This window comes from Tachypleus tridentatus, chromosome 8 (assembly GCF_004210375.1).
Source record: "Tachypleus tridentatus isolate NWPU-2018 chromosome 8, ASM421037v1, whole genome shotgun sequence".
NCBI classification, from domain to species: domain Eukaryota; kingdom Metazoa; phylum Arthropoda; class Merostomata; order Xiphosura; family Limulidae; genus Tachypleus; species Tachypleus tridentatus.
Genome location: NC_134832.1, coordinates 72,736,480 through 72,851,214, shown reverse-complemented (window position 1 = coordinate 72,851,214; position 114,735 = coordinate 72,736,480). Strand labels below are relative to the sequence as shown.

Sequence of the window (114,735 nt, the reverse complement as noted above, 5' to 3'; positions counted from 1 at the left end):
TATTTATGTATGGTTAAACAAAAACAATAGAAAGATGAATCAATATACAAAACTATGTAATATTTAATGTAAAATACATAAACTAAGAAACATAGGAGGAAGAACTATCAAAGATATATAGAAACAAGTTTGGGTGTTTTTAACAGTTTGATTTTATTAATAAAGTTTTTCCGATTTTCTTTTCAATTTGTATCAGGATCGTATTTTAGTCCTGTAATGTTGTGTTCAGAAAAACTGTATTTATTTTTAGTCATGTTTTCATGGAATTGGGAAGGTGTTTATTGTTCTTTCGACCTTACTTTCAAGTTACGTTCTGTTTCACTTATGTAAAAGGGTGAGCAACTATTACAATGTATTTTTGTAATGTTTTATGTTTTATCAACGTGCGTTTAATTTCTATTTCACGAATGCAAAACGAATCTAGGTGTTACATTCAGGTTATATATATCAATCTTTTCAAAATTGATGATAGAAGTACACTAACATTTTCTGGACGCAAGTAATTTGTTGTTCTTTATTTTGGAAAAAAAAAAACTTTGTTTGTTAAACACCCTTTGTCTTTGTTTTTAATGTATTTAAAATTTCTATAACTACTTTAGTAGTGAACTGGTTAACGTCAGTGAAACATTACTTTAGTGCATAACTTCTTTATCGATGTTTTCTGTTCTGTACATAGTGTATTCTGAGTTTAGAGTTCCTTTTAGTGTGTTTAGCTTCTGGTGGATAACATGATTAGAAAATCAGTTTATTTAATTTTCGTTATATGCATTTTTCTATGAATTTTAGTGGTGAAACCTTGGAGAGAGTTCGTGTGATGCTAATGTTTGAAAAATTAATCGTATCGTTGTTTTATTTTCCCTCTGTGAAATGTTTCAATTTCTGTAGATTGTTTGTGTGTTAGAGAAATTTATCTTGACAAGTTAAATCACACAAAACTTCACCTGTATATCTGAACAAAACTGCAGGTTTCTATTTGGAAGTGAATGATTCCTGTTATTTTATGTGATACAAGAAAATAACGGTCGAAGTGACGAATAATCAAAGACCGTTGGCTCATAATCACATGATACTACAGAACTGGAGGCAACAGTGTTCTGACCCTGGGATAAACCTGTTAACTCTTCAAAAGGTATTGGTCACAAAAAGTATATTTCGATGCGATCTTATAGTATTAAGTTTTCATGAAATCATTCAGTGACTATTAATACTCTACGAATGTACTCGAATACAAACACGAACACTTTAACTTTCCCTACCAAACTATATAAATAGGAATACCTAATACCCTGTGTCTGCTGTAAAGAGCACATGTCTACAGCTCTCCTCTTGCCAATACTTGTAATCCGATGGTTGTTTTGTCCGTTTGGTGTAGTGATCTCTTCCAAGTTCACTGAAGATTGGTTATTTTGTAGTAATGTGTATATTACTGTTTTAATGGACCAATTAAACCTTTATTTACATCAAAGTCTTTACCATGATATCTACTCTACTGTTGATTACATGTAAAGAATATAGCCTGAGAAACTTAAGATTCCTTTTGTACATCAACCACTTCTATTGTTAACAGTGTCAGTTTCACTTACATTATAAGTGTCCTAATGACCTTCGATGACCACAATATTGATTTTTACACGTTTGGTATTTGTCCATTTTCTTCTGGGAGCCCACTACTGATGGAAATAGTAACATTGTCTGTCCATAGACGCAACTTGATATGATGAGTGAAACCATTCACATTATTAAATAATCGACATGGGACTGACATGAAGACACCTCCTTTTAGATGCTTCAGACATGTTAAGGAGAAATAGATAAGACAAGAAAACAACAAGTCTTTTTCTTTAATAGGATTATTTAAACTTATAAAAGACGCGGGACTCCACGACGTACATTTTAATCTGAGTTGGCCATGGCTTTCAACAAGATAAAGTGATTAGACAATTTTAAAATAAAATATAACAAATAGGAAGAACTGTAAACATGTTTATTTGGTTATAAACCGACAGATGAATATCACTCTGTACCATTTGCAACTACAGTGTTAACTTTATACCGTAACTGAAGAACACAAAGAACATACAATTGGAATTAGGAAGACAAAACTAAAATGTATTATATACCAGATTGTTTTCATATAGCAGTTGAGATGTTTATTTTATTATATTTCTTTTCAGAAGTTCTAGATCTGGCGAATAAATAGTAAGTTTCTAAACATTTGAACACAGTGATAAGTTAATGGAAATACATTGCTTTGTGTTTGTTTCTCTAATGAAAGATAAGCCTTATTAATATTTAATTCTGAGTTTAATATACTGATATAACAAACAGAATATTTAATTAGATAGAAAAGTTAGTTTAAACCTAACACGTTTTATTACCACAGTTATACAGTCTCACCGAAGAAGATCGAAACGTTGTTCACTTCTCTGTGTAAAATATTTTCTCAACCCAAACGAGCCGTTTTTATATATATATATATTTTACATCTATTAGTGTTAGACCTATACTGTTTGTTTGTATTTGAAATTTCGCGCACAGCTACACAAAGACAATCTGAGCTAGCCGTTCCTAATTTAGTAGTTTACTACTAGAGGGGAGGCAGATAGCCATTAACACTCACCGCCAACTCTTGGGATACTAATTTACTAACGAATACTGAGATTGACTCACATTATAACACCCCCACGGCTGAAAGAGCGAGCGTGTTTGGTGTGACAGAGATTCGAACCCATGATACTCAGATTGCAAGTCGAGTACCCAAACCACTTTGCTGTAGCGGGACGTTATACTGGGAATCTTGATATAATTGTTTATCTACACAACGCTTGTATTCTAACGTTACGTTACATCTTTATTTCTATTTCATAGACCATATTATAGTAAAGTTTATAATATAGGATTCTATCCAAATATTCAAATTTTTTATGAAACAAGCACCACCTAAATGCTGCTAAATATACTTGCAGTTTCTGAGACAATATACAACATAAAGACAGCAATGCTTGCAGAAGACACCCTTTGCATGTTGACTGTAGAGTAGCCATCTCCACTGTGAAAGCAAACGATGAAGAGTGTTTGCATGATTTTTAATACAAAATTAATATAATGAGGAGTCGACTTACCTGTTTACCAATGCTGACATCATCAAAAATGTAATTTCCAATGTCCCAGACTGGACCGGTGGTGGTAGTGGCAGCACTGGTAAATGACTCTGACAATGTAGTTGACAATTGTGATTCAACCTGATTAGCTGCAGCAGATTGATCAGGTTCAGCCTCATGAATGGGTTTAAAGAACCCATGCAGTGTATTTTGTTTTTCAGCCTTCACACAGTGGATGATTGTTTATCGCAACTTCTGTTTGTCAACGTCACATTCTTTTTGTCAACGTCGCATTCACTGTACCAGTGCCGCCATCTATAGTGAATGATACACTATAGATGACGCCAATGATACTAGGTGCTGCCAGTTTGCCACGGTGCCACCCATTGTTTATTTGTGAAGTTAATTATTGAAATCCACGGAATCTGAACATTCGCTGTCCATGATATTTGAATACAGATTATAAACACTATACATATATTTTACACTCCCCTGAGTGACTCTAAGCAGAACGATGTGGTACTATGGACAAAAAAGTGTGGCTTTTCTTTCTGAGATAGGTGACAAATGTGTACAGACGTTGAGTGTTTTACTGATTTGATAAGTATCAGAACACATGGGTATTGAAAGAACACGCTATACAAAGGATATTATAGAAATTAAGGAATAGATACAAGGTTCCATTGATTCTGTTATACTCAGTGACAGGTATGAAAGTGTGTGTGAGTCAAGGGTACAAGGATTTCCATTATGGCTATGACCCCCAGAAAAGAAAGTACTTACAGATTAGAAGAGCATCAACCTAAAAGAAAAGAAACAAAATACGGAACGATTGAGAAATGTGTTGAAAATTACTCTCAGGTGAAATGGATATGAAAAGTAATGTGAAATTTAAGATTCGTGTTCAACTGGAGTGAATTTTGAAATCACAGTTACTTAATAACTGTACAAAATAAAAAGTAATAAACAGCATGATAAAAGCGGGAAAGAAAGTTTTCACTCATCATAAAACTATTGTGTCAAATATAGAGATAAAGATAAAAACCCACATTCTATTATCTCCTGCTGGTTAGTTCACGAGTCGTCTAGTTTTGGAAAGTTAACATTTTCGTACATGAAAATGTGTTTCCATTAGATACTTACCATTTCACACAGAGGTTATATCTTCTGTAAATATCTGCATGATACTTGTTTTTAGGCAACTCGAATCTAAACTCACGTGATTCTTATTAATGGATAACGATGTTATCGTGGAGTGAAAGCTCTCTGTCATTAAGAGGGCGACATCAACTCCCTCTTTACTAGCCCCTTCGATACTACTCCACTCATGAAATTCCATTATTGACAAGGAAATAAGTTGTAATTACCCAAAAGAACATATATGCATTAGAAAACTTACGGGTCAAGCGTCTCTTTGATTGGCAGAACATGATACAGATGGTCGCTTTTCAGGTTCATCGCTTCCAATACATGAGAATCAATACAGCAAATCCATTGGATATATGCTCAATAATGACGGTGGAGTGTTTTGAAACAGAGTTAAAGACCTGATACTTGCTTTATGATTGATGTAAAAGATCACCATGAAATTGTCACAATGAATCGTAATCAAACAATCCACTAGCAGTGGTAAGGTATACAAGCAAGTTCAATGAACAGAACAGAGGTCGGGCACACTGATGCGGAAGAATTGCTTATGCTGGTACATATGTCTGAGATGAGATTGTTGTTCAGTGACGTATCGCGACCAGTAAAAATAAACATTTCTGAAGAGGTGTAGATCCTGTACGATCCAATGTAAGGGAACCACAATAGTGGTTTTCACAGAGGCTCCTTTGGGTTGAGCCGATTTTACATTTACGAGGTCTGTCCAAAAAATACGCGGACTGTTTGAATTGCGCGACTCCAGTTAGTTTCAGGGGAATCCACTTGGTGTCGCTAGGTTCGCACAGATCAGCTGATTACGACGCCATTTCCCGATTGCAGATATCTTCATTTGTGTATTAGCTACGCGGTTTTAAGTGAAGTGCGATTTTTTCGTTTGGCGGATTTCAGAATGAATGACCTGAAGGAGCAACGACTTGCTGTGAAATTTTGTGTTAAACTTGGAAAATCTGCGACTGAAACTGTTGCTATGCTTAACACGGCTTACGGTGATGTTGCTATGAAGCGTACGGCATGTATCAAGTGGCATGAACGTTTTAAGAATGGTCGACAGTCCATTGAAGATGATGAGCGTCCTGGACGTCCTTCCACGTCAACTGACGACCCACACGTCGACAAAATCAACACCCTGGGAGCTTGCTGAAGAGTGTGGGATATCAGTTAGATCTTGTTACGAGATTTTGACCGAAAAATTGAAGATGCACCGCGTTGCTGCGAAATTTGTGCCTCAGGACTCGTGAGTTTTTGGCCAAACACTCGATCACTGTTCTTCCCCACCCCCCCTACTCACCTGACTTTGCTCCTTGCGATTTTTTCTTGTTCCTCAAACTCAAAAGACCCTTGAAAGGAAGAAGATTTGAGACGATTCCCGAGATTAAGGCAAATGCGACTAAGGAGCTGGAGGACATTACAAAAGAAGCGTACCAGGACTGTTTCAACAAGTGGAAACACCGTTGGGATAAGTGTGTGCGTTGGGAAGGAGAGTACTTTGATGGGGGCCCATACCTGTAACTTTTAAATAAAGTACATTTTGTTTTATGACGTCAGTCCGCGTATTTTTTGAACAGCCCTCGTATATCTTACATTTATTAGTGTTAAACCTATACTGTTTGTTTGTATTTGAAATTTCGCGCTCAGCTACACAAAGACAATCTGAGCTATCCGTCCCTAATGACTGGAGGGAAGGCAGCTAGCCATCATCACCCACCGCTAACTCTTGGGACACTATTTCAATAACGAATACTAAGATTGACTCACATTATAACGCCCCCACGGCTGAAAGAGCGAGCATGTTTGATGTGACAGGAATTCGAACCAATGATACTCAGATTACAAGTCCAGTACTCCAACAACTTTGCTGAAGCGGGACATTGGACCGGGAATCTCGAAATAATTGTTTATCTACACAACGCTTGTATTCTAACGTTACGTTACATCTTTATTTCTATTTCATATACAATATTATAGTAAAGTTTATAATATAGGAATCTATCCAAATATTCTAATTTCTTTTGAAACAAGCACCACCTAAAAGCTGCTAAATATACTTACAGTTTCTGAGATAAGATAATGTGTTGATGATACATGTGCAATGAATATGTTAATATGACTCAACGCTTCCAAATTATAACAAAAGTTATATTATCATGCTAATGAACTACTGATCCTGTTTGACAATACAATGGTAACTAAATAGTACTAACATTGTTATTAAAGTACTAGTAGTTTATACATTAACAAGAGTTCGTGTAGTAATGCTATATTTCACATACTAGCCTATATATATATACTAGGGTGCGTCAAAAAACAAAAAGTTGTGACACTCAGTCGCTCGCTTATAATTTGATTCCATTCAATGAAAAAAATATGCTAGCGTAAAAATCAATCCAATACATTAATATTTAGGGGTTGCGCAATGCGCACAAAATAACAACGTGCTTCCGGAACCAAACGAAAAGTTGGCATTAGTGAAAGGCTAGCTTCGGCTTTAGACAGAACCCAGATCAGTGACCGAAAAGCCGCGCAAATTTTGCTTCCTTTTGCAGCTCATATTAGACATAATATCGAGGATCATGCCATTAGCCCAAGTTCCATAAGGAGGAAACGAATTACTAACCGTACTCTTCTAGCAGCTGAATTGAAGGAAAGTTTTTCTCCAAACGTTCCTTTGACATTACATTGGGATGGTAAGCTGATGCCTGACTTGGTTGGCAGAGAGAAGATCGAACGTTTGGCAATTTTAGTTTCAGGTGAAGGTGTAGAGAAGATTCTTTCAGTGCCCAAGATTGATAGTGGGGATGCAAATTTAGTAGCTTCTGAGATCGGATCAGTTTTAGTAGAATGGAATGTAAAAGACAGAATTAGATCGCTTTGCTTTGACACCACGGCGACCAATACAGGATCCAAATCTGGCGTCTATCTGAGGATTGAAATGTTACTTGAACGTGAGCTCTATCACCTTGCCTGTAGACATCACATTTTGGAGATTCTTTGGAGCGCTGTATTCTCTACTCTCGTGACAGAGACATCAAAAAGTCCAGATATTACTTTGTTTTTAAACTTTAGAGACTGTTGGCCTAAAATTAATAAAACTAAGTACATAACAACAGTAGAAGTAATGCCACTCCGAATACAGCCTTGGAAGGATGATATTATTCAATTTTGTCAGAATCTCCTTCAATCGCATCAACCACGGGACGATTATAAAGAGCTCTTGGAATTAGCTGTCATTTTTCTTGGATCGCTTCCACACGGACGTTCTTCAATTTCTTTCCGTACTTCTGGTGCTGTACTTACAGTTTCTGAGATGGATGGCTCGAGCAATATATTCTCCAAAAATTTGGATGTTCCAAGAGGAGTTTGGTAGACTGCAACCACGGCTTGCTTCATCTCGTGTTTCATTTGACGCACATTTCTGCAGCAAACTTGGCGATTTGTGTGTCTTTATAAGTAAACATTACTTGCTCTCATGGTTTACAGCTAGGGATGCTTCCGTGGCAGCTCGAAGGTCCTTACACTTCTCAAGGAACTTGCATTGCATGAAAATCATATGATTAAGGAAGTTGGTACAAAGGCAATGAATCGGCATTTATGGTATTTATCTGAGGTTGCAGTTGGGCTTGCGCTCTTTGATGACGGTGTAACGAATAGCGACAAACTCAATATATACTCTAATATGAATACCGTGAAAGAATCTCCCTAGGCCAACTCCACGTTTAACAGTTGATGCTGCAAGCAATGCTGTTTCCAGAAAACTTCCAGATTTTTTTACCTCGGCAACGAAGAAAATTTTCTACCATCCAAGCAAAGTAGGCCTACAGTCCTGTCATCAACGTATAAAATATAGAGTCACTCAGGAGAGTGCAAAATATATGTATAGTGTCTATAATCTGTATTCAAATATCATACACAGTGAATGTTCAGATTCCCTGGATTTCAAGAATTAACTTCACAAATAAACAATGGCAGGCTGGCAGCACCATGGAATTACCCTAGTACCATTGGCGCCATCTACAGTGAATGGTACACTATAGATGGCGCCAATGGAACTGTTAATTTGACGTTGACAAACAGAAGTTGCGATAAACAATAATTCACTATGTCAAGCCTGAAAAAAGCGAAAGACACTGCATGAGTTCTTTAAACTTATTCATGAGGCTGAACCTGATCAATTTGCTGCAGCTAATCAGGTTGAATCAGAATTGTCAACTAAATTGTCAGAGTCATTTACCAGTGCTGCCACAACCACCTCAGGTCCAGTCTGGGACATTGGAAATTACATTTTTGATTATGTCAGCATTGGTAAACAGGTAAGTCGACTCCTCATTATATTAATTTTGTGTTAAAAATCATGCAAACACTCTGCATCGTTGGCTTTCACAGTGGAGATGGCTACTCTACAGTCAACATGCAAAGGGTGTCTTCTGCAAACATTGCTGTCTTTTTGCTCCTGATAGTGCTGGTGTTGGTAGCCAGAAATTGGGACAACTAGTGGAATTTCTATACACAAACTGGAAGAAGTCTGTTCAAGACTTCAAGGCACATCACTTGGAACAGTACCACCAAGACAGCAAAGATAAAGCTTACAATTTTCTACAGGTCGTAAACACAAGTTCATCTGTGCACTTGCAGCTTGATGCAACTTACAAGCAAGAAATTGAACAGAACTGGCGATATTTAATGCATATTATTGATACTGTATTGTTGTGTGGGAGACAGGGTTTAGCTTTGAGGGGAAAATATGATTCTGGTCCAATGTTTGTTGGTGAAACTGATGAGGAGCCCATCAATAATGATGGGAATTTTCGGACAATTTTGCGCTTCAGGTCAAAGGGTGATGTTAAGATTTCAGCAAGCCTTAAGAGTACAAAGAGGAATGCTACGTATCTGAGTCCTCAAATTGAAAATTAAATCATCAATGCCTGTAATACTCATGTTCTTGATGCTTTGGTCAATAGGGTTAATGCTGCAAAGTGTTTCTCAATATTAGCTGATGAAACAACAGATATTTCAGGCATCGAACAGCTATCGCTGTGTGTTAGATATTTGCATGCCAATGACAACTCTGTTGCAATGAGACAAGATTTTTTTGCAATTTATACCTATTTATGATGTGACAGGCAGAAACGTGGCTGATGTTATCATAACCAATCTGAGAAAATATGGTATTGACATTGCTTACTTGCGAGAACAAGGGTACGACGGTGTTACCTCTATGAGTGGGAAATTCAATGGTGTCCAGAGACACAAAACTGATAAATTCCCACTTGCACCCTATGTACACTGCAGTGCCCATTCCCTAAACTTGGCAATTTTTTATGCTTGTAAAGAAGTTCCTGTGCGAAATTGCATGGAAGTACTTTCTAGCATTGAAACCTTTTTCAATACACCCAAACAAAAGCATGTTTTGGCTCTTTCGGTGGAGAATAATGCACCTGAATAAAAAAAAGTTTGAAAGGTCTCTGCCCCACCAGGTGGGTTGGGAGGCATGACTCAGTCATTGTCTTTCTAGAATTAATCCATGCAGTTGCAGGTGCCCTTGAGACCATAACAGGTTGGCAAGACAGATTCTGCCATGCAAGCTAATCAACTGTTGTGTTCTATAACACAGCCAGAATTCATCATCACTTTACTTACTATTGCTAAATTGTTTTCCTTTAGTTTACCTTTGTGCAACTTACTGCAGCAACAGAACATTGATTTAGGTGCTGCGATGCATCACGAAGAAATAGTGAAATATTTAATCCATACACTTAGGAATAATACTGTGAATGAATTTAACAACATTTTCTGTGAGACTCTGAGCTTCAAATTGACATCATAATGCCAAAGTAGGCTATAAAACAAATGCACCTTGCTAACCCACAAACCACTAGCCCTGAGGAGTACTTTCGTATTGTTGTAATTGTATCATTTGTTGATCACTTTCTTTCACAAATATGTGACCGTGTGCCCAGTCAAAAAACTCTCCTCACAAACGTCATGTGTCTATTACCATCAGGATCTACGACAGAACGGTCAGAACCTACAGCATAACAATGTGGCCAAATGATACAGTTGGTCAATATATACAAGGCTGATGACATTGACAGCACTCCACTAGCTACAGTCGGTGAACTTATGGTTTGGTGCAAATCACTTGCGAACAACAGACCAAAAAATGTCATAGATGCATATGCAATGTGCAATGCAGAAATGTTCCCATTCATTTCTAGACTGTTGAAAGTATTTGCCACGCTGCCTGTGTCAACGAGCTCAGTGGAGCGTTCGTTTTCAACTCTCAGAAGACTCAAAACGTATTTGAGAAATACCACCATTGAAGATCGATTGAATGGCCTGACCTCATTACACATTCACCGTGATATTAAAGTTGAACCAAAGTGTGTTGTAGATGTCCTGCTAAGAACGAACAGGCGCTTTAGCCTTTTATAGATATTAGATTGTATTTCTATGATTCTGACAAAACTTGTTGTATTAAAAGAGTGTTCAATCAGAAACTTGCATTTGACCATTTGTTGTGTGTGAAATTATCTGCAATGCAATCACAGATCTTTATGAAACTTCACAGGTGGCAACTGAACTTGTCTAAAAAGTTTGGGTTCATGGGGGGTGTTTTAACTCCCCCCCCCCTTGGTTACGTCTCTGATTCATGGTGAGCAAACTACAGACATCTCTTTCTGTAACACTATGCTTAACAACAAACAATGACAGGTGAGATAGATACATAACAAAAGTAGACTTTCTTCCGAGAACATGAAAATTAGTTTTTTAGTTTTCCAAAGTTGTGTTAATCCCTAGTGGAACAGCGGCATGTCAGTGGACGAACAACGCTAGAAACCGGGTATCTGTACTGGTGGTGGGCAGAACCCAAATAGCCCATTCTCTATTATTTACTACAAATAAAAGCTGTGTTGATTTTAAAACTTTAGGAAATTAAATTGCCAGATACTGAAAGTATAGAAAAATGGACGGGTATAAACCTTCTTTATAAAATTGGAGATACAGTAATTGTAGATACCAACAGTTATTGTGTAGTTGGCATATACGTTCTTCTCTACTTCCGCTAATAACTTATGGATGTTGACATCTTTTGTATTAAACGTTAAGGACAATTAATGAGACTGTAAAACTGTGATAATAAAACGTGTTATGTTTAAACTAACTTTTCTATCTAATTAAATATTCTGTCTGTTATATCAGTATATTAAACTCAGAAGAAAATATTAATAAGGCTTATCTTTCATCAGAGAAACAAACACAAAGCAATGTATTTCCATTAACTAATCACTGTGTTCAAATGTTTAGAAACTTACTATTTATTAGCCAGATCTAGAACTTCTGAAAAGAAATATAATAAAATAAACATCTCAACTGCTATATGAAAACAATCTGGTATATAATACATTTTAATTTTGTCTTCCTAATTCCAATTGTATGTTCATTGTGTTCTTCAGTTACGGTATAAAGTTAACACTGTAGTTGCAAATGGTACAGAGTGATATTCATCTGTCGGTTTATAACCAAATAAACATGTTTACAGTTCTTCCTATTTGTTATATTTTATTTTAAAATTGTCTAATCACTTTATCTTGTTGAAAGCCATGGCCAACTCAGATTAAAATGTACGTCATGGAGTCCCGCGTCTTTTATAAGTTTAAATAATCCTATTAAAGAAAAAGACTTGTTGTTTTCTTGTTTATCTATTTCTCCTTAACATGTCTGAAGCATCTAGAAGGAGGTGTCTTCATGTCAGTCCCATGTCGATTATTTAATAATGTGAATGGTTTCACTCATCATATCAAGTTGCGTCTATGGACAGACAATCATACTATTTCCATCAGTAGTGGGCTCTCAGAAGAAAAATGGCAAACACCAAACGTGTAAAAATCAATATTGTGGTCATTGCATGTCATGAGGACACTTATAATGCAAGTGAAACTGACACTGTTAACAACAGAAGTGGTTGATGTACAAAAGGAATTTTAAGTTTCTCAGGCTACATTCTTTACATGTAATCAACAGTAGAGTAGAAATCATGGTATAGACTTTGATTTAAATAAAGGTTTAAGGCCTAGCATGGCCTAGCGCGTTAAGGCGTGCACTTCGTAATTTGAGGGTCGTGGGTTCGCGCCTGAATCGCGCCAAACATGCTCGCCCTCCCAGCCGTAGGATCGTTATAATGTGACGGTCAATCACACTATTCGTTGGTAAAAGAGTAGCCCAAGAGTTGGCGGTGGGCGGTGATGACTAGCTGCCTTCCCTCTAGTCTTATACTGCTAAATTAGGGACGGCTAGCACAGATAGCCGTCGAGTAGCTTTGTGCGAAATTCCAAAACAAACAAACATAAATAAAGGTTTAATTGTTCTATTAAAACAGTAATATACACATTACTACAAAATAACTTGGAAGAGATCACTGCACCAAACGGACAAAACAACCATCGGATCACAAGTATTGGCAAGAGTAGAGCTGTAGACATGTGCTCTTTACAGCAGACACGGGGTATTAGGTATTCCTATTTTATAGTTTGGTAGGGAAAGTTAAAGTGTTCGTGTTTGTATTCAAATGCATTCGTAGAGTATTAATAGTCACTGAATGATTTCATGAAAACTTAATACTATAAGATCGCATCGAAATATACTTTTTGTGACCAATACCTTTTGAAGAGTTAACAGGTTTAACCCAGGGCCAGAACACTGTTGCCTCCAGTTCTGTAGTATCATGTGATTATGAGCCAACGGTCTTTGATTTTTCGTCACTTCGACCGTTATTTTCTTGTATCACATAAAATAACAGGAATCAGTCACTTCCAAATAGAAACCTGCAGTTTTGTTCAGATATACAGGTGAAGTTTTGTGTGATTTAACTTGTCAAGATAAATTTCTCTAACACACAAACAATCTACAGAAATTGAAACATTTCACAGAGGGAAACGAAAACAACGATACGATTAATTTTTCAAACATTAGCATCACACGAACTCTCTCCAAGGTTGCACCACTAAAATTCATAGAAAAATGCATATAACGAAAATTAAATAAACTGATTTTCTAATCATGTTATCCACCAGAAGCTAAACACACTAAAAGGAACTCTAAACTCAGAATACACTATGTACAGAACAGAAAACATCGATAAAGAAGTTATGCACTAAAGTAATGTTTCACTGACGTTAACCAGTTCACTACTAAAGTAGTTATAGAAACTTTAAATACATTAAAAACACACAGAGAAAGGGTGTTTAAAAAAGTTAAATTTGTTTCTAAAATAAAGAAAAACAAATTACTTGCGTCTAGAAAATGTTAGTGTACTCCTATCATCGATTTTGAAAAGATATATATATATATACATATAACCTGTATATAACACCTAGATTCGTTTTTCATTCGTGAAATAGAAATTAAACGCACGTTGATAAAACATAAAACATTACAAAAATACATTGTAATAGTTGCTCACCCTTTTACATAATTGAAACAGAACGTAACTTGAAAGACGGGTCGAAAGAACAAGAAACAAGAAACAATTTCCCAATTCCATGAAAACATGACTAAAAATAAATACAGTTTTTCTGAACAGAACATTACAGGACTAAAACGCGATCCTGATACTAACTGAAAAGAAAATCGGAGAAACTTTATTAATAAAATCAAACAATTCCACTGTTAAAAACACCCAAGCATGTCTCTATATATCTTTGATAGTTCTTATATTGATTCATCTTTCTATTGTTTTTGTTTAACCATACCTAATTAATTTTTAAAATTGTCGCGGATTAATAATTATACGAAAAGAAACCCACTTGAAATAAAAAAATGTATCTCAGGACGGCTGGTATGGGTATTAACATTTTTACAAAGCTGTTCTGAGATACATGAATAAGTAACTTCAATCAATTGTATAATTCAAATACGTTGTTAGGTTTTTAATGTTGATTTAAATACCAAAACGTTCTTTACTATAGAAACTTGTCTACTTTATAACACTAATAACACATATTTTTTTCCTGGATAGTATGTGTTATTTCATAATTGCTTATGTTGTAAAAGTACAGAAAATGGCCTTTGTTCCATTCAAACTTTGCTTTTGTGACCTGGATAATGAAATTTAGAAATTAACCTATCTTCTATGTAAAAACGAGCAAATTTGACCATTTTCATTTACATGAGATCTGAATGAAACAACATATAAATCAAGGTTTACATGTATTTATACTAAGTTTATACAAAAATGAACAAAAATGGTTAGAAGTGAGTAGTTTTTCGAGATTTGCGACTGCAATGCCAATCACTTTCACGTACCAGCCACAATGTATCGAACACAACTAACATAACTACAATTTTTATTCATATCGGCTTACATCACCTAACGTTGTTTTAGCATTAATAATTGCTTGGAAAACTTTATTTTGGCAGAGGGTTTAACCAATATCTTCCTATTTTACCAATGGTACGCAATTGTACGTAACGTTTAATAACCGTCTAAAATATTGTCAAAATTTTCAAATTTCTCACTGAGTGGCAGGAAGAAATAACTATTTGAAAATATGAATAATTACCTTAATAATATTTCCAAGTGTAAATTACATTTTTGAAGCTGAAATTTTCTTTTTGACCTGTTATGTTATTTCATAGTAATATACTAACAATACTGTTAATAACAGTATTAAATATATTATTTCCCTAATTTGTAATTATGAAATATATTATTAGTTTATTACTAAGTACAGTGTACCCTGACGTTGCATACAAATAAATTAGACACCATAGAGACTGGGTAATTTTTACGGAACCTTAAATACGTGGTAAACGTTTTAAACACAATTAAGTGTTATTTACAATAAGAGTATTTGCTAGTTTGTCAGATTATGTTTATCTACCTTTAATATTTACTAAGAAATGTTACTGTAAAAGTATAGCCTTAAAGACACGATGCCTCACACTTGTTCAATGGAAGGTTTCATGGAATTATAATCCTAAAACCTGTGTTTTGATACCTGTAGTGGGCACAGCAGAAATAGCCCATTGTGTTGCTTTATATTTATCAACAATAACAAAAAAAAACAAAGACTGAATGAGTTAAACTTTTATTTTGTTTATAAAATATTGTTTAATATTGATGAAGGTTTCAGACTTCCATTTATTGCTTCATAAATTTAATAATCAGTTGAGATTAGTGGTTCTATTTTGTTCCTTTAGAGTAAATACACGCACGTCGCTGCACCGTCAGTAATGTTTATGTCAATAGTAGCAAACATTACAGTCTTCTTAAAACCTGAAACATTTAAGAGACAACTTCCTAATACAAACTGAACATAGATAACCAAGAGAAGTAAGTGAACTTCTAATACAAATTTGTAAGTGAGCCATAAGAGTGACAGTGATGTAGAATTAAAAAATAATTATTGTCAAGATCACTTTTTACTTCCAATATCCAGTTCTAGAACATTCGTGATAAATTTATTCAACCTGATTTAGCGGTGGTAACATTGAAAGCTCATAACACTAAACTGAAAGGCTCAATCCTTATGGTAAACACAACCCACATGGCCAGTTTCACAGAAAACTTAAGAAAATTAAATTAAAAACAAATAATTATAAATTAATTATATAGATTACAGTAACAACAGTTTTTACAATAGGAAAGATCTGATTTTTATAATTACATCATTTCGATTAATACCATCGATGCTATGGGTCGAAACGTTGTAATTATTAAAATAAGAACTTACCCATTGAAGAATTGGTTGTTGTGGTAGTTGCTAATCAATTGTTAAGTTCAATAGATTTAAATTTAAAAACACAGTTATAAAGTTTATATTTTAATTTATATACTTCAACAAAAATGTTGAACTGTTTGTTAAAATTGTTTTATTATCAAGACACAGTTTTTGGTGTTTTAGTTTAATAAATCTTTCAACGTACTCAGATAAAATGTTTCCAGGAAATGTTTTATTGTGATAAGGAGAATGCTTCTGTCACGTGATTTGGCATTCTTTCTTGATTGGTTGAAGATAAGAACTCAAAAATCTGTTACCAGTTGTCAGAAACAAGAAACTTTATAACCAACGTTGGAAAAATATTTTACCAGCAAGGAAAAGGCTCCAACATTTTAATTTCGACAAGAGACTCAGTGTATTCTATGTTAAAGCCACAACTAATATGTTTTATTCCCTTGTAGTGGATCAGCTTAAGACTTTGTTTCCACGATAACATGTTTTATTTGGTATAATATAGATTTTTCTTGGGAGACTAATTATGAAATAGTTCGTTATTATTGGTTTTTTACTCTCCGACTTCCAAGGAAAGGAGTTACAAAGTGTTATGAAAATTACCCAAACACGATGGATAGAGTTTTGAGAGACTAACCAAATCTAGTATCAGTGTTTCTTCTCTCCATCCCCTCTCCCCCAGATCCTTTGTAATCAAGTTTGAAACTATGTTTATATTCTCACTCAAAAGCTATTGAAACGAAACATACCTTACGTGCGAAGAAACGAATTCCACGGCTTGATACCCAAATGGTTTAGTTTTTTTGTATGCTAACTCTACTTATGGTTAAATATAAAATAATTAGATATTATAGGGAAGCTTAAATGACACATTAGGGTCTCTGTGAACCATGAAGGATCCTAAACTTCACAGATATTTTGGTGTAGCTACATCTAACATAGGTGTGGGTTTACTTTATAAATGAATAATAAATTTCTTAAGCTTTAAAGAAGGTGTTTAGTTATTGTACAAATATATGAGAATACAAAGTATCTTTAAAAGAAGTTGTGACTATTATTCAGTCACAGAAAGATGCTTGTTCTTTCAAAAAAGCCTTGGCTTATTATTATTTAGTTAAAGACAGATTCAAACTGTTTTCACAAAAGATGTGACTTTTTAATTATGGAAATATTAAAAATGTTTAGTGTATTTAAGAGCAAATCTAATATGCATGGATGTAAACTTCCGAACCTTCTATTTGAGTGGTATAGCGCTATCTATCGTGTATTTGAATTATAACCAGGAAATGTGTTTGAAAATGTGCTTAAAAGCTATTATAGTATCATATCATTTATGTTTAGTTTTTTAATATATGTCAATTTTGTATTCAAATCTTTTCTTACGGATTGGTCAAATATCATACAGAAGGTCCAGTTGAAGAGACTGAGCTTCAACAAACAGTAGCAGTGTGAAAATAGAGGAATAAAACCTATATTAACTTGTGTTTAACAGTATATTAAAACTGTTTTATTGACTTATATTTTAATAGAAAATAGTCTATTGTGACGTTTAAAATATTTATTTAGCAGGTACTTAGAGTAAAAAGAAATTATGTTAATAAGCTAAAAAATATATATTGTATACCGGACCACAGATCCGAGGTCCCATGATTCGAGCCCCACTGACTGTGCATACTTCTACTTCACTTACTTCAATTTAATGGGAAAAAATTGTACCACGTATTTATGTAGCGATAGGTGCGTTAAAAAGTGACTGTCAAATAACATTATTGAGTTAGAAAAGCTCATAGAGTGGTGTAGACTGGCTTTTATTCCCCCTTCATTCTATCATTTCGAAATTAGGAACGGCAAGAAAACACAGCCCCAGAGCAGCTTTAGGGGAAATTCAATTAGGAACAAACTGAGAAAAATATCATTTTAAACTATATGAATAGTAAACGATTGTTCCAACAGACAAATAAAAACTGTAAAGAGAAACATCGTTGTTTGTATAAAAAGAAATCTTAATGTATTGATAAACAGCTTTTATTTTGTTCTGATTGACGTCATTTGTTTCTTTCTCTCTATCCTGCAACAGAACGCTACAGAATCAGCGGTCTTCACTTTGTTAACTTCTTGGAAAGAATTCCGGATTTCAGCACTACAATTCTGTAATACTGACACTGTCTATGGACATTTCTCTTTTTGTTACAGTGATTTTAATTTTGTTTTAATTTGTTTGGTGTCTCGTGAATTTATTTGCTGAGTTTCAACAAAGTTCTAGTAAAGGAAGCGTATTTCATTATATATACCAAATACTTTATGTAACGATATAGATGTAACTGTACTACTTATCAAATAGTCTATGTAACGATATAGATGTAACTGTACTACTTATCATATAGTTAATGTAACGATATAGATGTAACTGTACTACATATCATATAGTTTATGTAACGATATAGATGTAACTGTACTACATATCATATAGTTTATGTAACGATATAGATTTGACTGTACTACATACCAAATAGTTTAGGTAATAAAATAGATGAAATTCGATAAGCAATCATTTTGTAAAAAAACACCAGACACACTTGCATATAGATCGAGACAAAAAGTAATATCTTTCAAATATGTCATACGAAATTTAACACATGTTATAAACATGACTGTAAACTCGCTTATCCATTAACAAAGTACAACGTTTCTAAACTTGTAAATAATTTTTTCGGGGGGGAGTTGGAGAGTTTTTATACTTCTATACGTTTATATGTACATTTCTGTTAACGTATAAAAAATATTCGATTTTCATCTTTCCTGTTTCGTACCAATTCCCAAACAGTTTTCAAAGCTTCAAACTAATATTCCACACTGTCGTACGATGTTAGCTATTTCTTTCAATATTCAAGTGAATTCCTAACACTAGATATATATCATTTAGTGTAAACAACAGACGAAACAAGATATTATGACTGAACTTTCTAGTTGATTTCATTAGTTTAAATATTGCATTAACAACTTTTTTGTAATTTTGACCTTTGACTCTGAAATTACTGACTTGTTTGGGTCCGTGGTTCTTCCCTGCACTATTCATAAGCAGGCACTGTATGTAAAATATTTGCATCTGTTACGTGTCACGGAACAAGTAGTTTCAACAATGAACTTCATTCTCTTTCATGGACTCAATTCTAGTCAATTCCGTGAATTTCTGGTGGAAATAGAAGCACCTTATCCCGAGAGCCCCACCACACTTAGCTGTTGGAAAGTTATGTTGTGATTTTTGAGCTTAGAAATGAGATTCAAATTTTCTTAAATCAAAAGAACAGCACTCAGCAATTACTCACAAGCTGTAAATGACATTGTAAATCAGCTTTCTCTGAAGGATTGACCATGTATCTGAATGGATTCCATCTTAAATTACAAGGTGAAACCGCGCTTGTCTGTGGTATATACACCGAGATGAAAGCATTTCGGCAAAAACTAATTATTGTTGAGTCCCGGTTGATGAGGTGTTGCTTTACACATTTGTCATGTTGTAGAAGTTCAAACAAGAAGCAGGATCCCCATTCAAGTTTCAAATAAGAAGCAGGATCCCCATTCAAGTTCAAACAAGAAGCAGGATCCCCATTCTCACTCACGTTTGCCACAGATATCTTTTGTAACCTAAAACTACAGTTCAAGGAGCGTTTTTCTGACCTTGATGCGAGTGCAACAGAAATGAAGAGTTACAACCATCTATTGTGTTATTGATTAACTGCCACCTATAGTTCAAATGTAAGTGACTGATCTATAATCTAACGACATGATGAAGGACAAGTACAAATAAGGGAAACTGACAGAGTTCTATAAATGCTTTCCAAGTGATCAATGTTCATTTAAAAATCTTTGCTGCTGGATTCATTTCAGTTTTTGACATAACCTATTTTTTTTATAATACATTTTCATAGATGAAGTACGTGAAATCTAGTTACAAATGAACCTTATCTGACGAGCGTTTGTAGTCACTCTTGATGATAGGGAACACTGATTTTGATTCTCAGTTAAGAGTAAATTGGTCAGAAAAACAATAGTTTCATACCTATCACCAATGATAAATAACGACGGCTGTGCATCGTAAACATTTTCAATATGTTCTCTTGTGAGAAATAAATTAGTGATGGTGTATTCTGATCGTGTTACATCCCTACTTAATTTTAACACGACACCTACGGACGGCGAAGCCTAATGAGATCTACCTCCCTGCTCTTGTCCAAATAGGTTTGAATACCTCTGTACTAGTTTATGAAAAATATGTTAAGAGGCGCCATTGAATCAATCATTTAATGTTCTCATCATCATTTTCACTGTCCATGTTTCTCACGACAACAAGATTTGATGTTACAGCACGAAGTATCTGTCCAGGAAGCACACAAATTTCTGTTTCAGCTATATTTGTCAAGAAAGCAACGAATGCAAGGCTATGATGCTAGTCGTGTATTTTAATATGATCGTAACTAATGAACAGCAGGAGTGAGGTGAGGGAAAATGTTGAAAACCCTATGTAAGCAACATTATTATTGGATGGTGAATATAAGATAAAGCACAGTCCAGTATAAATATAATATTGTGAACAGTTATCAGCTGATGTATTTTTCGTGTGATGTTATGTTAACTTCATCCAGTCACAATGTGTGTCAATGTGTCTTCGGATGTTCAATCCTTAAAGAAAACGTTAGCAGTGGAACTACAATGGCAATGATCTATGGGGATTTGTTATGACTTATATGACATAAATAAATGAATAATACAACTGACCTTGAAGAACAAAATTGTTCTCATCTCTCTTCAAGATGCATCATAATCAATTTTCGTCAACTGTATCATATACCATGAATTCCATTACAAGCGTGTTTTTTCTTCTGGATTGTTAGTGGAGTGTTTTCTAGCTCCTGAACAAGCTGGATAGAATAAAACATACAGTTGTAGGATAATACACGAAACATTCACATAATTCAACGTCCTGCATCGCGATCATAGAATTATTTCAACAGCAGGAGTTCAAGTCCACATTGGTGTTCGGTGATGTTTTAGGTGACCTTATCTTACACAGTTAACTAGAATTTCTATTCTTCATGAATATTCTAATGAATCTGCTGACAGCAACAATTTGTTGTGTGCTGAGTTTCCTGTGTCTGTTTATTATCTTGGGCGACGTAGGCGCAGCTGTTACGAAGTTGTCATTTTTTTACATCACCTGGTTTTGTTCAGAGATGGTTGTAACCAGCATATTAAACGCGGGTGTTTGTTTTTCTGCGTAGAATTTTTTTCATTTTCATTTCCGGATTATGTTTCTGCAGAAAGTAATATGTATAATATTCTAGATGTTGTTTTTTTAATTGTATCTAAAAATAATTTTAACACCTTATAAATCTTACAAATGAGAGAGGTCTTGTAAATGTTTATCGTCAGACTTTAGGCTCTCTTTGTCTTAAATATTAATTCTTCCCTGAATTCAGTGTCTTCTACTCTGTGCGTGTTTTTTTTTTTTTTCAATTTCACGAAAAGCTACGGTTATTTGCACTATCCGTCCCTAATTTAGCAGTGTAACACTAGAGGGAAGGCAACTAGTCTTTTCTACCCAATATCAACTAATATACTACTCCTTTCACCAAAGAATAGTGTGATTCGTCGCTACATTATAACCTTCCTTCGGCTGGTGGGACATTTATAAATCTATTCATTTTCAAGACTAAAATTGGGAGTTGGAATCCCGCGGTAGACAGAGCAGATATGTGGCTTTGCTTAAAATACACTTGTCAGCCCAATTTTGTACATTTATTTAGCATACAAAACCGGTTGAAGAAATTTTAAAAAATACATTAATTATATGTCAAATCTGTAAATGTCTTTTTATACGTATGTGTATAGGTTGGATAAAGAGTGTAACTGACTCCAACAAAAATAAAACATAAATTAAGAACCGGTGTTTATACGTCATCAAATAACACGCAAACACGTTTCACACGATCTTTGGTGATAACTAAGTTAAGTGTAATAATTGTTTTATTAACTAAATATTTTTACTATTAATATTTTTTGATATCTTGTTTCTTAATATCATTTCTATACTGCGGCTTGATCTTCGATATTTATAGTATCTTTCGTTGTTACTTGTGCTTCCTGTGTTCTGGTAATTGTTGTTCAGGAACGTTTGTGTAACATTTGTTGAAAATCCTTTGTTTTTATGAAAATCATAAATTATTATTGTTACCAGAGTTTTAATGTTTTCAACTACATGTTTCGTGTAACAAACTAAAGCAACAACAAGCATTTCAAACGAGGGTTAATTTAAAACTAAAGCATTTAGTCACATATTAATGTGTATTTAATTTACCTTCCTGTAGTAACTTTGTATGTGTGAAGAATAAATTTGATATCTTTGACAGTTTGAATACTGCTGAATAAAAATGGCAAAAAAATGAAGGAAAGCATCCACGAAGCTGTTAAAGAACATATTCTCACTACCAGAAAAAGAGTAAACAAAAAATGGATTACTCCAGAAATCCTTAATCTAATGGAGGAGAGAAGAAAAGCCAAACCTAATAAGGAAAAATACCAAAAAATAAATAGACTTGTGAAGAAAAAATGCAATGTTGCCAAGGAAGAATGGATTAACACCCAGTGTACAGAGATTGAAAATAACAAGGTAAAAGACAGCAAATATATGCATAAGAAAATTAGTGAAGTGACAGGAAAGACTCCATCAGCAAAAACAGGATGCTTAAAATCTAAGGATGGAGAAATCTTGATGGATAAAAAAGAAAAACTTAACAGATGGTCAGAATACATTGGGGAATTATACAACGACAACAGAAGCCCAACCCCACACATAGAAATAGACACAGAAGGCCTTCCAATTATGCCTGATGAAGTGGAACATGCAATGAAGAAGATACATAAAGGCAAAGCAGCTGGTCCAGACGACATACCTATTGAACTTTTATTAGCCCTAAAAGAAGTGGGAATCCAGGAAGTGACAAAACTACTGAACACTATTTATGACACGGGTTAAATACCGGAAGACTTTAAAAAATCAGTCTTTATTGCATTGCTGAAAAAGCCCGGAACAAGTGACTGTGAACAGCACAGGATAATTAGTCTAATGAGTCATCTTACCAAGGTTCTTCTAAGAGTGCTCATGTCTAGAATGAGGAACAAGATAAGACCAGAGATTTCTGATACTCAGTTTGGATTTATAGCCGATAAATGGCACTCGAAATGCAATTTTCGCTCTAAACATGCTCATGGAAAGATCACTGGAAGTACAAAAGGATTTATATCTATGTTTTATCGATTATTCTAAAGCCTTTGACAAAGTGAGACATGGTGACCTATTCGACATGTTGTCAGACCTGAACATCGATGCTAAAGATCTAAGAATCCTTAGAAACCTTTACTGGCAGCAAATGGCAGCTATCAAAATTGAAAATGAATTGAGTGAATATAGACCAGTTGAAAGAGGGGTGAGGTAGGGATGTGTATTTTCACCAGATCTTTTTAACTTATACAGCGAAATAATCCTACGAAACATCAATGAACATCAGGAAGTCAAAGTAGGCGGATGCAATATCAACAACCTGCGCTACGCTGATGACACAGTCTTCATTGCGGACTCCGAACGAAATCTACAGACTCTCCTCACAACAACAGTAGACGAGAGTGAAGAAAAAGGCTTGCAGTTAAATGCAAAGAAAACGGAGTGCATGGTTATCTCAAAACAATCAATTACACCCACGTGCAGTACAACTGGGCAAAAACGTGAGAACGAAACAAGTCGAAAGCTTCAAATATCTTGGATATACCATAACATCAAATGCAAAGAGTGACACAGGAATAAAGAAAAGAATTGCAATGTCCAAGGATACTTTCAATAAAATGAAGTCCATATTCACAAACAGGAACATAACAAATGTTACTAAAATTAACACCTTGAAATCATATGTATGGTCTGTTCTCTTATATGGCTGTGAGAGCTGGACACTGAACAAAGATACAGAGAAGAGATTAGAAGCTGCTGAAATGTGGTTTCTCAGAAGAATGCTAAAAATATCATGGACTAAAAGAAAAACAAATGTGGAAGTCATGGAACTGGCAGGATACAAAAGGCCCCTCATGAAAACTATAAGAAAGAGACAAATGGAATTTCTAGGACACATCTGCAGGAAGAATGGGAAAGAGAAACAGATGCTATGTGGAAAAATAGAAGGGAGGAAAAGCAGAGGGTGTCATAGAACTAAATATATCGACAGCCTCAATAACTATGTCACCAAGAACTCAATGAGCAACGCCGAGTTGATAAGGAGGACTGACAACAGAGAGGTCTGGCATGCCATGGTCGTCGATGTCTGCCGCAGATTTGACACATGAAGAAGAAGAAGTAACTTTGTAACAGCCACAAACTTCATTATGTAAGGGAAGTTTTAAGGTGTCTTATATGTATTTAACTTACCAGTGTAGTTTAATGGCTATCTTATTATTTATGTCTATTTTCTCGTTTTTAATATTTTTCTGTACAGATACGGTGACGACATATATTTCACTAGCTGTGATAGGGAAAATGTTCATAGCCACTGATATCAGTTTTGTTTATTGAAGAGTTGTGTTCTCCACCGATATTTGAACTGTGGGGTCGGCACTTGTATTCTTTTTTCAAGGATTGGAGCAGTAGTCGTTTCTTTTGTTCGTGAACTGGTGAGTTAGATCAAACAAACATTGTGGTAAGCATTTGTTTACCAGATAATGTATTGCCACTTACCAGGTATTAATTATGTTGATGTAGAAATACTAAACACTTGTGAGTGATGTACGAACAAAATTTATTCAGGTATTGGAAATTGACACACGACAAAGTGAACACAATGTAAATTAAATCAACTAAACACATCTAAAACAAGATGAATTAAGTTATAAATAGGATAGTCGACACTTAGTACAACCATATCGGTTTACTTTTGTTATAAATAGATGTAGAGCACCTAACACCGTTGGGAAAGTAAACACATCGAATAACCTCAAGCTAGATGTCAAAGAATTTAGCAGGATAAACTTGCTCACATATCAGTAGAGCCCTCCCCCCACCTATTGAATTGTGAACGGTAGTGAACAGACCAAGCTTTGCCATAACTCCGATCATGACCTCGGCAGTAAACACTAGCTGTCACTTCTAACAAATGCACAAACGTCTGGGGATTTGCACTTACTACAGAAATTTGATTAGAGTTCATAACAGTTTCTTGAGTTACCTAAATAAAATTATATACGGCATAATAAATGCATATATTGATTTTTTGTATTTAAAACTTTGCGAGTTTAATATTGCCTTTCACATCGTCAAACTGCACAGTTGTAACTCAAAAATGAAAATAGGCAAATCAAAACCGAGTAGGTCCTGCATAGCCCAGCGGTTAGGGCACTTGACGCGTAATGTGGGGGGTCGCAGGTTCGAATCCCCCTCACAACAAACATTCTCGCCCTCTCAGCCGTGAGACATTATAATGTAACAAGCAATCTTATTGGTAAAAGAGTAACCAGAGAGTTAGCGGTAGGTAGTGATGCCTAGTTGTCTTCCCTCTGGTCTTACAATGCTAAATTAAGAACTGCTAGCACAGATATTCCTCATGTAGCTTTCCACGAAATTCAAAACAAACAAATCAAACCACGATATCTCCGTATGATCGTCCATATGTTTTGACCACGGGTGCAGTACTTTGGCGGATACAACGCCAGATAGACCATTCTGTAGCTTTTCGGTAAACTAAACGATTAATTAAGTCAAAACAACTTAAAACTTTCTAAATGTATTTATATAGGAAAATGGTGTGACTGCAAATTGATACATTAAATATTACAAAACACAACTGTGAGGTAATTTACTATTATAATAATAATGTAAGTCTACAAGAGTACAGACTTACATAACCTGTCCTTATTATTAACATTAATAATCGCTTGAGCGTCTTTGTTCTTAATTATTCTGAAAAAAAAACTTGCAAAAGTTTTATACACAGTCAAGTTTTGTTTGTAACACAAGTTCTTACACTTTGTCATATGTTTATTTTACCTTCAATCCTTCAATATGTACCAGTAAATGTAAAAGTATAGCTTTAATGACAAATGTTCTTCTAGTTGTGTGTTTAACAACAAACAAAGACAAAGACTGAGTGGTTAAATTGTTATTTTTATAAGATAAATTTCCACGTTGTAAATTACGTATTCGTGCAATATCCTTATTTATAAATTTCATAATCAGTTCAGATAAGTCGTTATATTTGCTACTTTGCAGTAAATTCACGCACGTCGCTGAACCTTCAATAACCGATGGTGCTCTAAAACGAAACCAATATGATCTATCCTTAGAAAAGATTAACAAATTTATTTCATTGTTAAGTCTTATAATATCTCTTGTAATATAAATAAAGTGGTGAACATAGGCTTGATAAATAGTTAAAGGTCCGTATTCCTTAAATTTGTTTAGTAACACCCTGCCTGGTAAACCAATAATTAAAATATTGACAACACCAACAGAATCAGTAACACAAGAACCTGTGTTATAAATACGTATTATCTCAACGTTACCGTGTTTATTTACAAGTGTTTTTTATTTATGGTTCCTCACATGTAAAAAGTTATTATCTTGAAAGTGTCTGTTCGAGTAAGTACTTGATGCTGAAGACGCACCTTTAGTTCTAACTATTAATTGTATCTCTAAAGAGTACCTGTATATTTCAAATGAATTATAGTCTTTGTGTACTTTTAATCATAGGTAATAAAGTCAGGTTCATCCAATTTAATGGTTTCAACAAGTTTAAAACGTATTACGAAGTTTACAATGATGCTCTACATAAAGGAAAAATCTGAATCAGCAATTGGTTCTCCACTTATAATTAGCGTTATTTAAAGCAAGATTAAAATTTTTCACTTTTACCATTAACAAATATTTAGTTGTTTTGTTGTAAATGTTGATGGAATTAATTATATGTCATACAGTGACATACCTTTCCCCAATTTAACATACACGCATAATTCACAGTACGCAGACGACATCGCTATCTGGAGCACCTCCAGAAACCCAGTGATGGCCATGTCTCGCGTACAAGAATCACTGAACAACGTCTCGACCTGGAGTAACAAGTGGATAGTAGTTTTAAATCCAACCAAAACACAAACAATCACCTTCTACAGGAAATTAAAAAAAAAACAAAGAAACAATCTAGAAAAAATGAAACTATCACTCGGAAATACGACCATTAACATGAGCAAAAACATCACATTCCTTGGCATCACTTTTGACACAAAACTAACATGGAAAAAAACATGTTAACAACATACACTCATCAATTAGAAAACGGATTTCACACTTAATGACTCCAACCAGCAGACACTCGAAATGCTCACCAAACACCATTATCCAAATATACAAGGCTTACATCCGTCCACTAATAGAGTATGGATGTCAAGTAACATATAATATGTCAAATAACACACTCCAGAAAATCCAAGCTCAACAAAACAAAATACTAAGATCTGCATTCAGTCTTCCATCATTTACGCCAGTAAATTATATACATCAAATCAGCAACTTACCAACACTAAGAAATAGACTAACGGAAATATCACACAAATACTATTTAAAAGCAGAGAAGAGAAACAAACTAACAGCATCACTCTACAAATTAACTATTGCACCAACCAAATACATTTCACCTTACAACATATTTCAAGAATCACAAATTACACAACAAAGTATTTAAAGAACAAAACTCACGTTAATACTATGTATTTTCTTTTTCAGATCTCGGGCACAGGACAGGTAAAACTTTCGGCGCCTGTCCTGTGAAAGTGGGTTTTTCTCGGAGCACTCCCTTTTCCCCCCACAGCACAAACTTAGGCATTGGATCTTTAGATCCCAGCCAAGGTAACTTTATTGCCAGGCCCAGAATCGGGTCGTTTGTGTTCGTGTTCATATTTACTTTGACATCTGCCTTTCGGGACGGGTCCTGGCCGTTTTCTCCGGTGATGCCTTTGCCTCGGTCAGGGATAACATTAAGAGTGACCTCTTTCACCCAAAAAAGAGTTTAAAAATTAAGAGGAAAAAAAAAAAAGCTAAATTCATTAACCTTACACGAAAGGGGACGAAGAGGAACCACAACGTTCCTGAACACCACAGTTGGAGAGAGAATTCTTACGATTTCTCTCTCTCTAAACTAAAACCCTGCCACGTTAGTTTGCGTTTTGCGTATAGAGAAAATGACAGTATTAGCACCTAATTATTTGGAACATCTCAACAATTTGTAAAAGTATTATCAAGTGTTGATACAGCAGCCCCTACTAACCCAGTGGGCTGGTGAATACAAGAATGTAAATAAATGACAGGTATGAAACTGTCAGTTTCAAGCTATGATCAGTAAGGGATTGAGTGAACTGAAAAAATCATATTTTAATCACCAAAACAGAATTCAGTTTTCATAACTGATTTATCAACAAGTGATTCCAAAGTAACGACAAAATCATTATATTTACCAGAAAATGGATAATAAATATAAACAGTATGAAATTATTCTATAGTAAATGTACATAATTGAATGTGGTAAGTGATAATAATAGAATTGAAATTAGGTTTATACTTTAGAGCAGAGCTTGTATATACAACAATTTCACCACCACGTTAATTGGGTCTACCTATAAATTCTATATTATAGTTTAATAAAGGTTTTAATTCACAATAACATATTAAGTGATCAATCATCTGTCTTGCCTAATTAACATTATGCATCTTATTAGTAGAGTCTTCTTTAACATCCGTAAGATAACGTCTTAGACGAAAAATAAATTGACAGCTGATTTAATTTTGTTGTAAAGTAAAGCTGAATTGTTTGTTAAGAATATTTCATTATTAATACACAGTTTTTAGCGTTTTATAAATATTTTAGCATACTCATACAAAATGTTCCCAGAAAATGTTTTACAACTTGTGTTGGCCATATTGTAACAAAAAGAATGCTTCTGTCACGTGATTTGGCATTCTTTCTTGACTGGTTGAAGGTAAAAACTTAAAAACCTGTTACATAGTGTCGGAAACTACAGATCTACATTGGATTATTTTTTTAACCAAAAAAAGGTTTTCAAACTTTAGTTTCGGTAACATGTTCAAGGTATGCTTGGATAACAACAAGTAATATATTTAATGCCCTTCTAGTGGCTCAGCGATAAATCTGAAACAACGATGAAAATTCGGTTTTCGATATATGTGGTGGGCACAGCACATTTAGCTGTTGAGTAGTATTTTACTTACTACACACAAAAGAGAAAGAAAATATGTAAAATTTCATTGTTTTGTCACCTTAGTTACAAACTGAAGTCTCTAACTGTTTCCAACGATAACATGTTTTATGTGATCACGTATAGATTTTTGTCTTAGTAAACTAACTATAAGACAGTTATCAAACATCTGTTTGATAATACTAAGGGATACTAAGGCTAGCGCAGATAGCCCTCGTGTAGCTTTGCGCGAAATTCAAAACAAATAAATAAACAATTAAAATATATTTGCGTTGGGACAGAAAAATGTTTTATCAATTTTGTTAGCAAATATCATAAATTTGATACATATCAATATTTAATTAAGTTTCTCACCGATTTCTAACACGTGAAAGTTTCTCACTAATTTTTCAAGTATCATTTCATGGTCTATAACAGATTCTCGCTAAATTTTTTTCGCTTTATAATAATTAATAGAAACCTATATTAATTCAATCTCCTTGGTATTGTCTTTGATATCCTCAATTTCTATAGGATCTAAATCATATTTTACATATAATGCCACCCCTCCCCCTCTTTTGCACTCTATTCCTATAGAGTAACCTGTATAGGTTACTGTAATAGCCTGTAATAAATAGCCTGTAACCCTATATTTTAAAGATTTTGTGTCATGAAAACCATTTTCAGTTGTCTCATATCAATTTTTTTATTCAAACCATGCACTTTCCTGAAGTCCTCAATCTTATTTGTTATACATCTACCATTATAACTACTTCTACACTCATTTACTATGCTGAGCTTTTCTCTGCCTCTATTTTTGCATCTATTATACATGCAAAACAAAAACGTTATATCTGCTTTATATCGCCTGTTCTGCCAGTTATGTCCCTCATCTGTTCTCCCAGGTAACATAAGCTGATTCTTTTCTCCCTATTTACCCACGTGTTGTCAATGAATCTCTTTATCATCCACACTCTTCTCTGAATTTTTTTTTGGTTTTTCCTCCAATTGACAGCCAGGTAGTTAAGGCACTCGACTCGTACCTTGAGGATCGCGGGTTCAAATCCCGGTAATATCTAACAACTCGCTCTTTCAGCCGTGGGGGTGTTATAATGTTACAGTCAATACCACTATTCGTCTTAACACACTTGGCCATATCGGGCCTGCAAGTTGAATGAATAAATCAATACATATCAAGATGGAATTAAATACTGGAACCATTTCTGAACGTTTCTCTTAAAGTATTCTTCTTCTTTCATCTTATTTTACTAGTAGATATAGCGGTCCTGAGATTTTTATTGCTAGAATTAATGTTTTAAAGTTCTGTAATTATAGCACTACTATGGCTTTGTAACTGTAAGATATGGTTCCAGTATAACTGTTCCAGCTGAATCAGACCCAAAAATATGTCCATACATACCGCACATAAGATGCAAGATAAAATTTAAGAAAACACTAAATACAAGATAGTAAAATGTAGGAAATACTTTAATCCATCACAGCGTTTCGGGCCTAACATCTTCTTTTGATGACGTATTTCAAAGGCGTAGAAAAGAATACATTCAAATATCACTACAAATATTTAACAGTAGGAGAGCGTGCGAAACGTGGTTGGAAGTGTGGTGTAACGCTCTTGGTGAATGAATTATTGGGAAGTTGGAGTGTGATAGTAGAGCTAACACTCTATGCAACGATTTTAAGTCTTTATAAAAGTAGAACAAAAATAATCTGGATTTTATTATCTACAATTCATTGGTGGTTAGATTCGAAGAGCTACCTGGCATATTCGCTCTAAATCCGATGCCTTTGTCACTTTTAAGTTATCCAGTGTCTGAAATTCGAAATCAGCGAATAACCCAAACCGAAGTTTCTAATATTATTTCACATTCCTCTTTCTTCAACTGACCCGCCACCTATCTAGTTCTAACAGTAACTATAATTTTGTATGATAGAACAAATCAGTCTTCACGATCTTTAACTGGTTATTTTATTGTTGTTTTATGTAAGATCTACATTGCCTGTACATTTATGTATACATATGTAATGAACATTTTACAAATTTGAAGCAATGAAGTATTTTTTGTGGCAGACATGTTGTCTGAAATGTTGTATCTACAGAATAGAGTATTTTATATTTTTCCGTGCTAAACAACTTATTATCGGTAGTTAATAGGTTATCAATTATTGTAAACAATAAGATAGTGAATTAATATTTTATCTCGTGTTAGACTTCCAAAAGCTGTCAAAAAATGATTACAATTACACTTGTAAAACAATATTAGTATTAAACCTGTTAATTTTGAAACACTTTTATTCCTGATATTTGACTTTTCTTGCTCATTAATGTATTTTACTATTTCTATTTTACTTTTTTCTATAATATTTTAATTTTTTGCCTCGTTCTACTATTTTTATTTTATTTCTTCTTGATTTCCTTTCACTGTATCTTCAATTAGCCACCTAGTAACTCAGCAGCATGTTTTTGGACACTTAATATTGGGTTGATGGACACAGCACGGATATCCCACTATGTAGCTTTGTGTTTAACTACAAATCAACAAACAACTCCAGTAACACTCATGAGGTCATCTCAAAGGTTAAAGTTTAATTAATATTATATTTTAATTTCACCAAAATAATCCCTGTTCTGAACTTCATTAACATATTATATCTTTAGTTGCTTTTTTATTACCTGTTAAAATTACGTCACGTTCGGTTTAATTATGTATTAAAAAATCAATTTATTTCTGCCTTCGTCTGCTACAGATTTGTTAATCTTGAAATTTAGTTTTACATTTACTGTCTATAATTTTTAAAATTAAAAAGTAAATATAAACTTCCTGTGTCAAACTATATGTAATGTTCAAATATATGTATTTGTAAACAGACTGATATGAAATTCTGTGTAATAGTATTTTGCGCTTATAAAGTATCTTTTCTTTTATCCTTGGCCCGGCATGGCCAAGCGTGTCAAGGCATGGGACCCGTAATTTGAGGATCGCGGGTTCGCATCCCCGTCGCGCGAAACATACTCGCCCTTTCAGCCGTGGTGACGTTATAATGTAACGGTCAATCCCATTGTTCGTTGGTAAAAGAGTAGCCCAATAATTGGCAGTGAGTGGCGATGACTAGCTTCCTTCCCTCTAGTTTACACTGCTAAAGTAGGGACGGCTAGCACAGATAGCCCTCGAGTAGCTTTGTGCGAAATTAAAAAACAAAAAACAAACAAACAAACAAACTTTTATCCTTAATACCAATCTGCCTGACGTTCATATCAAGTCAAACATATCCTTGTTTATTACGTAATGAAGTAAAAAAAAGCTATTCTCTAACCACTTAAGTCGTTAACTTGTCCAAACTTATACATCAGGAGTCTAGCAGGTCATGTGAGTCATAATTTCATAAACTGTTACAAGAAGGCAGTAGCAGAAGGAGTAATTCGTGATGACGAGAAACCCACTTGAAAAATGTGTCTCAGGACAGCTGGTGTGGGTATTAACACTTTACTAACAAAGCAGGAAACAACGTTTCGACCTTCTTTGGTTATCTTCAGGTTAACAAAGATACAATATTAGTTGGAGTTGTATTACTAGAATCGTTTTGATAGGGGGCGTGTCAGCAAAAAGCCTCTCAAAGACCCAAACCACACTTTTCTCTCACAGTTGACAGGTGATTTTGAAAGCTGGAAGAGTGCCAACAAACCAATAACAACAACAAATAACCATTACTAAACAATGTAGAATTTTCACTGCAGTAGCGGAGAATTACAATAAATACGTACAAAATACAAGCCATATTATTTACAAAATCGTAAGAAAATAAATCAAATTAATATTACAGGTATATCTAGACGTGACTCTTACAGGTAGCAATATCAGCAAAATTCTTAAGGATTACTTTGACTCAAAATTAAACTGGATACCACACATTAATAGCGAGTTACCTAAGGAATTTGAATGATAAAACAAGAAGTTTCAATAGAAAACATATTAAAACTTTACAGAACATACATAAAACCAGCTGTATAATATGTTTGTATGTATGGATAAATGTGTCAAAAACACACATCAACAAACTACAGCAAATACAACATTGCATTTTAATAAAAGCATATGCAGTTCCACGATCAACAAACTAAATATTTCTTCACAACTATTCAAATATGCCAATTCTATTAAACAGACCCCTGAATAACTTGCTTCAATATTATGAAAAAAATTTATAATTAATACAAATGAACTGGTAAGCAAACTAGAGAGTTACATAATACATGATAAACCTAGCCCTAAGTACCTTTCCACTCTGAACGTCACAAATACAAAACTTAAAATTCCATATAGTGCTAGGCTAACAGAGTCATAGATACAAACGTAGCTTTGCTTTAAAAGTTTTGTATTAAAAAATAGGATTATGCGTTTGTATGACTGCTAGGTAGATTATAAAAAAAGAGAAGCTATAAAAATATATGAATTAATATTACTCCATGAATAGGTTGTTAATTAAAACTGCAGACAATGGGCAAAATTTAATGTAATGTAAGTAAAATAACAACAAAGTAACAATGCTAATTAATTACCCAGGATTTAGTGGTAGTGCAGATAAAATAACAGTTCCAGAGAGGGAGGAAAAGGTCTACGTTATACCTGTCCCTCCATAGTCCAAAACATGGACCGAATCCAGATGAAGAAGAATTTGACAGTGGATGTATAGTTCTAGGAAGTGACACCAGAGGACAGATAGTGTGTTTTCTACGTCTTCCTGAAAAGACTGTTTCGTGTCGCCCGATACATAACATGTCACAAACTGTAATGTATTAAACTGTTGTGTTGTTGTTGTTAAGTTGAAAACTACCCAAACAGATATCTACACTCTCCTCACCGAAAGTAATGAAACCAAATTTGTAGCGTTATTAGCCCTTTGTCTTATCGCAGAGCCAAGTAATGCAGTACAGTTGTATTCACCTGTTTCTAGACGATCGTATATGAAAGTATCTATTCATACATTTAATGTTCTCAGATTTATATGATATAAATATATAACTAGAGCTTGACGGTCAAGTCTTTGTGTATAAAGTCAGCATGTTACACATATTGGTCAATTGCTTTTGCAATGTTTAGGAAGATTAAGTAACAAACATTATCTACTTCTGCAATGTGATACAAAAAGTGATGTTGACTTTGTAAGCACATTTACCCTTTATTAATATTTTTATGAAGCTTGAATTAATATGTATATTTGTTATTTTTGTGTTGGAATTAAACTCACTATCCACTAGTTCTAATGAAATGGAGAAGCTAGAGAGACAGACTGTTTACAGTTTAGATTTCACTACATTCACTCTCAGCTATTAACATAAAAGTAAACTTACAAGCTAAAGAAAGACACAATAACAAGTTAATTGATTATGTAGGGTGAAGAAGGGGAAAATCTTTTCATATAATTAAATTATTTTTACATGTTTACAGATTATTTTATAATAGACATTTTTGGGGGTATATATCAAGGGTCAAGTGTTCCTGCTCTAATGATGATCAGTCTAGCCGTTTTTCTGTTACTTGTTCCTTTCATAGGCACGATCAAAATTACGTAGAAAGGTTCATTTGGTTTAAGTTTGTATTGGTCGAATTGGGATAAAGGATTTGCATAATTAAATAATCATCATTGTTCTATCTATTGTATTGTACATTACTCTAACATTTCTACAGAAGGTCAATATCTATAGATTTCAACAAGTTTTTCAAATCGGTAGGCTGTTATAACAGGTAAAAATTATAGATAAAACTCCAATTCTATCATCTCAGGTGTTATCAACACAGTTATTACTTTAAAATCTTGAAAAAACAATAAAAACAACGTTTTTCCAGAGAATTATTGGTGTGGAGAGATTAAGTATGAAGGCTGTAAAATGTACATTCATAGAACCAAATCATTTGTATTTTCTTCAGTTTAGGGATGTTACAGATATTTCACAAAAATATGGTTTTGACACTAATAAAGGAAGATATGAAATTTATTACTAAGTGGTCCATGATTTTGATGGTAAGAAAACAATTCTTAAATGGTACAAAGCTTGTTTGTTTGACGTTAAACACAAAACTACACAAAGCCAAGTATCATTGTCAGTGGAGATAAAATACTTCAAGTTCGGGAATGTCATTAACAACCTCTGTTTCATTCCTGAAGCTTTAACTGTGTTCTCAAAAACCTTTGTCCTACTAAAATTATAGAAGGAATATTTCCCATATTTGTTACACAGAAGAACCATAGATAATTACCAGGGACACGTACCAAACATCAGCCTTTATTCATAAAACACCATGACAACAGTACTTAGAAAGAAATTTCTGGAATGACATCGATAGTGACGGGAGGACCATCGAATCTTTAAAAAAAAGATGTTTTCAAGTTAAATTAATGTACGTATATGAGTCGTGATAAATTCAGCAGTTTTTACCATGAAAAGAAATACAGTATTTATTCTAATATATCAAACAAAATAGATGTGTGAGCTATGTAATTTCCATAAACATTTAACTTTCGTTAAAAGTAAAGGCAGAGGAACTGCATTGTAACGCTATTAATAAAAGTGATGACAAAACTGCCAAGATATTCATTGAAATTAATAAAGATGACATTCTTGATTATAAACACAATTTGAATATTATGCCATAATTTTCTATGGTTTACCTTATATTTACAAAGAAGGAGTTTCATTACGACCTATTGTTTTCTACAATTGAGTTTTCAGCCATACTTTACTGGGCTGAAGTTGAATTTTTAAAATGTTCACTATCATTGAATCTATATAAATAAATGTCAGTATGTGTGTATGTGTCTGTTTCTTATACGTCTCCACGTTTCTTGTTCAATTAACACAAAATTTAACACAGTGATATAGCTCTATTTGTTATTCGTCTGCAAACCATTAACTAGATAATCAGACCAACGTCTTGCAATTACATCTTTCACAAATGCTAATAGTTATCTTTAGTGTTTTAGGACAGTGTTTTCTGTGTATTATCATTATCTGTTCTTAGTTGTATCATTTAATTACATAAAAGCATTATTGATTGTATCAATACCTTTAGCACATCTAAAAAGTGAGCTTAAGTTTCATGACAGTTGACAGTAAAAAAGAGAAGACCCAGGTGAATATTATATTCTTTGTTTTTCATGAGTATGTTTTATTTATTATTTATATCACTGAGTAAAATGTAAAAAATAGTAACTTATAAGATAAGGTAAAATAATTCTTTTTAATATGGTATGCTTGTATGCAGCTCATGGGTTATTTAATTTTTGGGTTTTGGTTCCAGTTTCGGATCTCTTGTGAAAACAATTTTGTGAGGGCTGTTAACGTGTTTAATTTGATTATTCTTTTTAGGTTTCTGTACAGTAAGTTTATGTTCGCTTTGGCAACGTTTCAATTGACACGTGGGTGTTAATTTTGAAGCTCTACCAATAACAAATTTGTTTCGGTTTTCAGTATTTTCAATAACAATAAAAACGTTTCTCTGATGATGTTCTGGTTTACTGCCAAGTCTTACAGTAATAATTTTATCAACATTGTGAAAAAGTCTAGTAGAGGGAGACCTGATGTTGTTTGACACCTCCCTCTGGATACAATCATCGTCTTTCACTTCTTTTGGTGTTTCTGTCTGAAGATGTAAATCATAATTAGTGAGGCAACAACACTCATCAATCGAAAAAAATGTTTTAATAACAATAATCAGTTAATAAACATTTTAAAAATGTAGAATTTATTCTTTATGTGACAATCATTTTACTATAATATGAGTAAAACCAAATAAGTGTTTATATGAAAATTGTAAGTTATGAAATTGGTTTAAGATGTCTGATAAACGTTTTCTCGAAACTACGAAATATATCTCAAGCATTGTCACAAATAGTGAGGAAGGTAACATAGAGCAGACAATAGCTTTAAATAATGTTTTACATTTATGTTTTGTACGTTCACAAATACTAACTTGCTAAAACAAGATAAAACTACTGTTATAAATAAATGTCAATTGTTCTCCTCATTTCATTTATATAAATTAAACATGAAAAGTTATGTAATCTGAACTACAAATGATTATAAAGAGGAAGAGTTTTCAAACTGTCTTATCATAGTTGTAACACTGTAGTAAATCACGGAGTTTATAGTACTTTAAAATATTCAATAATCTTAGTAAAGTCCAAAAGAAGACAATTGGATATTTCACTAAATGTCTGTCAGACCAGTGAAATTTGGTTGACTATAAAAAACAAACACTGTTGTAAAATGTATAAAGGTGTTATTAACAAGATGTGGTGGAATCACTTGTAACAAAATGGTACAAATACACTGGTACTAAACTAAGAAGAATAAAATCCACATTTTAAGTAAATTACCGTTATGTAACGATTCGTTGCAATTATGTGATAACTGTTAAAAACAGAATCAGATGTTTGTAGTTACAACAGATCGTCATTTCAGTGTACATACAGTTAAAAACACAAGAAACTTGGCAATATTAACAACAAAAGATATATTTTAGTTATAGTAAGACACAACTCACTTTAATATCAGTAGTGGAAGTATGTGTGGTAATGAAAAATCACGAACGGACACTCTGACCTTTATGTTTTTCAGATGTCATTAAGGCTATACATAATAGCAATGGAAGTACCTTTTACACTATCATATATGTTTACGTTTGGTTCTGGCTTTAGCTAAATGGATGATAATTGTCTTCCCACATGTAATAATATTGAAGAAGAGGTGATTGACCAGTTTAACTAGGGTACAGACTTATCAGACCTCAATAGTATCGAACATGTATAGGTCTCTTTTGGAAGAAGTATTACATGTATTCAAATGACTCTGAATGCATGTTTTTCAGTAGTTGTGGATGTCTTAACAACACTCATTGTAAGCATGCAACTTCGATATCATATTGATCACTCAGTTTGACATAGTATACATTACATTAAAGTGAAATGTTTTTAACTACACTAAATATTAATCATAAACGTAATATGAATGAGAAATTAATTCAATTTTGAATCAGATACAGATATTCACAGAAATTAAATATGAGAATGGTTGTAATTATTTTATAACAGTAATTTTGCATTAACATTAATAATGTACTATTAATTCCATTATATTTTAGTTGCTTCTTGCAATATATATGTGTGTGTGTGTGTAGGTATAAATAAACTTGTACGAAGTGAAAGTTTAATATAAAGAGCAGATCCTTGTTATTAATGGTTATATACTGATGCTGTATAATACTGACTACTATAAAGTAAAAGAACTTTAAACGTATACGAACCGTTGTTAGTGAATCATATTTTAATGTCTCTTCAGGTTTGTCATCATTCACGATTGTCCTAACGCATTTCTTTAATTTAGTTTTGTTAGAACCTGAAGCAGACTTGCTCAGGTTTTCTGTTTTCTTTTCTACTGAGTGATTTTCATTTATTGTCTGCAAGATGGTTGGTTCTGTTTGATTTTCCTTTAACACCATATTAGTTTCTCTTTTCTCAAACTTATTTGTCGAGACCTTCTCACACTCAGGGATCATTGAAACAGCTTCCAAAATATCACTGGGGGTGATCTTTTCAGTTACAAGCTTCTGGTCTTCTAGCTTTGTATAGGTAAAAACACCACAAGACCCGAGGACGCGGTTTTTCAGGGCATTCCATTTGCCCCGGGCTTTTTCATTCACGTTGCAGAAGCAACAAAGAACGCTAAACAATAATAAAATAATAAAAAATAAAAAATAAATGACAAATAAAAACGCGATTTATTTCTTTCAGTTTTCTATATAAACAACACTACTAAAGATTAACTCTAAATAGTTGTCTTTTTTGTTGGTTTTTCGTAAGCAAACAGATCTACAAAAACACTTGATTAATCACCAAATAGAAGTTTCGTACGAAGTGTTAACTATAATTGAAAAGTTATTTTGACCTCATTTGTAGGGTTAATTAAACATATTCAGCTTTACTAGGTTCATATTAGTGTTTTCACAAATTAACTACCAAAGGGGCACTGAACACAACTGACATTTTCAAATATCCAACCCTACTATTCAATTAAAAGATAATTGGGTATTGAGGTCAGATGTTCTCTTACCCCTGTTCCACATAATTTAATTATGAAAAACTGAAAGATAACATGTAACTTACCACAAAACAATAAAACAAATTGAAATTAGTGTCAGCTCTTCCATCCACCAAGGATACCTTACAACTGTAGGTTTGGAAGCCCAGGGGAAAGTGACCTTGAGAACCACTTCAGATGGATCTTAAGAGAGAGAGTTGTTTTACACATTGTATCGATTACACAAAACAGAAAGAAAGCTTCAAATGTAACTTAATAACAAAGTGTATAATTCTTTAAACTAAAAATAAACTTGATTTAACATATTAAAAATTACAATCAAATAAATATGATATTTCTTACATTTATAATATATTTTCATATTAAACATTGATAACAACCTTTACAATTTGACAACTGTATATATACATTTTTCTTTACAGTTTAAACAGATAATTAGCAAAGAAAAATGACGCCTGTTATATTATTTGAGTTCCTTACTAGTAGACAAGTAGTACAGTTATGTAATAACAACAACTATATAGTCATATAACATAAAATCAGTCAGGTTTTCCAACATATTTACATTAATAGACAATATATCAAGAAACCTACTAACTTTCCCTTCCAAACACACGTGATCAGACTATATAAGAAAAATCTCGACATTTTCTTTACGATAATTCACATATTATACAACTCAGTATAACACAGTGAGTTAAATCAACTACGATTCACTTAAATTGTAAGAATATATAACACAAGTTAAACAACCTGTCTTTCCATTGACTACTTAATAAAGCCAGTTTGTTTAATCGCTATTCACTTACTGTATTAAGTTTTATAATTAGTTTCTTCTCTTATTATGGTACATTATTCTTTTATGCTATCGAATCGTATCCACCGAATGGTAGTTTCCGCGTTTTTATAACACTATTAAAAACAGTAATTTTTACAAATTTCTCTTTACTGTGAATTTCCCAAATAAAGAACGATACCATTTTGACCACAAACACTGAACGTCGTACGTCAGTGCTCATGAAGTTTTTCGCTTACTTGGTAACAATTCTTTCTAATAGTTTTGTTCAGAATTTATGAGACGGTACAAACGTTTTGATAAACCAATGTTATTATAATCTTATATTAAAATATTTGTTTTGCATTTGGACAAATTACTTTATTTTATTACAAAAACGACATTATGTACACAAAATAAACATATTAAAGATAGATTTAAGTTGTGTTTTGGGACATACACTGTTTTAGTTAAATATCTTTACGTCTTTTTAGTAATAATGTGACGCACACAGACGTGCTATTGAGACACCGTTATATTTGTTTGTTTTTCAATTTCGCGGATAGCTGAACGAGGGCTTTCAGCGCTAGCCGTTCCTAATTTTGAAATGATATACTGGAGGTAAGACAGCTATTCAATACTATTTGTCGTAAATGTTTGAGTCCATCTTTAAAAACAAGTAGTAGGATTTCCAAGTAAAAGCAAAGCTTTTTAATGCATTAAAAACCATGAAAGTTATGAAGAAGTATCGTATTATAACAATCTGCTTGAACAAAAATAAACATCTTTAAAATGTTAAGGAAACAATAAAAGAAAACTTTAAAACCCTTTTGTTCCATTACTTCTACAAAGATCTTTATTATCAGCTCCTTCTTCATCAGTAATTTCGTCTTCAGGACAAGCTACACAGGCGTCAGCAGCAAAAGATGTCATGTAAGTCCCTCTTGGACACGGCAGGCAGTAAGTTTGGAATCCATTGTCATAGTGACCAGGAGGACATGGATCTAAAGGCGTTAAAAGTATATAGCTAAACATTTATTTACCCAGTGTTAATTTTATTGTTCTAACAACGTCTTTAGTATCAAAAAACGTATTTGTTTAACTAAAATTCCATATTTTTAAAAATGTCATCTATTTGTGTTTAATGTGAACAGTTTAAAGTAATTGAGTATCATATATACTTACAACACCTGTTAACATCTCTTTGGTATCCACGAGTACAGTTGAGATTCTCGGCTGGAATATACACTGGAGAAAACAACAGAGAGTTAATATTTTTATTAGCACGTTTTGTGTCACCGTTGGAATTTTAAGGTTTTTCACAATGAGCACGACGCACTAGTTATAATATTAATTATGACTCACTCTGTAAAATAACAACATAAATGTTACTTTTCGTGAGAAAAATAAAACGTGTCAAAACAGTTTCTTAACAGTAGACTTTTGTTTCTTTATGTACTTCCTAATGGAGTTAACTAATGAAACTAATCACACAAACTTGGAAGTTTATGAAATTACACACGATCTTTTTTTATTGGTACATTTGATTTCTGTTGGCGTTTCCCTGGTAAAATACTTATTTGTCACAGTTAAAATGTTGTCACTGTTTATGTTAATATCAGTTATGTAAATACAGGTTCTTTTGGGAATATTACGTTGGTAAAATGTATCAGTATATGATTTTGAGGTGTCTTGAAAACAACAAAATATCAAATAATATCTTTATATGCAGAAGTTGCATGAAATTCATTCCGAGAAAATTTTTCATTTGAAGTTAATAACAAAGCAAATACTTAATTTTTTGTGGATTTATCAAGATAAATAATATTGCGATCTAACACCTTTCACTGTAAATTTAAAGTATTGCTTATTCAAAATACGTTCTTAAAAAACTTCGTAGATATGATTTGTATCTTTACAGTTCATAAGATTTTGCTTCAACATTCATAAGTTGAGTTCATTATGTCAAAATAACTTTGGAGCCTCATCACTTCTCTCTTCAGGTTCACCACAATCCATCTAGTCTCTAATCGCATAGAAATGTATAATTCCTACATCAGTGATGTGACTGATATGTCTGTGTGTACAATAACATACATATCTATCTAATCACTCAGCGGTTAGAAGACTAAGATATTTTTTTACGTACCGTCTCCTGGGACACTTCAGTGGTTTTTATTTCTGACATTTGTGTTCGTACGACTTGTAGGTCTTTCTCCGAATTGTTCTGGCGAATCAAAATTATTTTTTCGATGCTCTTGCGTACAATAAATATTTTTGTTTCGAAAAATTTAAATTCTCATTTGAATATATTTTCATGATTTGGGCATATAAAAATTTACATTGGAAAGGTCTGTCACATACCTTTCCCAAAAGCAACCAATTTTCGGTTACATCACACCATTTACGAAATGTTAAGCTATGTCATAAAGTTGTTCTGATAAATTCTGTTCTGTCGTGACTTTATATCAGATTGAGTCACATTATATGCCAGGTTGCATATTCAAAACTGTTTTGGTATGGCTTACTAATCCCTATAAACTATAAAGTATCATTGCTATGAACATCAGTGGCAGCCTCTGACTAATACTGTATGTTTATTACAGGAGTACCGATAAGATTACGAGTTCGTCTTCATCACTGCCCTGAAATAGATCTTTTTAGGGCATCTTTAGCATCAACTAATGGAATGTGATGCATCTTCCAAGAGTATATTATGGCTGTCAATATCAACATCTGCACCTTGGAGTTGGGCAATATCACCCATTACTGGAGTCCTGATTAGATGGATCAGTATATGGACGAACAAAGAGTGTAGTATTGATGGTAACATTTGAAGTAATTATATGTCGATATGGTTATCAATACTTATTCATACCACACTTCAACATCGACATTTCCTCTCATTAAAATTAAGAAAAACTGATTTCATCTCATCTCTAAAGTAATAATTCCTTGTAAGTACTTTTAACATTATTGTAATAATGTATTTCATGCATTTATATTTCTGAGGAACTCACTTGAAGCTAATAAATTTTGCAGACGTTCTACAATGGGTAATTTAGAACTTTTTATTACAGAACTCATATATAGTTCGATGTTTCTAGGTTATAAAGCGATCAGGAAGGAGATTTGAGATAACGGTGAGAAAGAGAAACCTCAGTCAACAACACGATACTCACTCTGTCAATAACCCCAAATACAATAAACAAAATACTTAATTCTTGTAAAAAAATAAAGCAAATACAATACTAATGTCATTTATAAAATACTTTATAGCAACTTCCACGTATTTTACGTCAGAGAAACAAGCCCGAAACTGAAAACAACATTCATGTAACACAAAGAAATACAATCTCACGTTTTTAAATTTAACACTGCAACTCAAATAAATATACTACAGGTAACATTTAAATACTAAACAGAGAATCCAACATCGCTAGACGATAAATCAAATAATTCCTTGTAATACAAGAGCAAACACACATTAAACCAATGTAAAGAAACACTTTTATATCTATATTAATAAAATTTAATAAATCTTGTTCGATGTATTATAGTTTGAAGATGATACTTTTAATTTTCAAGATTTTATAACTTACAAAATATTCTGAGAACACTAAGAGTAATGCCAATGGTATTAATAGGAAATTACACGAAGGTTGTTAAAAACTATCATATGAAAATAAGACAGTTCAATTTTCATTATAATTAAATGATGTAAAAGATAACGTATCGTTTTATGAACGAAATCGATAAAAACATAGTTTAATTAACGTAGATGGGAGTATTTTAAAATTCCTATCTGGTGCAGTAACAACAGTTTGATCAACAGAGACAATTCCATAAAGAAATTATTTACTTTGTAGGTGAACAAACGAATAATATGAATTATTTGACTCAACCAACTGAAAACCATGATTAGAAAAGCATACAGATCATTGGTAAGTATCACTAATATATCAATACATATCAGAGAGAAACAAAATAAAATATATAAAACAAGAGCTGAAATGTTAGTTTTCAATGACAAAATTCAGAATAATTGACAGTAGTTAGCTTTTACAGTGGAAAACAGTAGATCGGTGTTAGCTATGTATGAGCGCGGTATGTGACCGCAAGTAGAAAATTAAGTTCTTGCTTTCTACTCTAAGTAAGCTATCAAATCTATTAAACAAAAGCAAAAGATTACATCACACTTACAGTTTGTGGTCCCTACACATAGTTATCAGATTTTCATTTATTACACGTGGACTGACGTTACTACAGCTACAATTACAGGTACCTTGAAAATGTTTAAATAAATTGAAAAGAAATGCACTTATTGTAGCTGTTTTAATATCAGTCCACGTGTAATACATGAAAATCTGACAACTATATGTAGGGACCGTAAACTGTAAATGTGATGTAATCTTTCGCTTTTGTCTAATATATTTGACAGCTAACTTGGAGTAGAAAACAAGAACTTAACTTTCTAATTAACTGTAGAGAATGAAAAGCTTTTCGAATGATCAAACACACATAGTTTTTCTTATAACAAAACAACATCGGGCTATTTACTGTGTCCACCGAGGACAATCGAACTCCTGATCTTAGCGTTGTAAATCCATAGACTTACCGCTGTCCCATCGGGAGACTATTTCAGTAAAACAATAACTCCATGAACATAGTTATTTAATGTTAACTGTTAAATGATTTTATCTGTTGTCAGTCCAAAGCTGGTTGCTTATCAGTTCGATTATAAGACTATAATCGTAACGTTTTTTAATTAATGATTAAATGGTACAATAGATTATATTACACGTTTCTAAGCTGTGAGTTTGTGTTTCTATTTTTCTTTGTAAATATGCACTATACTTAAACTAAAGACATACTTATACGACTTGGATTTAAACCTATTCATAAAGAATGTGAAAAAACAACGTATTTGCGAGTCATTTGAAAATACTGAACCACAAGAATAAGAGGATCAATTTAAAATAAAACACCAGTTTTAACATATGAAGTTTTAATTAAAATTCCTTTTTACCAAAGAAATTATTCAGTCACATTTATTCCAGTTTAAACATTAAATCATCGTGTAATATCATTGCTTCGCCAACTTAAACATTTTCTACCCATCCTGTACATATTTTACAAAGCATAAAGAAAAAATATTTTTGATCGCTATAGATGAGACCGACTAACGGGTTCTAGCATTAAAGAAATCTCCTAAAACGAGATTTTCGACACCACTGACTTAAAATCGGTAATGAGCAAATTGAAACAAATAAGGCAGAAATATTTGCGAGCAAATGTGATGTTAAACATAATTATTAGGCTTCACTAACCTCTGCACTCTCCATCGATACTTTATACTATTAAAGAAACATCCGTTTATGGTAAGAACGAAAATATCTAATTTGTATACGTAAAAATAAATGTAGAGCTAAGTTGTTTATGTTTGTGTGTTTTCTTTTAGCAATGCCACGTCGGGCTATCTGCTGAGCTCACAGAGGGGATTCGAACCTTTGAGTTTAGCGTTGTAAATCCGTAGACTAAGATAGCAAAAAACAAAAGAATCGAACGGTAGTGGTATTAACAGTTTGAAACTACTGTGTAGAAACTTTAAATAGATTGAAAGTGTAGTGTATCAGTAAGATATCTTTAGAGTTTCAAATTTTTAACCAAATCTTTGAATTCATCATCATCATCTGCCACTCGATTTCTTCAAGGAACATAGGGCCGCAATCACTGCGGTTTCTGTAACAGGTTGATTTATGTGAGTAGGTTGTAAGCCCACTGCACCGATACGTCCCTAATTTAGAAGTGTAAGACTAGAGGGAAGGTAGCTAGTCATCACCACCCATCGCCAACTCTTGGGCTACTCTTTTACCAACGAAAAGTGAGATTGATCGTCACATTATAACGCCACCACGGCTGAAAGTGTGAACATGTTTGGCGCCACCGGGATGCGAGCCCGCGACCCTCAGATTACGATTCGCACGCCTTAACATGCTTGGCCATTCCGGATCCTGACAGCATATGAATCAAGATTTACATGTATTTATACTAAAGTTATACAAAAATATTTAGAAGTACTTTTTCGAGATTTGCGACTTTTATATAATTACTTTTCACGTATCAGCCCTCAAATATATTCTACCATTATGTTTTCGTTATACACGCTCCTAAGTCACAAAAGCAAAGTTTGAAAAAAATAGACCTTTTCCATTTACTTTAGGCATAAGCAATTAGGAAAAAACATTTTGTGCCCAGGAACAAGAAAAGGAAAAAATTTCTTACATAGTGTAATCTTATGTATACACAGGCAATTATTTTTTAAATCAATACACATGATGAGTGAAATATCAAACGAAAAGGTTATGGCTGAAAGACATTTAAAAACAAGATGGACGATTTCGATTTTGATGTGATTCCTGTTAAGTTAGTGTAGTTTAATAAATGAAAATATGGTCTAAAAAACCATGAATTTACCTCTGACATCATGTTTGTAATCACCTTCACGATTTTTGCATGTGTAAATTCCCGCGTCTTCAAACTGGATGTTGGTTCGCACTAATTTGCCACCGTATTTTATTTGCGTTCTCTCACTATTAATAACTTGTTCATTGAGATTTGAGTACCAAATAACTGGTTCTTCTCTCGCTCTTTTTTATGCTTGTTTTGAACATATTAATGTAAGAGTAGAACCACGTTCAATTTCGAAGACGAATGTAAAACCAGAAACAAGCAGGAAACTACCGAAAATATAAAATAATTGAGTGTAATTAGCCATTGAAATCTCTCTGCACTGTACTCTTTGTAAGTCACTTTCTGTATTGTTTCTAAGTGAAATATCAGTGTTACTATGCACACAAAGTATTCTTGTTTGAATGACGTCATGAACTGAAGTAACATTGTGAGGTAGAAAAACGTTTTACTAACAATAATGATTACAAAGTTTATTGCTTTCTGTTGTGTGAAAGACGCTTGAACTGAGAAATTATATTCATGTTTATGTTATGCATAGTATAGATTTAATAAACAATAACAACACTTGCCTAAGAGTTCAACTTGAAATTTAGGTAAAAGCAAATAAAATTTATACGAAGTTTTGCTTTGTAATTTATTCTGACAATACAAGTCTTAGTCGGTATTTATGATATCAACCATAATAAGACTGCTAACAGATGTCTCACGATACATATAAATTATAATTGAGTAGTTATAAATCTACAAACACTGTAACAATATTTATATTAAAAAATCACGTAAAGAATATTCACATATATAACTTATGTGACAAATACTGCATTCTATGGTGTTATATAGGAATTAATGACTACATTTAGCTGTATCAAATATTTTGTTCTTCAAAATTAATAAGATTTCAATAATTTGTTTTTTGAATTTCGCACAAAGCTACTCGAAGGCTATTTGTGCTAGTCGTCCCTAATTTAGCAGTGTAAGACTAGATGGAAGGCAGCTGGTCATCACCACCCACCGCCAACTTTTGAGCTACTCTTTTACCAACGAATAGTGGGATTGACCATAACATTATAACGCCTCCAAGGCTGGGAGACGAGCATGTTTGGTGCGATCGGGATTCGAACCCGCGACCCTCGGATTACAAGTCGAACGCCTCAACATACTTGGCCAAGATTTCAATAGATCTTTTGTCCCTAAAAACAGTAATATGTTCATTACGCTATCACAGTTTTGTTGTGCTGTTGCAATAAAGTTAATACCCTGAATCAAATAGGCCTAAGATTTATAATAAATATTATGTAAATTGCAAATGCTACTTTCCCCTCAGGCCCAGCATGGCCAGATGGTTAAGGCACTCGAAAGTCGCGGGTTGAAATCCCCGTTATAATGTGACGGTGAATCCCACTACTCGTTGGTGAAAGAGAAACCCAAAAGATGGCGGTAGGTGGTGATGAATAGCTGCCTTCCCTTTCGTTTTACATTGCTAAATTAGGGATGTGATGGCTCGTGTAGCTTTACGCGAGATTCAAAAACAAACAAACATATCTCTTAATTTGACGTTAAGATACATTTGCTTCTAGATTTTTAAGTTTTTCATTTCACAGTTAAACAACCAAAAACTGAGAAGAATAGCATGCAAAACTAACGTATAATTCAATTACAAGATAGTACATGAATGAAATCCTTTGTTAAATGTAATTTTTGTTACTGTGACACTTCGGTTTTTGAAACGTAGATTTATATTTCTATAAATCTTCAATTTCATAAATATCTTGTTACGTATTTCTCTCCGTCTTTGAAGTGTGTTCTTGAATATTAAAGGAGGTCCACAGTGCAGATTAACAGTATGGGGTTCACTATAATGGGGCTTTATTTATATACGTATAAGTCTTTGGGCCCTTTTGGCTGACATTTTAATAAATATTTCTGAAAAGATGTCTACGAATTTGTGTCATTCGCTTATTCTAGAGTAATGGATGTCAGGTCTTTTTCTAGATGGTGGATAAAAGACAGTAGAGTTATTACTACATTCTCAAAAAATTAAAAAGAACTTTTAACCTGTGGCATTTACACAGTATTACTTGTGATGGCAATAAGTTTCTTAATCAATACGCTACATAAATAATGTAACTACATAACCAAACTGGCAAAGTACAGAACTTCACAATTTGAAAAACAATTTTTTCATTAAATCAATTTCCTTAATTCTACATTAAAAAACAAATCAGATCATGACACACATACCTGCTACCGGATCCACAGCTTGCTTTGCTAGTTTCCGAAGAGCTGCAGCAAAACGTGAAGTTCTGGTGGCATTCAAAGCAGAATTACTACTTCTACTGTAGTGACCAATCATGCTCTTAATATTTTGCCCAGGATGAAGAGGGTAAATAGCTGTCATAGTGTGAACACCAGGTTTGGGAGAGGCATGCATGGTTAGGGAGGGAGTCTTCGAGCCATGTGGTAACTCTGAAGACAAAATCAATCATCACTTCAGGCAGTTAGCTCCAATGATCTCCATAAAACTTAAAAGCTTCAAAGAAATTATTGATATATAAACACACATAATACCATTCACATGGTTTTGACACACCTATCATTTTTTTCTTTTCAATTTCTAACTTTCAGTAAGAGACCTTCCATGCCATTATAATGAAAACAAAATATATAACTTGTGTTATTTTCCTTCATTGTTTGTGTATGTTATTAATTTCCTTCACACACTTGGTTGTGCATCAGACGAAGTTTTATATGTCTTATAGTTAACCTTTCCACCACAAGTTAGGTGGGTTTAAAATTTAATTTCAACATTATTCAAATCACACAAAAGGAGCTCTCAGTGAAAAGAAAGTTAACCCTCAAACTACTGATTTGTCTTAATTTGTTCATTACCAGGAGTCCATACATATTGTATCATACTAAGTATTACTATCTTTTTGTTCTCTACAACATTCAGTGTAAACATATGCCAAAGAAAAAAATGCACAGTCACTAACATTCTTCACTAAGTTTGTAAGAGACACAAGTAATTAATGGAATAACTGCAATATTAATGTTATATTCGTTAAAATTATAACAAGTTATTAAAGTCTCTCTAAACGACAAAGGCAAGAACTCAAAAGTGGTTTTGGTATGAAAAGTTGACAAGAACCCCCACTGGTAATTCTACGATTGAACAATAAACAATTGTACTTTTTTCCATATAAAACATCATACACTTAATCCATTTATGAAACAATTTATAACTAATAAAGGTCTCAAAACATTTTTTTTTTTCTGTGCCTGTTGCGTTCATATACAAACAAAGCAGAAGTAAGGTTCCCTTATGAACTTGCTAAATACGTGAAGAAGGAATGATCTACATCTTTTTTGCATACCCCTACAGATGTGATTTCTAATTTAGGCACGTGCGCTATACACCAATATGTGAACAATCAAGTCAACAAGTAGGTTAAACAATGACGAATTTTAATTTTTTAGCATAAATTTACACGAATTCAAAACAAAGTGTTCTACTTACACGTGTTAATTGGAAACACCCACAAAAATGTTAGAACTCTGGCACCAAAGGTAAATCATTGTTGGAGGTCTATTAGAGTTTTTTGTAACACTAAGTCTCACAACCAATCGCACCTTGACAGTCGGTCGCTACGGTCGCCAGCCAGCTGTCATTGTTGCGCTCTATGACGCAGCAGTTATCTCACGTTCGAGCCACAGGCGCTGTAGTAAAAGTGCTCGGTCTAGGCACGCGCCTCGCACAAGGCACGGCAGATAGCAGCAGGTGGTGCGGTGTGCAGTAGACGTTCTTCTGTGACACATAGGTAACTAACACAGAACCTAAGTCATCAACACTCTGTACGTATCTTCTGATTTTGTAGCTTAATTTTGACAAGAAAAATCACTTTATACTTTCAGGGGTATATATACAAGATCATAAGTTTCATACAAGGTCAATAATGCCCAAAACACCATTTCACCGCAGTAATGGAATGTTGTTTTATAAAATTATACTAAAAAGCCTCGTACACTGTGTATGTATGTGTGCTTTTTTCTTATCGCAAAGTCACATCGGGCTATCTGCAGTATCCAACGAGGGGAATCGAGCCTCTGAATTTAGCGTTGTAAGCATGAAGACTTACCGCTGTCCTACTGGGGTGAACTCGGACAGAAAAAGCAATACCGTTATTGTGACACATGTGACGCATACAAAACTATCAAAACCATGATAATATTCATAATACAGAACATCAAACGACGTACAAGTTATGAAGAACGAAGGTCATTTAAAAATAATCAAATACGCCCATTATTGGCGATCCAGATGTTTGTCAACTACAAACCCAATTGTTTTTTGGCAACCTGGTTTATGTTTTCTGTGAACATAAAAGATGCGAGTATTTTTGTGCGAAACATGCCATATATAACATATTACATTCTGGTTAGGAAGTAAATACGCAGGATCACCTTCAAAAGTTGTAATGTTTTCAAACCAGATCGAAAACTAGAGCTTTTGAAGAGCTAAGGATGAATAATAATAGTAAACTATCTGAAAAGCGCTCAAATGGTGGATCTCGTTTGAAAATGTTAACAACTTACACATACCTTACTATGTCCGGTACGGCCAGGTGGGTTAAGACACTCGACTCATAATCTGAGGGTCGTGAGTTCGCATCCCCGTCACATCAAACATACTCGCCCTTTCAACCATGGGGGCGTTCGCTGGTAAAATAGTCCAAAAGTTGGTGGTGGGTGATGATGACTAGCTACCTTCCCTCTAGTCTTACAATGCTAAATTACAGAAGGTTAGCGCTGATAGCCCTCATGTAGCTTTGCGCAAAATTCGAAACAAAACAAACCATACCTAATTGTACTCCACTGTATTAACCAGCCATCTCATCCGCTACTTACTTCTTATCGTATAATTTGTACTTTTGCCGATAATATGACGCAGAAGAACTTGAAAAATAATCCAAACATTGTCCAATCATTGCCTTGGTTAAAAACTTAAAACTGTGTACATAACGTTAATTTACAACCTTTTTATCACTGACATTTTAATAAACATATCAAATCGTCTATCGCTCTTTGAAATTATGTATTGAACTGAAATATATTAGCATTCTCTTTAGAAGTGGATTATTTTATGCAGTTCTAATATGTTCAAAACAAAAGAATTCACCGTCTTGTTTGTTTACCTCACAATTTTTATTCAAAGCTACACAAAGATCTAATACTAACCGTCACTAACCCTGAACCGAAACACTAAACGTGCTAATCATCAACATCCACTGTTAATTCTTCAGGTTACTCTCGTCTGGGGTTTTATTGTTACTCTTTCGACACGTCCATGTTTTTACGAGAATAGGCTACGAACCACAAATCCTCGGATTCACAGTCCAAGCACGCTAACCACAAGGCATTATCAAGATATAGTTATAATGCACAACACTAACAAAAATAAAAAAAATCAGTAACTCTGTACAATGACAACGACGTTCATAACCTAGAAACACTTCACAAGAATCGCATTTTTGGAGAACACTTTAAAAACCTGATATCACACTAACTATCACACGCTATAATACAGTTCCTATTCATTCTAACTTCATTCTAGCTTCCAAAAGGGCTCGAGTTCATTTTTTCAATTACCTAAAATTTTGATGCAACATTAATTCTTAATATAACAAAAAATTCACGACTGTATATATTTATACGACTGAAAACAAATAGCTTTAAAGTTTCACGAATTTCATAAAGAGTATACCGGCTGAAAACACTATTAACACCGAGGGTACTGAAATTATAAAAGAAAGCTTTCTGATCTTCATAAGTAGATACCTTAGAAATGTATTGCCTTCCAGTGGCACAGCGACATGTCTACGGACTGGCAACGCTAGATTCCAGATTTCGTGGTGGGCAGAGCACAGATAGACGATTCTGTAGTTCGGTGCTTCATTCCAAACAACAACAGATATGCGTATTTAATTAGTTGTACCGGTGGCCCAGTTAACAGTTTACTGTGATCGTGAGTTTTTATTACTTTGTAAAAACTTCCTTTTTTGTTAAGCATTATATATAAATATACATGAACACATTAAAGTGATTTTTTTTTTTTTTTTTACTGTATCGTACTGTAAGGTGCAATGTGGCATCTGTATGAAATGGAGGGGCATCCTGGTGAATAATGTACATATTTTGATTTGTACACACGTTATTATTAAACCAATGTAAACAAAAGTAAAATCAATATCGGTAATCAGTACGCGTTGCCAGTTATTATAATAATACAATATTTTGATTATCTGAAACAAAAGTATGCTTCGTTCGCTGCAACTAGAACACTACCAGCAACACACCCTGTTCAGAAGAAAACTTACGACTATTATTACGACTATCATAAGACTCTCCAATCAAAAGAAATGTAAAGATCGAAAGCTGAAGAACAAACAGAAGTTCGGATTTTTAGATTTTATTAGATAATTTGTCTAAAACTACAAACATTAATGCCCAGGTGAAATAAGGTTTGTCTGTGTAGATTAGCCTTAAGAAAACCGCAGCTGCAATACCATGAAAATCACTTAACCCTTTTCTCAACTGCGGTTTATATACAACGGTACTGGAGTAAGCGACTTACGGTTGACATCAGATGATGCGAACATTTTGAATGGGCCATCGTAAAAATTCACGAATCTATGCACAAACGAAGTGTTAAAAGTAGGAAAGAATATAAGGACAGGCTGAGCCGTAGCTAGCACTACGCAGTGGGAGAGGTCTTCTCGAGAAGATGTGGACCTTTCCTTCTGCACAAAGAATTTAAGTGATTTTATACGAAAGTGCACTGCTACTACTACTACTAATAATAACAACAACAATAAGCATACCGTAGGCATTTTAGGATGCTGAGAGCAATCGTTTGACCCAAAGCCCATGAATACGCTCATGATGCGTATTCAAGTTTTAAAATACATAACATGAATAACGGCTGACTTACCACAACTGTTTCGCTCAGCTATAAAATCATCGACTTCTTTTAATGCCAATAGGTACGACATATTACATCATGTTGAATAATTTTACGTCTCTGTTATCAATAGTCAGCCTATTATCACTCTGTTTGATGAGCAAAAAAATACACAACAGGCTATCTGTGTCATGCCTACTGCACGGATCGAACCTTACATTTTAAAGTTATAAGCAACCTAAGTTCCTGCTGAGCCATCATCGTGAGGGGATGGGTGAGTCAAACACCATAAACAAAATTACCAAAAAAACAAAAGGGTGAAGTCACTCATTTTCTTTGTAACAGTAAAATATGCAGGAAAGCCGTACCTTAAATAGTGGGATTAATCACAGTATTAGTGAAATTGAGTCATTTGTTTACTGTTAGAAGTCCTTTAACGAATAAACAGTGAACCCACAAGAAAGTCTTGTCCATAAACAGTTTAGAAAGATATATTTAATAAGCAGATGGGGTCTATGGACGACACAGATAATTCTTGGGTTAAACCTAAACAGTGTTTTCCGACATATCGGCACACAGAACATGTTTACAGGTTCAACGCAGATATTATGTTTATAAGCAAGTTTTAAAATGAGTCTTTTTTTCTTACAAAGAAAATCAAAACAAACACTATCAGTTACCTTTTGAATTTATACACAGACGTAGCATCTACACACTTCGGTTCATTCAAGTTCTAAGGGGAAACGAGAGCAAATAAAAAGTACTTCACTTAGATATAACATCACCAGCTTTATACAACATCAAACCGTTGTCCATCACCATCTGCACCAAAATTACACCAAGTCCTTTAAAATATATTCTTTTTGTTTCTGCACAACCTTAATTTAAAAAAAAAATATTTATTGCATATAATTATTATGGTTCAGAATGCAGTAGGAAAGTGAGCGCACACAAAACGCACAAAAGCTTCGCTATTTGCTAAGCACCGTTGCACTGAGTAATTGGCCATATTTACCTACACACACCTTCTCCCCAAAGTCTTGGCGGTCCTATGTGTGTGTTAAGTGAGTCATCCATATGAATTTTATGTTAAAACAAAGACTTTCACAAAAATCCTATAATGAAATATCGTAAACACAGCTCCAGCAATCCTTTTCCTTAAAACCGCGTGTTCAACAGTTGTAGAAGTAGAAACTCATAAGTGTATTCCAAATTAGTAACACCTGGGTGTTGAAGCCACAGTTACAACGGTAAGTTATCAGAAACTGTAAAGAAACAACTTAGATATACATGTGAAAAAAAATACAACCATCATACATCATTATATATCAAGGGTTTAATAAATATCCCCCTTTCGGAATATCCTCAGAAGAACCAGACTTCGTCACACACACTTTTAAATGAAATAATCAACATATAAGCAAACAAATAATATTTTTAATCCTTAGGAAAATGTATCGAGAAAAAATCGATCAGTTAGTAAATGAACTCCACGCTCAAATTCTTTCCAATCGTCCTGAAATTACCTAAATATAATTTATAAATCTATTATCGTGACATCAGGCAAGATGAGTAAAAACTTAAGTCGATTTTCAAAACCGGATGGAAATTGAAACGATTTTCGTCTAATCGATTTCCAGTACAGCGAGTGACATTTCCAAAAGGCTACCAAGCGATAAAAGCTAGAAAACTACAACAGTATATAAGTCAGATTATTATTTGAAAGGCTATACTTAAATATCAGAAGTTAGTGATAACAAGTTCACGAAGCAGTGCATGGATTTTTTAAAATATATTTAACTTTATTGTTTAAAGTTTGCATAGGAAAAAAAGTTAACATATTAAAGGAAAATGGAGTGGAATAATTCCATGTGACTTGATACTCAACTTTTAAAAGATTATCGTTAATAACTGTACATCTTACAAAAATTAAATTGGGTGGGTGGATATACACTAAGTAACAACAACCTGCATAAGACCACTGTTACTTAAGTTTGATTTCTTCAATATACGTTATATTGTTTTCTACGCTGACAAAAAACACTGAACCTTTTATTAACTATATAATTTAATTTGTATTCAGTGAGTGTTTTCTAGGATGTGAGAAGCTAAATATTATAATGAATGAACCTTCTTAGTTAAAGCAGGTTAAACAGTTGAAACTAAAATGTCACGTTTTTTACTGATAGTTTTTAACTATTATCAGCTTGATAACAATTCACATACAGCAATTGTCTAATTAAATCAAAGAAAAAGAAATGTACTAAAAAAGATGGCAAACACTCACATTTGCGTGATCACCTAAAGTAGTTGATGTCTTGACTTGTGGCCACGTGAAATTTCCTGAGATTCAGGTTTTTGGCGATATGAACCTTACATGTAGTCGTAAAAATGTTTGCCCATACACAGTAAAGTGTTCATCCCAAAACGCCTATTTTTTTCTAAAGTTAACACAATCGCAGTTAAAATGATCTACCAGTAAAATACTGTGCTATCACTGCACGAGGCCCAACTATATTGTTGACACCATTCTACGTAACAGTGGCGGTCCGACCTAAGGTTCCGTTCATCGATTGAAGAGAATCCACTACGTATACATGGGAGCTGGGCAGCTGGATAACAAGCTCGGCTCTCCAAACGTGACGTGAAGACAACGTCGAGTGAGTGCTTGCATTCAGTGTGCACTGTTACGTCACGCTTGCCAAATCCCAACCGGCTTGCATACCCTAACAATAAGGTTTTCTTCCAATACGACTAAAACGCATTTGGCGAGGCGAAATTTTCATGGTTCGTTTGTCAACTGCTAATGTCTTTTTTTTTTTAAATAAAAAAAAAGGGCAGAAACTTTATAGTATTACGTATTACGGTATTTCTACTCAAAAACCTAAAACGTGTAATTAGAAAGTTTAAGCTCAAAAACCAGTTTCAATAAAATAAAGCCTAAACCACTATTCTGTGACACCATCAACCGTACAACCACTGTAAAGACACGTCCATCAGTATCACATGATGCTTCACGGCCATTATCACGACAATGCTTTAAACGGTCTTTCCCAACTGAATTATGGGTAACAGCCCAAGGTACTTTGTCATATGTTAAACAGTTCGTCAAAGCGTAACGTTATTTGTTGTACGCAGAAAAAACATACTTTTGTGTTTAGTTTTATTTAAAATTATCGACTTTTGCATATCTATTAAGTTATAAATGTGTGCATTAAGCTTGTATTGTTGGCCAGATACAGCTCACAATCTTCAGTGATTTTATTTTTCATTATTGACTTTTGACTTGCATACAAGTTAAACAAAAATAACTGATTTTATGTTGTTTTATTGGAGCAACAGATATATTTTATGACGAATGAAAAAGACGAAATGTTTCCAAGAGTGAGGTAAGAAGACAACTGACGCCTTTTCACAAGAAGTCCCGAGTTAAAATAAACTATTCAGAAGAAAAAAGTCTTCGACACTTTTGCGACTACCAATATATTAAATTAAGTCAAGGTTTGACCTGTTTATTCGTAACTGTTAACGTATTACTTGTTAAAATTTGAGCCGTTTCTTCGTTATTGTCAACGAAATGAGTCTCACGATTCAATTTCTTCGTTATTATCAGCTTAGTGAATCATGGTTTATCAATTCGTGGTACTGATCGTCAAGGTTTCAATGAATGTCACAACATAAGTTAGTGACAGCCTAGTGGACGTAACGATTTGAATCATTTTCGTCATGACCGTTAATACTCTGAGTGTTATGGCTTGAGTGTTTTTTATCGTGACTGTTAACACTTTGATGGGAAAGGTTTGAGTCCTTTACTTGGATTGTTCCTTCGTGAATGTTAACGCACTGAGTATCACAGTTTGAGTCGCTTCTTCGTGATTATAAAGGCACTGAAAGTGTCTTTTTGCTATAATGGATATAACTTCATGTGTTGGTCAGCTCGAGTCTTCAAAGAGGCCATAATTCATTTTACAGACAAAATGAAGTACGGGTCGAGAAGGTAGAAACACAAAACAAAGACCCAAGCAGTAAGGAAGATACAGTGAGTTAAATGGTCAAATCAACTAAAGTTAATTATTATAAAAATATTAGGTGTGGTACACTACTGTGAAATTAAAATTTTCCCTGTAGAAAGAGAAACATAAAGATTAAGAAAGACTCAACCCCGCGACTACACTCAGATACTTAGAACTTCTCTAGTTCATTTATTTTGTTACTCACCGTCCTTGATTACTTCTTATAAGGATTAGCACATAGGATTACACACAAACGTGCAATGAATTAAAACACACACAAACCAGTGCTTTCGATGATGTAAGATTTACAAGTTATGGTAATCCAGAAGGCTGACTAAAATATTTATTTGGTTAGCGAGGTTAGGGGTTCCATTCGGCTAATATCAAACGTAACTTTAGAAAAAAGAAACACGCAAATTAATTACCAGATGATAATGAAACTGTTAAATTGATTAATTCATAAACATAACGCAATCTTGACAGCCTTCAAGTTATTTTTACTTTAACCTTAATGCGATCTTGACAGTTTAATCATTTTTACATGAACATGATATGATCTTGACAGCCTTCGACAATACAATCAGCGTGTGTACATACAAATTGTTAAGAGTCGAGCATTAGTTGTTTCAGTATTTATTCCCACGACAGTGTTTGTCTGCATATTTTTATCCACAACACATTTCACTCAGTACTTGTATTCGAAACACAGTTCTATATTATTCACGTTTTGTACATCATGTTCGTACAACGTTATATTTTAATAGCAACAGATTTTTATTTCAAAAAGCTTTACATTTCTGTCAGTGGAGTGTGGTTAATTATGGTCATATTGTTACACGTTATTGATAGTGTCAGTGGAGTGTGGTTAATTATGGTCATATTGTTACACGTTATTGATAGTGTCAGTGGAGTGTGGTTAATTATGGTCATATTGTTACAGGTTATTAATAGTGTCAGTGGAGTGTGGTTAATTATGGTCATATTGTTACTGGTTATTGAAAGTGTCAATGGAGTGTGGTTAATTATGGTCATATTGTTACAGGTTATTGAAAATGTCAGTGGAGTGTGGTTAATTATGGTCATATTGTTACAGGTTTTTTGAAAGTGTCAGTGGAGTGTGGTTAATTATGGTCATATTGTTACAGGTTTCTTGAAAGTGTCAGTGGAGTGTGGTTAATTATGGTCATATTGTTACAGGTTTCTTGAAAGTGTCAGTGGAGTGTGGTTAATTATGGTCATATTGTTACAGGTTTCTTGAAAGTGTCAGTGGAGTGTGGTTAATTATGGTCATATTGTTACAGGTTTCTTGAAAGTGTCAGTGGAGTGTGGTTAATTATGGTCATATTGTTACAGGTTATTGAAAGTGTCAATGGAGTGTGGTTAATTGTGGTCATATTGTTATAGGTTACTGATATTGTCAGTGGAGTGTGGTTGATTTAATCGCTACCCATTTCTTACGTATTGGGTTCGAGTTCCAACTACCTGCCACAATATTATTTCGTTATACGTTTTACTCAGCAGCATGATTGTTACACATATGTTAGCATTACGTTCACAACCCCAATCCACAAAAGCACTAAAAATAGAAAATAAAAAAATCACGAGAAACAGACAAGAAGTGCCACCACTAAGGAAACGTATTAACTGTTCTGCAATGATGTCACTTTCTAAAAAGCATCAACTTTTTGTTATCACTTGTATATTACCTGTTGAAACTACATGTTCACAAGTTTGTACATCGTTTGTTAGATGTCGGGTAAAGCTGCACTGGCGCAAGCCATCCCCAATACTAAAATGGTATACTAGAGGGAAGGCAGCTAGGCAACAATGCTCACCGCCAATTCTTGGGATGCTCTTTACCATCGAGTAGTTGGATTGACTAGATTATAACGCCCCCAAAAGCAAAAGGATGACGATGTAAACATATACAATTCTCGAATTCAGTAAACTACAAATGTTAAAAACAAAATTCAATGATGTTATATAGTGACTGAAACTGTGCTTAATGGTCAGTGAAAAGGAATAACCTTAGAGACGAAGCACTTCAGTGTTTTAAAAAAACATTGAAATGATAATTCAACTTAATCAATGTACATGTTACACATTACATGACTATCATGATTTTTACAGCTCAGGACTAAATTATGATGTGTTGTTACTGAACTCACAACAACGCACACAGACCAAATTCTTGAGTCCAGATTCCAGCCAACTCTTTGGCTACTTCGTCTAGCTGAATAATTGTACTTAACAAAGGGATAAAACTATTGATAATGATTTAGATGTTATCTGTAGAGATTTTTTCGTTAAACGACTTAAGTTGTACGACCATATAAAATCACCGTTTACGACCAAAAAATGGATCTTATTTTGAAAAGTATCTTGCTGTAGTTGATTTTACATGCTGAAAAGTTTCTTCGAATTTCTTTTTGTTTTATAACTTTCTAATGCAGGGGTAACCAAATTACGGCCCTCTAGGTCATTTTGTCTGGCCTGCCAGCAGCTAGCCGCTTGGAAATAGAAAGTGACATTTCATCAAATGTCCGACTGTCATAACATAATAAATCACACTTTGGTCGCTTTAAGCTGGCAAACACAAGACGTCATGATAAAAAGAAACAAGGCTGTCACGTGCATTTTTAACCAATAGGAAAATACATTTGTCCTTGTTGCCCGTTTATTCATATGGAGGCACGTATCTATGAAAGCATTAGGATTTCGAAAACAAGTACAGAGTTAACCCTCGTCCTATCGACTCGTCTTGTAAATTCTGCGGCCTAGGGTTACCGCTTCAGTTAGCTCATATCTCTTAGTAGTTGGGTTATGCCAGTGGTTCCCAAACTTTTTCAGCTTGTTACTCAATTTCACATGCCACATTAAACATGTTACCCCTTTCACAAAATGTTTTCAACATTGATATATATGGCTAAATTAAACTAGAGATACATTGCACTTTATTTATTACACTTTATTTATTTACAATTTATTTATATAATTTATTTACACTGAATTACACTTTTAATTATTGTATTTGATCATTGTGCATTTCTAATGAGTATTGCCAAAGATGTCAAGAACATCAGTGAGATGGATGGAGTTCCATACTTGAAACTAGTTTAGGAATTCTTGGCTTTGTGGTTGAAAGTGCCAGCCTGGCATCGTTTGCAACATTCAAGCGAGTCCTCTTTTTTGTTTTCATCCCCAGCACGGTTGAGAACCCCTTCTCGCACAGATACGTTGTTGAGAATGATACCAACAACTTCAAGGCTCTCTTGGACAGAGTTGGCGAGTCAGCTAGTTGTGAAATCCAAAAGGAATCTGCATTTTGTTTTGGAATTTGACTTTCAAGGCTTCATTTGTGATCCACTCCTCCTTTGCAGGGAAATCACCATCATGAATGGCCTCATCAGGTACAGAAAAGGGATAAATGATCCACTGAAGACTGGCTGTTTTTAGGTCACTCTCTGGAAAGTAGTGCTGCATGCTTGTTTCAAGCCCCTTCAAATGGTCGCTCATCTCTTTGTTGATGGTCTGTAAAAGTGATCCAGTATCATAACTATTCTCCTCAACAAACTGGTCTAGGGTGGGAAACTGAGCGATCACTCCTTTCTCCAAGCGTCGAATCCAGAGTCTCAGTTTTCCCAGAAATGCAGTCACAGTGTGATGGGCATCAATGACAGTCGTGTTTTGGCCCTGGAGTTGCAGATTATCACTGTTCAGCTCCGCAACTATGTCAGCCAAATAACACAGTCGAACAAACCACTCCTTATCAGTGAACTTGGTAGCAAAAGGAGATTCTTCTTGTTTCAGAAATTCCTGAAGAGCCGTTCGGAGCTCAATGACTCGACGTACAACCTTGCCTCGTGACAATCGGCGAACATCGGTGTGGTAGAGCAGAACTTGATACTGCTCTCCCATTTCCTTGCACAGCTCCCTGAATATGCGCGAATTCACATCCCTGGACTTGATGAAATTGACGATTTTCAACACATCTTCAAACACTAATTTCAGATTACCAGGCAGGCTTTTTGATCCAAGAGAGTACCGATGAATGATGCAATGATCTACAGAAATTTCTGGATTCACAGCTTGTATGAGGCCCCGTAATCCACGATTACGACCCATCATCGACGGAGACCTAGATTAAAAAAGAAAAAAACTATTTAGATTGCGTCAGTTAGTCATTCTTACTTATCTTTTGCGTTATAATTATATGGTTTTAATTTAATTTAATTTATTTTGGTACTTTAGTATTTCAGTACGACAGGCACGATACTTTTTTGTGAATTATGTATAAAATATTAGCTACACTACAGCTACTTGTATAATAAATAAAACTATATGACTATATGCCATGTAATTCATTGTATTTATACTAATCTAGACTTTATATAAACATCTCTCCCTACCTGTTGAACGTAATCCAATCCATTCGTGGTAAAGAAATTGTTGATGATATTGAAGATATCTTCTCCCTTCGTGGTTGTCAGCAGATTTTCGCATAATAGGAACTCTTCTTTGATCTTGTCCTGGTGGACGTAACGAACGAACCCAAGGAGAACAGCACAACTGGCTACGTCACACGATTCATCAAATTGCAAGGATAATTTGCTACATGAGCTTTCATTGATCTCTGTTGTAACTTGGGACAGAATATCTGATGCCATGTCATCGATTCGTCGGCGGATTGTGTTGTTTGATGGAGATATGACACTCAGTTTCTTCGCTTGATCCTCCCCACATACCTTGCTTACCATCCCGTATGCACAAGGCATAATCAGATTCTCTGCAATGGTGTGGCATTTTTGTTGTCCGGCAACTTTATATGCAACAAAGTAAGATGCTTCGACCGCAGCTTGAAGCTTTTGGGCTTGAATTCAAGATGAACCGAACTGGATATTCTTCAGTGCTACAGCCCGGCGCTGAAAATAAGCCTGATCCTCATTTTGAAGATTTGGATGGCACTTCTGGAGGTGAGCTGAGAGTTTTGATGGCTTGAGGCTTTCATTTGTCAATACTTTGTGACATACTACACATTGTGGCCGATCCTCTCCACCAGAAGGTAAATTCACAAAGCCATAGCGAAGAAAGGCGTCAGAGTAGGTGCGCTTTTTAGACATTTTATTGTTTAATCTGCAGAAAAAAGAAAAACTGCATGAAAAAGTGTGAACAATGTGAACTTATTATTTATTTTTTCATGGCATTCTGGATAGCATTAAAAGAGCTTATTCAGCATAGGAATGATGTAATAGTAGGTAAATACTAACTATACTGCACAGGGCAGTACACATACATACCAGGTTTTGTCTACCTCGGCTGATGCTCACATAGAAACTGACAGTGTGAAATAGAGGCAACCTCAGGCAGTGAGTGACGCGTACTGGACACGTCGATGAGTCATCAGGGTTACTGAGTGACTTGTGTTCTGAAGCATACTTGTCAAAATACTTTTAGGTTACCACACACTTAGATACATATTTTTTCTTTTCTACTACTGTATATTAGTTTTTGATGTTTATTATATTTGGTTTAACTTTATTACATACTTAAAATAGGTTTAATTTACAACTTTACATACTAAGACTAAGTTAACATTAATCCTAATACCAGCTACCTCAATGTTTTCTTGATTTTCAAAATTTTAACTTTTTTCTGTCACCCCTCCATTACCCCCGATAAATTGTTAAATTACCCCCACGGTAATTTACCCCCAGTTAGGGAACCACTGGGTTATGCGCTTTTCGTAAATCGTTCTTTGTGGAAACAAAAAAACCAGAAAGCTACTTGTGTGATATGCACCAAAAGTGTTGTCGTTTTAAAAGAGTACAATCTTCGGCGTCACTATGAAACAAATCATCGATCAACATATTTGAAATTTTCAGGAAAGTTTCGTTCTAAGAAATTTGAATCCATGATACGTGTTTTTGAATCTCAAAAGAAATTTTGAGAAAGTTTGCTGAAAATGAATCTGTCACTCATACAAGTTACAAAACAGTGCATAGGATGGCAGAGCCAGGAAAACCTTTTACTGACGGCAACTTCATCAAATAGTGTATGACGGAAGCAGCAAATGAGCTGAGTCCTGAAAAAGCCAATTTTCAGGCTGGTACTTTCAGCAACTTCAGTTGTACGGAGAGCAGAAGAACTTTGAGATAATATCGCATTACAGATACGCCAAAAAGCTAGAAACTTCCTATGGTATTCTCTGGCACTGGATGAGTCTACTGATCTTTCGAGTACGTCACAACTTCTCGTGTTCTTTCGTGGAGTTAATTTGGACTTTGAGATCACGGAAGAGTTGGCATCTGTTTGTAGCATTCACGGAAGAACAACTGGAGAAGACATTTTCATGGAAGTGCATAAAACTTTGCAAGTCTATAACCTTCAGTGGAATCAGCTTAGAGGTAACAGTTGATGGTGGAAAAAACATGGCTGGAGTAAAGAAGGGTCTGATCAGGAAACAGTTGGAAGATCTTCAACTCTCAAGCGCTCTGTTCATACACTAGCAAGCACTCTGTGGAAAAGACTTAGATATTTCTTGCGTACTGAAACCAGTCATTTCTGCAGTGAACTTCATTCGGGGTCATGCACTTAATCATCGCCAGTTCAAGGCGTTTCTTGAAGAAATTGATTCGGATTTCTGTGACTTGCCTTATCACACGGCGGTGAGGTGGCTCAGCTGCGGTAAAGTCTTGTCTCGTTTTTATAAGCTGGGAAGAGAAATAGATATATTTCTTATCGAAAAATATAGAGCCGATCCACTTCTGTCGGATCCAACCTGGTTGTCATTTTTGGTTGACATCACATCCCACATGAATGAATTGAACTTGAAACTTCAGGGGAATAATAACCTTGTCTCTGATTTCTATAGAATCATTAAAGGATTTCGGAGAAAGCTGTCATTGTTTGAAGCACATTTGGAAGGAGGAAACCTCTCTCATTTTCAGTGTTTCAATGAGTTTCATGCTGGAATCACAGAAGATGTCAACCTGGAGTTTCAGAAAAAGATTATTGGTGATTTAAATAAGCATTTTTAGAGAGATTTTCGGATCTCGACAGAATCGAAAGTGACATTCTCCTTTTTCAGAATCCTTTTGATTGTGTCATTGATGACGTGCCAGTGGAACTTCAGCTGGAGGTCATTGATTTGCAAGGAAATGACTTGTTGAAAGCAAAACACAGAGAGGGACAACTTATTGCATTTTACAGCTGCATACCTGAAGACGATTTTCCAAAGCTGAAGCAGTTCGAATCTGGTATGGCATCAATGTTCGGAGTAACTTATGTCTGTGAACAAGCATTTTCAAAAATGAAGTATGTGAAGTCGGTACATTGATCAAGGTTGACTGATGAACATTTGAAAGCAATTCTAATGATTGGATGCAGCAATTCAAAACCGAACATTGAAGATATTTTGAAAGCCAAACGCCACTTTCATAAATCTCACTAACTTTTTTGCGGCTTAGTGAAATTCAGATATTTACTCACTATGTGCGATGTGACAATTGTTTTTGCTAATGTCACCTTCTTTGATAACCTTTTAGTGAATAAAAATGTTGGTTGTATTTCTGTTTGTTTTTTTATTATGTGTATATTGCATGCCACATGGCTAAAGTGGCATCCTAAACTTAGTGTTAAGTCTTTTACAGAGAGCTTTCGTTCTAACTTATGAGTATTGAACATAATGATCATGTGTACCGCGTTTCTCATTCCCCAAGTAATCTAGCCCTCTGTGAAAAAAAGTTTGGTGACCCCTGTTCTAATGTAAGTCTAGCAACACAGTAACTTTATACTGTTAGGCTCATAATATAGAAGTTTTATACTGTCGGCCTAGCAACACGGCAATTTTTCGAATGTCAGCAAGACAGTAACATTTTACTGTTAGCCAAACAATATAGTTATTTTCTACTGTGGGCCAAATAATGTAGTACATTTCTAATGTCAGTCTAGCAAGTTACTAAAATTGCAGAATTAATGTGTTAAAAAAGAACATAGTAAAACGGCTGGGTTAATGTGTTATATAAAATTAAATTAGACTAATGTGCATCGGAGAACTATTTAATGCATTAATCCATTAATTAAAAAAAAAGTACTGAGGTTTTATGAAGCAAATTAATCCATCATTTTTAGCTAGTTACGTATTACACAATAAATGTGTTTACATAGTTCATGTGTAGCTTTGCTGACGTGAACTATTTGTACTAGCCTTCCTTAATTTTTAACTAATAGACCAAAAGGAAGGCAGCTAACTCAACAGCAACCACCTTCAGTTTTTGAGCTTGTAGCTGGATTTAGTATTATATACTTATCTTAATATCGATGTTTTTGAGTTAAATATATATTTAGAAATGCGTGTAACTTATACTGTTAAATGTGTATCGCGAAATTCCCGCCTATTCTCTAAATCTATAGGAGATTCTCGAGTGCACGAATCAATGTAGGATGTGTGTATTTAAACATTAGTGATTTCCAGTGTTGTTGCAAATTGAAATTTCGAGAATCCGCTTAATATTATTAAAGGTAGCCATAGCAACACGTGAAGAGACAGAATATTGTTACTGGTTTGCTGTATACAGTTAGTGCACTATAAACCACAGAAGCTATAAACGTGATAAACGTTTATTAATAGAAAAACTACAGATATTGACCAGGAACGATAACGTATTTCGAACGCGAAAAAACATCCGACTTCAGCGAATTCACAAAGAACATCTATATTTTTACGAAAACATTACATAACTTCAGCGGTGAAAGGTTGGCTTGTAAATGGCGTGAGATCAGCAAAGAATACAGAACTAGCTAACTTCCTGTTAAGTGAATTGTATCTACGTTAACTCAGAATTAGCTCATCGTGAGCCCTCAGTAGGATATCAAGGAAGTTCTAGATCGTAAAGAAGACTTAATAGTATTTGTAATTTTGTATACCTTTTGTATGCAAATTATTTGTATATTTAAATATATTTGTATTAAGAAAGAAAACTGTGTATCGATCTTATTGGTAAATATCGTAAATTTCATATATTACCGACATTTAATTAACTTTTAAATTTAAACTACAATTTAACCCAGTTCTGGCTGTTTGAAATCGTAATACGTAACATGCTCTTATAATCAAGTTGTGGAATTTTACCGTTTCTCCTACGACGTCCATACTTCCAGAAAAAACATGGGGTGATATTTTGTTTCAAACAATCGCAAACATGGGATCTTCGGATTCACATTGAGCATGCTAGCAGTAATATCATGCCCGATACGTGCCTCACAGAACTCCGTAAAACTTCTGAATCATGTAAAACAGAAGAACTTGTCATGTCTGCACGTTAACGTTTTTGGTTGTTGTTTTTTCAGCTAACGAAATTTTAGACCTCTTACTCTTAGGTTTCATCCTGTAATACTTTTCTTTGCCTAAACTGAACTTAAGAATAAACCATGATAATCAAGCAAAGTTATTAACGTTCACCCTCTTTCTTAAACTTTGAAATAATCCAACACGGGACAACAAATATTTTATACTACATACAAAATCTGAAAATGGAAAAGAAATACGCACAGACAAAACATACAGAAATAAAACAAATGTTAAAGAATATCATAAAGCTGTTAGTGGTATATGACTGCTTACCAGCATTCAAGATATTTTTAAGATAGTCTATTTCTTGAATTGTACACCAAAGTGGTTATTTTATATAATTTTATTTACTTCTTGTATCCTTTATTCGGCTATTTTTATTCTGAACTATTTAATACCTGGATGAGGTGTTATTCTTTCTTTGACTTTATTACTATGCAACTACTTTTCCATAATTGGCTACGGAAAGTGAATGTGGAGTTTAATTCAGGACATAGGCGCCTGAATGTAGCCCTCTAGTGTTCATCTGTCATTGCACAGCAGATTCCCACCCGAGTTCGTAAATGATCGAAGAAGCGGCCTATGTTCAATATTGTTTCAATGCTACTATGTAATAATACACAAATTATTATTCTATAGGTTAAAAAATCCTGTATGATTTTTTTTTTTTTTTTTTATTTGTGTGGATTTGTAGTACATTTTAAGATTTTATATTTTCGCTTGATATGTATATTTAGTAACAGATTCATTCGACGGGAATCGAAGCTTAATCAAACACTTCAGAATATATGTAGTAGGGAAATTAAATAATTACATCTATGAAGTCAAACGAATAAACGTAATCATGAGGAATTACAACCATAATTTTTTAAAGCCATAAACAAAACACATTAACATAAAAGGGTGCAAGCTACAACGTGGGTTATAAAGCTTTGGAGGTGACTTAGAAAATAGGACTCACACTGCGGTGGGGACACCATCTATCAGTCTTAGCCTCCAATTCGCTAGTCTGACATAAGAAGATTAGAAATTAGAAGAGCGAGATGTGGGTGCTCAAGCCCACAACGACCCACATTTATATCACCCTATATATATGTACATTCCGAAATGTACAATTATTAAATGTTTGTTAATATATGTTTATATATTATTTTGCATGTTTATTATTACTACAAGTACTACACACACAAACACACAGGTGTCTGGCTAGATAAGGTTGACCACAAAAATTGTATTTTACTTCACTTGAATGACATTTTATACGCACATTTTTGTCAGTTAACAATACAGTAACTTTCTTACTGTCAGTCTAACAATATAGTAGTTTTACACTGTCAGCAGAACAATACAGCTGCTTTTTAATGTCAGCCTAGCAATACAATAATTTTCTAATGTCAGCATTACATTAACACTCTAATGTTAATGTTGTACCTATAATGTAACTTTCTTACTGTCAGTCTAACAATATAGTAGTTTTACACTGTCAGCAAAACAATACAATAATTTTCTAATGTCAGCATTACATTAACACTCTAATGTTAATGTTGTAGTGAAATCATCCTTAATTTTAAACTGTGTACCAGCGGGAAGACAATGGAGCAAGAAAACCACTTCCTGGTTAGTTACTCTTAACCAGAAAAATTGAATTAATACCACGACTTCTCGATCGAATCCAACACTGTAATTAGATAATCACAACAGGTTGAGTGACATTAAAGACATATGAACTTAGCAGTCGGTGTTCCGTCTTACAGGTAATATATATGTGTGTGCAGGGTTTTTTCTCTGCTGTTTCAACAATGTTAATAGGTCAGGTCACCGAGTCTGACAAATTATTACTATTTTTATATACAGTTGAAATACACACACATCGTAAATCCAATAACAGAAAAAAGAATTATAAACGAAAATTAAAAAAAAAATCCAACTTCGATTAATCCTTAAATTATTAACTCGTTTTATACTTTTCCTACAAAAGAAATTCAACTTTAACACGTATTATATTTATCGAGAATTTCTAAATTTCCGTCTGTTACAAAACTTGGTATACAAACCAGGACCAAGAAAAACTGGTTAATGTCACTCCTTTTCTACGTAAAATAAAAAGGCTATTCTAGCATTAACAAGTGACTTTTGTAGCAACATTAATGTTATTTTTATTAATATCTTTCTGCGTGACTTGTATGTTTGTAAGAAGAATCCATAAGCAACCCACAAAATTTGTTTTCAAAACAAGAACTTCACATCTGTAGCTCAAAGGCTTAAGAAATTATATCTAATAAAATGATTTATTATAAAGAGAAATAAAGGATTACGTGTTTCTGTACACAAAGAACACAATGTGTGCGTCACAAACAGTCAACCGTTAAACCGTGTTTATAACAGTATGTACAGAATCTCGCAAAACTTTCTCTTCTGCTTTCACTAAATTTAAATAAAAATCGAAACAAAACAAGTCCTAGCATAGCGATAACACGCGACACAAAAAATGTTCAACATTACTGAAAGAGGTTCACACAACGTCTGTAATGCAGCTACATCTACTGAACATATTACCGACAACTTTACACGCGATATTCTTTTGAGATAAACACACACGCGTTAAAACAAAGTAACTCTAAGGTCTTTGTTAGTGTCACTTAACAATTAGAAAAGTGTCAGGGTTTCCTTACACACACAAGGACCGATGTTACATAACGAAGCAGTACATTTTTATCTTGGACAAAGTTAAAAAATAATGTAATGAAATTGTAAAATACAGCAAACTGACACGGCACTAGCATCGTGACCGACTTGCTAGTACTAAATATATAAATTTCACAAAGGTAAACACTGTAACTGAAATAATATGTAATAAAACAGTATAAAGATGAGCTGTCTAATGGCTTGCATTTGTGAGAATGTCAGAGTATAATTAGTCCCCGTTTTGTCTCTATCTCTAATTCTCTCTCACACATGATACCTGGAATATCAGGTCATCCCAGAAGTCCGAAAATTTAATACAGAAAGTGCATTCGTTTCTCTCTTTCTAAAAGACTTTCATGACTAAATAATGCTACATAATAGCAGGGCACGTATAAAAACGTTCAGAAAAATAAAAGAAGCTAACCCAACTCCACCTATTCAAATCATTAATCAAATAAATACTTATGAAGATGCATGTGTCTGAGGAGCACATTAGGCATATAATGCTTTACGAGTTTAAAAAAGACAATAGTGCAGTAGAAACTACACGAAACATTCAAGGTGTTTATGATGCGGAGTCTCTCAATGAAAGAAAATGTCAAAAGTGGTTTCAGAAGTTCAGGTCAGGTGACTACAGCTTAAGTGATGCACGATATTAAGGTCATTCTGTTGAGTTTAATAATGACTTGCTGCTAGCTGCACTTGATGAAGATTGTGCTGTAACAGTTGAAGAACTAGCACAGAAGCTTAATTCAACAGTTCACCATCATCTGCAACAGCTTTGAAATATGTCAAAACTTGGAAAATGGGTCCCCCATGATTAGACACAAGCCAACCTTAGAGCAAGAGTGGACATCTGAACTTCTCTGCATCTCGTGAACGTAACACCTTTTTTGGACAAGTTAGTGACTGGAGATGAAAAATGGATATTTTATAAAAATGTTAAGCGAAGGACCTCCACCCTAGGAAAGTCTTGTTAAGCGTTTGGAGGATATTGTTGGTGTGATCCACTTTGAGTTGCTGCCACTCAATATAATGATTACATCAGACTTCTACTGTCAGCAGTTAGAGCACTTGAATGTTGCACTGAAAGTGAAGAGGCTTGCTTTTACAATTATAAAGGTGTTGTATTACACCAGCATAATGCACGGCACCATACAGCAATGATTACATCTGCAAAATTGAAGAGTTAAACTGGAAAAAAACTTCCACATCCTCTTTATTCTCCAGACCCTATCCACATCCGATTATCATCTATTCTGAAGTCTGCAGAAGTATCTTGATGGAAAAGAGCTTAAAATACATTAAGATGTCAAAACTATCCTCTCTAATTCTCTTCCTCCAAACCCCAAAAATTTTATAGAAATGGCATTCAGAAGCTTCTGAATCGTTGGCAGGAAGTAATTAACAATAATGGAACATACATTACTGATTATATAACATTAAAAGCGTTTCAAATCCTTTCTCTTTTTCTGAACCTAAAATCGGACATTCCTCAAGGGATGACCTGATATATAGTGCTGTTGTATACATGAAAACATTATAAGAGTGTACTGATGTTTTTATAGTTACATTCATTCATAAGATGAATTCGCAATACTACGCACATTCCATAGGTTTCGTGGTACAGATGCTGATCAAGGAGCGGTTTCCTTAGCCGAATTAAACTGTCGAGAGCAGCCCTTATCGATGAATAAGCTCGACTATGTAAATTCATAAATAAATGTGCCCTTGCCATTGATGTTATCGTTAACCACAACTCGGTTAAGAGCATAAAAAACAAAACAAAACCGAGTCGTAATTTCAACGATTTGATGGTATAGAAGTAATTCGGCTTGTGTCGAGATTACAAATGTGCACGTGAACTATACAACGCATGCATAACTGATACGTACAGTTACTATTCGAAAACACTACACTGCTGTTATTTCCGGAGAGAGTACCCCCTCCAAAACAAAAACAGACTTAAAGGGCGGGTCTAGCCAGTATCATAGATAAAAGAGGGGGGAAGGAGAGTTATTGCAGAATTGCGTGCTCAAAGAGACGTGGAACTGAATTCATCCGCCTTTTTTTTTAAAGACTGTAGAGATTTTGTTTGGAAATTTCGCACGAAGCTACTCGAGCGCTATCTGTGCTAGCCGTCCCTAATTTAGCAGTGTAAGACTAGAGGGAAGGCAGCTAGTCATCACCACCCACCGCCAACTCTTGGGCTACTCTTTACCAACGAATAGTGGGATTGACCGTCACATTATACACCCCCACGGCTGGGAGGGCGAGCATGTTTACCCTCGGATTACGAGTCGCACGCCTTACGCGCTAGGCCATGCCGGGCCAACTGTAGAGAAAATGCGTTACATAAAATTATATCCATGGCGGCATCCTATACCATGGTATACGCTCATACATAAAGAAATTACATTAAAAATACTTTCTCTTCTACGTTGGACTGAAGAGTGCACGTGAAACTGTCCGCACAAGTTTGTTTGTTTGTTATTTATTTCGCGCAAAGCTACACGAAAGCTATCTGCGCAAGCCGTCCCAAATTTAGCAGTGTAAAACTACAGGAAAGGCAGCTAGTCAACACCACTCATTGCCAACAATTAGGCTACTCTTTTACTAATGAATAACGGGATTGATCGTAACATAATAATGCTTCTACAGCTGAAAGGGCAAGCATCTTTGGTATGACGGGGATTCGAGCTCGCGAACCTCAGATTACGAGTCGGAGTGTACTAACCACTTGACCATGCCGGGCCTTTCCACACAAGTATCTATATAAATTTAGTGTTTCGCAATAATAGATTTATCATTTATATAGCTTACTTAATACAGTGTTATATATTTACCTAATACCTTCTTCAATATTATAGAAGTTTTAAAATCTTGCAAAAAACAATCTCTCCCCCATAATAACACGGTCTGGAAAGGGTTGGTTGTTAAGGCGCTCGATTCTCAATCTGCAGTCCGAGAGCTCGAATCTCTGTAACTTAACATGCTCACACTTTCAGCTGTGGAGGCATTATAATTTTACGGTTAGTCCCACTATTCTTTAGCAAAAGAGTAGCTCAAGAGTTGGCGGTGGGTAGCGTTGATTAGCTGCCTTCCCTCTAGTCTACCACTGCTAAATCAGAGACTGCTTGCGCAGATAGTCCTTGAGTAACTTTACACTAAATAAAACAAAACAAACCAAAGAAACATAATGACACATAAAACAATTTTCTAAATCAAGACCTAAACACGAGCCTGGTGCTACACGATTTACTTCTTCGTATTTTAATTATTCAACTAAAAGTACGACTTCTCAGCGGCAAATCCTATCAGAAACTCCTTGACCATCCTCTCTATTTTCATACAGCAGTTATAAAGATATATGAATAATTTTAATAACAAAACTACTCACTAGTACAAAAACGTCACTACTGAACTGTACGGTTTTCGAGTTTATACACTCGGAACTTTCTACTACTTTATACGACAATATGGAACACATTAGAGTAACTGCAAGAAAAACAAAAAAACAAACGTAAACCCACACTTTGGTTTCTTAATAACAAAACGCTACTTAGAAGTGGACAACAGACAAACACGAAACTCACGAGCGGATAAAACAAAATAAACCATCCCAATTTCCCTTTTTATGTTAATTAAAAAAAATTCTTAAGCTCGTATATGACAGAAAATGGGCAATATGACAGATGATGAGATACTAAAATGTAAATGTAAAAATCGTGTTAAAGAAATATGTAAACGCACATATTAAAAGCAAAATATTCGACAATGCTGACATTATTCTTCTGTTTCATCACGATGTGTTATTGCGTCGATGTGACGACATGATTTTGATATCTGACCATCAAGATTCACTGTGACTGTATGACACGATTTTAATATCTAACCATTAAGATTCACTGTGACTGTATGACACGATTTTAATATCTAACCATCAAGATTCACTGTGACTGAATGATACGATTTTAATATCTAACCATCAAGATTCACTGTGACTGTATGATACGATTTTAATATCTAACCATCAAGATTCACTGTGACTGTATGACACGAACTTGATATTTGACCACAAAGATTTACAGTGACTGCATGACACGAGTTTGATATTTGACCACCAAGATTTACAGTGACTGTATGAAATGAATTTGATATTTGACCACCAAGATTTATTTACATCCAAAAAACATACGAGTGATTCTTAGAAATTAGAATATAACGACAAGATGTTTTTGAATTAAGCACAAAGCCACTCGATGGGCTGTCTGTGCTCTGCCCACTACGGGTATCGAAACCCGGTTTCTAGCGTTGTAAGTCCACAGACATACCGCTGAGCCACTGAAGTGCATAACGATAAGAAAATGGCAAAATATAAAATGAATTATAAAAGCACATTTGGTACCAATGGTACACTCTGCACCTGACGATAAGTGAAACAAAAAAAATCAAGCTAATCTCACTCCTAGGGAATCACCAAGAAAGACAATGAACATCTCAGTTTTATAACATGATTAGTTCTCGAGACTGATTGCTATCTTCGTTTTGTTTCGCGGTTATTAGGTTTAAAAAGATAACACTGTATACGTTTCATCCAACACATTAAACCTGATACCATGGTTATTCTCCCAAGATAGAGAGAAAGAGAAAAAAAATTCTATAAATATTTGATACGTAGTACAGTTATACAAACTGACACGTGATGCAAGACATGTTCAATTACACCGTAAAATAGCATATTCCATATACATCTCTACGAGGGTGACCTGCATGTAGAAAACGGTTAGGTTCTCGGAGAGTGTGGTCCATATTATTTCATTCGTCAGTCAACAATTAAAATAACATTAAGGGTGATTATAGTAGTGCGGACCAAGAACGAGGAGTTGATGTTCGTATAGATTTCTATAGGTGATTGCTGTACCGGTTCGATACGACCGGCTGATTATTTCACTACTTGGCATTTAAACAACGTGCATTAACACGTAAAGAAGTGATTTAGTGGTTATGGAGCTGTGAAACATGTACACACAATTTTATAAACGAAGCGTCTTCGTGTGTTTTAAAGTTACACACACAAAACACCTATATCGTTGTAAATACAAGTGAATCAAGCACAGTCAGACTCCGTGTTTACTTAAAAAAAACAAAAAACACGTCCTCTGCTGGGATAACGGTAAGCCTGTGGATTTACAATGGTGAAATAAGGGGTTCGATTGCCCTCAATGGACACAGAAGACAGTCCGATGTGGCTTTGTTATAAGAAAAACACACACACCTACATCGCTGTGAAGACTAAGTTACTTTACACACGGCCTTGTGAATCTTTCAGACACTGGGCTTATATTTCCACAACAAAAAACAATAACATCCATACCGCTACAAACATCAACTTATATAGGGTCTTATGAATCAACCACCTTCACAATACCATCGCTGTTACATACAGCCTTGTGAATTAAGCAACTTCACACACTGTGTGCTTAACGTTACACACACATTGTAAGCATTTACTCACATCTTTTAAATACGCAGCTTCAGCACTATGTGCTTATAATTCCATACGTAAACACCTATACTCATTGACAAAAATCAAATTACGCCAAATCCTGTAAATAAAGAACCTACGCTTGCGGTTACACTTCATTCAACCACTAAAATGTCTTGCGCATTTATTCACTACTGCAACCTTTTAATTACACCAAAATTTTATAATTACATCATACAGTACTTTAAGGACGTTGTACAAAATCTAAGTTCACCGAAGACAATGCAGTAGCATTGGCAGGTTTTTAAAAATCAAAATATAAATTACTCAAATATGATACATCTTAAACTCTCTGTTAAACAAGACAGTAATGGAAAAACACACGCCTTAATAAACTTTTAATTATTCTAAGTATATTTGAGCAAATAATCGCTACAAGTACTGTCCCAGGATTTTAATAGAGAATACAACTTTTAACAAATCCTCTGTGCTGTGTAAGATACCAAGTTTAAAAAAACAACAACATACAAGACCGTAATGGTAAAAATACATTTTAATCTTTCTATCTGCAAGGTTTGGTTTGAATTTCGCACAAAGCTGCACGAGAGCTATCTGCACTAGTTGTCCCTAATTTGGCAGTGTAAGACTGGAGGAAAGAAAGCTAGTTATCACCGCCAACGAACAGTGGGATTGACCGTTACATTATAATGTTCCCACAGCTGAAAGGGCAGGCATGTTTGGTGTGACGAGGATTCAAACCCGTGACCCTTGGATTACGAGTCGAGTGCCTTAACCATCTGGCTATGCTGGACCCTATTTGCAAGGACAAACGATCATTTCAAGTACCCACCTGCAGAGATGAATACAAAATAAATATTTCAAAACACTCCTTCGTCTAGCACAAAATCATGGATTAAAAAAAATAATAATTATGAAACCAAATCATAATGGCAGAATATACGTTACAATATTTTTTTTTCTGTTTTGTTTTTAAAACTGTAAGGACTAAACACTATTGCATGTGTTTTCTCAAATACTAAAACAAATATAGTATTGAAAATTATTTGTCTAGTGGAAAATTGTGGAATAAAAAGAGAGAGAGAGAAACAAACAAATAAAAACTAGTTTATAAAACTCAACTTTTGATACGACGGTCGTTTCCACATACATTATTATTTAAACAAACACGTTCACGTGAGCTGACGACAATTTCTACATTCCCGGGTAAGATGTACAACATAAGTGCCTACGTCTGGGTCTTTCTAACGGTGACCAATTATAGTTATATAAACCGAGAAATCATCCACAAACCCATGGAGAAATGGGCTGATCTTGTCTTCTAACAAAATATACAATGAATCTTAGTGAAAATCAATATCTAATCGTTGTTATTCCAGGGAACGGCTATATATATTATTTATACTGCAGCGTGTGTGTACGTTATTAAAACACGGAATATGAGTGTCTTTTATACATATATAAATTATAAAATACAGAGTAATATCCAAGTGAAACACTGTGTAATATACATATTTATGCACACACTTATATTTACACACACACACACACACACACACACAATCATGTATTTTATTGAAACTAGATATCTAGAATGTACATGTGAGACACATGCAGTTAGTTATATGTAAGCAAAATATGGCTTACACACATACATTATGAGCATATGCGAAGTAAAAACAAAAGAGAGAGAGAGAGAAAGAAACGTTCCCGAGTACACACATCGTTCTTGCTGTCAGAAATACAAGAGTTTAATCAATAGGTGTCACTGCGTTCACATCCAGGAAAGTATTATTTTTGTTGTTGTTACGCACAAAACTACATAAAAAGCTACCTGTACTCTGACTACCACGGGTATTGACACCTGGTTTTCAGCAGTACAAGTCCACAGACTAGTGGGCTCAGTGAAGTATCTATGTAAAACCTGAATCCACGTTGTACAAGAGGCAGGTATTAGAAATTTCTTATCAACTTGTCAGTCTCAGCGACTTCAAGACTTCAGAAAACCAGTTCACTTACTTTAATACCACCACTACTATCAGGCTGTTGGAAGAGATACAAGCTTTGTAGGACTAAAGATAATTATGACAAACTTTGTACTTTGTTTTTGTCAAATACCGCCTACAAATTTTAATTACAGCTGGGGGGAGTCCCTTGTTTGTTTCAGAATTTCGCCACAAGTTACATGTCCTCGCGCAACTGGCTTTAATTTTCAACTTAGAGAACAGAGGGAAGGCATTGAGCTGGTCAACAGCACCCACCGCTAATTATTGGACCACCTCTGTCTGACCGAATGGTGAGATCTGACTTTAAAGTCTTAGAGCGCAAACACGGTCTCAAAGTGCGGCGCATGTTTTGTAACAAAGGATCATTAATACAGTCCGAGAATAGTGACCACTAGCGAGAACAAGCTTCTCGTGTTTCTTAGCACACGGTCACTCTTCTAGTTTGTCACTTTAACCAAATTAGTTACACAATATTACATGCTACGAACGTTTAAACTTCTCTAAAAATCGATGACTCACAAAACATCTCGAATTATCTCTATATACAAGATTTACATATTTAGGCTTCACATAAATCCGTTAAGGTGACCAACCTCGTGAGATCTTATTCAATTGTAGCCGAAAACACCATTAATAACAATGAGAGTATTCAACTGTCAAATTACAGCAATCTATACTCATTGTATATTTCATATATCTTTTAAGTTTAACGATGTTCTTCGTATTGCATAAATTACTAACCCTTATTACATAGTTTACTTATTTATAAAACTGGATAAATAAGTTGTCAAATGCGAAGGTGATAGGATAAAGAAATTAGATATTTTGAGAAAAATCACCATTAAAAACTATGGTAGTATCTTATTTATGTGACAACATTCGCTCGAAACGTAACCATATTACAATAGTAGTTTTAAGGGAGATTTTTCTCTAAAAGTCTAATTTCTTTATGAAATTGAATATGTTGTTAAGTCCGACCAAAGAAGACATTTCATGTTAATTCGTATTGAGAAGTCATGTTGTTAAATCCGACCAAAGAAGACATTTCATGTCAATTCGTATTGAGATGTTGCTTCAAATTTTTAACGACATTCTTAAAACATCGATGAATTCTACACATTTAAATAACGAATGCTGTTTACAAGAGAATAGAATAAATTATCTTAACTTTATTTATGACGAAGCTGATACGGAAACCTGCAGCCATTTATAAATTTGAAATGCCGACTAGATAGAAGGCAAACAGCCGGTAGCACATACCACTAACTCTTGAGGTACTCTTTGCCAACGAATGACCGTAACATTGTAACATATGCATGGCTGAAGGAGTAAGCGTGATTGGCGCCAGATTTTGTTCCCGCGACTCATGTATATTGGTGGTCGAGTGCTGTAACCAAAAACCACCTAAGCAATAACTAAAATACAAATTGTGTTGGGCTTTTTCAGTAAAGTTCAAATATTTTATTTCTCTGGAATCATGTCATTCACTACTTTTTAAAAATATTTGGTTTGTTTGGTTTTAAAGCAAAGCCAAATAGAGCTATTTTCTGTGTCTACAGCGAGGAATCGAACCACAGATTTCAGCGTTGTATATCCGTAAACTTACTTTATGGGAAAAGCTTTATTGATATTCTGAGTTCTGTGATGTGTGCTACGGTTTTGCAGAACAAAAATGACTTTCACCATTTTCAATCTCTTCAAACAAATGTAGGAGACGACCAGTAGATACGACACGAAAAATAGATTTATTTTTTTAAATATCTTTATTTGTTTGCTTGACTGTGGAAATGATTTTATCAAGCAAACAAAAAAGATTATTTATTCGTAAAATTATGGTTGTCGTTAAGTTTCATACAAGTATGGGTCATATACGCTCGGGCGCATACGTAACAATACATCTAAACCTCCACTTGCGGTAAGGCACGTCTTTAACAAACATTCTGTAATCATGACCGACTAGTACTAGAATGTATCACCATGACAACGGTATCTGTGATATATGCTGTTGTTTGCCAAACGAACTTTCCGTTTTCCAGCTAGTGCTGCTTGATTTTAATTTCTATATGAACATGTGAAAAATTACAGGTATCAGCTAAGCAGAACATCAGTCGGGCAGAATAATGCTATGGTGGACCTACCAGAGGAAGATGAAAGGAAGGTGGAACTAGTGTCTATTTTATATCATCCCACAAATACTACTATAAACAAAAGCTAACACGTTATTGAATATCGTAACTTAATATTTCCACGACTATAACATGACTCTTTTTTAACCTCTGATGTTTAATTTGTGAGGTGGAGAGAACAATACAGAATCTTCTACTTAGTTACCATACTAACCAAACTGGGAAATGTAAATGTTTCCATACATGAATCATATACATCAAACCGGGAATTGTTAACCAAAATTAAACGTTTCCATACATGAACCATATACATCAAACCGGGAATTGTTAACCCAAATTAAACGTTTCCATACATGAGCCATATACATCAAACCGGGAATTGTTAACCAAAATTAAACGTTTCCATACATGAGCCATATACATCAAACCGGGAATTGTTAACCAAAATTAAACGTTTCCATACATGAGCCATATACATCAAACCGGGAATTGTTAACCAAAATTAAACGTTTCCATACATGAACCATATACATCAAACCGGGAATTGTTAACCAAAATCAAACGTTTCCATACATGAACCATATACATCAAACCGGGAATTGTTAACCAAAATCAAACGTTTCCATACATGTACCATACATCAAACCGGGAATTGTAAACCAAAATCAAACGTTTCCATACATGTACCATACATCAAACCGGGAATTGTAAACCACAATTAAACGTTTCCATACATGTACCATACATCAAACCGGGAATTGTAAACCACAATTAAACGTTTCCATACATGTACCATACATCAAACCGGGAATTGTAAACCAAAATTAAATATTTCCATACATGAACCATACATCAAACCGGGAATTGTAAACCAAAATTAAACGTTTCCATACATGAGCCATATACATCAAACCGGGAATTGTAAACCAAAATTAAACGTTTCCATACATGAGCCATATACATCAAACCGGGAATTGTAAACCAAAATTAAACGTTTCCATACATGAGCCATATACATCAAACCGGGAATTGTAAACCAAAATTAAACGTTTCCATACATGTACCATATACATCAAACCGGGAATTGTTAACCAAAATTAAACGTTTCCATACATGAACCATACATCAAACCGGGAATTGTAAACCAAAATTAAACGTTTCCATACATGAACCATATACATCAAACCGGGAATTGTAAACCAAAATTAAACGTTTCCATACATGAACCATATACATCAAACCGGGAATTGTAAACCAAAATTAAACGTTTCCATACATGAACCATATACATCAAACCGGGAATTGTAAACCAAAATTAAACGTTTCCATACATGAACCATATACATCAAACCGGGAATTGTTAACCAAAATTAAACGTTTCCATACATGAACCATACATCAAACCGGGAATTGTTAACCAAAATAAAACGTTTCTATACATGTACCATACATCAAACCGGGAATTGTAAACCAAAATCAAACGTTTCCATACATGTACCATACATCAAACCGGGAATTGTAAACCACAATTAAATATTTCCATACATGAACCATACATCAAACCGGGAATTGTAAACCAAAATTAAACGTTTCCATACATGAGCCATATACATCAAACCGGGAATTGTAAACCAAAATTAAACGTTTCCATACATGTACCATATACATCAAACCGGGAATTGTTAACCAAAATTAAACGTTTCCATACATGAGCCATATACATCAAACCGGGAATTGTAAACCAAAATTAAACGTTTCCATACATGAGCCATACATCAAACCGGGAATTGTAAACCAAAATTAAACGTTTCCATACATGAGCCATACATCAAACTGGGTGTAAAAAAAATAAACGTTTTCATACATTAACTACAAACATATCATGTCTCAGATTATTGAAACGCGAAACGGTGTAGTTCAGAAGCATTAACCACACAATTGAGACATTTGCTGCTACTACCAGTAAGGTTGAGCATTATAAAATATAGGTTACAAATAACAGATTTTAAGCTACTTTACCAGAAAGTGAGAATTCATGTCACACAACACTTATTAATCACGGTATTTTCCATTAATCTCTTAAACCATCTGGTATGATTGCAGAAAGAACCAGGTCGATCAGGATTCAAGCACTGACTGACATTGTGTCCGTTTCACTTTCTTCATTTCCGATCACGCATCTCTTGCTGCAAATTACACAAGCACCAAAGACACGATAAAAGCAGTTAGTGACGCAAGAATTTCCATGCACGTGCACACACTAGAATGTGAGTTTTACAAAGTTGAACGAAACACGCGATGTGTAAGTCATTATGACTCTCTCTTGTTACCACAAATGATTACTGTGATAGCCGAATGGTGAACTCGAAAGTCTAATGAGGCAAATATCTTTCCTTTCAATGCCGCTACTTCTAATAGTGACTTTATCATACGTATCACGGTCTAAAAGATGAAGTGTTATACACCTACATGAAGAGAATTTTTCACTGTTCAACACAAAAGTACGTTTTATTTCCAATTACGCTGTCTCGAAGGAAAACGCGAGTTTTACGGAAACCAGGAAGTGCATTGTGTTTTTTGATTCTTATATATAGGACACTTGCTACTTTCAATCTCTAATTCAGTTCCAACCTAATAAGTAATTTGAAAAATATTCAGCATTAGATTGTCTTGGAAATACCACAAATATGATTAAGACCACATTCTTAAATATGATTTGTTACATACATAAAAAAATTATATCTTAAAAACATAGAACAGATAACAATGCAAAAGACAGAACATAGTTTGCATCTCCAGAACGACTATGTAACAAAATACACAGGCTAAATTATGGAATTATCCTGTAACTCATCATTTTTTTGTACTATACACGTGTTACAGTTGAAGAAAACGTGTGAACATAACTAAATTTTACTGTTACGTACCAAAGCAAATGTTACTGTATATAGTACAACTGTAAACTGTAATAAAAACAAAATATACACCATAAATGTTGGAAGCTACAACTACCGTAGTGGACCGATTATAGGGAGATCTCTAATATAATACGATCCATAGTATCAGAAACCATGGGAAAAAATTGAGAGTCACAAGCCCTTTTTTTCAGGTCCACAAAAATCAATAGTATAACTGAACAGCCTACAGGTGGATTAGTTGCAAGATTAGCGTTGGCCATGAGCGAACATCTGGCGCGCATGCGTAGCTGGATGCTATCTGGAAATTCGAGAATGCGATAGGTGAGAGTAGGGGTTTAAAAGACCTGTAGACAGCTGCAATTATAAGGCGACTATCAAACTTATGCCTAGTTATTAATCAAAAACATGGTCTTGTAATCGGTACTTCAAAACATCATACAATTAAGTTTGCTCCAATGTTAGTTACTTTTATTTTGACCCAAGATAATACTAAAGCCATTCAGTTCTCTGCTGTCGCAGACTTGAGTAGAATGTTATAACTAACAAAATATCCGACAATAAACACGTCATTATATATTCACCTGAGAGCCCTTCAAAAACGCCTGATCACCTACCTCAAATTAATTCACTAGAGACATCATAATTAGTATGATGCCCAATTAAAGCGACAGAAAATAATGAACAGAGCACGTTAATTACATAAAATCCCCAATTTTGTCTCTAAAGTTAAAACTCTTTTAATTAGTTCATGCATACAACTATACAATTCTATGAATATTCTACTCGATCTAATTACGTCATACAACGTAAATTTACTTAGAAAATGAAGTTCATTTAGAATTTTGATAAATTCTTCTAATAACGTGGGTTGTATATAAAAAATTAAAAAGACTGCAAAGATAAATATGGACAATTCCTAGTTTTGTTTCCTGTTTGTTTGCTTGTTTTAAATTTCGCGCAAAGTTACTCGAGGGCTATCTGTGCTAGTCGTCCCTAATTCAGCAGTGTAAAACCAGAGGGAAGGCAACTAGTCATCACCACCCACCGCCAACTCTTGGGCTACTCTTTTACCAACGAATAATGGAATTGACCGTCACAATGTAACGCGCTCACGGCTGAAAGGGCGAACATGTTTGGTGTGACGGGGATTCGAACCCGCGACATTCGGATTAGGAGTCGAATGCCTTAACCACCTGGCCATGCCGGGCCGTTTCATAATAGACGTCTAACGTTGTAATCTATACTGTCGTGACGCCAATAAAACATACACCTGTCACGATTTACAAGAATAATTATACCCTCTGTAGACTAAAACACAGAATGACATATGAAATTTAAATGCAAGAAATCAAATTATTTGTTACTCATAATTTTGTTTTATTTACTCTTAGAAAACACCTTGTAAATACTGATTCTAAAAATACTTGTTGACACTAAGTACGTTTTACAGGAATCGTTAACTTAAACATCATCACACTGAGTACATTACATTTTCAGAATAACAATTCAAGCTACAATATTCACTGATGGAGATAATGCTTACTTTTCGTCTTTCTGTAAACGCTTTACACATATAAACTATTATTAAGTTTAATAAAACTTGTACAAAAAAGTCTAAGTAAAACGAATTTGACTATTTTCCTAAACTCATACGCTTGCATTATATCCAATTACAGGAAAATGTGCCCTTTTACTTAGACCATATTCCAACAAATCACATTGTTCTTTCTTATACTTTTCTACAACTAATTTTAATCGAGGTTTAATGACACGTTTCCATAACGAACGTTGTTTATACAACGTTTCTTTGCTGACATAAAACAGTTAGTCAGCTTAAAAAACTGAAATGTGCGAAACCAAAGTCTCTTTCTTCAGATTTTCTTAAATGTTCATGATTTTCAGATTTTCATGAATTAAAGTACAATTACTGATTCTCTTATAATGTGAAAAGGAAAGCCATTTTTATAAAACAGCTGCAATAGCCTAAAGCCTGTAGCTATCACAATAAATACGTTTGTTTATCTTGAATTTAGCGCAAAGCTTCTCGAAGTCCAATTACGCTATTCGTCCCTAATTTAGCACCCACTCACCGCCAACTCTCAGGCTATCTTTTAAAAAAGAATAATGTGATTGACCAATACATTATAACGTCCTCACGACTAAGAATGAGCATATTCAGTGATGGTGATTCGAGCCTGCGATCCGCAGGTTGGAAATCGAGCGCCCTAACCCTTGAACCATGTCAGGCCTAACAGAAAGGTAAATTACGTCTCACATTTCTCAGATTTGCTATTAAATGAACATTATATTCTTCAATTACTCCAATAAACCCCAAACAAACTATATTACAAGCTGTTTAGTGGGCTACCTTATGTTAATAAGGCCGTTCTACAAGAGATACATATTAAATGAAACACCTTTCCAAGAGATCCAGTAACTTCAACAACAGTATACACAGTCAACACTGTAAGACATCTTACTGTCTATTTGCAATGTTTTACTTACGAACCTTTTATGATATTTACTCTTCTAATACCCTAGAAAACATTAAAAACATTTATTAATACCGAATATATCATCAGCTGCGGAGATAGCCCTCGTATAGCTTTGCGCGAAATTAAATAAAACAACAACAACAAAATCTCATCACCACCCACCGCCAACTAACTGTTGGATTACTCTTTAACCAACGAATATTGGGATCGTCCACCACATATAACGTCCCACGGCTGAAAGGACGAGCACGTTTGGTGGAATGGGGTTTCACAGGTACTTTACGTTTTCTTTCAGCCGTTAGCTATTACTGTGGGTTTAAGATTCAGAGAGTACTTTCACTTCTCTTTTCTTCGCTAAGTACTGTTAGAGGTTTTAGACTTATATTTACTGTTGTCTTGGTTACTCATTATTTCGGTTATATAATGAAGAAAACCGAACGATTTCTGTAGTCTTCGGGTAATATCTGGCCTATGATCGCTGTTAATAAAGGCGTATGTTCCAAAACTAATTAACATCAGTCGCTGGCACAAACTGGATCAGAGATGGTTTTTTTTAGATTAAAACAACACAAGTTTAACAAAATTAGGTTGTTTAAAGAAACAAAATTCTTGGCTATTGTTATCACTTTAATACTAAGCTTACAATCGAATTTAGTGTTGACTAAAATAGTAATAAAACTATTAGCTTTAGTTTTCCTAAAAATACCACATGGTGGTGGAAAGATAAGCAATAATGTAACAATGCGAAATTTGTTGCTAATGTACGGTGGAAATAACAGCGTTGTTAACAGCGTAAATTATGTATGTGTAAAGTCTGCATCTATACAGAGTAATATTACAGACAAGTGCAGATTTTCATACAATCTATATAAATATAATACTACCGTTTGTTGTATATCCATGTAACTACTTCACAGGATGTAAATGGATCTTCACCAAATTTGGTATGGAGGTTCATTGGGCCCATGGGGAAATGCACACAAATTTTCAGATTTGCGTTTTGCAGGTTGTTTTTTTTTTATGGGCATTTTCGCCTTTTTTTTTTTACCACTACTTCGCCCCCTGTTGATGGATGGTATGAAGGCTTGTCAGGTTCATGGCTACACATAAATTTTCAACTTTGCATTTTGCGGTTTTCATGAACGTTTTTAAAAATTACATATAAGGGCAAACAACTTTTCATGTCATAAGAAAACCAACATTTCATTAAACGCGAATTTACATAACTTCTGCCAGGTGGCAGCTACTCCAGTTAGTTGTTAATAATTTGATTGTTCGAAATGGTAAGATACAGTTGTTAAGAACCAATACAGAGATGAAAACAGTCATGAAACCTTGTTGGAAGGAAGTGAAGCCCTACTGCAGCTCCCAGTATTTTATAACTAATTTATACCGAAATAGATTAGAACAATAAGTTTAGTGAGTTTCTGACGAAACGAAAAGCGTTTTCACAACAGAAAATTAATCACGATCTTAGAACTCCATTCAGCTCATTACATTTTAATCTAAGCCTTGCTCGTTTAAAAGTAACAACCTCGACGAAACACGCCGGATACAAAGTGTTATGATGATCACGTGCCAGCCAGTTGAAGAATGGTTATCAGCATTCACCAACAGTACTGAGAAACTGAAGCCAAACCATTTTCCAGTGAAAACAATACGTACCTATTTTCACATACAGTGAGTAAGAAGTGTGGCTCATGACGCAGGGGAGAATCTAGTTTCATCCGTCTCTCGTATATTCATAATTGTGCTCGATAACTTGGATACCAAGTTATTACGTTTCTTTACGGTGTACCTACAGCTATGTGAGCGTGAGAGGGACTGAAGTATCTTCAAGAAACTTTACTTTCCGCTCTCTGTGCTAAGTGACACACTTCAGTTTTTTATAGTTATAATATATGTATAGTTATTTTTTTCACGCGTCAGGCTTACGGACAGAGATTAAGTCTTATTTTTGTGTGTATACCTACAACTATTTGGATTATATTCTGTAGCTATCACACACCCAAGTTTGTTCCCTAATTTATGTATCTTTTTATATTTGTTTTGGTATTGTGAACAAAGAGCTATCTATGCTCTTCCCTCCACGAGTATCGAAACCCAGTTTCTAGCAGTATAGGTCCGCAGACATAGCACTGTGACACTGGAAGGAACCTTTTTTACGTCCGACGCTGTTAAAAATGTCTTTGTTGTGTAAAAAGTCAACACATAACACATTCGCGTTATACATTCATATATGTCATTCAAGCAAAATGCTTCATCACGGCTAAAATAAAGTATAATAGAAAACGTCTGTGTTTGGGTGCAATTAATTTATGATTTGTGTATTTTTGTTTTGCAAGAGAATGATCTTTTATAGTATCTAACACTCCATCTGGAAACCCTCAAGCTTATTGCAGAGTCACTAGAGGGCTTAATACATTGTTTGTTTGTTTTGTTTTTTGAATTTCGCACAAAGCTACTCGAGAGCTATCTGTGCTAGCTGCCCCTCATTTAGCCGTGTAACACTAGAGGGAAGGCAGCTAGTCATCATCACCACCCACCGCCAACTCTTGGGCTACTCGTTTACCAGCGAACAGTGGGATTGACCGTCACATTATAACGCCCCCACAGCTGAAAGGGCGAACATGTTTGGCGCGATGGGGATGCGAACCCGCGACCCTCAGATTACGAGTCGAACGCCTTAGCACGCTTGGCCATGCCGGGCCCAGCTTAATACATAACGCAGAATCTTGTAAAATTATAAAGAGTGGATCTCGCAGAATAATTAAGTTTCAATTGCATAACTAACCACCATTCACTACATATTTTCTGTTTCGTTATAAACACCGATGATGAGGTGGTTTGTTTATTTTAGAATTTCGCGCAAAGCTACATGAGGACAACCTGCTCTAGCCGTTCCTGACTCAGCAATGTAAGACCAGAGGGAAGGCAACTAGTTATCACCACCCACCGCCAACTCCTGAGCTATTCTTAACAATGAATAGTGGGATCGGTGGTAATATATTATACCATGCCCACGGCTGAAAGGGCGAGCATGTTTGACCTGACAGGGATTCGAACACGCGATCCTAAGACTACGAGTCAAGGGCCTTAACCACATGGCCATGCCGGGCAAGATGAGAGTTAATAGATTATTGTTGATAGTTAGTTGTGTGTCCAAACACACAAATACTATCAACCTACTACATGATTTAAAAGTACAAAATATATTATGAAAGTGAAACTACTTGTTTATTAATGCAGAGGTGAATATGCGAAATATCCCAAGTGAGATTACAGACCAGAAAGAGAAGAAATAAATTTGCTGCACAAGATACATGTATCGTTAAGATGTTCACTTTATTCTCACGTGACGACACAACTGATTTACTGCTCAAACATGGCACGCGACTTGTCATATTCCTTTGTTACATACAACCAGCCACTTACTACACTCACACACACGTATATAAAATACCTAACAGTATTACCGAAGAACATCACGTATTAAATCTTTTACACCTGAACTGAGTTCAGAATGTAACTCACGTGTAACCCAACACGTGCATCATATATGGATCAAGTAATATTTTTCATTCATTGTAAGAGAAACGCTCATCTTGTTTCAACATAGTCTAAGCGACGCCTTTTAAAACGGTTAATTCAATATTGATGTTAACACTGAGAATACGTATGAGAAGGAGAGTCAGAATGGATCGACATATCTATTAACATCGTATAACACTGTTCAAAGGTTTAATAGTGTTGTCTAAAATGTCCTGAACCTTTGAATACTTTGTTAGCGTTGTCCAAATGTTTCAACTTCGAATTCTGCATTAGCCTTGTTCAATTCTGAGTTGGCTTCTCCAAATATTAACTTTGTTCAAATCTGTGTTAAAAATGGGTAACAAACATTTGCTAAGGTTGACCAACTTGTTCCACGAGTATTAACTTAGATCGTGTGTTTGTTAACTGATTTAATATACACAATACCGTTACACAGCCGACATTACTTTTAAGGTTTTATCTCTTTTGGCTAACCACCACTTAACACTTCATACTTGATGTATCACAAACAAACAGCACCAACACACAAACGATCCTTTCAAAAGTTACAAAAGACTAAGCTAGCTGTAGCGCAGGCGTTAACGAATACTTACGCGCTCTTTGCGTTTTTCGCACACGGGAAACATAATGGTTGAATATACAAATCAATATTTACAGTCACTTTGCCTTTGAAACCAGTAAATCTGTCGGCAATGTGTAATGAATGTGACACTTAACCACAAGACACGCACGAAGTTAATACAATCTGCACCAGACAATCTAGTAGTGTGCATTTTAAATTAAAGTACTTTTATTCTCATATATGTTGGAAAATTGAGAAAGTAAAAGGGCGAACAGACCAGAGTATGTTGAAGTTAAAGTAGTTGGTTTTATTGTGTGTGTGAATCACAAGCAGACTAAACAATGAAACCGCCTTTAATGGATGTTTATCAATAGTTGAAGTGTTACCGAGTTTCTATCAGGGCTAACAGCACATAGCCGTCAATAAGTTTGAGCTAATAGTAAACAACTTTACCCACACCCAACTTTTGGGCTACTCCTGTCTGATCGAATAGAGGAATTTTACTGTTAATCATGGAATCTTGGAGAAAAACCAATGGCTTCAAAGAGCGGAGCACATTTTGGGGGCGACAGTTCGCGAACCATATGTACATGGATTCATAGTGCGGTTACTCTAATCACTAGATCATAAATGAAATTGTTTGACTTTGTGTAGCAAAACCTATTGATGAGAACGTCTACACTGTCTTTACGAAACACCACAGCAATACCGGGAAATATATCTTAGTTTGGTGTATTAAAATCTGTTCTCGTTCACAGTGTATTACCCAACATCATAAGAATACTCAAGCTACTGTATTTCAAGTGACTATGAAAATTTATTCATGAAAGCGTCCGTGGTGCATCTACTAGCACAGCACGCATATAACAAAAACCTTAAAGTCTAGAACACCCCTCGTGCGGAGTGTTTCTTTTTCTAAACGCTCTCTCGTAAAAAAAAAATAAACATGATACTTCATGTATTGATTGTCTTGCTCTATAATCTATTGTAAGGTAAGCAAGCACCTCAATAACATCAAGAAATGCAAAAAATAAAATAAAGGTTTTAAGAAGTTATTTACCATGGATGTGATGTTCTGAGAAACGATGATGCTACAGCCAGAAATAGAATCAGTTGAGCATAATAAACACAGGACCATAATGAGCACAGAAAGAAAAATCAATGGTCCCCGTTTTGATCTACAAGCTCTAATAAAACCCCAACATACCTACCTATAATTTGTGAATCACAGTATCAGAAGTATCAAGGCTGATAAATATTTCAGTCAGTATTTGCTGTCCGCCAAGAAAAGGAATTTGAACATTGTTATATAGAAATAACCACTTTCATAACTTATCTTACATTAGCTTATCCTTGTTCAAAATTCATGATAAAGCATAAACCAGCTTCAGATTTTTGTATTCCTTGTTTATAGTAAATAATAATAATGATAATGAAACTTTATGGACAGGAATGTTGCGAGGGGATGTTGTCTGTATACCTTCTAAAGTTTTGATGTAAAAAAAAGAACAGACACACGAAACTACTTCGTTACTAACCACAGACGGTTACACCACCTACATATCTATGCTGATATACTAAAACTTCTTGAAAAATAAAACAACAAAAATACTGAATTTTTATACGACCATTCCTTCTGTTCCTTGTATATTATAACTATCAAAAAATGTACAGAAACCCGGTAACTACAAAAGGATGTTTTGATTACAACACCTATCTATTTTACTGAAGAGTTATGTTTTACAATAAAAACACCCACACGTGAGCTCATTAAAACATACTGACTCAAAAGTTAAGAATTGAAAGCTAGATAAGTGACGGATGTTAAACGGTAAATATATATGCACTAAACCACATCTCATTAAACAAAGGTTAATATCTTCTGTTACTTACAATATTCAGTGTAATTAGATAGTGCAGACAGAAAAACGATATGAACAAAAACTGACACGATAATCGACTAATTATCGTAAGCTAATTTACATATAATTCACAAGGCAGTATACAAAAACTTACAGTAGTGTACACACATATACGGGACTTGAGAGAAACTTACCACATAAACAGGCACATACGTATGCGAACAACAGGGGCGTTGGTGTCCAAGATGAAGAGAGTATGGAGTTTTAAAAACTACTTTCCACATGTGCCGATCAAGGGGTGAAAGGTTATTTACTTGCTCTTGTAGAAAATAGTAAAATATTTGTGACTCTTACAACTTATGAAATCAGTATTCAGATAATGTGTTTACTGAATTTTACCCAAAGCTAAATAGCTATCTGTGCTAACCGTCCTTAACTTTGAAATAACAGACCAGAAAGAAGGCAGTGGTTCAATACTGCTCACCGCAGCTCTTGAGCTACTCTTTCATGAACGAATAATGGGACTGACTGTCACGTTACAACGATAGACGGCTGAAAGGATGAACATGTTTGGTGACGGAATGTTCAAAGAGTAACCCAAATGTGATTTAACAAAACTACAGGAACGATAGCAAATCAAAAGCCAAATCCGCGTTATTTTATACAAGTTTATACGAAATCAATCAATACAACCAATAACCTTTTCAGATCGACGTTCATTATTGCCTCATATACACTGAAGATCATAAAATTCGTTTCAAAACTTACATAAAATGTTGCGTACGTTCGCTAGTACGCACGTCACATATCAGCTGAGAAGCTTGCTTTTAGCACTGATTCAGACACACGTTGTTTACATGACATTAGCAAAGGTTAAGTACTTCCAGTGACGTTCATGTCCAATGATGGCAGGTTCGTAATGAATTACTAACTCACCACATTTGATGATGTACAACAATGCGTAACGTTTTAGCGTTTCATTGTAAAAAAATAAAAAAGTTTGCGCACTATGAACCACACGTATGTATTTTCTATTTTCAGAACAAACACAATACTGTCATCAATCGAACAGTTAGAAATAGCAGAAGAAAAAAAGTCCTACGATAAATGATTAAACAATATTATTTGACTAACTGTAGACTAATATTTTCTGATGATGTTTTCATACAACTTTCTTTAGAGTGAATAAACTTTACTGCTAAAAGAACCTCGCAAATTAAGATTTTTAACAATCACTAGTTTAGTTCAATTAACTGATACCTGATGTAGGCCTATGACTGAAACTAAAACCCAAACAAATCAGAATTTCTAGAATAACAAAACTTATTAACTTTGAACAAAAATTGTTTGAAAATGTCTTTAAATGATGTTCCAATAATATATGTCAACTCGTATGGAATGAATCCAGTAAAGACGATAGAGAGAAAAAACAAACATCGTCTTGTAAAAACATTCGGATAATACGACGTAACTTAATTGTTCAAAAAATATTTAAATGAAATGTATTCATGTGATGCGAATTAACCAAAAATTATTTAACAGCCTTCAATCATGTAATCACAGCCTTATGTAGATGTTTTAATATATTTAAAAAAAGTTTGTGGTTACAGATTAACAACTATTGACCGTTGATTGTTTTCCAATAGTATTATGAAACCTCTACAAACATTATGTAACATATGGCTGAACATGCTATGTACAGTAGTACAAGGTCCACACGAGTACTTGATGATAAGAAACACCAAATTACAATTCTGACAGCACTGGTTATCAGATAATATACTGTACACTGTAAGTACTGTCTATTAGAAGAGCCGTCCTATAATTTCAACCACATTAATTAGAAGGTTAGGTTTACTTGTAGCTCTATTTACCAAGAGATTAGTCTTAAATCTGGCTCATCAGTTTCTATTATATGTAACAACCAATTTCTTATCGAAGGCTTTCATATTGACATGCATATTATATATATATATATATGCTACAAAAAACATTCCATGAACAGATTTAAGTATTTCAGCCAAACGAACTTTGAGAATCTCTGTCAGAAGACCCAACTTGTAAGATAAAACATGCAATTTTTCGGTTATTTCTACACATAAGCTATTCAACATACTGGAAAAGTAACGAATGGCCAATAAACACTCAAGATCTGCATATATCAATTTCATGGTAACTGGTGTTTTAGACTTAAGGTTCGCAGCTAAAGCTTTAAAGAGCTCCCTTCACTACGCAATATTCAGAGTTGCGTTGTGAAGCAAAACAAAATGTTTATACACTAGAAACGTAGGCTGCAGTTAGTGTGTTATGGCTAAAGTTCCTGTAAGTATCACCACAATCAGATAGAACTACGAAGTACTCATTCCTGTATCACCACAACCACATAGAACTGCGGAGCCCTCATTCCTGTATCACCACAATCACATAGAACTGCAAAACCCTCATTCCTGTATCACCACAATCACATAGAACTGCGAAACCCTCATTCCTGTATCACCACAATCACATAGAACTGCGAAACCCTCATTCCTGTATCACCACAATCACATAGAACTGCAAAGCCCTCAATGACGAATATGTTCGATTAGACTTTTAAAAACAAGCTCAAACAATTGTACAATTTAAATTGAAAGTTTAAACGTGCTCAGTATAAAGCTAACATGTAGAAAGAGGAAAGCTCCATTTTTACACGTTTTATTTATTTCTCTCAATTTTTAATTTGTATAAACACTGATAAACACATGTCTCTTTCTTTGTAAAAAAACAAGTGATCTATAAGCCAAGACAGAAAAGTACGGGACGCACTTTTCGTGTCAATTTATACCCCGAATACGTGTTATTTTAAAACCAAACTACGATCTACAAATACTATAGTTACTGTGTGCTTTACGCCTAAATTAAATTGTAAGGGAAACAATGATGACAAATTACAATAATTCGACACATGAAACTCACATTCAACTTTCTTTAGGTACACGTTTCACAGCTATGAACCAAGCTGTTCCTTCACCTTGTGGAATCTTTCACCACGTGGTTTTCCATATCTTAGATCTAATACAAGACCACGTCAATTCTTACCTGTAAAACTCGCGTAGTCGGAGAACACGAGAGGATGAACGAAGAAAGAACCATTCGAGCGTCGACTAAAGAAGCTAGAGTTCAGATTGAGGGACATCATAAGACCTGTGGACAAACAGGGGCGTTTTATCTCCATAAAACTCTTTGTATAAATCTCTCAGATACAAATATTTAAGTCGTTTTAATTGTGGACAACCCACATTCCAACAGTAGCAAAAAGAAAATAAAGTTTTCTTGTAGAATGAAACTGATTCGAAACTCAAGTTAACGGAAATATTTCTAAGTGGAAAATACTAATGTATTTATGGCTGATATGCACCACACAAACCCTTTCCAGCTCAACCTGAGTGTTATTTCTTCTCTATAACATATCACAGTGGTAAACTTTACCAAAGTCAATCACAGAACACTAAATGTTATTCGTCATCCATTGGTAACACTAGCCCCAGCTGGGCCATTTACCTGCAGTGCTCTTAACATTCACCAAACAAACCCTCGCTCAACAAGAAAGCCACACTCGAGTTAAGAGCTGGAAGGTCGCTATTAGTACTAGCTTTGCGTGTAGAATTAAAAGCAACACGTCCGTGAATGCTAGCAGACTGTAGCAATGGTTTGTCTTATACTACCGTGATGATAAATGCCGTCGAGCCACAATCAATGAGGCAAGCGAGTTGATGAAAGAATGTGGTGGTGAGGATCTGACACTCGAAGGCAGAACAATCCGAACCCTCGAGTCCACCGATAACTCAGTGCATGTCAGTACACTCGCTGATTTTGTCATTAATTCTCTGCCACAAGCAATATTGCTGGCGTCCTCGCACGCGAACTGACAAGAGTCAGGGACTGGAGAATAGTTTCAGCTTGCCCACTGCAAACAGCCAGATGTCGGTTTTCCCAGCCATGCTGTGTAGTTAACTCGCGCACGTCAAAAACACTTCAGATGTTCTGCGTGTTTGTCCTGGATCGGTAGATGCACACGTGACCCATTTTATTCAGTTCGTTCTCCCATAACAGATGAGATGAGGTTTCCTCCGAGCCATTATTGCTATCTTGGTTACTGTCATGTTAACAATGTGTACCAAAACGTTTTGACGTGAACCGACCAAATCCACAACCAGATAGTACTGCTAATATGTGAAGCACAAGTAGAGTCGCTAGTAATCACTCACTATAGCAATAAGGAAAAACTTCTGCTATTGAAGTAATGACAAGTATACATCCACTGTTAAAGAAATTACAGCGTATAATTCATTTTACGAAACGTTCACAATAGCTTTAGCAGTGCTGAGTGGCCTCTGAGCTTTAAAACAGGCAACATTAAGCACTGCTGTCACTGACTAAACGAATACAGTACCCATACTTACTACATATAATTTACATTAAAATAACAGTAAAACACAAGTGATAAGGGGAGTGGCTTTGACAGTACACAACACACGTTTATAATATATGGCTTAACAGGTGTGTTGCCTGCAGATAACAGCGTTATGTACACAACTTCACGGTCATATTTTTCTAACTATAAACATTCAATAACAAAACCTTTCCATAACATCCAATATTTGTGCACGTACAAGATACGTCATGATTTTATCAGAAGTTACAGCTTTTACACTTAGGAAGAATATTGTGTTTTAAAACAGTCACGACGTTCCGATCACCTGTGTGCTTGAGGATGATTTTTTTTTATTTACTCTTCTTCACTGTAAAAGCTGTAACTTACAATAAGTCATAACTGTGTTCAGGAGTCTATCTCATACGATAGGTTTTTGTAACAACACAAGAAAACAGGACTATTGTAGGAGCTGTCGCCATACGAGGTTTCTTTTTAACAATGTAAACGCATGAATATTATACAAACTCCTGATGTTTGTTTTTTTGTTGTTTTTTTTTACTTTCGCGCAAAGCTACAAAAAGACTATCTGCGCTAGCTGTCCCTAATTTAGCAGTGTAAGATTACAGGGAAGGCAGTTAGTCATCACCACCCACCGCCAACACTTGGGCTACTCTTTTACCAAAGAATAGTGGGATGGATTGACCGCCACATTATAACGCCCCAAAGGCTGAAAGGGCGAGCATATTTGGTGCGACGGGGATTCGAACCTGCGAACCTAACATTACGAGTCGAATGCCTTAACCCTCATAGCCATGCTGGGACACGAACTGCTGATGCACGAGTTGTTTATTATTTTTTTGTGATAATATAAGAGAATAGGACTACTGTATGAATTAATAATACTCATATTTTGGAAAACAGAAAATATTTTGTTATAAGATACGTCGAATAACGAAAACCTTACAAGGTTAAGAGTAACAAAACAGAACAGTGTTGTGATAAAGTTCTTTTAGAATGGGTTATGTGTTTATTGTTTGCAATCACTTTATTTACATAGAAATGCAAGAAAATACGACTAAAAACGTATATGCTGATTCACAGAAATCTTGAAAGTGTGTACAAAATAATGCAGCTTTAAACGCCACGTTTATTTTCAGTAGCGCTTTCGTGTGATACAAGTAAGTCATACAAGAAAAGTCGATGTACAAGCGTCAAACTAAACAGACTTAAAAGTAAGGAACATTATACGGAATTAAAAATCACCAATGTTCGTGTTACCGAAAGTAGCGCTTGAAACACCGGTTTCTAATGTAACAGCAGGTGTATAATATAGGTAAGTTTGAATACAGCCATAAATGAGAATGAAATTATTTAATAAAGTTATAAAAGCAAAAAAAATGAGCTCAATATAAGGAATATACTATTTGGAAAACTGATGGGAGAAAAGCTCGCTTGCCATAAATGATTGTGAAACATTTTCACATATACACAGCATACCACTTCAAAGTGATTCCTGAACTTGGTTTTTACATTGATGGCACTGGTTCACATTACTACAGAATAAATAGAATGAGAAAATAGAAGGCAAAATATCATCTTGATCTGTATTGTAACTGTCATCATTTGGATGGATATATAACTTTAGAACACAGATGTAAGTATCAAGAAGACACACAATGACTGTACAAGAGAAACAACTTTGTTCTGGAAAACATTTGTGTGGTACACAATAGGCAAGTAGATTAGTAATGAATACACATAAGACTGTGTGTGATTAATTAATATAACCACAAATACAGTATGACAATTACTAATGCATTTCTTATCACCTCATATATTTGCATCACCTACTAAGCAGCACACACTTCTCAAATGCATAGAAAATATTTGCTAAGTAAAAACATACCCAGAGAGAATTTGTTTTTAACAACTGGTGTTCTAAAGAATATACCAATACAGAATTCACACGTTATAAAAGAAAACACAGTACACAATTCATACGTGTTCTAAAGCAGAACCCAGCACACAATTCACTCATGTTCTAAACAAGTACTCAACATACAGTTTATACATGTTCTAAAGCAGAACCCAACACAAGGCTGAAAAAATAATGTCAACAAAAACTTTAGACAGGAAAGTATATGTAATGAAAACGGAGAAGCCAGTAATATAAGGATATTATTTTCCATGTAAAGCTAAGACTGCCGAGTCTGCTATATAAATACTAAGCGGATCAAGTGATTAGTCCATTCTCACCCTATCTTCTTTGATCACATTTTTCAAGTTCACCAGGCAGCCCTACATAGCTCTTACATTTAGTAATACTTTTTTTCCTCCCTAATACTTGTGCTAATTATCATGTAAATCCTTGGATCCAGTACCGAAAACGTAAAACCCCTTTTGACTCCACATATAAAGAATTAAATTTGTAACTTTTAAGAGCTGAATTAAAATCGTTTCAAATAAGTTTCCTTCGCTTCTGCGGGTGTCGAAAAGGCGTCTACATATAAAATTCAACGTTATTTTGTGATAAGCCTACTATTTATTATAGAAGTTAAACTGGTGATTTGGTGGTAGTCTTTTCCTTTGTCACTAAGTAAATACAATATTGAAATATCTCTCTGAGCATTCAGAAAATTAAAACTAAACCACTCCTTATACACAAAGCTCGAGTTATATAAAACTTGAGATCTTTATAATTCATTATATAGTAGTCCAAAATGGTTTAGTTGTGTGACCAATATTATGACATTGTGCTTAATTTATTATTAGCCTTGCTAGAGTACCCTTTTCTGGGTAAAATTATGTAAATTCATGATTAATGAAAAGTTATATTGCAACATGCAAAGTTGTTTTCCTTATATGCGATTGTAAAAACTGCAAAAACGCCCATAAAAACTGCAAAACATAAAAGGTGAAACTGCATATTACATTGTATTTCTGTATGAACCTAACAAGCCTTCTTGCCAGACTTAGTAAATATTCGTAAACAGGGGGCGAGGTAGTGGTAAAAAACGCAAAAAAAAGCCTCACAAAAACCGCAAAACTGGAAGTTTATAAATATCTTCCCACAGACCCAAGGAACCCATTTACCAAAATTGGTAAAGATCCATCTACAGAGGACGAAGTAGTGGTAAAAACCGCAAAACTGAAAACTTATTCCTCCGCATGGACCTAATAAGCCTCCATATTAATTTTAAAGATCCATCAACACCTTGCGAAGTAAGTATATGGACATATAGCACAGTACTATTATATTTATATAGATATTATACAGCAAACCAGCTTTTACGTGGCAGCTGCTTAGGCTATTGTAATTTTCTCGATCTCTTAACAACTTCGCAACAATACAGCCTTCTAAGAAATTTGGCCCGACATGGCCAGGTGGGTAAGGCACTCGAATCATAATCAAATATGATCGTCCTTTCAGACGTGGGAGCGTTATAACGTGAGGGTCAAAATTGGCTGTGGTTTGGGTTGTGATGACTAGCTGCCTTGCCTGTAGTCTTACACAGCTAAATTAGGGACGGCTAGCGTAGATAACCTTGTGTAGCTTTGCGCGAAATTCAAAACACAAACAAACAAATTCTAAGAAAAACTTGTTTTACAACAACACGTGAAAGTAAAATACCATCACATGCTTTAGAACGCGAGACTGCTTAGATAAACCTTGGTTACCATGATACTTATGCAAAAATATATATAAGGGCAGAAAATATGTTACTAAATATATATATATATACATATAAAAATTTCTTTTTAATACAATATGCAACGCCGCACTTCGAGGCAATTCAAAACAAATACCACTTAACATAAAAGCAAAAAGTCAGATGCGTGTAAAAAATAAATCGATAATTACGTTTTTTTTAATATATCAGTACATTAGGTCTTACAAATGTGAAGGTTATGTTTATTTCTCACAATCGATTTTTATTTTGACTTTTGTCACAAAGCTACTTGAATATCAAATACTGTGCAAAATCTGCATATACTACCCGCCCCCCTCCGAAAAACTGAAAAATCCACCATGTTTATATTCCTTTACGCATGTAGAATTTCTGTGAATATTATGCAAAAAACATCTTGGACTAAATAGTCAGTGGACATGGGAATCCACCTCCCCCCCTCCATAATACACCGTGTTTAGGTTCTTTAACGCTCTCTCTACAATTTCTAACGAAGTTAATTATTTGAACGTAACAGAACTAATTTTTCATGCACACTCACACATAGTGAGTATCAATACATAGCTTGTTACTTGTACAACAGTGTAATCAATACATTGTTATTTGTACAAACGTTTATCAACATAAGTTACAAGAAAAAACGTCGCCATACGGCCGCATGTTTCTACTAGTAAATACCTCATTAAAAAAATTAGAGTAGTGAACATTTTCTAAACAAAAAAGTATTCTTTTTTCTGGGAAGTAATACAAGGGAAGAGACGTTTTCGGATTGTTTCTTTAGTGATACGTAACTTCATTAAAAAGATTCAATGTACAAAGCTTAATATTTTTATATATTTTACTAATATAAACTGTAATGCTCTTATATATGAAAGGTGATACCGTTTATTGAAAGATATTTTATACGAACTACGAAGTCTCAGTACTACATTTAAAATTGTATCAATAAACATATAGTCAAATATTAACGTGCAGTCCGAAAGAAAGTTGTGTTTATTTTTTGAATTTAGAGCAAAACTACACGAGTACTATGTGCGTTAACTATCCCTAATTTAGCAGTGTAAGACTAAAGGGAAGGCAGTAGCCATCACTACCCACCGCCAACTCTTGGGCAACTCTTTTACCAACGAATAGTGAGATTGACGGTACGTTATAACGCCCTCACGGCTGAAATAGCAAGCACGGTTGGTGTGACGGGGATCCGAACTCGTAACCTTCAGATTATGAGTCTAGTGCCTTAACCACCTATCCATTCCATGCCTGTTTTCATTGTAAAGCGAGTACTTTTTATTTAAAACTGTGTTATATTATACAGAAATGGTTGTTACACATACTACAGTTATTTTTCTAATTGTCCAAGTTCTGAATACCCAAAGTTTCAAATGTATGAATTTTTGTTTGTGGTGTCGTTTAATATATAGCGCATGAGTTTTGGTATATACATAGATACTGAAAAACGCGCTACCACCGTAAAAGTAAGATGATTTATACAAGTGTTTAACAATATTTATTTTTTAAGAGTTTTGCAGTACATTTATTTAATATTAAGTACAGTAATAGAAAGGACTGACAAGGTTTTCAAATAATTCATGCGCCGAAAAACCATCCTATTGAATTCCTAAGTGAAAACGTGTCATATATATATATACTAATAATAAGATAAAAAGGTCGCTAAGGTTTACGGTACATCAATGTTTCGTCTACTTCCTACCCCAGTGGTTCCCTAACTGGGGGTAAATTACCCCGTGGGGGTAATTTAACAATTTATCGGGGGTAATGGAGGGGTGACAGAAAAAAGTTAAAATTCTGAAAATCAAGAAAACATTGAGGTAGCTGGTATTAGGATTAATGTTAACTTAGTCTTAGTATGTAAAGTTGTAAATTAAACCTATTTTAAGTATGTAATAAAGTTAAACCAAATAATAATAAACATCAAAAACTAATATACAGTAGTAGAAAAGAAAAAAATATGTATCTAAGTGTGTGGTGACCTAAAAGTATTTTGACAAGTATGCTTCAGAACACAAGTCACTCAGTAACCCTGATGACTCATCGACGTGTCCGGTACGCGTCATTCACTGCCTGAGGTTGCCTCTATTTCACACTGTCAGTTTCTATGTGAGCATCAGCCGAGGTAGACAAAACCTGGTATGTATGTGTACTGCCCTGTGGAGTATAGTTAGTATTTACCTACTATTACATCATTCCTATGCTGAATAAGCTCTTTTAATGCTATCCAGAATGCCATGAAAAAATAAATAATAAGTTCACATTGTTCACACTTTTTCATGCAGTTTTTCCTTTTCTGCAGATTAAACAATAAAATGTCTAAAAAGCGCACCTACTCTGACGCCTTTCTTCGCTATGGCTTTGTGAATTTACCTTCTGGTGGAGAGGATCGGCCACAATGTGTAGTATGTCACAAAGTGTTGACAAATGAAAGCCTCAAGCCATCAAAACTCTCAGCTCACCTCCAGAAGTGCCATCCAAATCTTCAAAATGAGGATCAGGCTTATTTTCAGCGCCGGGCTGTAGCACTGAAGAATAGTTCGGTTCATCTGGAATTCAAGCCCCCAAAAGCTACAAGCTGCGGTCGAAGCATCTTACTTTGTTGCATATAAAGTTGCCGGACAACAAAAATGCCACACCATTGCAGAGAATCTGATTATGCCTTGTGCATACGGGATGGTAAGCAAGGTATGTGGGGAGGATCAAGCGAAGAAACTGAGTGTCATATCTCCATCAAACAACACAATCCGCCGACGAATCGATGACATGGCATCAGATATTCTGTCCCAAGTTACAACAGAGATCAAGGAAAGCTCATATAGCAAATTCTCCTTGTAATTTGATGAATCGTGTGACGTAGCCAGTTGTGCTGTTCTCCTTGGGTTCGTTCGTTACGTCCACCAGGACAAGACCAAAGAAGAGTTCCTATTATACGAAAATCTGCTGACAACCACGAAGGGAGAAGATATCTTCAATATCATCAACAGTTTCTTTACCACGAATGGATTGGATTACGTTCAACAGGTAGGGAGAGATGTTTATATAAAGTCTATATTAGTATAAATACAATGAATTACATGGTATATAGTCATATAGTTTTATTTATTGTACAAGTAGCTGTAGTGTAGCTAATATTTTATACATAATTCACAAAAAAGTATCGTGCCTGTCGTACTGAAATACTAAAGTACCAAAATAAATTAAATTAAATTAAAACCATATAATTATAACGCAAAAGATAAGTAAGAATGACTCACTGACGCAATCTATAATAGTTTTTCTTTTTTAATCTAGGTCTCCGTCGATGATGGGTCGTAATCGTGGATTACGGGGCCTCATACAAGCTGTGAATCCAGAAATTTCTGTAGATCATTGCATCATTCATCGGTACTCTCTTGGATCAAAAAGCCTGCCTGGTAATCTGATATTAGTGTTTGAAGATGTGTTGAAAATCGTCAATTTCATCAAGTCCAGGGATGTGAATTCGCGCATATTCAGGGAGCTGTGCAAGGAAATGGGAGAGCAGTATCAAGTTCTGCTCTACCACACCGATGTTCGCCGATTGTCACGAGGCAAGATTGTACGTCGAGTCATTGAGCTCCGAACGGCTCTTAAGGAATTTCTGAAACAAGAAGAATCTCCTTTGCTACCAAGTTCACTGATAAGGAGTGGCTTGCTCGACTGTGTTACTTGGCTGACATAGTTGCGGAGCTGAACAGTGATAATCTGCAACTCCAGGGCCAAAACACGACTGTCATTGATGCCCATCACACTGTGACTGCATTTCTGGGAAAACTGAGACTCTGGATTCGACGCTTGGAGAAAGGAGTGATCGCTCAGTTTCCCACCCTAGACCAGTTTGTTGAGGAGAATAGTTATGATACTGGATCACTTTTACAGACCATCAACAAAGAGATGAGCGACCATTTGAAGGGGCTTGAAACAAGCATGCAGCACTACTTTCCAGAGAGTGACCTAAAAACAGCCAGTCTTCAGTGGATCATTTATCCCTTTTCTGTACCTGATGAGGCCATTCATGATGGTGATTTCCCTGCAAAGGAGGAGTGGATCACAATGCGAGCAATTAAAAGTGTAATTCAGTGTAAATAAATTATATAAATAAATTGTAAATAAATAAAGTGCAATATATCTCTAGTTTAATTTAGCCATATATATCAATGTTGAAAACATTTTGTCAAAGGGGCAACATGCTTAATGTGGCATGTTAAGTTGGGTAACAAGCTGAAAAAGTTTGGGAACCACTGGTTTAGTGGATCTGATGGCCTAGATGACCAAACAAGTCATATGTTGCTCTTAAATTATATGTATTTATATGTAAAGTGCTAACAAATACTACTACTCATAGCAACTCATTCCATAAACCAATTGTCTTTTTAACAAAAACAAAAAAACATCTGTCTTGACTATACTCTTTCCTGTTTTCTTTAAATTTTTAACTTGTAAGCAGGGGTTTATTTTAACTTTTCCAGGAAGTGGTTAGCTGAGCTAGTGCTAGAGAAATCCACCAGCAGAAGAGACATTCCACTAGCCAACTGCACTTTTCAAAGACTGCTTATTAAAAGTGTTGAGTTATAATTTGTATTAAAGAAGGAATGTTAAAGAAATAAAACATCTCCACATAATATATTGCAACAACTATATAGTCACCAGGATGCCACTGTAAACTTTTCTGTACAGCTTAACATTAATAGAAATAAATTAATTTACACAGGAAAAAAAAGAAAAAGGTTGTGTCCATAAAGATGGTTAGTGTTTGAAATATAACCACCCTCAACCAAATCAATCCCCACAAGCATGCAGTCTTACTTAGAGCATTTAAAATCTATACATCTGTACACAAAAATACTTGGTAATTTAAAATGTTGCAAATGTCACCTCCAAACATGAAGATATCTTCCTTTTTTGATATATCATGAAAAGGGAAGTAGAGTGGTGATTAATTTATCATGATTATTGAACACAAAGTAGCTTTACATTAGTATTTAAATATGGTATAATAAGTAAGGTATAGAGTTGTCGGCTTGGGCTAAAAACTCCTGTGCGTATAGCTCTGTAGATAGAACATCAGAGTTTTAATATGATCTGAGGGTTTCTAATCTGGCTTACTCGTGAGAAAATGCATTTCACCACTTTCAAATAACTCCAAAAGAAAGAAAGGATCTTGACAGTTCCAACAGAAGGTTATGCACTAGTTTTGATATCTCAAACAGAAAGAAAGGTACTGGTTTTTTGATAATTACAAGAGGAAAAAAGTTAGTTCTTGAAAATTACCACAATTATGTACTGCTTTTTGGTGTTTCCAATATATAAATGATACTTGTTCTGGATAATTACAATAAAAATAAAAGATACTATCCTTGTAAAAATTTTAATCAGTAATAATAACAATGCCCATGTATTCATACTCTTATATTATCTTATATTGTAGTATGCATGTAAACATAATTTACAAATTGTAGAGTACTGTACATATACACAAACAATTTAATCACCCTAAAATATTTAGCTTTATTCTTCCAAAGATAAGTTTCTTACCTGTGTGCTAATGCCAGATATGATTTCTAGAGATATGCCTTAATGAAGGAGTTTATAATTTGAAGAAAAAACAAAACACCTTGCCCAAGGACCAAAATAAAAAATCTACACATTCATTCTGCATTCCACAAAAAACTAGAATGTAATTTTTAACAGCAAGTACAATTATTATAATTCTGTTGGCAGATATATGTTGTTGGGAATAAATTATACCATATTTTGCATCCAAGTTTTTCATATGAACCTAAGAAACTAATAAAAGAAGTTTACCTTATTTCTACCATGTAACTAAAGTGGCAATTAATGTGCATATTTAACAATTTAAAACTTTTGTATTTCTTATCAACTTGTATATCCTTCCTAGAGTTTAAAATCAAACTGTAGTTAAAAGTAATAATTGTTTTGCATTAACTTAAATGTTTGTTTCCATGAGAATTACTAATGATTTGTGAATTAAATGTATATAGTTTTGATCTGATACACATTTTACATTGACTGGTGCATGCCAAATACCTGCAGTTCTGAATTTCCAAGAATTTGCACATCTTCCTACAAATCTAATTTTCAGCAGCAGAATACACAATATAAAAAATAAAAAAAGCCATCATGGTAAAATTTGGTGTCCTAGGCACCGAGTAATACAAGAAGTCCTTGTGAAGTGACATAAAAACAAACAAAATGAGCAGTAGTTATAAATTTAACAGCAAAAGGGTTAAAGCTCTGTTGACACTTCACTTAAAACTTTGGTCTTCTAAGAAAAGGGAGGAAAAACCTATAAAAAAAAAAAAAGACTCTAAATTGTGGACTTGTTTCCACAAGGACATAGGAGGATTAGATATATGTAGAGCATGATTTATGTAATTAAAATTATTATAGGTTTAATGATGTTATGGTAATCTGTTTAAAGATGGAATGAAACGACTGTGGGTATAAGCTTTAATTTACATAGTAATAGGTTCAAGCTATGAAAGCCTAGCAGCAGATCATGCTGCAAAAATGACTTTTTTTATGTTAGAGTAATAAATTTGGAAATGGTTTGCTTAATAGCAGGTATGTGCAATTAGTTTTGGTTGTTTTAAGCATTTAAGCTATATCCTTACCAGAATAACTTTTTGTTTAGCTCAAAGTCAGTAACTTTCTCTGATTGGAACTTAATTATCAACATAAAATTTGATATTTCAGTTAGCTAGATTTATCACTTTTATGAGCTATATTTGCCTGTTAAGTTATAGGCAATATTTTGAACTTACAGGCATAGGTTAAGCACTGTGATGACATATGATAATAGTTCAAAAAGATTATCTTCAAATCAGCAGGCAAACACTGTTGAAGAAATATTTCTACTTCATTCCAGCCTTTTCTAGTTAAACCTTGCTTCTAAAAAAAAAAGATTTTGTTGCTTTAGTGACTGCTGGATATCATCAATGAACCAAACAACATTCCACTAACCTATTCTTACTAATATTAACAAAAGACTATTCAACTATGGTCATCCACATCTACACCAAATTCAATCTGGTAAAACACTTAAATCTGCATTATATTCTAATCTCTAATACAGAAAAACTTACTGTCTCTTGATTAGCTTGGAAGATATCATCATCGGGTGGTAGAGGAAGAACAATCCAATTATACTTCCAAAGCTCAACAGGGACCTTCATGCGTTCAAAGTCTTTCCACTGGAACATTAAAGACTCAAAGCATGTCAGACAGGTGATAACACTTTCCCCTCTGTTTATTGCTAGAGAACCAACTGGTCTGGGATGCTCGATGAGAAAAGGGAAATCTTCCACAGATATGGAGCGTGTGCACTTCCTGTAAGTTGTGATTCCACATATAAAACACACGTAATGGTAAGTATCGTACTGACGTTGCCAGGGGTTGCTATCTTCAGGATAAGGTGAAGTTTCAAAGCATTCCACTGAGCTGTCAACGAGTGATAACAAAAGTACACACAAAACAGCTGCTATCTTCTTTAAGAGGCTCACTTCCATCAGGAGGCATATGTTTGAACAGAAACGGGAAGAAAGCTGTTTCTTCTTGGTTTGGATGTGCCCATAATGAATAGGTTCGAGTTGCTGAAGAATATTCTCCACACACAAAACACACTGCAGCAAAGTGTAAAACCACCTTCTAAAGGATCAGCAATTCTTCTGCTCAGTTGAGTTTTATCAGGTGTTGCTGCATCCTCTAACTTGAATTTTGACTTATTTATGAAAGAACTAGTACTTGGTCCAAAACCTGCATCTTGGTATGTTAACTGTGGTAGTGTGCGAGTTGTGAATACAGGATTAACTGTAGTTAGCAACACTTCATTTTGGGTTGAGTTTGCATTTCTATTGCAGGCATGCTTATCTTAGTGAGAAATCTGAAGTTGTAGAACAGAGACCTGTGGTGAAGCATCATGAAGTGAACCACATGATGTTAATGAACTTTCAAGTTTTACAGTTTTTGTAAAAGGTATTTTATATTGTCTTTTTTCATTTGGCATTCTAACAGCTTCAAATGTTTCCCACTGGGTTTTCATCCAAGTTTGACATTCGACACACACAAGAATTCTCCCTTCATAGTCAAGAGGTTTTGCTGTAATTGGTCTAGGCAAATCTTTAATAAATGAAAAAAACATTGCTCCATTTTGAGGATTAGTGTTCAGAAATATTAGTTTATCTGCTTGCATAGATTTTCCACATAAATAGCAACCTGGGACAGAAGGTATAGAAACAGGTTTAAAAGCTCCTGTTAAATGAAGTTTTAAAACACTAGTCAACTCAACTGGAGCATCACTCGTAATCTTGTACAGTCGTTTCTCTTCTGGAACTCTGGACCTTTCATAGCCTTGAAACTGACAGTACAGCTTTCTGTAACAACAGGAACAAATAAGAGCTGCTCCATCACTTGATAATGGAGAAGCACCAAGAGCATGTCTGATCTTCCTAAGAAATGTAAAATATGGTTCTTTGTTATTGGTTGGACATGAGAATACAACTTGAATCTCTTCCTATATATTACGAAAACCACAAAGAAAGCAAGTAAATTCTTGCTGGTCCATAGAAGAATTAGAGGAATCTCGTGAAGTAACAGGTTTCTGTGAAACAGCACGACTACCAGAAAATGTAGCTTCCTTTACTTTAAGATTTTGTTCAGTATGATTAACATTATAACGTTGATACAAGTCCCACTGTTGAAGTAAGTGTTGGTGACAAACTTTATATACTTCAATTTTTCCTGATGAATCTACTGGTTTTGCACCCAAGGGTGCTCTATGCTGTGCTTAGCTAGGAAAAAATGGGCAATTTGAAATAGGTTTAGTAAAAAATGTCAATTAAACTATCCTTAGAACAACAATCTCCACAGTCAAAACGCACATTAACATTACTATTTTCTGCTGACAGTCTGACTTCAGAGTTTCTGGAAGATCGAACCAAGACACTGAGATCAAGTGCTTTGTTATCTTCCGAGATAATTCCATATTCTATTTCAGATCTTTTTACTTTATTGCAGTTACACTGTCTGTCACATTAGACATAATACTGGGTAACTGTTCTGCAAGATCAAGTTTCAAACTATTTGTAGGTGGGGTTTTTGAGCTAAGATCAAAAATGTTTACAGCATATTCTATATCAGGGGTTCCCAACTGGTGGGTCGCGACCCCCCAGGGGGTCGTGAAGCCTTGGCAGGGGAGCCGCATAGCCTTGTTAGAAGTAGCTTGGGATAACATTAATTTTATTTCATCAATTACATTTTCAAGTTGCGAGTGCCAAAAGGTTGGGAACCCCTGTTCTACATGCTTGTCTTGTTCCAAACCAGCAAATGGTTCATTATCAAATCTTTTAAGCCAATACATTCTTCTATTATTTGAAATTCTCTTTGTTTCATAGGCTTCCCACTGCTGTGTCAAAAAAGAATAACACAACAAACAAGCAGACACAATACCATCAGGTCCAACTGGATTGGCTCCTTGAGGAGGGGGGATGGTGTTCAATTCCTTGTTGTCTTGGTTTAGAATAAAGACTCTGCTTAACTCCATCTTTACCACACACAAAACATATAGATGACCTCGAAGTACTTGGCTCTTCTTTTATACGCACAAGATAATCGGTATTAGACATAGCAAGTTCAAGACGATAGGCCTAAAATTAAAATTTAAGAATAACTATAAATCATAAACGTAAGCCTCTCAATTTTAATTTGCCGATTATATGATTTAATGTTAAATCACCTAAAAATCGCAATATTATTTTCACTGTCACTGAGTATGCTGTTTAATATTAAATCTGTAACGTTAAAATTATCATAAATTTTAATTGGTAATCTTATATTACAAAATTGTTACTAACTTTCCTGATGATAATAATAACGTTTAAACCAGCTGGAAGCATTATAAAAACAACAACAACATTAATACAGAACGAGATAAACAGGGCATTACCAACATTGTACAATGAAACTGAGCTCCAGAAACAGGCCTCGTTGTTTAGATAGTAAACATTCGTGGACAATTCAGAATTAGATAATACGACAAACGCCAGGTAACCCTATCACCGTAACTTAAGTAACACTACAAACAGTGCTAGAATTACTGTAAAAGAGAAACGTAAATCTTACACTTACCTTTACGAAACATTATTGACTTAAAATACTGTACGTTTAATTCATTTGGAAACTTCAATATTCACTCACGGAAGCAATTAACTTTCAAATATTTTTGTTATGAAACAATATATATTGAATACTTTAATCTTACAACACCGTAAAATTCGCATTCCACCTTACTCCGACTGCAAAATTTACCCATTTCATGAACATATAAACTGCAAGACAATAAAAAGTAAATAAATCCCAACAAGCTTTGCTGCGAATTCAGATGAGGGCGCAAATCTACCCCCCACACAAGAAATTACCTACAGTTTCTCATACAGTCTTATATACATTTGTAGGGAAAATTGCTCCAAGTTGTGGGAATTATTCTTAGATCAGAACAAGAGCTCTTACGGCAACTTAAATTTTATTTTCTTACGATAGTTTAGAAGCACAATAATTACATCTTTTTTTAAAAGTTATTTAAAGAAACTGTACCCTCGTACAGTTAAGTACTTCACAGTTAGAGCATGCGCTCATTAGTTTGCTGTGCCATCTGTTGACTAAGTTAAAAACCAAATAAATAAGGAAAACAAAAACATTTCAAAACATCCAACAATTTTTACCGTTGACTAATATATTATTTGTATTTCTACTATTTCCTTCATATATGCTCTAAAGTACATATATTTCTGAAACTTAAACAATGATTGAAGATTTATTAACAAGTTTAAATCCTACTTTCTTGTGTCCGCATTTTATTTATTTTTTGATATATACGAATAAAAACTTTTGGATGAAACGTACGTTAATTATATAGATCAGGTTGGTTTGGTTTGTTTTGAGTTTCGCGCAAAGCTACACGAGGGCTATCTGCGCTAGTAACATGTAGTAAAATAACAAGTTTATCTAATTGTTACCCATAATAAGTATATGTATCTTACAGAATCTGACATTTTGAGGGCAATTTAGTTGTTTGTTCAATATCATTCTATTATCTAAACTTGAAATAAAATGTGTATTTATTCTAATTTTAGAAGGTGAATTTTCAGTGTTTTATTAATTTTTAAATATTTTGTTTATTTATTTTAAATATTCGAACAAAGCTATACAAAGCCGTCCCTAATTCAGCAATTTAAGACTAGAGGGTTTGTTTTGAATTTCGCGCAAAGTTACTCGAGGGCTATCTGCGCTAGCCGTCCCTAATTTAGCAGTGTAAGACTAGTTATCACCATCCACCGCCAAATCTCGGGCTACTCTTTTACCAACAAATAGTGGGGTTGACCGTCACATTATAACGCCCCCACGGCTGAAAGGGCTAGCATGTTTGGTGTGGCGGGTATTCGAACCCGCAACTGTGGGATTACGATTCGAGTGCTTTAACTACCTGGCCATGTCGGACCATATGGATCACACCAAAGAGTTAAAATAACACTTGTATTAATGGAAACAGTTCAGATCAGAAAAAAAACACATAAAAGTAACACGAAAATAAAATAAAAAGCTACATCACAAAGTGAATTACAGTAAGAGTAACACAGACTACTTCGCATATAAGTTAAGAAGAGAATTTTTGCGCTTAAATTTTGACTTGTTCTTCTGAGTAGTTTCTTTTCTATGCTAGAGCTGTGATCAATGAATAGATGTCATTAGCACAACTTTTAGAATAACCATATTTTCAATTCATAAATTGACTTCAAATGAATAAGATGTTTTATAACATTGCAATCTAGATTGAGATTTATACGTTCATAGGTGAACATTAAAAGAAGTATACAGTTTAAAGTAACCATTTAGAGAATAAAAATATGTAAGTTTCACAGTAATGTGATCAAATGATCAAAAGGTAATATAAATACAGCCAGGTAATGAATAATCGTTTCGCTTATTTCATTGGTCAGCTGAAGTGTGACTTGTGGCACTGTTCAACTCGCCTTGAGGATACTTTAAACATAGCTTCAAAGTGTGTTATGAACACTATTAAATTCCGAAACAACCAGGCCAACTTTCAATATTTCAGTATTTATCATATTTTACATGTGTGCCCATCTGTGATATTTCTGGATTAGTTGGAAAATATTCTGACCGGTCTCTTTCTTTCTCACTACATTTTTTTTAAATTCTGCACACACAACCAATTTTTTGAAACTTCCTTAGGGAATAGACTGAACAATCTACCATTTTATTTGTACACTTAACACTGACATGTTCTGTACGGTTTCGCTTTTACTTGAAGACAATTTTATTAGTAATTGTAATGGGCTCGACTGAGAGTGTGAGCAAGGCTAGCAGGCGAAAGGTTAATTTAACATGTCCTTCCCTTTATCCCTTGCGCTCTTAATTTTGGACCGGTTTAAGACGTTCAAAACACTATTACTCTAGGAAATATAAAAAAAAATCTCACAACATCATTCTGCATACTGAATATTCCACAAACGAAAATGTTAAAACAATAAACAAGCTACATTCATTCGCAGCGGTTAGGCCTACTCATACTGATTTCTACTGTCGTAGCTACAGCAAGATTTTGGTCATAGCATTAGTATAACTACGATATTATTAAAGGGGTAATGAGAGAAATATGTTAAACACTTTAAATACGTATATTTAAAATCATATATAGTTGAGAAAACTTTAAGCTTGAATAAAAGTTTAATTCTTGAAATTACAATTACAGATTATTTACATTTAAAGTTTGTAACAAAGATTATTTTTATTAAAATACTTTAAACGCTGGGAGGCTGAAATGGAAGGTTTTAGTTCCTTATCTATATAATGTATAACATTTGTATATGCTGTAAGATGTAGTGTTTTAAACTTGTTTTAGCGAGTGTTAATTTACGTTCGCCGTTTCTTGGTTGTAGAAACATGTTCAGCATTTTGTGGCTGTGAATTCGTGTTAATAGTGACTCAAGTCTCACTATTCAAGGCCTCCCGCTAGTACAGCGGTAAGTCTACTGATTTACAACTCTAAAATCAGGGATTCAATTCCCCTCGGTGGGCTCAGCAGATAGCCCGATGTAGCTTTGTTATAAGAAAAACACTCACTATTCAATTAGAGATAGCTTTTGTGTTACACTCAGCATTAATGAGAACAACATCTGGTAGCTTTATGTTCATTGAATTACCTCAAAGTTAGCTGACATTTTACTATGTTTTTTTTTTCTTGATGTTTTATTTTCTAACAAACAAATTGTAGTTTGTCGTTCTGTTTAACTAAAATGAAGTTGTTGTTGCGACTGTCCTTTTACATGTATAGGTTTAACTATACATGTGTGAAACACTATTTGTTAAAAGCAAACATAAACACCAGCTAGAGGGAAGAAGCAAATGATAGGTCAGCAAACACAGTTTTTACAAAAGACGAAAAAAAAACAAAAAAAAAAACATATTCAGTTTTACAGAGAAACGTTCAACTTTCAACAATCGGTATGACCACGTGGTTAAGACACTCGACTCGTAATCTGAAGGTCGCGTGTTCGAATTTTTGTCACACTAAAAATGGTCGCCCTTTCAGTCATGTGGGCGTTATATAGTGACAGTCAATCCCACTACTCGTTGATAAAAGAGTAGCCCAAGAGTTGGCGGTAGGTGGTGATAACTAGCTGCTTTCCCTCTAGTCTTACAGTGCTATTTAGGGACGGCTAGCGCAGATAGCCCTCTTGTAGCTTTGCGCGAAATTCAAAAACAAGCAAACAATCAACAGTCGGAAAAAGACCAAAGCAAAAATGCTAAGCAAGCACACCACAATAAATACATCCAAAGATTCGAAGTCTAAGATCACAACTTAGATTAAGACGTTTAAGTAGCCTAAATTGTTAGAGAAAGTTTGATTCTGTTGTAAACGATTGTGAGGACTACGAATAGACTTATCTATTGGTGCGATCCCTTTGCAAGACAAATATAATTAAAACTGCATAACTGACAAAAATATATTAAAATAAAGTAACAGGTTGAACAGTCGCCAATTATATATATGTATTGTTATTTAAAGAAGGATGACGTTTCGAGGTAGCACTCTTCGTCAGATCGGACAGTTTACAATAATGGCGCATGCGCAGAATTCAAAGAACTTGCGTGCGTAGTGTTTGGAATGTTGACGGTGTAATTTATAGGCAAAATTACATGTATTACATAAACGTTAGAAGTCATGAAAAGTAGTGGTGTGTTTAGGTAGGAGCTAAAGGGGGGCTCAGCCCTAGGGCCCAGGGAGCGTAGCCAGAAATGACCATTGAAGGGGGTTTAGTTTGAATGCTTGATGCAAGCACCGCAGGCGCGAAGCCATGCTAGGGGAGTCCGGGGCATGACCCCCGGGAAATTTGTTAATAAAAACATAAAAGAAAAGCCTGAATTATGCATTCTGAGACCACCTTTTTGGCAGATTTCAGAATGGCACACTGAGATGTTTGTCTTATTTTTTTAATCATAAATAAATATATAGGCCTATATACATAATATATAACTTAAAGCTATCATGCCCAGCAAAGTAGGCTTACAGTCCTGTCATCAATATATAAAATACAGAATCACTCAGGAGAGTGCAAAATATATGTATAGTGTCTATAATCTGTATTCAAATATCATGGACAGTGAATGTTCAGATTCCCTGGATTTCAAGAATTAACTTCACAAATAAACAGTGGGTGGCACCTGGTAGCACCATGGCACTAACCTTGTACCATTTGCGCCATCTATAGTGAATTATTCACTATAGATGCGCCAATGGTACTGTGATGTGACGTTGACAAAAAGAATGTGATGTTGACAAACAGAAGTTGCGATATACAATTATTCACTATGTCAAGCCTGAAAAAGCAAAACACACTGCACAGGTTCTTTAAACAACCCATTTATAAGGTTGAACCTGATCAATCTGCTGCAGCCAATCAGGTTGAATCAGAATTGTCAGAGTCATCACCGTGGCTTTCTACCGTGCTGCCACTACCACCTCAGGTCCAGTCTGGGACATTGGAAATTATATTTCTGATGATGTCAGCACTGGTAAACAGGTAAGTCGATTCCTCATTATATTAATTTTGTATTAAAATCATGCAAACACTCTGATGAGTTTTAGACTGAATATTCATTGCTGCTAGTGATTGTAGGCCAACAGCCACAGGATGTTAGGCTTACTCTGTGAAGTACAGCTGTAAGCCTTTCTCTTCGAAGTTATTGTACTCTCATAACAAACTTTCTTATGTGCAAAGTAACGTAAGTAGAACTAAGTCTTTCTGTCTCTTTAGATAAACGCTGAAACCAAAATATGCCTTCTTTAGAATGCCTGGAAGCCAGGGAGTGATTACATTTTCCCCCAGTGTGGTCCAAGAAAGCTGCATTTTCAGCATCGTTGGCTTTCACAGTGGAGATGGCTACTCTACAGTCAACATGCAAAGGGTGTTTTCTGCAAGTACTGCTTTCTTTTTGCAGGACAAGGGTACGATGGTGCTACCTCTATGAGTGGGAAATTCAATGGTGTCCAGAGACACATAACTGATAAATTCCCACTTGCACCCTATGTACACTGTAGTACCCATTCCCTAAACTTCTGATGTTTGTGAAGAAGTTTCTGTGCGAAATTGCATGGAAGTAATTTCTAGCACTGAAAACTTTCTTAATACACCCAAACAAAAGCACGTTTTGGCTCTTTACGTGGAGAATAAAGCAACTGAACTGAAAAAAAAAATTTGAAAAGTCTCAGCCTCATCCGGTGGGTTGAGAAGCATAACTCAGTTATTGTAGATTTAATCCATGCAGTTGCAGGTGCCCTTGAGACCATATCAGGTTGGCAAGATAGAGATTCTGTCGCGTTAGCTAATCAA

At 34.6% G+C, this 114,735-nt stretch overlaps 2 protein-coding genes across 11 annotated transcripts; both read right to left on the bottom strand.

Moving 5' to 3' along the window:
* Window positions 1-35,622: 35,622 nt before the first annotated feature.
* LOC143222662 (uncharacterized) lies at window positions 35,623-106,243 on the bottom strand. Of its 10 annotated transcripts, XM_076449468.1 has the most exons (8): window positions 105,910-106,243; window positions 105,589-105,715; window positions 48,880-49,104; window positions 41,350-41,412; window positions 41,007-41,168; window positions 39,455-39,572; window positions 38,596-39,013; window positions 35,623-36,933 (listed from the first exon to the last, which is right to left on the bottom strand). In XM_076449468.1, exons 3-8 carry the CDS (start codon window positions 49,067-49,069, stop codon window positions 36,568-36,570), a joined length of 1,317 nt encoding a protein of 438 aa, XP_076305583.1. In that variant the 5' UTR covers window positions 49,070-49,104; window positions 105,589-105,715; window positions 105,910-106,243; the 3' UTR covers window positions 35,623-36,567. The 10 variants fall into 10 exon arrangements, with proteins under 10 accessions (XP_076305583.1, XP_076305582.1, XP_076305579.1 ...); XM_076449467.1 differs by lacking the exon at window positions 105,589-105,715; XM_076449464.1 differs by lacking the exons at window positions 105,589-105,715; window positions 105,910-106,243 and adding an exon at window positions 93,749-94,515.
* Window positions 106,244-107,334: 1,091 nt separating this feature from the next.
* On the bottom strand, window positions 107,335-109,416 carry LOC143222658 (uncharacterized). The gene is made up of 2 exons (XM_076449452.1): window positions 108,950-109,416; window positions 107,335-108,468 (listed from the first exon to the last, which is right to left on the bottom strand). The coding sequence occupies exon 2, from the start codon at window positions 108,363-108,365 to the stop codon at window positions 107,826-107,828; it is 540 nt and encodes a 179-aa protein (XP_076305567.1). The 5' UTR covers window positions 108,366-108,468; window positions 108,950-109,416; the 3' UTR covers window positions 107,335-107,825.
* Window positions 109,417-114,735: the final 5,319 nt, after the last annotated feature.

What these genes read in the sequence shown, in the direction of transcription:
- LOC143222662 (XM_076449464.1), bottom strand. Translation starts at nt 93,884, where the DNA reads ATGGAGATAAAACGCCCCTGTTTGTCCACAGGTCTTATGATGTCCCTC. An exon ending in CGACTACGCGAGTTTTACAG is followed by an intron (nt 49,105 to 93,748) that starts GTAAGAATTGAC and finishes TTTTGTCTTCAG; the next exon opens with AGTTACCACATGGCTCGAAG. An exon ending in AAGAGATGTTAACAGGTGTT is followed by an intron (nt 41,169 to 41,349) that starts GTAAGTATATAT and finishes TAACGCCTTTAG; the next exon opens with ATCCATGTCCTCCTGGTCAC.
- LOC143222658 (XM_076449452.1), bottom strand. Translation starts at nt 108,365, where the DNA reads ATGGAGTTAAGCAGAGTCTTTATTCTAAACCAAGACAACAAGGAATTG.